The sequence below is a fragment of the Rutidosis leptorrhynchoides genome, chromosome 7 (genome assembly GCF_046630445.1).
Source record: "Rutidosis leptorrhynchoides isolate AG116_Rl617_1_P2 chromosome 7, CSIRO_AGI_Rlap_v1, whole genome shotgun sequence".
Lineage (NCBI taxonomy): Eukaryota > Viridiplantae > Streptophyta > Magnoliopsida > Asterales > Asteraceae > Rutidosis > Rutidosis leptorrhynchoides.
Window position 1 is genome coordinate 172,140,917 of NC_092339.1, and position 144,179 is coordinate 172,285,095.

Here is a 144,179-nt window from a genome sequence, read left to right on the forward strand (position 1 = left end):
CCAAAACTCGGCTATCGTGCACATCGCGCACAAGAAAATAAATTATATATATACATGTATACTTATTCCACTCACCTTGAAGTCTTGATGAAAGCAAGCCAAATCCGTTGTTCCACCAATGAAACATACCTAAACCATTAACATAATAACAAACATCACAATTAGGGTGGATTACAAACCAACCCATATTGACACCTAGTGCAAATCTTGACCCAATTGTACTTCCAAGCCCAACCAAAGTCTAAACTCACCAATAATCACTAACTAGAGTGATAATGGTTCTAATAATGCCAATCAAACCCACTCATAAGTGTTAAACACCTATCTTGCCTAAGATGACATCTAAACCCAAATTTTGACCCAATTCAAAATCAAGCTTCTAATAACACCCATTTGGGTTCTTTCAATAACAAAATCACTAATCATAGTGATTACACCCAAATTAAAGCCCTAATCATGGCTAAGTCATCAACTAACCCAAAACCCGTCAACAATAACAATAAACCCGATTACAAGTATCAATGGACTCACTTCTAGAGTTTAAATGAGTTTCTCTACAATTCAAGTTCAAACCCTAACTTTGAATATCAAATCAAACATTGAAATTCGGAGTTAGAACTTACCACAACAACCAAAACGTAGCCAAGAACGAGATGAACAACTTTAATACTTGAGCTTTGGTGAGAATCAAGCTCATTCCTCCTTGATTTGAGCTTTCTCTCTCTAGAAATGGATCCCTCTCTCTAAAATTGGTGAGAGTGTTTGAGTTGGTGAAGAATGAGATCTAAATAGGATTGGATCACCTTTTGTGGCCTCAAACCGTCCAATAAGTGAAAAGACCACTATACCCCTCACTAACTCATTTAAAAGAAAACAGGAATCTGTCGCGCGCCGCGCACGATGGTCTGAACAGGTTCTGAGCTTTTAAACCTACACCACGCTTCACACACTATACGTACATCATTTAAACTCTATGTACCATAAATATTAGGGTCTTACACTAAAACACCCGATTTTTGGTCGTTTTCTTCACAAAACCCCCCAAAACGACATCTGCCCCTCGCCTATATTAAAAAAAAAACAAATCCCCACCTCTGCTCGTCTCTTCTTCTCCTCTTCTCTTCTTCCCTAGTCTTCGTGCGATTCTTCAAATCTAGTTTCTGAATTTCGTTGCAAACCATGCGAATTAATCCTTCGCTTCTTCGATTTCGTGGGAGAACCTTTATTTCTTCGATGGTCTGGCGGCGACGGTTTCGGTTGAACCCTAGGGTTTTGGATTTTGTGGGTTTTTATCTCTGCGACCATCATCTAACGTTGGTAGTTTTCATTCACTGGTAGCGATTGATCTTCAATCCTACTAGCTACCTGATTTGCAGTCGTTTCCATCACAAAAAGGTCCAGGGCGGCATTTGTTTACTTACTGGTCCGATTGTTGTTAGATACCTTCGGATTTCGCAACGCAGCTGTCGACAATAGGTATATTTCCCAAATAATTTTTACAAAATGCTCTTTGTTCTTACATTTTCGAATATTGTTCATGAATCTTTTTATGTGTTTTTTGTTGTTTTATGGGGTATTTGTTGTTGTGTATGTCATAAATTTGCTGTTTGAGTTTAGATATGAAAAGATATTGATAATGCTTTCTAAAAAATGATTCTATAATTCTGTTGATGTTGATATGCCTTTTGTTTCTGATGGTATAAGTGGTATTGAAATATCTAATTGTGTTAGAAGAAAAAGAAAATGTAGTTAATCTCTTTTCAGTTAGTGATGGTGATGTTACCATTCAAGATTAATGTGTTTGCTCTTTGAGATAAATGTAGTTAATTTCTCTTCAATTAGTAGACTGTAATCAACATTCATTTTTGTATAAATCATTATGGGAATGGGAATGGGAATGGAAGTGAGACCACTAATTTTGGTGTTCAAGTAATTTTTTAACGATATTTTTATTTGTTGTTGCATTTTCGCAGATAGCTAAATCTGTGATGGTGAAATATGTGTGCCCTCGATCACCTGTTGGCGAGGTAACATATTAGTTGTAGCCAAGGTGACTAATTACATGTTTCTGATGCAAGTATTCTATTTATGTTGTTGTTTACGGAAATTCCAGCTACTACACGGAGTTTGGTTTTCGTCTTAGGACGTGGTAGCCACTTTGTTGCTTAATGATTATAGCAAAAGCATGCTTTACCATCATTCGCAACACCGTTGTTCAGTTGGAATTTCTAACAGCGACAACATCTTTTGGTACTCACAAATCAAAAAGGTTTAACAAAATAGGCTGTGATGATATATAAGTGGGAGTTGGGTCAAGCAACGAGAATAAATGAGTTCGTATCTTGGCGGGGCAATCTAAAGATTGCATCCATGACGATTCTTGTTCTCTTGCTTGATTTTAAACACAAATCTGAGCCTCATTTCTTCTTTTTTTTCCTCCTTGCTAAATTTTTTTTCCTACTGGTATTGTTTTACATTTATGTACGTATCATTTTCTATGATGTTTGTTGTGCAGAACATAAGTTTCGGAGTTGTAGCGCTATATTAGCGATTGTAGATGTACTGACTGTGACTATACTGTTGTTTCTTGGTTTCAAAAGCGGCTGAAATCTCATTCTAAAGAGGCTATGCTATTAGTCACCCGATTTTTTAGTCGTTTTATTTTTTTTGGCTTTATGATTTTGAACAGGCTTTATTACATTGACTAATAGAAAGAAACAATACAAATAAAATTAGAGGAAAACCCATAGTAAGATCCAAGAACAAACAAAGGCTACCTTTTGGCATAATGCCACTTTCACTTCTTTGGTAACCATTTATAGCAGATGCAGATGATGATTCCGGAATAGCATTAGAGCGATAGGTTGATGGATACGTAGTAATAGTTAAGTTGAAGTTGCTGATCATGATAAAGATGACCATTATGTTAAATTGTGTGAGTTGTGGACTTTGTATGCACTTTGTGAAGGTTCTGACCAAATGGGTCAAAATGGATTTTGTTCATGAGTTTTAATACTTTGATCATTTTGATTAAATCTGGTCAAGCTGGTGGGAATGGGTTGACTTCTAAAGTCAAATCTCGAATGAAGCTTTCGTAAAGCTTTTGTATTTTTTATATGCTGGACTGTTAGTTCTGTTTTGGGTCAGAATTAGCACATCCAAGTTACTTTCAAAGATTTGGAAAATTGTGGAAGCATGTACAAAGGTTGTGCCTATAGCTGAAGGTAATTTTCTGTTTTCATTTGAATTTCATGATTTATATAATTGTGAGTTTTGAGAAGGCTTTTTACATTTAATTGTAATACCATCGAAACAGGAGTTTAGTTATGTTTTAACATGTATGTGTATGTGTAAGTTTAAACTTATGTTTGTTTTTCTTTCTTTTTGTGATTTAAGTTTAGCGTAATATATCTGTATCTACCCATTTATTTTGTTTTTCCTACCACAAATTAATTTGTTCTATGTTTGGTAGTTTTTCTAATGACTTTGTGTATATCTGTAAAATGTGACTATACTTTTGAGGTGGCAAATATTGTAGCAATAAATAGGTAAAGTAACGCTTTTCTTCCTTCATGTTTCAGTTTATACCGATCGCTATTCTTTTTTGCTATTATCAGTGATTTTAGATTTTAATTTGACGTTGTGTTTGTTTATTGGTTTTGAGGTTTCTTGCTTCCTTTTGTGTGTTCTTAGTTGGGGTTGTTTGTGAAATTACAAGGTGATGTATCTTTTTGAAAGGCGAATGTTATGATGTGTTTGGAGTTCTGAATCTGATTATGGATATTGTTTGTGGATAGTGGTCCAGATAACACGTTCTTATCAGGTGCAGGCGATGTCGTGATCAAAGGTGATTTGGGCTATGATTATGACATATAAGATGACAAATGATAGTCATTTGGCTGCGCCAATTTCTCAAACTTCAACGCTTAATCTTTCAAGTTTTCTAACTGCTGATATGTATCAGAATGGCTTCTGGACCTTCACATAGAATTGTATTCACTCCCATGCTTATGTTGTTTCTGTATCATAGACGAATGCCGATTCAATGCTAAAGATAACTGCTAAAGACTATGGAAATCATCTACTGACAGCTTGCTAATGAATCCTTCCAGTTTGTATCTTATAAGCGCCTGCATCAGAGTAAGCTAAAGACTCAATGCTCAAAGGTAGCTAAGAATTAACATTTTCTTATTATTAACTCAAGCAACTATCTACTGACACATGACAAATGCAGATTACATTGGATGCATCAAAAGAGTGGGAAACATTGTCATATCCGAGGACGCAAATAGAAATCAAACCACAATGAGGACCCTGGACATCATAAATGTAAAGAAATAAACTCATCAATACACACTATAACAAGCAGCTAACTCTCACGTCACACTAACAGTATTAGTTTGCTATTTGCAGTGACAACATCATTAACGCAACTTTATGGAACAGACAAGCAACCCAGTTCGACATAGAGATGTATGAATCTCTGAAAAACCAGTTGTTATCGCCGCTAGCTCGTGCTGGGTTCGAAATTATAGAGGTACTCATATGTATTGTTTAACACAAAAAATTACTCTTAACTGCTGCTGCCTCGGAATACTCTCAATACACTTAGATTCAAATAAAGCACAAACAAAAACTTCACATGACCAGTCCATTTGATCCTAATGAGTATCATCAATAGCCTAGGTAAGTACCTTAAAAATAAATTTAGAGTGTAATTAATGGGATGAAAATAATTGTAAATTATTAAAATGTATTCTAAAAAGCTTCTAGAGTAGTTAAAAAGGTTGGTGAGACATGGGTTGTAAATGGAAGGCATAAATAAGTAATGTGGACTAAATTATAAACTATGAAACTATTTATGGTGGAGCTTTAAGAAGAAGTTTGTGGAGTGCTGGTATAGAGGCTAATTATAATGCAAGAAAATAAAACTATGGTATGCATTGATGAGGATTCTGAATGGATGCAACATTGACTTATGTTGACTTGATTTAGTCAAAATGACAAAAACAAAATGGCCCATAGCTAATCTGCAGCATTGGTGAGTACGTAGAATTGAGAAGATACCTATGCGTTCTCTCGGTTTATGACTATTTTATTTGTCTTGGTCTAAGCAATATTTTTTGGATAGTTAGTTTGTGGTTGATTATTACTATCTCTAAGGTGTTACAAACATGTTGCACTTTCACTTACAAAAAGTCGGAATATTCAAAAGTCGGTCTTCTTGGAACTAGATCATTTGCGCTAGCAATTTTAGTCACAAACTTCACATTACAGGTACGTCACCCTACCCGTTTTGTATCACGTTTCTTCAAATTTACATATGGTATCTTTTTTAGTTTTTTCTATATTTCTGGAAATCTATCGTAATATGTACGTTATTTAGGTCCCATCGAGTGTAATTGTTGCCTGCATAATTGGTGCTTACATAGATACTGACTCCGGTCTTCTTGAAGGGGGTGAAACTATTAATGCAACGGATATGTATATAACACCACCATGTGCTATGTAATAGCACTTTTGTTAACTACATAGACCTTTTGTATATGACTGGATAATATAAGTTGTGTAATATTCATTTTTCATTACAAATAAGAACCAATGTCTACTCAAATGTTACCGCCGCAACGCGCGGTCGGTTATTATCTAGTTTTCACTATTTGTGAAAAATTTTAATATATTATTCAATTTTTTGTATAAAAAGAAAAAAAGAAAAAAAATTTAAACTAACCACTCATGTGTGTATATGCTCCAGGTATCACATGGCGTGTCACCTAGAGAGCTAGATTATGAACAACTCCATTTACAAAATAATAATAATAATAAAAAAAAAAAAAAAAAAAAACAGATTGAATGGAATTTTTGTCGCCCTACCATGTTAAATGTTTATATGAGGTCCCTAGCTAGCTTTTAAACAGTCATTTCAAATATGTAGCAAATTGATTTACACAACTTTATAACGATGTGGACTGATAATCACAAGTGTTGGTTTTCAATGTTATTTTTTTTTAACGGCAAAAAACTTTTATTAAAAATAAAAACACAACTAGAAAAAGCTAGAGTGACTTTACAACGGATTACATAGCCAAGTATTCAAACAGCTAACATATTTACTTCTAGTTTTTAACCAAAAAAAAATATAAAAAAACGAACGAAATCAAATAAAACACACTTTTTAATTGAATGAGTATTGAAGACAAATCAATTGTAAATCTCCAAATAATCCAAACCATTGTAGCCGTGGTAACATACATCCGATTCATGCACTCGAAGCTAGCTTGGTTGCTATGTATCTAGCTTGATAATTCTTCCCAAGACATAACTGTTGTAGGAATATCCGCATTATCCCACAAACGAATTCTTCCCCACAATTGGTGAGCCATAATACAATCAAAGAAGACATGATCAATATCTTTAACTCATTATCCATAAGTTGGGCAAGAAATGTCCAACATATCCAAACATCTTAACATAAGATTGAATCTATATGGTAAACCATCCAAAGATAATCTTCACACAAAAACATTGACCGTCAACGGTAGTGCCTTTTTCCACTTTGTACAAATCGATATCGATAGTAATAGAGTTTTGTCAATATGTATTCTAGTAGCGACTACTGTAAATATGCCATCAATTGTCAAACTCCAAGCCTACTGATCCAGACTGTCATAATGGACCTCCCTTAATTCTTCCAACAAAGTGTCAAATTCCTAACTTGATCTACCAAATACATCGCGTAGCCAGATCTAAACCCATCAATCATTAACTCTCTTGCTCGCAATGGTACCGTTCTGATTAGGATCAAGGTGAAACAACTGACTGAATCTTTTGCATAATGGAGCATCACCCGACCGAATCTGTTTTAGGGGCATTGAATGTTTTGATCCGCCACCCATGTAAAAGATTTCATGATGTCTATCCAAACACTTTGGCCACATGGAGTTTGTTGTTGAGTACCGCAGTCAACCCCATGCACTGAATTTATAACCTGGATCCATAAATCCCTAGTGTTTGTATTCACACTCCATCTCTATTTTTGTAGAAGCGTTAAATTGAATGCTTTCATACTTCGTATTCCCAATCCTTCTTTCTCAAGAGACGCCAATGCAATGCCCCATTTCACCCAAAATATTTTTCGTTTTTTAAGGCTACTAGATCCCCAAAAGAATGACGAACGCATCGATTCTATGTTCATTAAAACCGCTTCCTTACACCGAAATAAAGATATGTAGTATATTCCTAAACTCTCCAACACATATTTTATCAGGGTCAACCTTCCACCTACTGACAACATATTAACTTTTCAACTTGCAAGAGGGTTTTAAATTTATTTAACATCACATCCTAACAAAAGGCCAAGATATGTAAATGGAACCGAGCCTTGACTAAAACAAGTAGCAGCGATCAACTCGTTAATCGCATCGTCATTAACAAACTCCATAAACATTTAACTATTCAATATTAACCAGCAACAACTAGTTACTAAGTTTTTTTGATTACAAACTCTTTTCTAGGTGGCATGTTGTATCCGTAGTATACATTATATTTGTCCAATTGGGTTTTTGAAGATAAGTATTTAATGATAAGCCCTATCTATTGCATCACAAATCTGTCTCTAATAAACTGTTTATCGTGAAGAATAAATGGTTTTAGTCGAAAATTGGAACTAATTTTGTCAAGAGAGTTTTGAAAAATAATAGTGCTGAAAAGTATGTTTTCATCAATAGTTGGACACACTTTAATATATGATATAGTGTTATATATTAATGACTAGTTCGTAGGTTCCGTAGATTACAACGAGCTAAAGTTTCTAATATGAATTATAGGTGAATGAGATATTGAATCATAAAGTTTCTAGTTTGGTGCAAAATTTAGAAGGTATTGGCACTAGTCCCACATCGGAAGGGAGATCAAATTTAAGGTATTGATTTCCGCTATAAATAAAGGCCTTTAAGGGTTCTAAAAAGATACACCAAAAACGTATGGCAACACACATCACAAGTTGTGTAGTTATAAACATACCAAAAATTTATTTTTCCTCTCAGACACGACAAGGTCTCCGGTTATTTTTCGGGCAAGTGTTAATGTTTGGCAGTACCCAAGGAACAAACAAATAATTTGTCTAAGGGAACCGTGTCAAACGCAAGTCTGGTTCTACTAAGGTAGTTTCTACTTTGTTTACGTTTTCTGTTTTGTAGGTTTTCAAAATCAACGATTGACGTCTGTGTGTGTGTGTGTGTCTTTGTAGATCAGTGCTTTCTATATTAATAATCCTTTTTACTAATCACTACAACACGACTACATATCGCAAAATCCGGTCTCTGTAATATAGTGATTGCTAAGCGGGTATCGTCCTAAGAGAGGCGGCGATTGGTTAGGAGCATAAAGAATTTTTGCAACTTCGTCTATTTTTGGGTGATTTCTTCGAGAAAAGCAATCGGGTTTTTATATGATAAATTAATAAATAGTTTTAGGGGGATTTTGGTTTTGAATATCAATAATAATATAGTGCTTGCTTGAAAACGTTCGGCTAAAGCTTCTAAAATTTATTCTAATTTTGTGTTTAACTTTTAAAATACCAATTTTAACGTTGTGACGATTATAGATCGACCGTCACTTTTGATAAATAAAGTTAAGTTTAAATCAAATAGTATTAAAAAAATATGAGATATCGTGATTGATTTTGCCGACTCAATCATAGCCAGATGAGCCGTCGAAGCTACCACAACTTCTTAGACTTAGTTAGGCTATTAACACACAAGTTTTACCAAAAGCCCTTCTTAAGGTATTTTCAATAATTCCATCTTTATCAAAGACGTATAAGGACGTAGGAGTGTTTAAAGTAAATTGGTCGTCGTCAAATCCCCCGCTCCACTTGTAGGCTAAAAATATTTAAACTATAAAAGTTATTTGTCATCGTCAAATTAAGAACACGAGTTTAACTGGATCATAGTAATGGTCTTTTATAAATAACATGTATACAAACACGGACTAAAAATATTTAAGATTAAATTGTTTTCTAGACTCTGTCCTGATGAATCTGGTGGCTGGTTAACAGTCTGCCAGCGGTTTCATCCCTGATGTGGCCAAAATGAACGGTTTAATTTGCGACAATGTCGTTAGGTCGCCACCCGTTTACCGAGGTTCGTCATAGGAAGACTGGGTTTTAAATTTATAGTATGCGGGGCCTAAATCTACTACTCCTGCCTAAGGATGAGTAAGCGAAGTATGACCTAAGGTCGTTCGTTCAAGAAGACAGCAGAATCGAACCCTATCTCGGTAGTGAACACTTTTAGACCTATAGTTTCTAAGGAGTAGTGTTAGGTGTATTTTGGGTTTTTCTATTTTCAAAGAATGATAAATAAAGGAAAGCGTTAAAGATAAAATTTACAATCCAGATAAGGTTAAAAGCAAGTGCATTTTATGATTTCGTTAGTTACATAGCTGAAAATGTATGACGTCAGCTCATGAATAGGTGATGACCTTAAACCCGTTATACTGGTCCCACGCACCTGTCAGAACACTGACATGTCAATGGGTAAATACGTTAGGCTTGAAGATTTTGATTAGACAGCAATTTCTTATACCCCCTACGCCCGAGAAAGATGAACTAATTGCAAACACTGACGGCTCCTCAATAGGAGCAACCCGATGAGGTGACATATTAATGATCCTTAAGGTCTAAACTTTCTTAAGTATAAGCAAAGATATAAGGTATCCCTGATCCAAGAGACATGATGTGTTTCCGATGTTTTCGTTAATGATTGGACTTATTAAATCAGTTAGGCCCTTAAATAAAAGAGAAGAACCCTAAAGAACATCATGGCCAAGTTACAAAGTAACCACCATGAACACGTTCGGTTATCCTAACTGTCCAATTCTTTATGGGTTTTTAAACAAAAAGTTCCTTAATTAACCAAGAATCCCTCAAGCGGGGTGCAATGCTTGAGACCGTATTATGGTGCAATGTACTGTATCCACACTGATTATTAGCTTCCATGGCCATACACGGTAGAGGCATAGAGTACTACAATTGTTGTGCCTCCTCATATGCTTATAGTGTTTAAATGCTAGTGACTACACATGCATAGCTCAGGGCCAACCATGTACTACGTATCTCAGTCAGAGTTTCCATTACAAAAGAGCGGCTTTCGGAATCCATAGCATAGTTTGCCTTACTACAACCATCGTGCCTCTGACAAACGCACTATGTATCCAACAACATTTCTTACCAAGGTGTGACACATATAGTGTACTCTGAAGCGGGGTTCGTGACTTCCCAATAACAGAGCCAATAACCACGTTTAATTAGTTGAAAAAGCGATTGAGTTTAAATCATAATCGGAAAACATCTCAACGACATCACGCTATACAGTTTTTATTTCAGCATCGTAACTAACTACTTCATAACAAGCACTTCATGGAAACAATATCATTTATCATCGTAGGAATATAATGCATTATAACTGATAACTCCTAAATTATACAGTTTTTTGATAACATTTTGAGGAGTTATCCGGTTATTTTAAAGTCAATTTAATTCTAAAACACACTAAAATGGGTAAAAACGGGAAAATAGGTATTTTTAATATTTTGTTGAAGTTATGTATCAAACAGGAGCAAAAACAGTCAAAAATACAGAAAATCTGATGAAGCCGTCGGCATGAATTCAGTGAAGCCGCCGGCTTCCTTGCAGGATTCCAGAATGTTCCAATTTTGAGCACAGAATTTGATGAACTTGAGAACAAGAAAAAATACAGTCAAGCCGCTGGCTTCACACTGAAGCCGCCGGCCTAAATCACACGGTTTTATCTGCTTGTCGACCAAGTTCAAGCTAATTTTGGAAGAGATTTTCACCTTGGTTCTAAAAAAGTCAAGCCGCCGGCTCTATCCTGAAGCCGCCGGCTTAGGTTATACGAAAAGATACGTCGTATTCTTCAAGTTCAAGATTTACATGGTCCCCAATCCAGGTCATGGGAAGCCGCCGGCTTCCCATCCAAACTGCCGGCTTGGGTTGGCGGTTTCAGATACTATAAATAGAGGCCTTAGGGTCAGTTTTATTCATTCCAGAACAGTTTTACTCTGCATTCAGGGTAAAAACACGAGTTAGTTAGGGTTTTTCTTATTTTAAACATTCAAGTTCATTAATCAAGCATTTGTTTTTCAATTCCTTTTAGTTAGGGTTTTTCTTATTAATTCTTGTCTTTTGTTTGTTTTTACTTTAGTTATGGGCTAATAGCCTTACATATGCTTGAATCATGCAGCACCTTGTGAACATTGTTATTTATTTGAATTGTGTAAAAGAAACCACAAAACCAGATTTGGGATATGAAGCCGCCGGCTTCATAAACCAAAGCCGCCTGCTTTATCACACAATTATGCTATTCGATGATAATTTATACCCAGATAGAATAAAACAGTATTCGGAAAAATTGTTTAAGAGTCAACGACGCCGCCGGCTTCGTTAACCAAGCCGCCGGCTTCATATTGTAATTACAGAATCGTTTAAATTTGACAGAATCTCTGGATTCTTTGTTATGTCTTATGTCTGACTAAAATACCACTGTTGGATTAGTCTGATTTATATTAATAAATCACTATTAAGTTTTAACTAGAACATCACTAGGTTTAAAACATCGTAAACTTAAATAAACTAAAATCGGATCACTTTAATGGTGAGGATTATAGCTAGTAACTATAATTAGGGTTTGGTTAATCATACTAAATCTACTATCAGGTCTTAAGCAAGCATTCAATCTAGACATCTATTCTAAGATTAACCTGATCAACTAATCTTGGATTAGATATTCTTAGGTCATTAAATAAATCTGAGTTGTGTTTAAATCAAAAAGGCAATTGTGAGCAAGGTGTGAAAGATTCAAGCATGTGTTTTATTTAATATTGTTTATCTCTTTAAATTATTTTCTTGCAATTTATTTGTTCTATATTTAATTGTTATTTAAAACAATCAAATCTTAAAATCCAAATTCATATTCTAAAATCCACTCGTTCTCTTGGGACGAACTTTAACTTACTAAATACTAAGCTACATCTGATCGGGTTTTGTTGCTCGTTAGGGTATTGATATCTACTACAACGATATGACTGAAACGGACGGTTTTATTCGTGCAGTGTCGTTAGGTCGCAAGACGTCAAAATCAACAGATCATGGTAGCAAACAGTGGTTTATTATTTATATTGTGCGGGGCCTAAATTTACTTTTAACTTTCTAAGGTAGAAGGTGTAAGTTAACCTAGGGTCGTGCTTTTGAATGGTTTAATGAATTGAAGATCAAGTGGATAATTGTCTTTTGTTTAAATTACCTGAATAAAGGATAGTAGTTAGTTTAAGCAAATACTCCTAATTGCGGAAAAGTAAAGAAAGTGGAAGGATGTCCGGAGTATGCAGATTAGGGAAATGTTAACCAAGATATTAGTTTGGGTTAGGGAAGGTAATTATGTTTATGTTAAAGCTATGATTGGAATGGTGTAGATCTGGTTGGATGAGCCAATTACACAGACCTACTTATCTCTAGACTCTCAGAGTTCTCGTTAAGTATTGAAAAGCATATCACTTGGTTGTATAATTGAAATGTAACTATACCTCGGAGGTTATCCTCAGTAAAGCACTAGGTTCATTAGTGAGTTGAGCTATAATCCTAACCCTCGTTATTAGTTTAGTTAACTGAATAACAATGTACCGTGTTGATTGAACACTGATCACAAACGAAAGGAGTCCGTCGGGTTAAGTTGACAAAACCTTAAATGAAAACTAACAACCATTTCATCATACTAATGAAATAATACTAATCCAAACATTATATAGCATTACAGTTAATATAATGAAAGTAAAGCAGATAAAAAGCTAATACATACCTAAACAGCTGATATGACTTAGTTCTAGGGCAACAATCAAACAAGAACATGAAATAGGTTTGGTTCATACATTCAAGGCACTAACTAGATCTTAACAGCTCCTAAGAGGTCTCCTTGGAACAGTCAATAGGCATACGAGGTCATTCATGTCTCAATTCCTTTTGTGTCCTAAAAGCACATTAGATGCCTTTCGGGAACTCCGGCCATACCGAGTTCATAGAATCTTCAGATACAGAATAACCAGGGGTCTTAATCCTATGAAGTAGCCATGCTCATATAGGTGAACAAGTCCTGATCACAACCTAGGTTGGTCAATCCTTAAGATGATAGCATACAAATCTATCAGAGTCACAAGTTCAGCATAACAACAGTAACCGTACTAAATTATCTTAACTACGCTAACCCAAACTTCTATCATGGAAACATACAGATTACTTAAGCTAACATGGTATTATTAGAACGCATTATTAAACTTAAAAGGTAACAATACATGTTTAATACAAAAGACAAGCGTTTCGGATAAAAACCTGAAAAGGCTGAAGAAATCTGCCCGAGATCGCAGGGACCTGCTGGGATATCCTCCAGAAAATAAATGTTAAGCTAGCTACTACTATAAACTAACTAAAAAGCTTGAAAATATAAAATGAAATACAAATTGAGTGTGTGTAAAAATGGATGGAAGAAGCCCTTTAAATAGACTTGGAATTTGCCTGCAAACGGCTGGCAGGCCGTTTGGCAAGCCGTTTGGCCTGCCCTAGTCAGCTTGTTTCCTAGATCGTAACTTGATTTTCTTGGTTGTAACTTGTCTTTCACCGTTTTCGCTCTAGATTCTTCGTTTTAGCTCCGTTTTATTTGATTCTTTTTGCCTCGCCTTCGTAATTACTTAATATACAAAATCAACCGACAAAGCGATAATTTTGCCGACAAAGTTTGGAACTTTATTGATTTAGGGCTTAATATCGGGGGTAAAAACGTGACTTTTTGGTAGATATCAAGTGTTAAAAGTAAATCGTAAATTAAGATATTATAAATTTAAAAGTTAGATTAAAGACACGCATTATTGCACATACTTTTGACACATCAACTTTTTGGCGCCACTGCCGGGATCGCAGTGGAATCATAAGAGTATAAATTAAATTAAAACACCAAATATGAGTTGTGACTGTCTTCCTTTAGGGAAAGGTTGCTGGGCTTCCGATTTAAAGGGCTCTGCCGGAACCTAGACGCTGACGGCCATTTGTTGGTGAATAACTTAAAACACTTAAGAACACTTAAAAATACACGATGAATAATTTAAAACTATCTATGGAAGATCACTTAAAATCCCCAAGAGAAATTCATGGAAGTACTATAATTGCACCAATTATTAATACTAATTTCACTATCGAAAAACAAATATTAGACTTAATTAAAGAAGAATGATCACTTTAACGGAACTATTTAAGAAGATGCTTACCAACATCTTCAGAACTTCGCTAGTATCTGCACACTATTTAAATATAATATAGAAGATGAACACATTTATCTTATCCTTTTTCCTTGGACCCTTAAGGGAAAAGTCAAGGACTGGTTTAATCAATTTGCCTAAAGAAAAATCTCTACATGGGATCAAATGGTTGAAAAATTCTTAAAAAGATTCTTTCTACCTTCCAAAATGATAAGACTACAAAATGAGATAACTCAATTTAAGCAAGAAACTCAGGAAACTTTATATGATACTTGACTAGATATGAAAAATTAATAAAGTCATGCCCTCAACACGAACTAAATGATGTTCAAAGATTAATGCAATTCTATAAAAACATTACAATTTCTACAAGAAAAGAAATCGACACTGCCGCTGGTGGTGCAGCTCTTTCTAAAACTCCTGAGGAGTTACATCAATTAATTTCCGATTTAGCCATTCAATCACATGATTGGTATCAAACAAATAATCAACAAAAAAGTAGAATCGAAGTTAAGAATGAAATAACAACTTTACAAGATAAAATAGAAATCCTAGAAAAAGAGCTAAAGGAATTAAAAGAAAAATCCAACTTAGAAAACGTCTCTCGAGTCTCGCAAGAAGAAATCATAAGTAAAGGATTAGCAGATATGATACAAGGATATATTTATAATCAAACTGAAATAAATAATGTTATCGTATATAAAATCTCCGAGATATATTATAATCATCAAAATTTGATACTTAACCTAGAAAAGGATTTAGGAACCTTATCTAAATAATTAGCTATCAGAGAAACTGGAACATTACCATCTAATACATTAGAAAATCCTAGGGGAAATCAAGAAATTCAAGCTATAACTACTAGAAGTGGTAAAACAACACAGGATCCTGTTATGCCTAGTCAAGAGGAAAAATATGAACTACTTAATGAAACTAGTATTGAAAAAAGTAATAACGATACTCCCGCTAAAAAAGTCGCATTACTAGACATAATAAACCCTTAGAACCTATTCCATACTCTCAACAACTTAGGAGAGAGAAACAACAAAAACATTTAGAGGACTTCGCTAACATGTTTAATAAGATAAACGTTAATATTCCTTTAATAGATCTACTAAGAGAAAATCCACACTATGGGAAGTGCTTAAAAACTTTACTATCTAATAAAGGTAAAGACGCTGAAAACTCTTTTAGGTTCATAATAAAAGAATGTAGGGCTATCTTTCAAAAATATGACATGCCCAAGAAACTAGGGGACTCAGGAAGTATCACGTTCCCATGTTCATTTAATAACTCTAGAATATATCAAGCATTGGCAGATACGGGTGCTAGTATAAATTTAATGCCATAAAAAGACTAGGTCTAGGAGAATTGACTCCCACTAGAATGTCTATCTATTTGGCCGATAATTCTTTTAATTACCCAATGGGAATTGCTGAAAAAATACCCATAAAAATTGATAAATACACGTTTCCCTCTGATTTCGTCATCCTAGAAATGAAAGAAATTGATAAAATACCCATAATATTAGGTAGACAATTTTCAAGGACCGCAGATTTTGAATTTCAAATGCAAACTGATACATATAGTTTGGAAATAGGTGATGATAGAATCACTCTAAATAATCAACTTGAACTAGATCTTACTTGCCCAACAATAAAATATGTAGAAACATGTGTTGAAGAAGAATTTGATGAATTTTTATTAATGGATATATATGAATTTATGTGTGAAATAAAAGAGGAAAACCTTGATGAAGAATTTGAAGAATTAATGAAAGATGATAAGAATGAATTAATAGAAGAAGAACATGAACCTATAACTGACGAATTAAGAATAAAACATTCTCTTGAAGCACCACCAAAGTTAGAATTAAAAGAGTTACCTTCTCATCTAGAATACATTTTTTCTAAAAGATATTCCGAACTTCCTGTAATCATTTCCTCCGAATTGTCCAAATATAAAAAAGAATTACTCTTAGAATTCTTGAAAAAACATAAAAAGGGTTTCGCTTGGAAAACCTCTAATATTCCAGGAATTGATCCTAATGTGTGTACTCATAAGATTCTTTTAGAAGAAAACACGAAAACTGTAATTCAAAGACAAAGACGTCTAAACCCTAATATGACTGAAGTAGTAAAAAAGGAAGTTTTAAAACTATTAGACTCAGGAATGATTTATCCTATATCCGATAGCCAGTGGGTTAGCCCGGTACAGTGTGTCCCTAAAAAGGGAGGAACTACTGTCGTCCTAAATGAAAATAATGAATTAATTCCAACTTGAACCGTTACCGGTTGGCGAGTTTGCATAGATTATCGTAAATTAAACGAAGCTACCCGAAAAGACCATTTTCCACTTTCGTTTATTGATCAAATGATAAAAAGATTAGCCAGAAAAGAATACTACTATTTCTTTGATGGTTTCTCTGGATATTTCCAAATTCCAATTGACCCACTTTCACTTGCCTTTTGGTACTTTCGCTTACCGAAGAATGCCGTTTGGGTTATGCAATGCCCCTGGCACTTTTCAAAGATGTATGACAGCTATCTTTCATGACATGGTGGAAGATTTTATGGAAGTCTGTATAGATGATTTTTCCGTCTTTGGAACATCCTTTGACTCATGTCTTTCTAATCCTGATAAAATGCTTGCTCGTTGTGAAAAAGCGAATCTTGTTCTTAATTGGGAAAAATGCCATTTTATGGTAAGAGAAGGCATTTTCCTTGGCCATAAAATTTCTAATAAAGGAATTGAGATTGATAAAGCAAAAATCAATGTTATTGCCAACCTTCCCAAACCCACTAGCGTTAAAGCAATTAGAAGTTTCTTAGGACATGCTGAATTTTATAGACGTTTTATTCAAGATTCCTCCAAAATAGCTCAACCATTAACTAACTCCTAGAATAAGATGCAGAATTTGAACATAACGATGATTGTAAAAAAGCTTTCTTTATTTTAAAAGAAAAACTCACTAACGCACCCATTATTATATCACCTGATTTGTCTAAACCCTTGTAACTCATGTGTGACGCTAGTGATTATGCAATAGGAGCTGTTTTAGGGCAACGAAAAGAAAAATATTTTCACCCCATTTACTATGCTAGTAAAACACTAGCAGGTGTTCAATTAAATTATACAACCACTAAAAAAGAATTACTCGCCTTAGTCTTTGCTCTCGATAAATTTTGACCATATTAAATAATGAATAAAGTAACAGTTTACATCGATCACACTGCTCTTAAATATTTTCTTAATAAAACCGACTTTAAAGCTTGACTCTTGTGTTGGGTTCTACTCCTACAAGAATTTGACATGCAAATCATTGATAAAAAAGGAGCTGAAAATCTTGCAGCAGATCATCTTTCACGTTTTGAAAATCCTAATCTAGATAATTTAGATGAAATTAGAGATATATTTCCTGATTAATGTCTCCTGATGATCTCAGATGAGTCATACCCATGGTTTGATGACTTTACAAACTATTTAGCCACTAAAGAACTAAGAAAAGACTTAACTTATCAACAAAGAAAAAATTCTTTTCTGACTTAAAACATTATTTCTGGGAAAGTCCTTACTTATTTAAAGTTGGTCCCGACCAAATTACTCGCAGTTGCGTCCATGGTAAAGAAGCAAATGAAATCCTTTTACAATGCCATAGTAGTGCACCAGGAGGACATTTTGGTCCAAACTACACGGCCCGCAAAGTTTTAGATGCTGGATTTTATTGGCCTACCATATTCCAAGATCCACATAAGTTACTCCAATCTTGTGATGCATGTCAAAGGGGAGGAAACCTCTCTAAACGTGATGAAATGCCCCGTCAGAATATTCAAGTATGCGAAATATTTGATGTGTGGGGTATTGATTTCATGGGACCATTTCCCTCTTCTGAAAGAAACCAATATATTCTCGTGGTTGTCGATTACGTTTCTAAATGGGCTAAAGCAAAAGCTTTTCCTACTAATGACTCACAGGTAGTAGTTGAGTTTCTACAAAAATTATTTTGTCGATTTGGTTTTCCTAAAGCTGTAATTAGTGACCGTGGAACCCATTTTACTAATCAGCTACTCGAGAGAGTTCTAAAAAGATACGGAGTAATCACCATTTTTCTACAGCTTACCACCCCTCAAACAAGTGGCCAAGTTGAAAATACTAATCGGGGATTAAAAAGGATTCTCGAATGAACCGTTGATAATAACCCAAAATTCTGGTCTCGGAATAGTTATATTTTTACTACGACGCCCATATTAAAAATATTAAAAGTTTTCAACCAAGGGATAAGTGAGTAGTTGATGTTATGCGAGGTGTATACGAAATAGTTATATTTTTACTACGAAATACTATTAAATATGATACAATTTTACACAAGTTATTTATTTATTTATATAGTGGATATACCTAAACCTTGCTACAACACTATAGGCAGTGTACCTAATCGTAGAGTAGTGTAGTTTTTAGTAAGTCTGGTTCGTTCCACAGGGAGCTAGCCAAGTTTAACGATATATTTTTTTAAACTATATTTGTGTGTGTGTGTGTGTGTGTGTGTATATATATATATATATATATATATATATATATATATATATATATATATATATATATATATATATATATATATATATATATAAGTAGTATTATTATTATTATAAAAGGGGGTTTTTACCATTTAATGACCGGTTTGATCATTTTAAGTTCTAATGCAAAATATTAAAAATAAATATAACTTAATTTAAAGCGTAAAGTAAATGACGATAAATAAAAATGCGATAAAATAAAAGTACGATAATTAAAAGTGCAATAATTTAAAGTACGATAAATAAAATGATGATAAATAAAAATGCGATGAGATATAAATTAAGAGAATTATGCTTATTTAAACTTCCGTAATCATGATGTTTGACGTGTTGATTTTAATTTATTACCATAGGTTAATTTTCCTTTGTCCTGGATTATTCGATATGTCCATATGGTTTTGTCCATAATAGTCCATCAGTCATAATTATAAAGTGTGAGAGTCTTCGTCAAATTATCCTTATACCCGAAGTCAAATATTCCAACTAATTGGGGATTCGAACTGTAACAAGGTCTTAATACTTTGGTTAATGAATACACCAGGTTATCAACTGCGTGTAGTCCAAGGTTTTAATACTTTGTTAACAATTACACCAATTACCCTTGAATGTATTCCACTCCTGTTTCAACGAGTCCATTGACTATTAATCCATCCCCGTGTCCGGTCAAATGAACAATAATTTGTATTTATAAATATCCCGCCCACCGTACCCGATTAAGCGTATGTGGTTATTATAGATACGTCAAATTGTAACCTTTATATTAAATTAACGAGGTATCGTTTAGTTAATATAAAGCCCATTAATAGCCCATAGTCTAATTTCCACAAGTGTCGTTCTTTTGTCCAAACCCCAATTATGGTACAAAGCCTAATTACCCAATCTTAATATTTAGCCCAACATCACGATTACTTCGGCTTAAATAAGCATAATAATAACTTAGCTACGAGACATTAATTTAAAAATTTGAACATAACTTACAATGAGTATTAATAGCGTAGCGTTACACGGACAGAATTTCGACTTACAAACTTAAAACATTCGCCAACATAACCTTATTATTATTAAACTTAAATTAAAATTAAAATTAAAATTATATATATATTTTTACGTGTATAGAAAAGAAAGAAAAAGGGGGTGAGTGAAATCGATCAGAATGTGCGGCCTTTTATAGGCCCACTTTGAACTGTTGAGCTCCGTGAGTGTGGAGGTTTTCTTCATCACAGCTCCGCGAGTGCGGAGGTATGGATTCCAGCTCACCAAAATGATTTAAATGTGGCCTGCTTAAAAATATAATATATAATAATATATATAATTAATTATATATTATATTATATTCTTGTGCATAGTTGACTTATAATTTTTGTTCCATTGCGTCGCGCGCTGAAAGTTGGTTCATGTCTCGATTCCGGATTTTCGAACGCCTTTTCGTATGATTTAATATCTTGTACTTTGCGTTTCACGGCTTGTACTCTTGTAATTTTTAGACGTTTCTCATCAATAATTTGAACCACTTGGATTGTACTTTGTACTTTTTAGCTTTTTGGTCATTTGCGTCTTCAATTCATCGAATCTGTCTTTTGTCTCCACCTTTTATTATTTAAACGAATATAACTTGTAAATAGAACAACTGCAACTAAAAGCTTGTCTTTCTTGAAGGATAATGCTATGAAATATATGTTCGTTTTTAGCATTATCAAATATTCTCACACTTGAGCGTTGATTGTCCTCAAGCAATATAGATCTTGAATAAAACTTTACTAGAATCACTTCTTTTTTCTTCACACTTTGTACATCAGTGATTTCAATACGGCGGTTATGAACAATGATGGTAACGATGTGGTTTACAATCCCACATGACTATAAAAATTTAGATCCGTTAGGAAATTGGATCTTTATAAAATATTTGAGCTTTTGAAAATTCAATCTAGTTTTTACCCTAGATAAGTTTTCCGGAATAACCCTTCACCTGTGTTTGCAAATTATTTTTGTGGGTTTCGTGGGTTTCAGGTTTGAAAATTTTAGCTCAAAACTTATGGTTTTGTGTCATCCACTTGCTAACCTTGTATTGGGAAAGTAACACGTCCAGTATACTTGCTCTGTAAATTACCTTTTGGTAAACTACCGTCCGATTGTAAAGAAAAGCGTTGAACAAGCAACTGTTAAGGCAATGTCCCGTGACATGCTTTTAATTATGGTCTATATCGTGCCGGATGCAATTACTATCCTTGGTAGCAGCAATTGTAAAGATCACCCTATAGTTTTTTGGTCTGGCACAAGGTCCTGTCTTTGACCATGCTATGAAACCAACGTTCTTACGGTTGACACCCGATTTGGTTCAGGTGACCTAATGAATTTCGGTGAATTCTTAGGATTTTACGTTCAATGGTAATGAACGCATTAAAAATGGGTTTTCAGAAAACAAATCGGTTTGTAATTTGATCAAAATATTTTCTCGTTCAAGTTCGAGTTTAGATATCATCGAATTCCATGAGTTTGAATTCTCAATCTTTAAAGTCAATCTCAAGGATTGAGTAATATCAGGCTTAAAAGCTGATTTTTGATCTTTTAAGGAGATTATCCTTTCTGGGGATCTGATTCATTAGTCTTATAAGCTAATTTGCACAGTGCCTCCCATTGTACGAGACAGATCCTCTCATAGTTAGGACAAGTCTGACCACTTGGCGACCCTGTTTGATGCTGAGGTCTGTGGATTTCCAGCTGATTTTCGAGAAAACTTTTCAAAGTTTTTCGTAGACTCTACAACTGGTCTGGACGACAACTTCCTGACCTAAATCAAGAAGTGCGTGTCTTTTTCTCGGAAGACTTTACTTCCTTTAAAATCAAGTGGCACATTTTTTTCAAATATATTATAAGAAATCGGGTGAAACTGATAAAATTGTCCAAAACAAAAGTATCTTCAATTATTTGTACAAAAATATGTGATATATGTTATAAATAACTTGGTAAATTTTTCTCACACTTGACTTTTTATTTTTCTTTCTTTGCCTTTTTATTCTCCTCTATTCCATTTTTTAATGAATTCAAGCGTTTTGGGTTGTTTCTCAATTTATGTCCTTTACGAGGTAACGACAATTTCGGTATTAACACCTAGTTTTATCGTTCATAAATATGAATAAACATGATTTTGAATTCATTTATTTGAAATTTTTTTTAAAAATTTTACTAGAAGTGGGTAGTCAGTATATAAGACTAGGGCTGTTCTTTATTATCAGAGAGCACTAGATTCTAATACAACTACTGCGTTACTAGTATTTTTAATGGTAACTAAGTGTTTAAATTAAAATTTTAAAAATCCGAAAGAATTTAACCCCTTCCCACACTTAAGATCTTGCAATGCTCTCATTTGCAAGAAATCAGTAACAATTTAAATTATTGAGGGTGATTAGCGTAAAAAGATGATTAAGATTTTACCAAAGTTTCCAAACGTATTGGATTATATATATATATATATATATATATATATATATATATATATATATATATATATATATATATATATATATATATATATATATATATATATATATATATATATAATCTTTAATAATAAAACAATTAATTAAATTTAAAATTTTGTTTTCCTTTTTATTTAGGACGAGGTTGTTTCGGTACGTTTACCTAGTCCGTCCCATGACAAAATTTTAAAATTTGTCATTTTAAAGCAATTGTTTTAAAAGCAAAGATTTTTAGGTTTTTTAAATGTTTTTGGCATACTTTAATTCAATAAGATTAAAAATAATGATAATAAAATTTCTCGTCCCGCCATCGGGTAAAGCAATTTCGGTTCAATGACCTAGTCTTCAACTCACGACGAATTTTAAATATCAAAATTTTAAAATAATGAAATAAAGTAAATTTTTGTTTTTAAATTCACACCAAACTTAAATTTAAAATGCATAAAATTAAAAATTTCATTAATATTTAAATATATTAGTTTTACAAACTTATATTAAAAATATTAATTTTTAAGATATTTACAAACTTAAATATATTGATTTAAAAGATTTATAATATTAATTTAATATTTATATATTAATTTTAAAAACAAGGTAAAAGTTAAAATTAAAATTTTTTTTGGTCTTTTATCCCACTTTAATCAATCAAATATCATGAAAAATATACGTCCCTCTTTTGGGTAAAGTAATTTTGGCTATTTTACCTAGTTTTACTCCTGACGAATTTTTGAAATATTTTAGATTGATTGATTAAAGATATTTATACCTTATGAATAAACGGTAAATTTCGCAGTAATGTAATAAATTTTTGTATGATATCAATAATTTCGGTTTCGCATATCTAATTTTATTGAATACCAATTTAATACTTTATAGCGAACGATTCAGCGTTTATTATCAAAAGGTTAAAAGCAATAAAATAAAAATAAAACTGTACATACATACATGTGAGAAAGAATTCTCAGTAACCTGCTTTAGCCGACTCATAGGAGAGTCGTGTGATTTAGTTTTCCATAGCTACATAAGCGTAACCTCGATTCTTCAATAACTTTTCTTCTAAACATATGAACGGTCCTTCTCTGCATAGAGTAACAAATTCGGTATTTGAATATGTTTAATTGTTCGAACATTTACCTTCGTGTGACCATTTTCCGCATTTATGACATCTTTCAAGGTGTCGTGCTCTTCTTTTTGTTGCGGATTTTGATTTTCCTTTACCAAAATGTATCTTATGATGATTCTTCCTGAGTTCTTTCCTCACTTCGTCCATTTTGCCTCTTATGAATGATACCAGTTCACTCGGAAAGATGTTATTATTACGTTTAGTAATCATAGCGTGTAGTAGTAGATCATGGTTCAGATCAAAGGAATTCTTCATCTCGTAAAACCTAAAAAAAAATAAAAATTCAGAATGGAAGGAGAAGACTAGTTATTTAGGGTCTGCTAGGGAAAGACCATTCGGATTCCATTCTCGAGAACTACATGAAAACAGAAAATCTAACTCTAACAGAAATATATATTATTCTTAAAAAGACTTGATTCTCCCCACACTTAGTTAGCTGTGGTGTCGAAATTGTGATTAACTTCGTTTTCAATTGGACTATCAACAACTTGTATATCTCTGACTTTTGCTTCAAACCAATTGTTGATTTCCTCTGTAACTTTCACAAATTCAACTAACATTGCCTTTTCTTTAGGCAAAAAATTGGATACTAATCGGTTACATAACTTAAAGTTCCCCTTATGTAGTGACCCGAACTTTTCCATGTTTATATATATTAATTGAGATTGATATTTACATGACTAAATGTTTCCAACGTGTTAAACAATCAAACTTGTTAAGACTTGATTAAATGAAATAAGTTTCATATAGACAATTGATCACCCAATTTGACCGGCGATTCACGAACGTTACAAATTTGTAAAAACTACATGTTGTGGTATATATAGACATATATATATGGTTGACATGAGATTATGATGAGTAAGTATCTCACTAAGTATATTAACAATGTGTGATATACATAAGAAATGAGATTACTAAGTTAGGAAACTCGAAATGATATATATAACGATTATAGTTATGATAACGTCTACTAAATACATATGTATCATATTAAGATATTGATACACTATATTTAACATGATAAAAAGATATTTAAATATATCATTAAGTGTGTTAACAATGAACTACATATGTAAAAACAAGACTACTAACTCAAGAATTACGAAACGAGACTTATATGTAACGATTATCGTTGTCACGATATTTTAATGTATATATCATACTAAGAGATATTCATACATCATAATATCATGATAATATAATAATTTAACATCTCATTTGATATAATAAACATTGGGTTAACAACATTAATTGAGATCGTTAACTTAAAGGTTTCAAAACAACACTTACATGTAACGACTAACGAAGACTTAACGACTCCATTAGAATGTATATACATGTTGTGTTTTGATATGTATTCTTACACTTTTTAAAGACTTCAAGACATATATCAAAGTACTTCTACTTAACAAAAATGCTTACAATTACATCCTCGTTCAGTTTCATCAACAATTCTACTCGTATGCACCCGTATTCGTACTCGTACAATACACATCTTTTAGATGTATGTACTATTGGTATATACACTCCAATGATCAGCTCTTAGTAGCCCATGTGAGTCACCTAACACATGTAGGAACCATCATTTGGCAACTAGCATGAAATATCTCATAAAATTACAAAAATATTAGTAATCATTCATGACTTATTTACATGAAAACAAAATTACATATTCTTTATATCTAATCCATATACCAACGACCAAAAACACCTACAAACACTTTCATTATTCAATTTTCTTCATCTAATTGATCTCTCCCAAGTTCCATCTTCAAGTTCTAAGTGTTCTTCATAAATTCCATAAGTATAGTTTCATAAAAATCAAGAATACTTTCAAGTTTGCAAGTCTACTTCCAAGCTTTCTAATCCATTCCAAGTAATCATCTAAAATCAAGGAACCTTTGTTATTTATAGTAGGTTATCTTTCTAATTCAAGGTAATATTTATATTCAAACTTTGATTCAATTTCTATAACTATAACAATCTTATTTTGAGTGAAAATCTTACTTGAACTGTTTTCTTGTCATGATTCTCCTTCAAGAACTTTCAAGCCATCCAAGGATCCTTTGAAGCTAGATCAATTTTTCTCATTTCCAGTAGTTTTATCCAAAAAACTTGAGGTGCTAATGATGTTCATAACATCATTCGATTAATACATATAAAGCTATCTTATTCGAAGGTTTAAACTTGTAATCACTAGAACATAGTTTAGTTAATTCTAAACTTGTTCGCAAACAAAGTTAATCCTTCTAACTTGACTTTTAAAATCAACTAAACACATATTCTATATCTATATGATATGTTAACTTAATGATTTAAAACCTGGAAACACGATGAACACCATAAAATCGGATATACGCCGTCGTAGTGAAACCGGTGGCTGTTTTGGTTTGGATAATTAAAAACTATGATAAACTTTGATTTAAAAGTTGTTCTTCTGGGAAAAATGATTTTTCATATGAACATGAAACTATATTCAAAAATCTTGGTTAAACTCAAAGTGAAATTATGTTTTTCAAAATGGTCATCAAGATGTCGTTCTTTCGACAGAAATGACTACCTCTTTAGTAATTGACATGTAACTTAAATTTCCTACTATAAACCTATGCTTTTTCTGTTTGGATTCTTAAATTAGAGTGTAATATGAAACCATAGCAATTTGATTCACTCAAAACGGATTTAAAATGAAGAAGTTATGGGTAAAACAAGATTGGATATTTTTGACCTTTTTAGCTACGAAAAATGTTTAACAGCTGACTTAATACACTCAAATCTTTAAAACATAATAAAAATGGTTGTAATTATATTTTGATCATTCTTTGATATATATGTACATATTTGTATAGGTTCGTGAATCGATCCGTGGCCAAGTCTTATTTCCGAGGAAGGAAATATCTGTGAAAGTGAGTTATAGTCCCACTTTTAAAATCTAATATTTTTGGGATGAGAATACATGCAGGTTTTATAAATGATTTAAAAAATAGACACAAGTACGTGAAACTACATTCTATGGTTGAATTATCAAAATCGAATATGCCCCTTTTTATTAAGTCTGGTAATCTAAGAATTAGAGAACAGACACCCTAATTGACACGAATCCTAAAGATAGATCTATTGGGCCTAACAAACCCCATCCAAAGTACCGGATGCTTTAGTACTTCGAAATTTATATCATATCCGAAGGTTGTCCCGGAATGATGGGGATATTCTTATATACGCATCTTGTTAATGTCGGTTACCAGGTGTTCACCATATGAATGATTTTTATCTCTATGTATGGGATGTGTATTGAAATATGAAATCTTGTGGCCTATTGTTACGATTTGATATATATAGGTTAAACCTATAACTCACCAACATTTTTGTTGACGTTTAAAGCATGTTATTTCTCAGGTGAATACTAAGAGCTTCCGCTGTTGCATACTAAAATAAGGACAAGATTTGGAGTCCATGTTTGTATGATATTGTGTAAAAACTGCATTCAAGAAACATATGTCAATGTAATATATTTCTATTGTAAACCATTATGTAATGGTCGTGTGTAAACAGTATATTTTAGATTATCATTATTTGATAATCTACGTAATGTTATTAAAACCTTTATTGATAAAATAAAGGTTATGGCTGTTTTAAAAATGAATGCAGTCTTTGAAAAACGTCTCATATAGAGGTCAAAACCTCGCAACGAAATCAATTAATATGGAACATTTATAATCAATATGAATGGGACATTTTAGTTGGTATCAGAGCGTTGGTCTTAGAGAACCAGAAAATTTGCATTAGTGTGTCTTATCGAGTTTGTTAGGATGCATTAGTGAGTCTGGACTTCGACCGTGTTTTCTTTAAAAATGATTGCTTAACATTTTTGTTGGAAACTATATATTATTAACATGTAAATATTATGTGATATATTAATCTCTTAACATGTTTGATATTGTGTGATAGATGTCTACCTCTAGCACAAATCCCATTGACTCACCTAATAATAACGAAGAGTCGAATATATATTGGCAAGATTCACAAGTTCCCGAAGAACCGGAAGAAGAGGAAGAGGAACCGGAAGAAGAGGAACCGGAAGAAGAGGAACCAGAAGAAGAAGAGGTTCCGGAGGGGGGAATATTAGGAACCACAGAAAACCAGTCAAATAAAAGAAAATCCTCAACCAATGGACCAAAGTTAATAATGGTCAATGGTGTTTTCGCTAAGGAAGCAAAATATTGGGAAAATTACCAATTTTCTGATAAATCGGATCCTGATGAGGATTCCGATGATGTTATAGAAATTACCGCGACCCAATTTAATGAGGCAAAAGAAAATAATAAGGGAAAAGGTATCAAAATAGAGAAATCTAATTCCGACCCCGATGAACTTTATATGTACCGTCAACACCCGTATTTTCAATATCGTGACAATAACCCGGGAACCTCTAAACCACCAGGTTTTTCTAAACCAATGTGGAAAACGACGACTCGTATTAGAGGAACATCATATATCCCTAGAAGATTAGGAAAAAGAACCAAGTCCGAAGAAGAAGAAACCAGTGATTCAGATTAGAGGGGTGTGAGCATGTTGTGTAATAAATGTATTGTAGTGTGCTTGTACTTTTATATTCTATGTAAAAATTGCTTGTATTGTTTGTTATTACGAATCTAATCCTTGTCTATTTTACAGTATAAAAACAAAATGGACGTTAAGAGTAGACAACCGAATATTTTGGAAGACCTACCAGAGGATATGATTGAGGAAATCTTGTCTAGAGTCGGTCAGAATTCATCAGCACATTTAGTTATGGCGAAATTAACTTGTCAAACATTTGAAAGACTTTCCAGAAATGCCTTAGTTTATAAAAGGCTTTCCTTTGATACGTGGGGTATATCACATTGGGGAGACTTTAAGTTACGCCGTTCTTTCTTTAAAGCATTAAATGCGAGGAACCCAAATGCAATTTTACGTTACGGGTTAAGAACCTATTTTGACTCAACATATCCCAATATAGGATTTCGTGAATTAGAAAGAGCTTCTAACATGTAACATAAAGAAGCATGTTATGCTTACGGGTTAGTGATGTTCGCTTCTTACCAAAGTGAGAAAAAGAACATTGGATTGCAGCTTTTAAATAAAACTTTCCCAAAAGTGACGGATTCAGTAGTTGGGGTGAGAAACATGGTTTTTAGATTATTACTGGGCTGTTGGACATTACGAAACCCTCATCCTTTTGACGACATTACAACATGCTGCCTAGCCAATGGTCATAACGGTTATTTTCCATAAGACCAAGGATGGGAAGTCGTCTTAGTAAAACCAGAATGCATGACTTGTTTCTGGACTTATGAATTACGTGTCTTTATTTCCTTTGCTGAACAACTTGTGTATTAACTAGATTTATCTTCAAAAACTGTCCTGTATCATAGTGTACTATATTTCATGTTGTATGTAATATAGCGAAGTTGTAAGTTTGAAGAATATTTGTATGTGATATATTATTATAATCAGTTTTTCATATGGAATTGTAGTAGTTGAATTGTATATTAGCTACTAAGTATGAACTTAACGGGTAGGTAGTACCCGAATTTAAACTTATAAAATGCTAATATGAAGAAAAAGCTTTTATAAATGAGTTCATATTATGCTACGAGATACTATTGACTACTCTTAATATTCTGTATGATTAATTTGTTTCATTTGACTATTTTGAAGGAAATGGCACCGACTACTCGACACACCTTGAATATGAGCGAAGAGGAATTTTGTGCCTTTCTTGCTTCAAACATAGCCGCAGTATAGGCCGCGCTACATACCAACAATAACTCTGAATCTAGCAATACAGCTAACGGCGCAAGAAATCATGTAGGATGCTCCTACAAGGAATTCACTGCCTGCAAACCTTCAGAATTTGATGGGACCGAAGGACCAATCAGATTAAAACGGTGGACCGAGAAAGTTGAATCGGTGTTTGCCATAAGTAAGTGTGCTGAAGGAGACAAAGTGAAGTACGCTACGTATACCTTCACATGTATTGCGTTAACATGGTGGAATACCTATCTAGAGCAAGTGGGACAAGATGCTGCTTACGCGCAACCGTGGTCAGCATTCAAGCACTTGATGAACGAGAAGTACCATCCCAGAACCGAGGTCAATAAGCTCAAGTCAGAACTTAGAGGGTTACGAACACAGGGATTCGATATTACTTCATACGAAAGACGATTCACATAATTGTGCCTATTGTGTCCGAGAGTGTTCGAAGATGAGGAAGAGAAGATCGACGCGTTTGTGAAAGGGTTACCAGAGAGAATCCAAGAAGATATAAGTTCACACGAGCCTGCCTCCATACAAAAGGCATGTAGAATGGCTTACAAACTAGTGAACCAGATTGAGGGAAGAATTAAAGAACAGGCAGCCGAAGAGGCCAACGTGAAGCTAGTCAAAAGAAAGTGGGAGGAAAACAGTGATAAGAGTCACCAAAACAACAACAACTATCCCAACAATCGCAACATCAATCGCAACTACAACAAACGACACAACAACAACAACAACAACAACAATAACAACAACAACAATAACAATCGCAATAACAACAACAATCAGAAGCAGCTATGCCAAAGGTGTGAAAAGTATCACTCGGGGTTCTGCACCAAATTTTTCAAAAAGTGTAAAAGAAATGGTCATAGTGCGGCAAAGTGTGAGGTCTACGGACCAGGGGTTAACAGAACGAAAGGAACAAATGGTGTCGGAACGAGTAATGGCGGAGCAAGTAGTGTCGGAGCAAGTTATGCCAATGTAGTTTGTTATAAATGTAGAAAACCAGGCCACATTATTAAAAATTGCCCGAACCAGGAGAACACGAATGGACAAGGCCACGGAAGAGTTTTCAATATTAATGCGGCAGAGGCACAGGAAGACCCGGAGCTTGTTACGGGTACGTTTCTTATTGACAATAAATCTGCTTACATTTTATTTGATTCGGGTGCGGATAGAAGCTATATGAGTAGAGATTTTTGTGCTAAATTAAGTTGTCCATTTATGTCGTTGGATAGTAAATTTTTACTCGAATTAGCAAACGGTAAATTAATTTCAGCAGATTATATATGCCTGAATCGAGAAATTAAACTGGGTAGAGAAATATTTAAGATTGATTTGATGCCAGTAGAGTTAGGGAGTTTTGATGTAATAGTTGGCATGGACTGGCTGAAGGAGATGAAAGCAGAGATCGTATGTTACGAAAATGCAATTCGCATTGTACGAGAAGAAGGAGAACCCTTAATGGTGTACGGAGAAAAGGGCAACACGAAGCTACATCTTATTAGTAATTTGAAGGCACAAAAACTAATAAGAAAAGGTTGCTATGCTGTTCTAGCACACGTCGAGAAAGTACAAACTGAAGAAAAGAGTATCAATGATGTTCCCGTCGCAAAAGAATTTCCCGATGTATTTCCGAAAGAATTACCGGGACTACCTCCACATCGATCTGTAGAATTTCAAATAGATCTTGTACCAGGAGCTGCACCAATAGCTCGTGCTCCTTACAGACTCGCACCCAGCGAGATGAAAGAACGGCAAAGCCAACTGCAAGAACTATTAGAACGTGGTTTCATTCGACAAGCACATCACCATGAGGAGCTCCTGTTTTGTTTGTCAAGAAGAAGGATGGTACATTTAGGTTGTGTATTGACTACAGAGAGTTCAATAAACTTACCATCAAAAACCGTTATCCACTGCCGAGAATTGACGACTTATTTGATCAACTACAAGGCTCGTCGGTTTATTCGAAAATTGATTTACGTTCTGGATATCATCAAATGCGAGTAAAGGAGGATGATATTCCAAAAACTGCTTTTAGGACGCGTTATGGTCATTACGAGTTTATGGTTATGCCGTTGGATTGACTAACGCACCAGCTGTGTTCATGGACCTTATGAACTGAGCGTGTGAGCCATATCTTGACAAGTTTGTCATTGTTTTCATCGATGACATACTTATTTACTCAAAGAATGATCAAGAGCACGAAGAACATTTGAGAAAAGCGCTAGAAGTATTGAGGAAAGAAAAACTGTACGCTAAGTTTTCAAAGTGTGCATTTTGGTTGGAAGAAGTTCAATTCCTCGGTCACATAGTGAACAAAGAAGGTATCCAGGTGGACCCGGTAAAGATCGAAACCGTTGAAAAGTGGGAAACCCCAAAAACTCCGAAGCATATACGTCAATTTTTAGGATTGGCTGGTTACTACAGAAGATTCATCCAAGATTTCTCCAAAATAGCAAAACCCTTGACTGCATTAACACATAAAGGGAAGAAATTTGAATGGAAGGATGAATAAGAGAAGGCGTTTCAGTTATTGAAGAAAAAGCTAACTACGGCACCTATATTGTCATTGCCTGAAGGGAATGATGATTTTGTGATTTATTGTGACGCATCAAAACAAGGTCTCGGTTATGTATTAATGCAACGAACGAAGGTGATTGCTTATGCGTCTAGACAATTGAAGATCCACGAGCAAAATTATACGACTCACAATTTGGAATTGGGTGCTGTTGTTTTTGCATTAAAGACTTGGAGGCATTATTTATATGGAGTCAAAAGTATTATATATACCCACCACAAAAGTCTCCAACATATATTTAATCAGAAGCAACTGAATATGAGACAACACAGGTGGATTGAACTGTTGAATGATTATGATTTTGAGATTCGATACCACCCGGGGAAGGCGAATGTGGTAGCCGACGCTTTGAGTAGAAATGACATAGAACCTATACGGGTAAAAGCTATGAATATAATTATTCGTACCAACCTTACTACTCAATTAAAGGAGGCACAACAGGGGGTTGTAAAAGAAGGAAAGTTGAAGAATGAGATACTCAAAGGATCAGAGAAACATCTTAATATTCGAGAAGACGGAACCCGATATAGGGCTGATAGAATTTGGGTACCAAGGTTTGGAGATGTGAGGTAAATGGTACTTGAAGAAGCACATAAAACCAGATATTCAATACATCCCGGAGCGGGGAAGATGTATAAAGATCTCAAGAAACACTTTTGGTGGTCGGGTATGAAAGCCGATATTGTTAAATATGTAGGAGAATGTTTGACGTGTTCTAAGGTCAAATCTGAACATCAGAAACCATCAGGTCTACTACAACAACCTGAAATCCCGGAATGGAAATGGGAAAACATTACCATGGATTTCATTACTAAATTGCCAAGGACTGCAAGTGGTTATGATACTATTTGGGTAATAGTTGATCGTCTCACCAAGTCAGCACACTTCCTGCCAATGAGAGAAGATGACAAAATGGAGAAGTTGCCGCAATTGTATTTGAAGGAGGTTGTCTCCAGACATGGAATACCCGTCTCTATTATCTCTGATAGGGATGGTAGATTTGTTTTAAGGTTCTAGCAGACATTGCAACAAGCATTGGGGACTCGTCTAGACATGAGTACTGCCTATCATCCACAAACTGATGGGCAGAGCAAAAGGACGATACAAATGCTTGAAGACATGCTACGAGCATGTGTTATTGATTTCGGAAACAGTTGGGATCGACACCTACCGTTAGCAGAATTTTTCTACAATAACAGTTATCATTCTAGTATTGAGATGGCGCCGTTTGAGGCACTTTATGGTAGAAAGTGCAGGTCTCCGATTTGTTAGAATGAAGTGGGGGATAGACAGATTACAGGTCCGGAGATAATACAAGAAACTACCGAGAAAATCATTCAAATTCAACAACGATTGAAAACAACTCAGAGTCGACAAAAGAGCTACGCGGACAGTAAAAGAAAAGATATAGAGTTTGAAATTGGAGAAATGGTCATGCATTAGGTTTCACCTTGGAAAGGCGTTGTTCGATTTGGTAAACGGAGGAAACTAATGAAGGTATTTCGTATGTCCGAGAGACATATTAAATTAATGTGGCCACTATGTTATGATCCAAGTCGGGTCATACCCAATAACAAGCTAACCAACACTTTATATGTATTTATTTTAACGGTTGGATTGTTAAATAAAAACGCGACACTTGAACTTTAAAAAATCGGTTTTCTAAATTATAATCACTTGAGATAAATTATTTGGATAATTTATATATGATGTGGAATTAATTATTTATAGGTTTAAATAATTATGTTATGTTATATTTTATAAAATGGTTTATAAAATTATTGCAAGTAACAAATACATTTTATTTTATACAAGTTTTATAAAACTTGTAACAAGTTTTATAAAACATTCTTGTTATAAAAAAATACATGGATGGGCAGTTTTTTGAGACTCCAAGACAAGTCCCATGCTTGTTTATTCTTGTTACTTTTGATACAAAGATTCTCAAGTGCATGCTTAACATATAACCAAGGCTTGACTCATTTTTCCTAGTGAGTAACTACACATTAAGCTTAAAAAAACTGCACAACAGTCTCCTATCTTTTGCTGCTGGCCGTGGCAGTTTTTGGGACCAAAAGGGGTTCTAAAATTGTTTTGCAAGCTTGTATCAAGTGTCAAATAAAAGCCTAACCATAGAGAAAGGTGTTGGGGTTAATTGCTTGGGGTGTTACACACTTGAGGCTTCAAGTTAGAAGCTCATTTTGCATCATCTCCTTCTACATTTCTGCTGTCCAAAATTCAGCCCTCTACTATCTTAGAGGAGGTATTAATACTCTTCTAATCTTGTTATATTTGTAAGCATATGATTCATGACTTGATATTAATGTGGAATTTAACAAAATGGCTTTTCAAATAAACTTGTTCTATTAATGCTTCCGCTTTTATTAACTATCTTAAAATTGGTTTTATGATTGTGTAAACAATATGAACATGTTGTTTTGAAACTCATTAAATTTCATCAATGGTATCTAGAGCCGAAGTCTATGGATTATGCTTCTTTTATGGTCTTTAAACCCACTATATTTGCATTCCATGCACATGCATGAATATGGAATGTAAAAATGTTCGGGTTTGGGTGGGTTTGTAAGGTTGGTCGATTTCTTAAGAGGTTCCAAGAGGGTTTGGAACTTGCAAATTGGTCATATTTGTTGTATGTAGTAGTTCACAATCAATGCCTTGACCTTATGATTGAATGCATGTGTGTTTGAATGATTTGTATTATTCATTTGGTATGTAATAATTAATTCATTCATTTGGTTGTAATATTCATTCATTTGGTTATGTAATTTATTTTATATTTGGTATGTAAAATAGATTAGGTTGTATTTTCATTTTCTAGAAAAATGTATTAGGATATATTTTGTAAAAATGAAGATGCAAGATGAAGACAAGGAAGATGCAAGATTAAGTGGGAGATTTGAAATCTCCTACTTTGTGTTATAACAGTTTACCGGTGACATTTGTTTTTGGCTAAACAAATGTCTACCAAATTGGCTTGATTGTGAACACATTTGTTTTGCATGCGTGGTTGTTTTATTTCTTGTATGATTGTGGATTGTGTATGTTACTACAACAAGTTATCACACAAGTTAACAACAAGCAAAACTAAAATTTAATTGGTTAAATTATAAACAACATGAAATTTACCAAACTACAATTTAATCAGTTAAATTGAAATGGCTAAAAGGACATTAATAAACGGTTATTAAGAACATGATAAGGATCATATATATATATATAATGGTTTATACCAAGTAATTGGCTAAAATTACAAGTCTTGAAAATGGATTTCAAATGAACCATACACCAAATGCATGTTAGTGTATGGCATAAAAGTTTTCTCAAACTAGAAATAATGAAAACTTAAAATCCCTTATACAAGGTAAACAAGTTAAACGCCATCCTTTTGTGTGACACTTAGACATATTAGGGAACTCATAATGGGATAAAGGTCACCTAACCGTCATGAACAAACTAATATGATTAAGGTGAAATTCGCATGCTTGTGGGGTAAAGGTCACCTAACCACTTGTATGTTAAGTTTACACGTTTACACAAGTAGGACGACTTGATTTGGAAATCATGAACTTAGGGTCACCGAAGCATGATGAACAAATAGGCGTTGATGGGATAATATGCCATGCAAAAGGATTACATGATCCCATAACTTAGAAGTTGCAAAAGGATTGCAATTGTCATATAATGACTACCTACCTAAATCAAATGACGGGATAAAGGTCACCTAACTGAAATTTGGTTTACCGTTGGATTCTAAAATTTAATAAATATCAATTGGATTTAAAGGGTATTGATTGTTAAATTAAAATAATACTTAAATAACTTTGTTAAATTTTGTAGATGGCCGCCAATAACAACAACATTCCAAACGCACCAATAAACTTTAACAACCTATCGTTGAGGTCAATCCTCGAAAAGGAAAAACTCAACCATACGAACTTCATGGATTGGTTTCGTAATCTAAGAATTGTCCTCAAACTAGAGGACAGGGCGTATGTGTTGGAAGACCCCATTCCCGATCAACCAGACGAGGATGATACGGAAGGCATGGCTTATTGGGAGAAATATTGCACCGATTCGTTGCAAGTTTCTTGCCTCATGCTTGGGACTATGATACCCGAACTCCAAAAGGATTTTGAGCATCATAGTGCATATGACATGATCACATAGTTGAAGGAGATGTTCCTTCAACAAGCTCGTGTCGAGCGCTTTGAAACGGTCCGAGCATTTCATGCATGTTGGATGGACGACACCCAATCCGTTTCATCTTATGTCCTTAAGATGAAAAGCCTAATTGATCGAGCAAACCGTCTTAGTTGCAACGTGTCTAATGAATTAGCCACGGACCTTATCCTTAACTCATTGTCAAAGAGGTTTTACACATTCGTGTTAAATTATAACATGAATGGTTGGGATAAAAGCATTGGCGAATTACATGCCATGCTTAAGACGGCCGAAGCGAGCATGGGTAAAAGGGCTTCACCCATGTTTATGATCAATGAAGGCGGGTCCAAAAACAATAACACTTCTAATCCGAAGGCGGCTAAGAGGAAAGGACCCACCTACCAAGGCAAGGGCAAGGGAAACGGGAAGATGGTTACCCCAACCAACAATAACAAAAAACAAAAGGTTACCGGTAAAGCAAACCCCAAGGAAGATCCGTGCTTCGGTTGCGGTGAAATGGATCACTGGAAACGCAACTGCCCGGTCTACCTAAAGGAGTTGAAGGAAAAGAGGGATGCAGGGCAAACCTCAGGTAATGTATAAATGGTATACATTGAGCTTAGTATTACTTCTTCTAATACATGGGTATTAGACACAGGATGTGGAACTCACATTTGAAATTCTATGCAGGGGTTCAAAAGAAGTAAAGAAGAAGTGGGAACATCAAGTCTCTACATGGGTAATGGATCTAAGGTGCACGTAGTAGCTCAAGGAGACTTTATTCTAAAACTTCCAAGTGGTTTGGAACTTATTTTGAAAAATGTTTTGTATGCACCCGATTTATCGCGAAACATTATTTCTGTATCCCGTTTGAAACAATGTGGTTTTAATCTTAATTTCATTAATGATGATATCCATGTTTCTTTAAATAATGTGTTCTATTTTAAGGCTTCGCCTTCGAATGGTATTTATGAATTGGTTCATGATGACACAGCATACAATAGCTCAATATACCATGCAAACACCAAGAAACTCAAAAGGGATTTGAGTGATTCCTACTTATGGCATTGTCGCCTTGGTCACATAAACAAGAACCGAATGCATACACTTCAAAAGAATGGACTTTTGAAATCAAATGAACTAGACTCGTTTGATGTATGTGAGTCTTGTTTACAAGGCAAAATGACTAAAGCACCTTTCAAAGGGACCTATAAAAGGGCTAAGGACTTATTGGGATTAATACATTCGGATGTATGTGGACCCTTTAAGCCCATAACTAGGAATGGTGAAAGATAGTTCGGTACTTTCATTGATGACTTCAGTCGTTTTGGATATGTCTACTTGTTAAGACATAAGGACGAAATTTTTGAGGCATTCAAAGAGTATCAAAACGAAGTACAAAATCAACTCAATAAGATAATCAAGGTACTTCGTACCGATAGAGGAGGTGAATACCTAAGCGATGCTTTCCAAGATCATCTTAGAAGTTGTGGGATTATCTCGCAACTCACTCCTCCTAGAACACCCAATGGAGTTTCCGAAAGGAGTAACCGAACCCTAATGGATATGGTTCGATCTATGATGGGTAGAAGCTCGTTACCTCTATCATTTTGGGGTTATTGTCTATGCTCCGTGGCTCGTATTTTAAATATGGCCCCAACCAAGAAAGTGGAACGAACACCTCATGATATGTGGTTTGGAAAACCTCCATCTCTATCATACTTAAAGGTATGGGGATGTGAAGCTTACCCTAAGCGTTACGTCCCTAATAAGTTAAATGCTCGATCCACAAAGTGTATCTTCATAGGATATCCCAAGGATAATATGGGATATTATTTCTATGATCCTTCAGAACAGAATGTATTTGTTGCTCGAAAGGCTGAATTCCTTGAAACTAAGTTCCTATTGGAAGGAAATAGTGAAAGGAAGATAGATCTTGAAGAGGTTCAAGATCAAGTAGATGATACACAATTGGTTGTCATTAGCAATCAACATGAAAATGTTGAGAGTGATCAAATGGATGATCGAAATACACAAGACGTTCGTAGATCTGGTAGAATTAGTAATCCTCCAGAGAGATATGGGTTTCTCATGGATGGCTGCTATGTGGTTGATTTGGATGAACCAACAAACTACCAAGATGCTTTATCAAGGATTGATAAGGATAAATGGCAGGAAGCCATGAACGCTGAGATGCAATCCATGTATGACAACCAAGTTTGGGAACTTGTTGAACAACCTACTGGCTCAAGGCTAGTTGATTGTAAATGGCTTTTCAAAATGAAAACCGACATACATGGAAACTTGGATACATATAAAGCTAGACTTGTAGCAAAAGGTTTCACTCAAACTCAAGGGGTTGACTATGATGAAACTTTTTCGCCAGTGGCAATGCTAAAGTCTATTAGGATATTACTTGCCATTGCTGCTCATTATGATTATGAAATATGGCAAATGGATGTCAAGACCGCTTTCCCAAATGGATATCTTGTGGAAGATGTCTGTATGGTTCAGCCTGAAGGTTTTGTTGATCCTAAATATCCTAAAAAGGTATGCAAGTTAAAGAAGTCAATCTATGGATTGAAACAAGCATCTAGAATGTGGAATCATCGTTTTAATGAGGAAGCCGAGAAATTTGGCTTCATTAAAAATGGTGATGAAGCTTGTGTATATAAGAAAGCTAGTGGGAGCACTATCATGTTCCTTGTACTATATGTGGATGATATATTGTTATTTGGAAATGATATTCCGGCAATGCAAGGAGTTAAAACTTGGCTAAGTAAATGCTTCTCCATTAAGGATCTTGGAGAAGCACAATACGTTTTGGGGATTGGGATCTACAGGAATAGACCCAAGAAACTGATAGGTTTGAATCAAAGTGCATACATTGAAAAAGGTCTTGAAAAGGTTCAAGATGGAGAACTCTAAGAGTGGTTTGGTACCTATTCAAAGAGGAACGCCTCTCAGTTCATCTCAGTGCCCTACCACGAAAGATGAACAAGAGAGAATGAAGAGAGTCCCTTATGCATCTACTATTGGGTCAATCATGTATGCAATGATATGAACTAGACCGGATGTGTCATGCGCCCTAAGCTTGACAAGTAGATACCAGAATAACCCAGGGAACAGTCATTGGATTGCGGTTAAAAGTATATTGAAATACCTTAGGAGGACTAAGGATATGTTTCTAATATATGGATCTGGTGAGGAGGAACTTGCTGTAAAGGGTTAGATGGACGCGAGTTTCCAAACTGATCGAGATGATTCTCGATCACAATCCGGTTATGTCTACACGTTAAATGGAGGTGCGATCTCTTGGAAGAGTTCAAAACAGGATGTTGTTGCATTATCCACTACAGAGTCAGAGTACATTGCCGCCTCATTGGCAGCTCAGGAAGCTGCATGGATGAAGAAATTCATCGACGACTTAGGAGTAGTCCCTTCTATTCAGGACCCTCTTGAGATCTTTTATGACAACGAGGGTGCGATTGCTCAAATCAAGGAACCTCGTGCTCACCAAAAGACCCGTCACATTGAGCGGAGATCCAACTACATAAGGGATGAAGTTGAAAAGGGAAAGATATGTATTCGCAAAGTTCATACAGATCTTAATATAGCGGATCCACTCACGAAGCTCTTACATGGTGCAAAACATCAAGGGCATGTTAGTGCATTAGGGCTTCGATATTCTAGTGATTGGTTGTGATCTATTTTATATATTGTAACGGAACGAAGTAGTTGAAACTCATTAATATAATTATGGTGTTAATTTATTAATCTTGAGTCAGGTTCCTATTTTGCATATTTTATCCATGAATAAGTAATTATTCTAAATCCCGTAGTCGATCACATTTGTGGGAACAAGTGTGAAGTTTAGACTATTATGAACTTGGATTGTTATACATTCACGGGATGAATGTGGGGCAAGGTTGCAACCAAGGTTCATAGATATTTGTGGGACACAAATATTGGAAGACCCGCCCTCAAGACTTACTAAATGGAGCCTTTGTGGTTGATCACATGTAATCTTGAGTAAAGGCAAATATCATTGTATCCTCTGACCTGAGATACATATTGGGTTCAGATATTTACCAAGTATGGTGCCTTGATTCTTTCCTTTACTATTCTGAAATATGGTAGTTCATAAGGAAGAGCTCAGGTATAATACAAAGTATATATTTAGGACGTATGTAGTCATGATGGAATTTGTCCCTCTTATTTGTTGAGAGTCAGATGTCTAAGGCCTGATAAAGTTAAATCTAAAAGAGAGTGATCACTATGTATCTCTTAGATTTAACATGACATCTAGGACGAAAGGATGTGATGAAAGATTCACCTATTCATATTCGAGATGGGAACTCGAAAGGGATGATGTTATTGATTGGCAAAAGTCATAACATATTGGGGGTGATGGACGGTCGTTAGGTGGTATCCATCACTTGCATTAATTTCTTATGTTTCTCGTGCAAGTGGGAGATTGAAGGTATTTCGTATGCCCGAGAGACATATTAAATTAACGTGGCCATTATGTTATGATCCAAGTCGGGTCATACCCAATAACAAGCTAACCAACACTTTATATGTATTTATTTTAACGGTTGGATTGTTAAATAAAAACGCGACACTTGAACTTTTGAAAATCGGTTTTCTAAATTATAATCACTTGAGATAAATTATTTGGATAATTTATATATGATGTGGAATTAATTATTTATAGGTTTAAATAATTATGTTATGTTATATTTTATAAAATGGTTTATAAAATTATTGCAAGTAACAAATACATTTTATTTTATACAAGTTTTATAAAACTTGTAACAAGTGTTATAAAACATTCTTGTTATAAAAAATGCATGGATGGGCAGTTTTTTGAGACTCCAAGACAAGTCCCATGCTTGTTTATTCTTGTTACTTTTGATACAAAGATTCTTAAGTGCATGCTTAACATATAACCAAGGCTTGACTCATTTTTCCTAGTGAGTAACTACACATTAAGCTTAAAAAAAACTGCACAACAGTCTCCTATCTTTTGCTGCTGGCCGTGGCAGTTTTTGGGACCAAAAGGGGTTCTAAAATTGTTTTGCAAGCTTGTATCAAGTGTCAAATAAAAGCCTAACCATAGAGAAAGGTGTTGGGGTTAATTGCTTGGGGGTATTGCACACTTGAGGCTTCAAGTTAGAAGCTCATTTTGCATCATCTCCTTCTACATTTCTGCTGTCCAAAATTCAGCCCTCTACTATCTTAGAGGAGGTATTAACACTCTTCTAATCTTGTTATATTTGTAAGCATATGATTCATGACTTGATATTAATGTGGAATTTAACAAAATGGCTTTTCAAATACACTTGTTCTATTAATGCTTCCGCTTGTATTAACTATCTTAAAATTGGTTTTATGATTGTGTAAACTATATGAACATGTTGTTTTGAAATTCATTAAATTCCATCAACTAAATCAAGGTACATTGGACCATTCAAGATTATAGATCGTGTCGGACTAGTAGCTTACCAACTGGAGCTACCTCAACAACACGCGGCTGTACATAACACTTTCCACGTCTCGAATTTGAAGAAATGTTTTGCTAAAGAAGATCTCACTATTTCGTTGGACGAAATCCAAATCAATAAAAAACTTCAATTCATTGAAGAACCCGTCGAAATAATGGATCGTGACGTTAAGAGACTTAAGCAAAACAAGATACCGATTGTTAAGGTTCGATGGAATGCTCGTAGAGGACCCGAGTTCACCTGGGAACATGAAGATCAAATGAAGAAGAAATACCCACATCTATTTCCAGAAGATTCGTCAACACCTTCAACAGCTTAAAATTTCGGGACGAAATTTATTTAACGGGTAGGTACTGTAGTGACCCGAAATTTTCCATGTTTATATTTATTAATTGAGATTGATATTTACATGACTAAATGTTTCCAACGTGTTAAGCAATTAAACTTGTTAAGACTTGATTAAATGAAATAAGTTTCATATAGACAATTGATCACCCAAGTTGACCGGCGATTCACGAACGTTACAAATTTGTAAAAACTACATGTTGTGGTATATATAGACATATATATATATGGTTGACATGAGATTATGATGAGTAAGTATCTCATAAGTATATTAACAATGTGTGATATACATAAGAAATGAGATTACTAAGTTAAGAAACTCGAAATGATATATATAACGATTATCGTTATGATAAAGTCTACTAAATACATATGTATCATATTAAGATATTGATACACTATATTTAACATGATAAAATGATATTGAAATATATCATTATGTGTGTTAACAATGAACTACATATGTAAAAACAAGACTACTAACTCAAGAATTACGAAACGAGACTTATATGTAACGATTATCGTTGTAACGATATTTTAATGTATATATCATATTAAGAGATATTCATACATCATAATATCATGATAATATAATAATTTAACATCTCATTTGATATAATAAATATTGGGTTAACAACATTAATTGAGATCGTTAACTTAAAGGTTTCAAAACAACACTTACATGTAACGACTAACGAAGACTTAACGACTCCATTAGAATGTATATACATGTTGTGTTTTGATATGTATTCTTACACTTTTGAAAGACTTCAAGACACATATCAAAGTACATCTACTTAACAAAAATGCTTACAATTACATCCTCGTTCAGTTTCATCAACAATTCTACTCGTATGCACCCGTATTCGTACTCGTACAATACACAGCTTTTAGATGTATGTACTATTGGTATATACACTCCAATGATTAGCTCTTAGCAGCCCATGTGAGTCACTAACACATGTGGGAACCATAATTTGGCAACTAGCATGAAATATCTCATAAAATTACAAAAATATTAGTAATCATTCATGACTTATTTACATGAAAACAAAATTACATATTCTTTATATCTAATCCATATACCAACGACCAAAAACACCTACAAATACTTTCATTCTTCAATTTTCTTCATCTAATTGATCTCTCTCAAGTTCTATCTTCAGGTTCTAAGTGTTCTTCATAAATTCCATAAGTATAGTTTCATAAAAATCAAGAATACTTTCAAGTTTGCAAGTCTACTTCCAAGCTTTCTAATCCATTCCAAGTAATCATCTAAGATTAAGGAACCTTTGTTATTTACAGTAGGTTATCTTTCTAATTCAAGGTAATATTCATATTCAAACTTTGATTCAATTTCTATAACTATAATAATCTTATTTCGAGTGAAAATCTTACTTGAACTGTTTTCATGTCATGATTCTGCTTCAAGAACTTTCAAGCCATCCAAGGATCCTTTGAAGCTAGATCCATTTTTCTCATTTCTAGTAGTTTTATCCAGAAAACTTAAGGTATTAATTATGTTCATAATATCATTCGATTCATACATATAAAGCTATCTTATTCGAAGGTTTAAACTTATAATCACTAGAACATAGTTTAGTTAATTCTAAACTTGTTCGCAAACAAAAGTTAATCCTTATAACTTGACTTTTAAAATCAACTAAACACATGTTCTATATCTATATGATATGTTAACTTAATGATTTAAAACCTGGAAACACGATGAACACCATAAAATCGGATAATACGCTGTCGTAGTGAAACCGGGGGCTGTTTTGGTTTGGATAATTAAAAACTATGATAAACTTTGATTTAAAAGTTTTTCTTCTGTGAAAATGATTTTTCATATGAACATGAAACTATATCTAAAAATCTCGGTTAAACTCAAAGTGAAAGTATGTTTTTCAAAATGGTCATCAAGATGTCGTTCTTTCGACGGAAATGACTACCTCTTTAGTAATTGACATGTAACTTAAATTTCCAACTATAAACCTATACTTTTTATGTTTAGATTCTTAAATTAGAGTGTAATATGAAACCATAGCAATTTGATTCACTCAAAACGGATTTAAAATGAAGAAGTTATGGGTAAAACAAAATTGGATATTTTTGATCTTTTTAGCTACGGGAAATGTTTAACAAATCTATACAAATCATATCCTAACTAACTTATATTTTATTATACATGTATTCTAATATATTATGTAATCTTGGGATACCATAGATACGTATGCAAATGTTTTGACATATCATATCGACCCATGTATATATATTATTTGGAACAACCATAGAAACTCTATATGAAGTAATGTTGGAGTTAGCTATATAGGGTTGAGGTTGATTCCAAAAATATATATACTTTGAGTTGTGATCTAGCCTGAGACGTGTATACACTGGGTCGTGGATTGATTCAAGATAATATATATCGATTTATTTCTGTACATCTAACTGTGGACAACTAGTTGTAGGTTACTAACGAGGAAAGCTGACTTAATATACTCAAATCTTTAAAACATAATAAAAATGGTTGTAATTATATTTTGATCATACTTTGATATATATGTACATATTTGTATAGGTTCGTGAATCAATCCGTGGCCAAGTCATATTTCTGAGGAAGGAAATATCTGTGAAAGTGAGTTATAGTCCCACTTTTAAAATCTAATATTTTTGGGATGTGAATACATGCAGGTTTTATAAATGATTTACAAAATAGACACAAGTACGTGAAACTACATTCTATGGTTGAATTATCAAAATCGAATATGCCCCTTTTTATTAAGTCTGGTAATCTAAGAATTAGGGAACAGACACCCTAATTGACGCGAATCCTAAAGATAGATCTATTGGGCCTAACAAACCCCATCCAAAGTACCGGATGCTTTAGTACTTCGAAATTTATATCATATTCGAAGGTTGTCCCGGAATGATGGGGATATTCTTATATATGCATCTTGTTAATGTCGGTTACTAGGTGTTTACCATATGAATGATTTTTATCTCTATGTATGGGATGTGTATTGAAATATGAAATCTTGTGGTCTATTGTTACGATTTGATATATATAGGTTAAACCTATAACTCACAAACATTTTTGTTGACGTTTAAAGCATGTTATTTCTCAGGTGAATACTAAGAGCTTCTACTGTTGCATACTAAAATAAGGACGGGATTTGGAGTCCATGTTTGTATGATATTGTGTAAAAACTGCATTCAAGAAACATATGTCGATGTAATATATTTTTATTGTAAACCATTATGTAATGGTCGTGTGTAAACAGTATATTTTAGATTATCATTATTTGATAATCTACGTAATGTTTATAAAACCTTTATTGATAAAATAAAGGTTATGGTTGTTTTAAAAATGAATGCAGTCTTTGAAAAACGTCTCATATAGAGGTCAAAACCTAGCAACGAAATCAATTAATATGGAACGTTTATAATCAATATGAACGGGACATTTCACCATAATTCTAGCATCTTGAATCCGTTTATAAAGTTTCTTCGTTGAGCAGTTGAAAACGGGTTCATCTAATTTCGTATCAACAACAGGGTTCTTTGTTATCGGTTCATCATTAGGTGCTTCTTCATCTTCCCCACACTTAGGCATTTTTATTGGTTCAACAGTTTTGGTTGGTGGAGATCTAAACTTTCGGTTCACAAAGGTGACCGATTTGTCACCATCCCTAAGTGTCATTCTACCTTCTCTTACATCAATGAACGCTTCGGTGGTTGCTAAAAATGGGTGACCTAAATTAGAGGAATATCAAGGTCTTCCTCCATATTAATAACTATGAAGTTTGCAACAAAGGTCAAACTTCCCACTTTAATAAGTAAATTATTGGCTATTTCAACCGGGTATTTAATGGTTTGATCAAATAATTGAACACCTATTCTGGTTGGTCTTAATTTACCCACACCTAATCTTTTGTATAAGGAAAGAGGCATAACATTTTCACTTGCTCCTAAATCTGCGAGTCCATTATACATAGTACCATCATTAAGCAAGCAAGAAATGATATATTCACCTGGGTCTCCTACTTTAGTAAGTAGAGTTGTTTTGTTAACCTTTTCCAAGTGGTCTTTTCTTGGTTCTTTTACTTCTACTTGAACTTCTTGTTCACAATTTTCTTCGTTTCTTAGAATGGGAGGTTTATATAGAAATTCTTCTTCATCGCTCCAATTTGAAGCTTCCCCGTCTTCCAATTTTAGTTTTTCATATGTTGTTGATAATATATTTATGTTTTCATTCTGAGGGTTTTCTTGGGAGGTGAAATTATGATTGACTTCATTGTCAACTTCCATTGGACCATGTATGTAATGTTTAACTCTGTGACCATTAACTTTAAATTCAATCCCATTTGAATTTATTAACTCTATTGTTCCGTATGGGAAAACTCTTTTGACTATGAATGGTCCAGACCATCTTGATTTCAATTTTCCAGGAAATAGCTTGAATCGTGAATTGAAAAGAAGAACTCTGTCTCCTTCTTTAAATTCTTTTGAACTTCTGATTCTTTTATCATGCCAGTTCTTCGTTCTTTCCTTATAGATTAACGAATTTTCATATGCTTCATGTCTTAATTCTTCTAATTCGTTTAGTTAACTTAACCGTAGACGTACTCCGGCTTCATGTAAATCAAGATTACACGTCTTCAAAGCCCAAAATGCTTTGTGCTCAATTTCTACTGGAAGGTGACATGCTTTTCCATAAACGAGTTTAAAAGGTGTGGTTCTAATTGGAGTTTTATAGGCTGTTCTAAAAGACCAGAGGTCATCCTCCAATTTCATGGACCATTCCTTCGGATTTGATCCTACGGTTTTCTCTAAAATACGTTTTAAAGCTCTGTTGGTATTTTCAACTTGTCCACTTGTTTGTGGATGATAAGCGGTTGAGATTTTATGAGTCACTCCATATCTTTTGAGAACTTTCTCAAGTTGATTATTACAAAAATGAGAACCCCGATCGCTTATTAAAGCTTTCGGTGTTCCGAACCTTGCAAAAAGACGTTTTAAGAAGTTGACTACAACTCGTGCATCGTTAGTTGGGAGAGCTTGTTCTTTCGCCCATTTAGATACATAATCAATAGCAACGAGAATGTAGAGATTATTATGAGATTTTGGAAATGGACCCATAAAGTCAATACCCCAAACGTCAAATACTTCACATACTTGAATGACATTTTGTGGCATTTCATCACGTTGACTTATTTTTCTGGCCCTTTGACAAGCATCACAGGATTTACAAAGAAGGTGCACGTCTTTGAAAATTGTAGGCCAATAGAATCCAGCGTGGTAAACTTTCCTTGCTGTTAGTTGAGGCCCATAATGCCCTCCTGTTGGTCCTGTGTGACAATGGTTTAAGATTTGACTAGCTTCATTCCCGAATACACATCGGCGGATTATTCCATCGGGACAACTTTTAAACAAATGTGGATCTTCCCAAAAATAGTGTTTTATATCACTAAAGAATTTCTTTCATTTTTGGTATGACAACCCTTTTTCAAGGAATCCACATACTAAGTAGTTTGCATAGTCTGCATCGATCTTCAAAAGATATTCATCAGGAAAGTTATCTTGTATAGCCGATTCATTTAGAACTTCTAATTCAGGATTTTCAAAACGAGAAAGATGATCAGCGGCGAGATTTTTGTCATACCCCGTCCTAATCCATCCGGACGAAGTCCATATCGATTATAAATGATTCACAACAGTTGATTACATCGCGAGGTACTTGACCTCTATATGATACATTTTACAAACATTGCATTCATTTTTGAAAAGACAATCTGTTGTTACATCAAAATTTGACGACATGCATACTATTTTATAATATATCTAACTATAATTGACTTAATAATAATCTTGATGAACTCAACGACTCGAATGCAACGTCTTTTCAAATATGTCATGAATGACTCCAAGTAATATCTTTAAGATGAGCAATTGCACAGCGGAAGACTTCTTTCATACCTGAGAATAAACATGCTTTAAAGTGTCAACCAAAAGGTTGGTGAGTTCATTAGTTTAACATAAATAACCATTTCCATCATTTAATAGACCACAAGATTTTCATTTTCAGTTCTCATAATTAAACGTCCCATGCATAGAGACAAAAATATCATTCATATGGATTGAACACCTGGTAACCGACATTCACAATATGCATATAAGAATATCCCCATCATTCTGGGATCCTCCTTCGGACATGATATAAATTTCGAAGTACTAAAGCATCCGGTACTTTGGATGGGGCTTGTTGGGCCCGATAGATCTATCTTTAGGATTCATGTCAATTAGGGTGTCTGTTCCCTAATTCTTAGATTACCAGACTTAATAAAAAGAGCATATTCGATTTTGATAATTCAACCATCGAATGTAGTTTTAAGTACTTGTGCCTATTTCGTCAAACAGTTATAAAAGCAATGCATGTATTCTCAGTCCCAAAAATATATATATTGCAAAGGCATTTAAAAAGGGAGTAATGAAACTCACACATATAAATATTGTAAAATAGTTAATAAAGCATTTGCATGTATTCGCAGTTCAAAATATATTTCAAAAGCATTTAATAAAGCAGTTATAAAAACGGCGCATGTATTATTCGATACATATATGTGTATATATAACTTTTACCTTGATAAAGGAAACTAGAATGGTAGCATATAAGTGGGCATTGATTGTTTTAATTTAACTTGCTTAATATAAATCCGAACATCAAAAGAGTATTACAATCATTTAATATTTATTTTTACTATACTTTATTTATATATAGAGATATATTTTAAATAATAATTATTATAATATCCTATTTTTAATTTATTAATTTTTAATAATAACAACATATAATACTTCAAATAAATTTCGATTCATTATTTATATATACATACACACATATCTATTTACAATTAATTGTTCGTGAATCGTCGAGAGCAGTCGAAGGTCAATTGAATATATAAACATCGTTTCAAAATTTTTTAGACTCAACATTACATTCTTTGCTTATCATATCGAAATCATATAAAGATTAAGTTTAAATTTGGTCGGAAATTCCCGGGTCATCACAATTTTCTGCACCCTTTTTGTCTCGGATTTCAATTTCGAACTCTTATAAGAGTAAGATCCAACGGATTAATCGTGGTTTGGCATATTGTTTGGAAAATAGGTATCTAAGAGCAGAATGGTCAGTATAGACAACCGTTTTAGCTAGAACGAGATATGAACGAAATTTGTCAAAAGCAAAGACAATAGCAAGGAGTTCTTTTTCAGTAGTTGTGTAATTTGTTTGTGCTCCTTGTAACGTCTTACTAGCGTAATAAATAGGTTGAAATTGTTTTTCAATCCTTTGTCCTAAAACGGCTCCCATTGCAAAATCACTTGCATCGCACATGAGTTCAAATGGTAGATTCCAATTTGGAGTTTTCATGATCGGCGCATTAGTGAGTTTTTCTTTAAGAATATTAAAAGATTTGATGCATTCATCCGAAAATATGAATAAAGCATCTTTTTCAAGGAGTTTATTCATAGGAGTGGCAGTTTTAGAAAAATCTTTTATGAAACGTCGGTAAAAACCGGCATGCCCTAAAAAACTCCTAACTCCTCTAACATTGGTGGGATGTGGAAGTTTAGCAATTACATCTACTTTAGCTCTATCCACTTTAATTCCTTCCTTTAAAATTTTATGACCAAGAACGATACCTTCTTTAACCATGAAATGGCATTTCTCCCAATTAAGAACTAGATTTGATTGCTCGCATCTAATAAGCATTCGTTCAAGATTAACTAGACATGTTTCAAAAGTATCACCGAAGACTAAAAAGTCATCCATGAAAACTTCCATGCATTCTTCTATCATGTCGTGAATAATCGCCATCATGCACCTTTAAAAGGTTGCAGGGGCGTTGCAAACTCCAAATGGCATGCGTTTGTAAGCAAAAGTACCATAAGGGCACGTGAAGGTGGTTTTCTCTTGGTCCTCGAGTGCTATTGGAATTTGAAAATATCCAGAGAAACTGTCAAGAAAACAATAGTAACTGTTTCCGGCTAATCTTTCCAACATTTGATCAATGAAAGGTAAGGGAAAGTGATCTTTTCTGGTGGTGTCATTTAATTTTCTATAATCAATAAAAACTTGCCATCCTGTTACAGTCCTTATAGGAATAAGCTCATCTTTTTCATTTTTGATGACAGTCATGCCACCCTTCTTAGGTACGCATTGAACTGGGCTTACCCATGGACTATCAGAGATTGGATAAATTAAACCTGCATCTAGCAGTTTAATAATTTCTTTCTTAACAACATCTTGCATATTAGGATTTATTCTTCATTGGCGTTGCACATATGTTTTATGACCTTCTTCCATAAGGATTTTATGTGTTCAATACGAAGGACTTATGCCTTTAATGTCATGAATCTTCCATGCAATAGCTGGTTTATGAGCTTTTAGCACAGAAATGAGTTGAGATTTTTCATTTTCCGTAAGAGAAGATGATATTATTACAGGTAATTCAGATTCACCATGTAAATAAGCGTATTCCAAATGGTTTGAAAGTGGCTTTAACTCTAATGTCGGTGGTTCTTCTATCGACGATTTGTATCGATATCTGTCTTCCTCTTTTAACATTTGAAGTTCTTCTGTTGTTGGTTCATATTCATTAGCCATAAGTGTAGCTAACATTTCAGCTTCATCAATTGGTTCAGTTCCTTCTCCTAAAGAACATTCTCCTGTTTCTTGTAATTCTGGAAATTCTTCTAACAATTCTGTATGTGAATCTATAGTTTGAATATAATAACATGTATCGTCTGCAGATTGCGGTTGTTGCATGGCTCTATCAACAGAAAAGGTAACACTCTCATCCTCTATACTTAGGGTCAGTTTCTTACCGAACACGTCTATTATTGCTTTAGCCGTGTTTAAGAATGGTCTTCCTAATATGAGAGGAACTCGAGAATCTTCTTCCATGTCCAGAATAACAAAATCTACTGGAAATACTAAAGTACGAACTTTAACTAGCATGTTCTCCATTATTCCTCTAGGATATTTTACTAATTGATTGGCTAGTTGTATGCTTATTCGTGTCGATTTCAATTCTCCAAGGTCTAGTTTAACGTATAGTGAATACGGCATTAAATTATACTAGCACCTAAGTCTGCCAATGCTTCTATTGAACTAAGACTTCCTAGAAAACATTTCCTGGATCTGAGAGTTTTTCTGGTAGCTTATTCAACAGCATTGCAGAGCAATTAACATTCATTGTAACAGCCGAAAGTTCTTCCATTTTCTTTCTATTTGTGATTAGATCTTTCAAGAATTTAGCATATCTTGGCATTCCTGAAATCACATCAATGAAAGGAAGATTGACATTTTTTGTTTAAACATATCCAAGAATTTAGATTGCTCGGCTTCAAGTCTTTATTTTCTCATTTTACTCGGGTAAGGAAGTGGTGGTTGGTATGGTTTAAGATAAGGTTTAGCCTTAACTGTGTTATCTTCATTATCCTTTTCAACTACCGGTTCTGATTCCTTTTCTTGATCAGATTGTGGTTCTTGTGGAGTAGGAATAGAGTCATCAGAAATTTCAGGTATTTCAGGTGGTTTAAGTGTAATACCACTTCTTGTGGTAATGGCTTTAGCTGTTTCATTCCGGGGGTTAGCATTTGTATTGCTAGGTAGACTTCGCGGTTTTCTTTCACCTATCAACCTTGCTAGGTTGCTCACTTCTTGTTCTAGATTCTGGATAGAAGCTTATTGATTTCTAAATGCTTGAGCATTTTGTTCATTCATTTGTTTCTGAGATGTGAAAAACTGCGTTTGAGATTCAACTAGCTTCGACATCATATCTTCTAAATTTGGCTTTTTGTCATCGGTTTGTGGTGGTTTAATTGGAAAAATAGGTCTTTGTTGATTGTAAGTATTATTGGATACTTGTTGATTGTTAGGACCTTGTTGGTTGTTGTATGGAACATTTCAGTTATAATTCTGATTTTGATTGTAATTTGGTCTTGGCGGTTGATAATTACCTTGGTAATTATTTCCAGGCCTTTGGTTCATGTATGAAACATTCTCTCTTTGTTCCATTGTTTGTTCAATACTAAGACAATCTTTTGTGAAATGTGGTCCTCCACACTGCTCACAAATAATTCGTATTGCGTGAATATCTTTCGTCATCTTTTCCATTCGTCTCTCAAAAGCATCTAACTTTGCAGAAATGGAATCAAAGTCATGGCTAGAATCGGCTCTAGCCGCTTTAGATGACCTAACAATGACTTTTTCTTGATGCCACTCATGTGAGTGGGAAGCAGTGTTATCAATAATTTTGTAAGCTTCAGTTGCGGTTTTCTTCATAATGGAACCACCAGCTGCTTTGTCGATGTCTTTTCGTGTAGTAATGTCACATCCTTGATAGAATATTTGCACTATTTGATAAGTATCTAAACCATGTTGAGGACATCCTCTTAACAACTTTCCAAATCTTGTCCACGCCTCATATAGAGTTTCATTTGGCTTTTGCGTGAATGTAACAATTTCTCCTTGAAGTCTTACGGCTTTAGATGCCGGAAAGAATTGTTTAAGAAAATTTTCAACTAAAACATCCCATGTATCAATCGCCCCTTCAGGTAACGATTCTAACCAATCTTTGGCTTCTCCCTTTAAAGTCCAGGGAAATAACATGAGATATATCTGTTCATCCTCCACTTCTCTGATTTTAAATAGTATACAGATCCTATTAAAGGTTCGAAGATGTTCGTTTGGATCTTCCTTCGGTGCACCACTAAATTGGCATTGATTAGTTACTATGTGTAGGATTTGTCCTTTGATTTCATAATCTGGTGCATTAATGTCTGGTTGAGTAATTGCATGACCTTGGCCAGTGCGTTTAGCCCTCATTCGGTCTTCCATACTTAGAGGTTCCAGATTTTCCATGATTGAATTGGTTGAATCTGAATCACTAGAGGATTCTGATTTATTGGTTTCTTTCTCGACAATCTCTGGATGAGTGATTTGTGGTTAAGGAGGAATGATTAGTGGTTCAGGATCTCTAAATTGTCCCTAAATATCCTCCGGATTCTCAATTGTGAGGTCGGGTTCAAAAAATGGATTATCGGAAATTTGAATTGGAGTACTTGGTTGACTAGATGACGATTCTAAAGAAAAATCAATGGCGACAATGTTGGCTAGATGTCTTGATCGAGTTACAGGTGGTGAACGTATGAAAGGTGGTGAACGTTTTGCTCGGTGCATTAACTGAATATCCTATTAGTTATAAAAGATAAAATTTATATAAGTTATCAAATTAATAGACTTTTCTGATTTTGCCCACGTTTAGAATAGCCAATAGATGCAGCAGGTAGCCAGGACCCTTTAAATCGGAAGCCCACAACTCGCTACTAACAAATCTAACTATTACTACGAACCAGAAAATTTTGGATGTCTATCAATTTAACCACTTAAAATAATTTTCGTCGAAATTTAAAGAAAAGAAAGAAAATTCTATGTCCTAAAGACTAGAGCGTCGAGAAATAAGAAAAAAAAAAGTGCGTCGAAATATAAAAGGTCAAAAAATAAGCGTCGAAAAATAAAGATAGCGCGTCGAAACTTAAAAAGTACTAAAATTTATAAACAGCGTCGTAAAATTCTAAAGCACCTAAATCTTAGTCTTAAAGAAAAAGTACTTAAGGGATTTTACGGCAAAGCCTAAAAATCTAGAAATAAAAATAATTACAGCAAAAATACTAAACTTAAAACTAATTATGAACGATAAAATATACAATATACGAATAAAAAATTAAAAAGATACAAATTTTAAAAATAAAACTAAAGTTGTAAAAAATACAATTTTTATAAAAATATTATTTTTATATTATTATTTTATAAAAGTATTAATTTTATAAATTAATAAAACTAATAAAACTTAAAAATACAAATTTAATTAAACTAAAACTAATTAATATTAAATATAAACCCTAATTATAATTAATAATAATTATAACCCTAATTTTGCAATTAATGCACGTACTAGGTTGCAGATGTCAGACGACTCCGCGAGTGCGGATGTCTTCTGTCCAAAAACTCCGCGAGTGCAGAGGATACAGGCTCAGATGATTTGCAGGCTTAAATTACGCAAGTTCAGTTTTAATATATATATATATATATATATATATATATATATATATATATATATATATATATATATATATATATATATATATATATATATATATATATATATATATATATATATTTTACTTTTTTACTTTTAATTTATATTTTCTGTTTTTAGTTTTTATAAAATATAACTTAAATAAAAATTATATTTTAACAATTACTTATTAGATTTTTATAATTCTAAAAAAATAAACTTTTTAATTAAAACACCTAAATAGATATATATATTTTTTATATTTTTGTATTTTTAATATTTAAAACGTATTTTTACAAAAGTAAATTAAGACTTAATAAAAATCTTTTTTTTATATAGCGTTTCGCTTCGGCGTTTGAGTGTTCCCCGGCAGCGGTGCCAAAAATACTTGATGTTATGCGAGGTGTATACGAAATATTTATATTTTTACTACGAAATACTATTTAATACGATACAATTTTACACAAGTTATTTATTTATTTATAGAGTGGATATACCTAAACCTTGCTAAAACACTATAGGCAGTGTACCTAATCGTAAAGTAGTGTAGTTTTTAGTAAGACCGGTTCATTCCGCAGGGAGCTAAATAAGTTTAACGCTATATTTTTTTAAACTATATTTGTATATATATATATATATATATATATATATATATATATATATATATATATATATATATATATAAGTAGTATTATTATTATTATAAAAGGGGGTTTTTACCGTTTAATGACCGGTTTGTCGATTTTAAGTTCTAATGCAAAATATTAAAAATAAATATAACTTAATTTAAAGCGTAAAGTAAATGACGATAAATAAAAATGCGATAAAATAAAAGTACGATAATTAAAGTGCAATAATTTAAAGTACGATAAATAAAATGACGATAATAAAAATGCGATTAGATGTAAATTAAGAGAATTATGCTTATTTAAACTTCCGTAATCATGATATTTGACGTATTGATTTTAATTTATTACCATGGGTTAATTGTCCTTTGTCCTGGATTATTCGATATGTCCATATGGTTTTGTCCATAATAGTCCATCAGTCATAATTATAAAGTGCGAGAGTCTTCGTCAAATTAACCTTATTCCCCAAGTCAAATATTCCAACTAATTGGGGATTCGAACTGTAACAAGGTCTTAATACTTTGTTTAATGAATACACCAGGTTATCAACTGCGTGTAGTCCAAGGTTTTAATACTTTGTTAACAATTACACCAATTACCCTTGAATGTAATCCACCCCTGTTTCAACGAGTCTATTGACTATTAATCCATCTCCGAGTCCGGTCAAATGAACAATAATTTGTATTTATAAATATCCTGCCCACCGTACCCAATTAAGCGTATGTGGTTATTTATAGATACGTCAAATTGTAACCTTTTTATTAAATTAACGAGGTATCGTTTAGTTATTATAAAGCCCATTAATAGCCCATAGTCTAATTTCCACAAGTGTCGTTTTTTTGTCCAAACCCTAATTATGGTACAAAGCCAATTACCCAATCTTAATATTTAGCCCAACATCACGATTACTTCTGCTTAAATAAGCATAATAATAACTTAGCTACGAGACATTAATTTAAAAAGGTTGAACATAACTTACAATGAGTATTAATAGCGTAGCATTACACTGACAGAATTTCGACTTACAAACTTAAAACATTCGCCAACATAACCTTATTATTATTAAACTTAAATTAAAATTAAAGTTATAATTATATATATATATATATATATATATATATATATATATATATATATATATATATATATATATATATATATATATATATATATATATTTACGTATATAGAAAAAGAAAGAAAAAGGGGGTGAGTGAAATCGATCAGAATATGCGGCCTTTTATAGGCCCACTTTGAACTGTTGAGCTCCGCGAGTGCGGAGGTTTTCTTTATCACAGCTCCGCGAGTGCGAAGGTATGGATTCCAGCTCACCAAAGTGATTTAAACGTGGGCTGCTTAAAAATATAATATATAATAATATATATAATTAATTAATTATATATTATATTATATTCTTGTGCATAGTTGACTTGTAATTTTTGTTCTGATGCGTCGCGCGCTGAAAGTTGGTTCATGTCTCGGTTCCAGATTTTCGAACACCTTTTCGTACGATTTAATATCTTGTACTTTGCGTTTCACGGCTTATACTCTTGTAATTTTTAGACGTTTCTCATCAATAATTTGAACCACTTGGATTGTACTTTGTACTTTTTAGCTTTTTGGACATTTGCGTCTTCAATTCATCGAATCTGTATTTTGTCTTCACCTTTTATTATTTAAACGAATATAACTTGGAAATAGAACAACTGCAACTAAAAGCTTGTCTTTCTTGAAGGATAATGCTATGAAATATATGATCGTTTTTAGCATTATCAGTAGTGTTCGTTAGTTCTACAACATGGAATTCCCCTCAAGTTAAGAGATACAAGAAGATTCAATGTACCTTGCCACCTGCAAGATGTCCAAATCAGTAATGCTTTGGCAGATCTGGGAGCCAGCATAAACCTAATGCCCTACTCCCTCTTTAAGAAGCTAGGACTTAATGAATTAAGGCCTAAGAGAATGAGTGTTCAACTCGTGGATAGATCAATTAAAATCCCTCGAGAAATCACTGAGGATATCCTAGTAAGAGTGAATAATTTTGCATTCCCGGTTGATTTCGTAATCATGGATATTGAAGAACACATAAACGTTCCGCTCATCCTTGGTAGACTGTTTTTAAAAACTGCCAAGGCTGTGATCGATGTACATGAGAAATATTTAAAACTGAGGGTTGGTAAGGAAGAAGTTACGTTCAATGTTGACCAACTTTTGAGCCACCCTAGGGAAGAAGATGTTAGTCTCACCGATTCTCTTCAAGAACTCATTGACGAACATCTGGAGGAATCCATGGCGATATGCAGTCAAGATCAGATTTTTAAGGAATTATTCCCCACACCATACAAGGAAAATCTCGACACATGCTCGACCATAGGAAATGGTTAACCACAATGTCCCACCACCTCAAGTAATTCTACAGGTACGACTATAGCACCAATGGGAGAAGGAATCCCATTACCTCTATTAAAGAGAAGACTGAATGAAGAAACAGATTTCATTCAGGTAAATCAGGAACCACGACAAATGGAAGACTGTAAGGAGACTCCTGAGCCATGATACGGAATAAAGGAAGAAGTTTCGGAAGATGAAGCATTAAGAAGGACAATTTCAAGTATAAAAGAACAGATAGCTTCAGTTACCGCTCTCCAAAAACCTGAAGAATCTGAGTACCAAGAAGGGTATGATCTGTTAGATAGAAAGGAGATCACCAGGATGAAATCATCTATCGAGGAACCGCCTGAATTTGAACTCAAGGAATTACCTGAGCACCTGGAATATGCATTCTTAGAAGGAGATTCGCAATTACCAGTCATCATCTCTAAGGAACTTACGCCTAAGGAAAAGGCGGAATTAATCAAAGTCTTAAAGTCACACAAGAGAGCGACTGCTTGGAAGATTTCCAATATCAAAGGAATCAGTCCAAATTACTGCAGTCATAAGATCTTCAAGGAAGATGACTTTAAGCCATCAGTTCAGAGACAGCAAAGGGTGAATCGGAAGATTCAAGAGATCGTCAAGAAAGAAGTAATCAAACTTCTAGACTTCGGTCTGATCTATCCAATTTCTGATTCACCATGGGTCAGTCCTGTACAAGTTGTACCAAAGAAAGGAGGGATGACCGTTATCAAAAATGACAATAATGAACTAATACCAACTCGGGAAGTCACCGGTTGGAGGGTTTGTATAGATTATCGTAAATTAAATGATGCAACCCGGAAAGATCATTTCCCACTCTTGTTCATTGATCAAATATTGGAACGATTATCGGGAAACGAGTTTTATTGTTTCCTTGATGGTTTTTCTGGCTATTTTCATATTCCCCTCGTTCCTAAGGACCAAGAAAAAACAACATTCACATGTCCTTACAGAACATTGGCTTACCGACGTATGCCCTTCAGGCTATGTAATGCGCCAGCAACACTTCAGAGGTGCATGGTAGCAATATTCCACAACATGATCGAACGTTGCATGGAAGTCTTCATGGATGACTTCTCTATTTTCAAAAGTACCTTCGATTCGTGCCTTTCTAACTTGTACAAAATGCTCATCCGGTGTGAAGAATCAAACCTAGTGTTAAACTGGGAGAAATGTCACTTCATGGTAAAAGAAGGAATAGTTTTACGACACAAGATATCCAACTCAGGAATAGAGGTTGATAAAGCCAAAGTAGAAAATATAGCAAAGTTACCAGAACCGACTACAGTTAAAGCAGTTCGAAGTTTTCTGAGGCACGCTGGATCCTACCGCCGGTTCATCAAAGACTTTTCAAAGATCACTCGACCCATCACTCACTTCCTTGTAAAGGATGTTCCATTCAACTTAACTGAAGAGTGCACTCAAGCGTTTAATTCTCTGAAAGAGCAGCTCACACACGCACCTATTGTGATTGCTCAAGATTGGAGTTTACCATTCGAAATCATGTGTGACTCTAGCGATTTCGCAGTGGGAGTCGTCCTCGGCCAATGGAAAGATAAACATTTTCATCCGATATATTACGCTAGTAAAACCTTGACTGGAGCTCAAGAGAACTATATAACTACGGAAAAGGAATTACTTGCTGTAGTTAAATATATGTTCAAAAAGCAAGACACAAAACCGAGACTTCTACAATGGATCCTGCCTTTACAAGAGTTTGATATCGAGATTAAAGACAAAAAGGGGCAGAGAACGTCACAGCAGATCATCTTAGTCGATTGGAGAATCCATCGATGGGACCACTTGTAGAACAAGATATCAGAGAAAAATTTCCGGAAGAACAACTTATGAGCTTAGGACAAGCCGAAGTAGGATCACAATTTACTGATATCCCTTGGTACGTAGACATAGCCAATTTTATAGTGGCTGGAGTAGTTCAAAAAAGAAGGAGCACCTCTCGAAGACGCAAATTCTTCAGAGATGTGAAAAGTTACTACTGGGAAGATCCGTACTTGTTTAAAGTCTGTCCAGACCAAGTAATTAGGCGGTGTGTAGACAAAAAACAAACTATCAGAATTATTCATCAATGTCATCACACGCCAACTTGAGGACATCATGGCTCTAATTTAACAGCAAGAAAGGTATACCATTCGGGATTTTACTGGCCATCTATATTTAAAGATGCGCAAGAGCTTGTGAAGAGATGTGATGCATGTCAACACCAAGGGATGATTTCTGCAAGGAATGAAATGCCACGCACTAACATCCAAGCTTGCGAGATTTTTGATATATAGGGTTTAGACTTTATGGGGCCATTCCATAAGTCTAATGGAAATGATTACGTCCTAGTAATGGTAGATTACGTATCACGATGGGTAGAAGCACAAGCCTTCCCAACGAATGATGCCAAATTCGTCACCAATTTCCTGAAGAAACTATTCAGCAGATTCGGAGCTCCTCACGCTATTATCAGTGATAGAGGCGCACACTTATGTAACACTCAGTTCATGAAGGTGATGCAACAGTATGGAGTTACCTACAAGATGTCCACTGCATACCATCCGCAGACTAACGGACAAGCTGAAGTCACAAACAGTGAATTAAAGAGAATATTGGAACGTACCATCGGTAATCATGGGAATAGATGGGTTGAGAAGCTAAACGATGCTTTGTGGGAATTTCGAACTGCGTACAAAAATCCTCTTGGTACTACACCATACCGAATGATCTATGGCAAAGCTTGTCACCTTCCGTTAGAGTTATAGTACAAAGCTCTCTGGGCGCTGAAGACCTGCAACCTTGATCCTTCTGAAACCAGCAGACATAGAAAAATGCAGTTAAATGAATTAGCCGAATTAAGAGATCAAGCGTACGAGACGTCATAAATCTACAAGGAGGAGACGAAGCTTTTACACAATGAAAAATTAATTCCGATTAAGTTCGCTCCTAGAGATAAAGTTCTATTCTTCAATTCGAGACTAAAGAAATTTTCTGGTAAGTTTAAATCTAGATGGAGTGGGCCGTTTAAAGTGTTACATATCTTTTCACATGGAGCCGTAGAATTAGAAGGACCCACTGGGAGCTTCAAAGGAAATGGCCACCGTTTAAAGGCGTATATGGAAGATTACTCGAGAGAGGAAGATTCTTTTGCCTTTAATCCACCTTAAATTTAAACTAACCAGGTAGTTAAAAGTCGAGCTTGAAAGACTTTTTAAACAAAGCGCTTTTGGGAGGCACCCCAAACCTATCCTAGTTAGTATTTTTCTTCTATATTTATTTTCATTGATGATTTATTACTTGTTTACTAACCCTAAGTGTTTATCTTACACTACGTGTAAGAAATTACTTAGTTCTGACAAAGTTGTTGAATGTAATAAAAAGATGAATACAGGTTCTACTATGAGCATTCTTGTCAAAGGGAAGAGTACTAACGTCATTTACAGTTCAGGATCAGATCAGCCTAGGCCTTCTACTGACCAGATCCGACCTCGCAGGATGATTATTTCGAGTTTAGAGGAGGAAGATGAGACACTGATCGCACCGTCACGACCTTTGAGACGATCGCACGGCTTGCCTCACGGTCAGTGCGTCAGGAAGAGCCATCAGAGCCACACCCACCAGTCACCGTGTTCTGTTATGGGGTACTCTCTATAGACAGATACTTGACTTGGTGTATGGCGCAGGACCATCAGACAATGTTTGCAGCACAGATGGCACACTTCGAGAGATCTGGTGTGCCACGCAGATATTTGAGACCCTCTTCGTTTAGGTTGGATCTTACTTCCAATCCTTCTCAGAGAGATGTCCCACCTATTTCCGCACCCCTTGTGTCCACGGCATCTGCTGTCACTCCGACATCTGTAGCCCCTATCATCACACCACCTCCTAGAGTTGAGATTGTTGGTATAGTTGAGCATTCATTTGCCGCACCACCTTCTGACGGTCACCTCATCACTGTCCCCGTAACTTCAGAGCCAACATCCATACCTGAGACACCATTTGAGCAGCTTTTTGGGCTTACAGATAGATACCATACCCGCTCTGGTACCGTATGATCCTTTCAGTTTTGGAGGACTTACCGTTACCTTCAAAACTTGTTCTTTAAGATCTTCAGAGGGAGCCTTTTAATGGTTTATTGGATGACATAGCTGGGCTCAAGGACTTTGATCCAGCTACCATTTGAGACCTTGACTTCACAAAAGCTCCACAGATACGTAGGCAGGATAGTTATCATCAATATCTTTTATTTTTATTTCTAGTTTAGTATTTTTATCAGAAAAGCATGTACTAAAAATTTTGTGTAGTGGATTATGTCTATGTTTATGCAGAATTATTAGGGAAGAGCCTGGTACTTTTCCAAGCATCAGACATAGAAACTTCTCAATAAAGACCAGACCATAGGGGAGTGACTTATCCTTAGTAACGTTTTCTCATATTTATAAACTGTTAAAATCTCTAAGTGTGGGATTACCCCATCACTTTTAGATATACAATATTACAAACACACTAAAAATCTCTAAGTGTGGGATACCAATTCCAACCTTAAAGAATTTTAAAAAACTATTGTCCTTAATACATAAAATTATTAAAACTTTCTTTAAAAGATAACATTGGGGACAATGTTCTTCTAAGTGTGAGATGTAATTAGGATAAATGGATATTAAGAACAAGTTACCATAAAACGCTCAAGTTTTCAAAATTTCTTTGTCTTCAAAAGATTTAGCAAAGGAAATACGGGTAAATCTGAAAGAATTATTACCCCATTTTACCAAAAATGCCATAATAAAAAATTGCATAAATCAGAATTTTTTTCGCATCTATTAAAAGAGAACGAATAAGTCAAAACCTATGTTTTCAAACAAAGGATTTTATTTTGAAAGATTGTGTAAAAAGGCTACATATAACTAAGCATGATCCCCACCAACAAACAATGAGGATTACCTTGAACCCAAAGTAATTGTAAGAACCATCAAATCTACAATACTTTGCTATTTCGTTTAATGAGCGTGCCGGTATACGGTTCGAATTAGAACTTGTCCTTGATATATGTTTCAAAACCAATGGTTAGTGAGCGCCATACGTGGTGTAGGTACAATCCTCTTTCCAAAACCATTCTGAATAGAGAAGACAAAAACCTTCCATTTCCGTTTCCACTCTCAAATGCTTAAACTGACCAACTCACTCAAAAGAGTTGATGAATCATAAAATTTTCACCCCCAAAATACGTAACCCAATCACTATCATTCCTTTCTCATTTCAAAAAAATCTTAGAAAAAGATAGATCAAGTTTACTTCAAAACACTTGTCAAAAATTTCTAATTCCATATTGTTTTTGATAGGCCAAAGGCCCATTTTTGGTAAAAATACCATCGTCTCTCTGGGCACAAGAAGAATAGACAAAAGTCATGAAGAAGGGATGCCAAATAAAAATGATGATGAAAGAGCAAAGTCTCTAATAAAGGCATAGAAAAATCCTGAAAAAGAAGGTGTGACCCAGAAGAGCCGTCTAGCAAAGAAAATTCTAGATAAATTCTTCGCGAAAATCGCGCTCCTTTCCGGAAACTCTTCACTAAAAATAGAGTTCTATCTTACTATCGAAAAGGTTATTCTCAAGAAATTTAAATCTATCAAATATCTAAAAGATTTAATGAAACTCCCTACCTCATAAACCTTCACCTTTCTCCGTCATCCTACCTTTTAAACCCGTCTTTTCTTGAAAGATTGATTAGGAAGGAAATCCATGTCGTACTCAGTTAATAGTTGAGTCCATTCTTGGACAAGCTTATGATGATGATCATTATACGACTGGCTTCTGAGTGACAATACAATTAGAATATGACACCCTAAACACCTGAGTGATATGAGTGATCCATAGTGAGAAGCTTGGTCATGTATACTCTACTTTACGAAGAGAGTTGTGAAGTACGCCTTTTTCAAACATGAAAACAATCTAAAATCTTGCGTTTAAAACATAAAGTTGGAAACTTTTTTGAATACGTATGAAAGATGTTCCGATTTCTGATTTTTGGCATAAATAAAAGAGGTTGAGGTAGTATGGATACATAATCTAGTAGAATAAACCCATTATTCCGGCTTTATTTCTTGAGGACAAGCAAAGCCTAAGTGTGGGATAATTTGATATCGCTCAAAAAGTCACATTTTTACCCACAATATTAAGCCCAAAAACCATAAAGATTCAAACTTTATCGTCAAAAGTGGCAGGTATTTGCTTCATTTTGTAGGTTTTGTAATTATGAAGGCAATGCAAAAAGAATCGAAGAAAGCGGACTTAAAACCAAGAATCTATAGCAAAAACAGCAAAATATCAGCAGACACTCAGAAAAACGGCCTGCCATTGAAGAAGAAAAATGGCCTGCCACACTATGGTGGACGGCCTACCTAAATGAAAATGGTCTACCAAGAAAACGGGCTGATTAAACGTGATGCCTTCAAAATGGATGGCCCAACAGCAAATTGGATGGGCTTATTAAACAACCAGCCACCAAATTGGATAGTCTACCATCAAATTGGACGGCCTGCCAGGCCAGGAGCACTATAAATAGAGCCATTTCGCTCTATTGGAAAAACACACTCAATTTTTTACTTTTCAATTCACTTTTCAATAGTAGTTTAGTTAGTAGTTAGTTAGTTTTTACGGAGGAAAATTCTGGAGTTGTAGCAATCTTGGGCGAATCTGTAATCACTTTTCAGGTTTTAATCTAAATGCTTTTCTTTTATATTTAAATATGTGTTATTATTATCCATGTTTAGATATGCTTTATGATATTACCATGATAGCTTAGAGTATTCGTATCTTGCCATGATAGAAACCTAGGCTAGAGTAGTTATGAATTTTTAGTCCGTTTACCGTTGTTACGCTGAACCTAGGTTGTGAATGAGACTTGTCCACCCATATAGAATTAGATACTTGATGTTATGCGAGGTGTATATAAAATAGCTTAAATTTTACTAGGAAATACTATTAAATACGATACAATTTTACACAAGATATTTATTTATTTATTGAATGGATATACTTAAACCTTGCTACAACACTTATAGGCAGTGTACCTAATCATACAGTAGTGTAGTTTTTAGTAAGTCCGGTTCGTTCCACAGGGAAACAAAATCTTTAAACAAAGCTTAGCGCTATATTAGTTTTATTTTATAAAAATACAAATATATATAAGTAATATTATTATTATAAAGGGGGGTTTTTACCGTTTAATGACCGGTTTGTCGATTTTAAAAACTTTAGTCGCAGTTAAAACCTGATGTAAAATAATAAAAATAAATATAACTTAATTTAAAGCGTAAAGTAAATAACAATAATGAAATTGCGATAAATAAAAGTGCGATAAAATAAAATTGCGATAATTAAAAAGTACGATAATTAAAAGTGCAATTAAATACAATAACAATAAATAAAAGTGCGATAATTAGAAGTGCAATTAAATATAAAATAAAGGAAATTAAATATGAAATAAAATAATTATGCTTATTTAAACTTCCATAATCATGATGTTTGACGTGTTGATTTTAGTTTTATGCCCATGGGTTAATTGTCCTTTGTCCTAGATTATTTAATATGTCCGTCTGGTTTTTGTCCATAACAGTCCATCAGTCATAAATATAAAGTGCGAGTATCCACGTCAAATTATCCTTATACCCGAAGTTAAATATTCTAACTAATTGGGGACTTAAACTGTAACAAGATTTTAATACTTTGTTTAATAATTACACCAGGTTATCGACTGCGTGTAACCCAAGGTTTTAATACATTGTTAACAATTATGCCAAGTGTCCTTGTACATAATTTCACCCCTGTTTTAATAATTCTAGCGGCTATTAATCCATTCCCGTGTCCGGTTAAATGAACGATTATTCGTACATATAAATATCCCGCCCATCGTGTCCGATTGAGTGTATATGGTTATTTATAGGGACGTCCAATTGTAAATCTTTATATTAAAATTAACAAACTATCATTTAGTTAAACAAATATAAAGCCCATTAATAGCCCATAGACTAATTTTCACAAGTGTCGTTCTTTTGTCCAAACCCCAATTATGGTACAAAGCCCAATTACCCAATTTTAGTAATTAGCCCAACATCATGATTACTTCGTTTTAAATAAGCATAATAATAACTTAGCTACGAGACATTAAATTAAAAAGGTTGAACATAACTTACAATGATTAAAAATAGCGTAGCGTTACACGGACAGAATTTCGACTTACACCCTTACAACATTCGCTAACATACCCTTATTATTAGGATTAAAATTAAAATTAAAATTAAAATTAAAATATAAATATAAATATTTACGTATAGATATAGAGAGGATGGATATATGATATTTTTTTATGTCGAACTGCGCTGGCTTTTATAGGAATTTTCGTCCAGGGGAGCTCCGCGACTCGCGGCATTTTTTGCCTTCAAACTACGCGAGTCGCGGAGTTTGTTTTTACAGCTCACCCAGCTTTGGCTCTTTGTTTGCCGACGATTTTTAAATATATTATAATATATATATTAATTTTAAGAATTAATTATATATTATATTATATTCATGTGCATAGTTGACTTGTAATTTTTAGTCCGTTGCGTCGAGCGTTGAGAGTTGACTCTGGTCCCGGTCCCAGATTTTCGAACGTCCTTGCGTACAATTTAATATCTTGTACTTTGCATTTTGAATCTTGTACTCTTATAATTTCGAGACGTTTCTTATCAATAATTGGAACCTCTTTGATTGTCTTTTGTACTTTTGAGCTTTTTGGTCATTTGCGTCTTCAATTCGTCGAATCTGCCTTTTGTCTTCACCTTTTATTATTTAAACGAATATCACTTGTAAATAGGACAATTGCAACTAAAAGCTTGTCTTTCTTGAGGAATAATGCTATAAAATATATGTTCGTTTTTAGCATTATCAAATATTCCCACACTTGAGCGTTGCTTGTCCTCAAGCAATATAGTCTTGAAATACTAGAATCACTTCTTTATTCTTCACACGTTGTACATCAGTGATTTCTTTACGGCAGTATAAACAATGGTAGTAACGATATGGTTTACAGTCCCACATGACTATAAAAATTTAGATCCTTTAAGGAAATTGGATCTTTATGAAAACATTTGATCTTTTGAAAATTTTAATTTAGCTTTTACCCTAGATAAGTTTTCCGGAATAACCCTTCACCGGTGTTTGCAAATTGTTTTTGTGGGTTTGATGGGTTTCAGATTTGAAAAATTTAGCTCAAAACTTGCAGTTTTGTGTCACCCACTTGCTAACCTTGTATTAGGAAAGCAACACGTCCAGTATACTTGCTCCGAATATTACCTTTCGATAAACTACCGTCCGGTTGTAAAGGAAAGCATTGAACAAGCAACTGTTAAGGCAATGTCCCCTGACATGCTTTTAATTATGGTATATAACGTGTTGGACGTAATTACTATCCTTTGTAGGAGCAATAGTAAAGCTCACCCATATAATTTTTTCAGTCTGGCACAAGGTCCTATCTTTGACCATGCTATGCAACCACCGTTCTTACGGTTGACACCCGATTTGGTTCAGATGACCTAATGAATTCCAGATGAATTCCTAGGATTTTACGTTCAATGGTAATGAACGCATTGAAAATGGGTTTTCAGAAAACAAATCGGTTTATAATTTGATCAAAATATTTTCTCGTTCAAGCTCGAGTTTAGATATCATTGAATTCCATGAGTTTGTAATTCTCAATCCTTAAGGTCAATCTCTAGGATTGAGTAATATCAGTCTTAAAAGCTGATTTTTGATCTTTAAAGGAGATTATCCTTTCTGGGGATCTGTTTTATTAGTCTTATCAAGCTAATTTGCACGGTGCCCCCCATTTTACGAGACAGATCCTCTCATAGTTAGGATCAGTCTGACCACATGGCGACCATGTTTTATGCTGAGGTCCGTAGATTTCCTGCTGATTTTAGAGATGACTTTTCTAGATTTTTCATCAACCTACAGCTGGTCTGGACGACAACTTCATGACCTAAATCAAGAAGCGCGTTTCTTTTTTGAAAGACTTTACTTCCTTTTAACGATGGAATTGATTCATCGTGTAGATCCATCTCTTCTTTTCTTTCATCGGGTAAAACAGTTTAGTTTAGTCCAAAGCAAAAGTATCTTCAATTATTTGTTACAGAAATATGTGACATATGTTTAAGATAACTTGGTAATTTTTCCCACACTTGGCTTTTATTTTCCTTTTTATTGTCCTCTATTCCATTTTAAATGAATTTTAACATTTTGGTTTGTTTCTCAATTTATGTCCTTTCCGAGGTAACAATAATTTTGGTGTTAACACCTAGTTTTATCGTTCATAAATATGTATAAACATGATTTTGAGTTCATTTAATTGAAAATTTTGAAAAATCTTACTACAATTGGGTAGTCAGTATATAAGACTAGGGCTGTTCTTTATTATCAGAGAGCACTAGATTCTAATATAACTACTACGTTACTAGTATTTTTAATGGTAACTAAGTGTTTAAGATAAAAATTTTAAAAATCCGAAAGAATTTAACCCCTTCCCACACTTAAGATCTTGCAATGCCCTCATTTGCAAGAAATCAGTAACAATTTAAATTATTGAGGGTGATTAGCGTAGAAATGATTAAATTTTACCAAAGTTTTCAAACATATTGTTGTTTGTGTTGAATGATAAATGGTGCACATCATTTGTTCATTCCGTCTTGTTGTTATTTCACATATATTTTGCATCTTGTCGTCAAAATTAGTTGCTTTTGCTGAACTTAATGCCAGTCTTTGAAAATGCGTTGTTTTACCCTGTTGTGTACATAAGATAAACTGCAAACATATATACATATTTTTGAAGTTTGGTTTATTACCCCACATTCAAAAATTATTAAAATCTAATAATAAAAGTTAGAAAATTATAAAAACTATTACAATATTAACATAAGTATTAAATGTATCAACATTACAAATTATAAAATAAATAAAACTAAGTAGACTAGGGATGATACTGATACCAGTAGGGGTTCCATGCATAACTGTATGTGTTATAGAATGCTTCGGCTGGGTTATACGTAGGATACAGTGGTTGCATCTCTATAGACCAGGGAGGAAATACGGGCGATGGAGTAGGAATATAGTTTCTACCTACATGTTGGCAATGAGCTATGATTTGGTTTTGATGAACTTGCCAATCTTCAAATGCTCTATGTCTAGCATTTTCATACTCTTGTGAAGCTATAAACATTTGCATTTCTGTCATTTCATTTCCCCCTCCCACATTACCTGGCTGTTGGTTTCTCTCAACCTGTGGACATCTACCATTATATCGTACTGCGGCGTTATTTCGCCTCTTCAAAACCTTCGCACCATGGTATACATTTAAACCTATTGTATCTCGGGGTTCTGGTTCTTCGTTTAATAATCCCCCCCGACTTATATCCACATTGAGATACTCAGCAATTAATGTAATAAATATAACACCTCTTATTATGCTATGCGGTCTCATCCCCCTAACCATAGCTGATAAATAATACCCACACAATAAGGTATACTTACAGCGCTTTGTGGGTCTCGAATACACATGTGGTAAAACAAATCCTGTTCATGTACCTTTTCCTTATTCTTACCTCGTTGTGTAATCGAATTGGCTAAAAACCTATGAATTACTCTTAACTCTGCTCTATCTATATCCAAATAAGAGTAATTTCCCCCTTTAAATCGGTGATGGCTAGTCATTTGACTCCATACACCATGTGTATCAAAATTTTCATCAATTTTCCTACCATTCAATATCAACCCTCTACAATCGGCAGATGCTAACTCCTCAGGCGTATATATACGTAAGGCCTGAGCCATGTCTAGTAGAGACATGTGGTGCATCGAACCTCCTAACAAAAATCTAATAAAAGATCGACCGGTTAAACTAGCTACCCGATCATTTATTTCTATACTACACAATAATTCTTCACACCATACTTATATTATATTTTTGTTTTTATACATACAAACTTATATTAAAAAGATTAATTTTTCAAATATTTACAATTTTAAATATATTGATTTAAAAAGTTTACAATAATTTTTTTAATACTAATTTATTAATTTTAAAAACATGGTAAAAATAAAATTAAAAATCTTTTTGGTCTTTTATCCCACTTTAATCAATCAAATATTATCAAAAATATGCGCCCCTCTTTTCGGTAAAGTAATTTCAGTTCCATGACCTAATTTAACTCATGACGAATTTTTGAAATATTTTGGGTTGATTGATTAAAGATATTTATACCTTAAGAATAAACGTTAAATTTCGCAGTGATGTAATAAATTTTTGTATGATATCAATAATTTCATTCGCCAAACCTAATTTTATTCAATACCAATGTAATACTTTATAGCGAACAAATTAGCGTTTATTATCAAAAGGTTAAAAATAAAAATAAAAATAAAAACTGTACAGACTTACCTGTGAGATAGTATTCTTAGTGATATAATCTATCCCATTCATAAGATAGTCGGTTTAATTAATTTTCCATGGCTACATAGGTGTAACCTCGAGCATTCAGTGTTTTTTCTTCTAAACATATGAACGGTCCGTCTCTGCATAAAGTAACAAATTCGGTATTTGAATATGTTTGATTATTTGAACATTTACCTCCATGTGACCATTTTCCGCATTTGTGACATCTTTCTAGGTGTCGTGCTCTTCTTTTCGCTGTGGATTTTGATTTTCCTTTACCAAATTGTAACTTATTATCTTCGCATCTGGATTCTTTTCTTACTCCGTCCAATCTTTCTCTGATTACTGATACTATTTTACTAGGAAGTGTGTCATTATTACGTTTAGTGATCAAAGCGTGTAGCATTAGACCATGGTTTAGATCACAGGAAGTCTTCATTTCGTAAAAACCTAAAAAAAATAAAAATTCAGAATGGGGGGAGAAGACTAGTTCTTTAGGGTCTGCTAGGGAAAGACCATTCGGGTTCCATTTTCGAGAACTACACGAAAACAGAAAATCTAACTCTAACAGAAATACATAAAATCCTTAAAAGACTTGATTCTCCCCACATTTAGTTAGCTGTGGTATCGAAATTGTGATTAACTTCGTTGTCGACTTCCATCGGACTATCTATGTAATGTTTAACTCTGTGACTATTAACTTTAAATTCAATTCCATTTGAATTTATTAATTCTATCGTTCCGTATGGGAAAACTCTTTTGACTATGAATGGTCCAGACCATCTTGATTTCAATTTTCCAGGAAATAGCTTGAGTCGTGAATTGAAAAGAAGAACTCTGTCTCCTTCTTTAAATTCTTTTAAACTTCTGATTCTTTTATCATGCCATTTCTTCGTTCTTTCTTTATAGATTAACGAATTTTCGTATGCTTCATGTCTTAATTCTTCTAATTCGTTTAGTTGACTTAACCGTAGACGTCCAGCTTCATGTAAATCAAGATTACATGTCTTCAAAGCCCAAAATGCTTTGTGTTCAATTTCTACAGGAAGATGACATGCTTTTCCATAAACGAGTCTAAAAGGTGTGGTTCCAATTGGAGTTTTGTAGGCTATTCTAAAAGCCCAGAGTGCATCCTCCAACTTAATGGACCATTCCTTCGGATTTGATCCTACGGCTTTTTCTAGAATACGTTTTAAAGCTCGGTTGGTATTTTCAACTTGTCCACTTGTTTGTGGATGATATGCGGTGGAGATTTTATGAGTTACTCCATATCTTTTAAGAACTTTCTCAAGTTGATTATTACAGAAATGAGTTCCCCGATCACTTATTAAAGCTTTCGGTGTTCCAAACCATGCAAAAAGACGTTTTAAAAAGTTGACTACAACTCGTGCATCGTTAGTTGAGAGAGCTTGTGCTTCCACCCATTTAGATACATAATCAATGGCTATGAGAATATAGAGATTATTATGAGATTTTGGAAATGGACCCATAAAGTCAATACCCCAAATGTCAAATACTTCACATACTTGAATGACATTTTGTGGCATTTCATCACGTTGACTTATTTTTTCGGCCCTTTGACAAGCATCACAGAATTTGCAAAGAAGGTATGCGTCTTTGTAAATTGTAGGCCAATAGAATCCAGCATCATAAACTTTTCTTGCTGTTAGTTGAGGCCCATAGTGCCCTCCTGTTGGTCCTGTGTGACAATGGTTTAAAATTTTACTAGCTTCATCTCCGAATACACATCGGCGTATTATTCCATCTGGACAACTTTTAAACAGATGTGGATCTTCCCAGAAATAGTGTTTTATATCACTAAAGAAATTCTTTCATTTTTGGTACGATAATCCTTTTTCAAGGAATCCACATACTAAGTAGTTTGCATAGTCTGCAAACCATGAAATTTCATTATAATCTATCTTCAATAGATATTCATCAGGAAAGTTGTCTTGTATGGCCGATTCATTTAGAACTTCTAATTCGGGATTTTCAAGACGAGAAAGATGATCAGCGGCGAGATTTTCTGCTCCTCTTTTATCTCGGATTTCAATATCGAACTCTTGTAAGAATAAGATCCAATGGATTAATCTTGGTTTAGCATCTTGTTTCGAAAATAGGTATCTAAGAGCAGAATGGTCGGTATAGACCACCGTTTTTGCTAGAACGAGATATGAACGAAATTTGTCAAAAGAAAAGACAATAGCAAGGAGTTCTTTTTCAGTAGTTTTGTAATTCGTTTGTGCTCCTTGTAACGTCTTACTAGCATAATATATAGGTTGAAATCATTTTTCAATCCTTTGTCCTAAAACGGCTCCCATTGCAAAATCACTTGCATCGCACATAAGTTCAAACGGTAGATTCCAATTTGGTGTTATCATGATTGGCGCATTAGTGAGTTTCTCTTTAAGAATATTAAAAGATTTGATGCATTCATCTGAAAAGATGAATGGAGCATCTTTTTCTAGGAGTTTATTCATAGGAGTGGCAATTTTAGAAAAATCTTTTATGAAACGTCGGTAAAAACCGGCATGCCCTAGAAAACTCCTAACTCCTCTAACATTGGTGGGATGTGGAAGTTTAGCAATTACATCTACTTTAGCTCTATCCACTTCAATTCCTTCCTTTGAAATTTTATGACCAAGAATGATGCCTTCTTTAACCATGAAATGGCATTTCTCCCAATTAAGTACTATATTTGATTGTTCGCATCTAATAAGCATTCATTCCAGATTAACTAGACATGATTCAAAAGTATCACCGAAGACTGAAAAGTCATCCATGAAAACTTCCATGCATTCTTCTATCATGTCGTGAAAAATCGCCATCATGCACCTTTGAAAGGTTGCAGGGGCGTTGCAAAGTCCAAATGGCATGCGTTTGTAAGCAAAAGTACCATAAGGGCACGTGAATGTGGTTTTCTCTTGGTCCTCGGGTGCTATTGGAATTTGAAAATATCCGGAAAATCCATCTAGAAAACAATAGTAACTATTTCCGGCTAATCTTTCCAACATTTGATCTATGAAAGGTAAGGGAAAGTGATCTTTTCTGGTGGCGTCATTTAATTTTCTATAATCAATACATACACGCCATCCTGTTATAGTCCTAGTAGGAATAAGCTCATTTTTCTCATTTGTAATGACAGTTATGCCACCCTTCTTAGGCACGCATTGAACTGGGCTTACCCATGGACTATCAGAAATTGGATAAATTAAACCTGCATCTAGCAGTTTAATTATTTCTTTTTTAACAACATCTTGCATATTAGGATTTAGTCTTCGTTGGCGTTGCACATACATTTTATGACCTTCTTCCATAAGGATTTTATGTGTGCAATACAAAGGACTTATTCCTTTAATATCATGAATCTTCCATGCAATAGCTGGTTTATGAGCTTTCAACACAGAAATGAGTTGTGATTTTTCATTTTCAGTAAGAGAAGACGATATTATTACAGGTAATTCAGATTCACCATGTAAATAAGCGTATTCCAAATGGTTTGGAAGTGACTTTAACTCTAATGTCGGTGGTTCTTCTATCGATGATTTATATCGATATATGTCTTCTTCTTTTTGCATTTGAATTTTCTTCTGTTGTTGGTTCATATCCATTAGCTATTAGTGTAGCTAACATTTCAACTTCATCAATTGGTTCAGTACTTTCTCCTAAAGAACATTCTCCTGTTCCTTGTAATTCTGGAAATTCTTCTAACAATTCTGCATGTGAATCTATAGTTTGAATATAATAACATGTATCATCTGCAGATTGCGGTTGTTGCATTGCTCTATCAACTAAAAAGGTAACACTCTCGTCCTCTATACTTATGGTCAATTTTTTTACCAAACACGTCTATCATTGCTTTAGCCGTGTTTAAGAATGGTCTTCCTAATATGAGAGGAACTTGAGAATCTTCTTCCATGTCCAGAACAACAAAATCTACTGGAAATACTAAAGTACCAACTTTAAATAGCATGTTCTCCATTATCCCTCTAGGATATTTTATTGATCGATCGGCTAGTTGTATACTTATTCTTGTTGGTTTCAATTCTCCAAGGTCTAGTTTAGTGTATAGTGAATACGACATTAAATTTATACTAGCACATAAGTCTGCTAATGCTTCTATTGAACTAAGACTACCCAGAAAACATGGAATTGTGAAACTTCCTGGATCAGATAATTTTTCTGGTATCTTATTCAACAGTACTGCAGAACAATTAGCATTTATAGTAACAGCCGAGAGTTCTTCCATTTTCTTTCTATTCGTGATTAGATCTATCAAGAATTTAGCATATCTAGGCATTCCTGAAATCACATCAATGAAAGGAAGATTTACATTTAACTGTTTAAACATATCCAAGAATTTGGATTGCTCGGCTTCAAATTTTTCTTTTTTCATTTTACTTGGGTAAGGAAGTGGTGGTTGGTATAGTTTAACATAAGGTTTAGCCTTAACTATGTTATCTTCATTAACCTTTTCAACTACCGGTTCTTTTTCCTTATCTTGATCAGGTTGTGGTTCTTGTAGAGTAGGAATAGCTTCATCAGAAGTTACAGGTATTTCAGGTGGTTTAAGTGTTGTACCACTTCTTGTGGTAATGGCTTTAGCTGTTTCATTCCGGGGGTTAGCATTTGTATCACTAGGTAAACTTCCCGGTTTTCTTTCACCTATTAACCTTGCTAGGTTACTTACTTCTTGTTCCAAATTTTGAATAGAAGCTTGTTGATTTCTAAATTCTTGAGCATTTTGTTCATTAGTTTGTTTCTGAGATGTGAAAAACTGCGTTTGAGTTTCAACTAGCTTTGTCATCATATCTTCTAAATTCGGCTTTTTATCATCGGGTTGTGGTGGTTTGTTTTGAAAATTAGGTCTTTGCTGGTTGTAATTATTACTGGATACTTGTTGATTGCTAGGACCTTGTTGGTTGTTGTATGGAATATTTCGATTATAATTTTGGTTTTGATTGTAGATCGGTCTTGGCGGTTGATAATTATTCTGATAATTATTCCAGGCCTTTGGTTTAGATATGAAACATTCTCTCTTTGTTCCATTGTTAGTTCAATACTGAGACAATCTTTTGTCAAATGTGGTCCTCCACACTGCTCACAACTAATTCGTATTGAGTGGATATCTTTAGTCATCTTTTCCATTCGTCTCTCGACAGCATCTATCTTTGCAGAAATGGAATCTAAGTCATGGCTAGAATCGGCTCTAGCTGCTTTAGATGATCTAACGATATCTTTTTCTTGGTGCCACTCATGTAAGTGGGAAGCAGTGTTATCAATAATTTTGTAAGCATCAGTTTCGATTTTCTTCATAATAGAACCACCAGCTGCTATATCGATGTCTTTCCTTGTAGTGATGTCGCATTCTTGGTAGAATATTTGTACTATTTGACAGGTGTCTAAACCATGTTGCGGAAATCCTCTTAATAACTTTCCAAATCTTGTCCATGCCTCATATAGAGTTTCATTCGGTTTCTGTGTGAACGTAACAATTTCTCCTTGAAGTCTTACGGCTTTAGATGCAGGAAAGAATTGTTTAAGAAATATTTCAACTAAAACGTCCCATGTATCAATCGCCCCTTCAGATAACGATTCCAACCAATCTTTGGCTTCTCCCTTTAAAGTCCAGGGAAATAACATGAGATATATCTGTTCATCCTCAACTTCTCTTATTTTAAATAGTGTGCAGATCCTATTAAAGGTACGAAGATGTTCGTTTGGATCTTCCTTCGGCGCACCACTAAATTGGCATTGATTAGTCACCATATGTAGAATTTGTCCTTTGATTTCATAATCTGGCGCATTAATGTCTGGATGAGTAATTGCGTGACCTTGGCCAGTGCGTTTAGCTCTCATTCGGTCTTCCATACTTAAAGGTTCCAGATTCTCCATAATTGAATTTGTTGAATCGGAATCACTAGAGGATTCTGATTTAATGGTTCGTTCCTCAACAATCTCTGTTTGAATGATTGGTGGTTCCGGAGGAAAAATTAATGGTTCAGGATCTATGAATTGTCCCTGAATATTCTCCGGATTCTCAATTGTGAGGTCGGGTTCAAAAAATGGATTATCGGAAATTTGAACTGGAGTATTGGTCGACTGGATGACGATTCTAAAGAAAAATCAACGGCGGTAATATTTGCTAGATGTCTTGATCTAGTTACAGGTGGTGAACGTACAAAAGGTGGTGAACGTTTTGCTCGGTGCATTCACTGAATATCCTATTAGTTTTTAAAAGGAAAGAAAAATTATATAAGTTATCCAATTAATAGACTTTTCTGATTTTGCCCACATTTCGAATAGCCAAAAGATGCAGCAGAGGGGCAGGATTCGTTTGGTCTCAATATAATTGAGGACTGTTTGGCTCCAATAACCCGGTCCACGTACAAATCCAACTATTACTACGAACCAGAAAATTTTGATGTCTATCAATTTAACCACTTAAAATAAATTTTCATAATTTTAAGAAATTTAGATAAGAAGTAGAGAAAATTCTAAGTCCTAAAAACTAGAATAGCGAGAAATAAGAAAGAAAAAGAGCACGTCGAAAAAGAAAAGGGTTGAAAAATAAAAGGCGTCGAAAAATAAGAAATAATAAAAAATGACTTATAGAACTTAAAAACACTCGACTAACCCAACCTTATTACTATCACTAACTTAAAATTATAATCGCAAATTGAGATTACTAATTGGATTGATAATTGATACATAGGTAAAAGGCGTCGAAAAATAAAAATAAGAAAGTAGCGCGTTGAAACTTAAAAAGGCACTAAAAACTAAAAATTAAAAGTTGCTTATAAAAATATTAAAGCTTACAAGTAAAACTATATCCCAAATGGCAATATCTAAAAAAGGAACTAAAACTTAAAAAGGCGTCGCAAAATTCTAAAGCACCTAAATCTTAGTCTAAAGAAAAAGCACTTAAGGGGTTTTACGGCAAAGCCTAAAAATCTAGAAATAAAAATAACTATGGCAAAAACTATGTTTTAAAACTAAAAATGAGTGAAAAATACAAATATTATGCTAAAACAAATAAAAAGGGACAAAATATAAAAATATACTAAAAGTTGTAAAAAGTACAATTTTTATAAAAATATTATTTTTATATTATTTATTTTATAAAACTATTAATTTTATAAACTAATTACACTAATTTAACTAAAAATACAAAATAAAAATAAAAACTAAATTATATAATAAAAATACCCTAATTAGGGTTTAATTTAAATAATAATAATAAAACCCCGTAATAAATGCAGGATTAGGGTTCTGTGTAACCCGTGTCAGACGGCTCCGCGAGTCGCGGTGTTTCTAGTTAAAAACCCCCGCAAGTCGCGGGGTTTGTATTTTCAAACGTGTACCAGGCTAAAATCGTTCGGTTTCTGTTTTTTATTTATATTTTTATATCTATATATTTTTTTTTATTTTTCTGTTTTTAATTTAATTGAAATATTTATATAATTTAAATAAAACTTATCTTTAAAAACTAAGATAGAAATAAAATACTTTATAACAATCTAAAAAAATAGATTTATATATATTTATATTTTTTTTCGGTTTTTTAGAATTTTTTTATATTTTAAATAAACACAAAATATTTAAATAAAACTTATATTTTTTATAAAATAAAAATAAAGAAACTTTATAAAACTTAAATATTTAACAAACTCTTAAAAATATTTATATTTATATTTTTCTTTTTATATTTTTGAATATTTAAAACGTATTTTTACAAAAGCGTATTTTTTTATATTAGTAAACTAAAAATAAATTTTTTTTTATATTAGCATTGCGCTTCCGGCTTTTAAGCTAGATGTTTCCCGGCAGCGGCGCCAAAAATACTTGATGTTATGCGAGGTGTATATAAAATAGCTTAAATTTTACTAGGAAATACTATTAAATACGATACAATTTTACACAAGATATTTATTTATTTATTGAATGGTTATACTTAAACCTTGCTACAACACTTATAGGCAGTGTACCTAATCGTACAGTAGTGTAGTTTTTAGTAAGTCCAGTTCGTTCCACAGGGAAACAAAATCTTTAAACAAAGCTTAGCGCTATATTAGTTTTATTTTATAAAAATACAAATATATATATAAGTAATATTATTATTATAAAGGGGGGTTTTTACCGTTTAATGACCGGTTTGTCGATTTTAAAAACTTTAGTCGCAGTTAAAACCTGATGTAAAATAATAAAAATAAATATAACTTAATTTAAAGCGTAAAGTAAATAACAATAATGAAATTTCGATAAATAAAAGTGAGATAAAATAAAATTGCGATAATTAAAAAGTACGATAATTAAAAGTACAATTAAATACAATAACAATAAATAAAAGTGCGATAATTAGAAGTGCAATTAAATATAAAATAAAGGAAATTAAATATGAAATAAAATAATTATGCTTATTTAAACTTCCGTAATCATGATGTTTGACGTGTTAATTTTAGTTTTATGCCCATGGGTTAATTGTCCTTTGTCCTGGATTATTTAATATGTCCGTCTGGTTTTTGTCCATAACAGTCCATCAGTCATAAATATAAAGTGAGAGTATCCTCGTCAAATTATCCTTATACCCGAAGTTAAATATTCCAACTAATTGGGGACTTAAACTGTAACAAGATTTTAATACTTTGTTTAATAATTACACCAGGTTATCGACTGCGTGTAACCCAAGGTTTTAATACTTTGTTAACAATTATGCCAAGTGTCCTTGTACATAATTTCACCCCTGTTTTAATAATTCTAGTGGCTATTAATCCATTCCCGTGTCCGGTTAAATGAACGATTATTCGTACATATAAATATCCCGCCCATCGTGTCCGATTGAGTGTATATGGTTATTTATAGGGACGTCCAATTGTAAATCTTTATATTAAAATTAAAAAATTATCATTTAGTTAAACAAATATAAAGCCCATTAATAGCCCATAGTCTAATTTCCACAAGTGTCGTTCTTTTGTCCAAACCCCAATTATGGTACAAAGCCCAATTACCCAATTTTAGTAATTAGCCCAACATCATGATTACTTCGTTTTAAATAAGCATAATAATAACTTAGCTACGAGACATTAAATTAAAAAGGTTGAACATAACTTACAATGATTAAAAATAGCGTAGCGTTACACGGACAGAATTTCGACTTACACCCTTACAACATTCGCTTACATACCCTTATTATTAGGATTAAAATTAAAATTAAAATTAAAATTAAAATATAAATATAAATATTTACGTATAGATATAGAGAGGATGGATATATGATATTTTTTTACGTCGAACTGCGCTGGCTTTTATAGGAATTTTCGTCCAGGGGAGCTCCGCGACTTGCGGCATTTTTTGCCTTCAAACTACGCGAGTCGCGGAGTTTGTTTTTACAGCTCACCCAGCTTTGGCTCTTTGTTTGCCGGCGATTTTTAAATATATTATAATATATATATATATATATATATATATATATATATTAATTTTAAGAATTAATTATATATTATATTATATTCATGTGCATAGTTGACTTGTAATTTTTAGTCCGTTGCGTCGAGCGTTGAGAGTTGACTCTGGTCCCGGTCCCGGATTTTCGAACATCCTTGCGTACAATTTAATATCTTGTACTTTGCGTTTTGAATCTCGTACTCTTGTAATTTCGAGACGTTTCTTATCAATAATTGGAACCTCTTTGATTGTCTTTTGTACTTTTGAGCTTTTTGATCGTTTGCGTCTTCAATTCGTCGAATCTTCCTTTTGTCTTCACCTTTTATTATTTGAACGAATATCACTTGTAAATAGGACAATTGCAACTAAAAGCTTGTCTTTCTTGAGGAATAATGCTATGAAATATATGTTCGTTTTTAGCATTATCAATACTCCATAGGACTAAGACCCTTGTTTATTCTGTATCCGAAGCATCTATGAACTCAGTATGGCTGGTGTTCCCGAGAGGCCCGACCTTATGGGACACGGAACATAGGAATTGAGACATGAATGACCTAGTATGCCTGATATCTGACCTAAAGAGACCTCTTAGGGTCTGTTATTATCCACTTAGCTGTACCCAATTGTATGTTCCATATCCCATTGCATGTTCTTGTTTGATTGTTGCTTAAGGACTAGTCTTACTATATATTGAGTGCATCTGGTAGATTTGTATATGTATCGTTGTCAGCATAGCCCCGTAACACTATATAATAAGTAGTGTAGTAGGATCTTTGTAGAATGATGATAGGTTAGTCAGTTTATACTGTTGTTGCCAACTTAGCCCGGTAGGTCCCCTCCTATTGTGACTGTGTCCACTCGACACGGCATGTCGTTATTCTGTTTCCTAACACATAACTAGGGTTAAGATTAGAGCTCGACTTCTAACACAACCTAATGCTTAACTATGGATAACCCCTTAGTTTTAGACACATTTCGATAGTGCAACCCAAGTGACATGTCGGCGTTCACTCAAAAAGAACTCCGAGAGTTCGAAGATTGGTAGGACTGTACAATTGGCTCATCCGATCAGACTCATGCTATCCTATTTAGAGGCTCATCCTCATGACTACCTTTCCCTAGCCTAGACGTACATCATGGACAGCATTTCCTTGATCTGCACACTCCGATATTCCTCCACCTTTTTAATTTTTCAGTATTTAGAAACCTGTTAGATAAAACATAAACTGCTCTTTTATCCAGACAGTTTAACTAAGAACATTTATCCCTTTGAAATTCAATTCGTTAAACCGTTCAAAAACATGACCCTAGGTCAACTTACTCTTTCTAACCTAGGAAGTACTAACAAGATTTAGGCCCCGCACTTAAAAATAAAAAATTTAGAGGCCCTCTGAGACCAACTTGTCTACCTCTTTCCACGACAAACGTAATCGACTTTTTAAGCGATATCAATAGAAAATGTCTTGAATTTCACGATGAGTTCTTCAGAAGATGCGGATTTCGCTAAGACTTTTGTCTAGAATTTTTCTTGGCTCTTCCGACAATCCTTTTTTGGGCAACTTCTCGGGTTTTTCTTTACCTTTATTCTAGAGACTTTGCTCTTTCATAATTATTTTTTTGGCACACCCTTGTTCTTCATAACTTTTGTCCTTTGTTACTGGTGCCCATAGAGGAAGTGATGATCCATCAAAAATAGGTCTTTGACCTATCAAAAACAATCGGGGGTTCGGAATCTTTTAACAAGTGCTTTTGAAGTGAATTTCATCGATCTATCTCTTTATTGATCTCTGGATCTTTTGAAAAGTGGAAAAGGAATCAAGGTGAATGGTAGTGTATTTTGGGAGTGAATTTGGGTGAGTATTTTCTGATTCATCAACTCTTTGGTGTGAGTTGGTTGGTTTTAAATGCGTGGAGTGGAAATAGAAACAGGTGGTTTTTGTCTTCTCTATTCAGAATGATTTCGGAAGGAGGACTACACCTGCACCACGTATGATGCTTACTAACCATTGGCGTTGAAACCTATGCCAGAACCAAGTTCTAACTCAAATCGTATACCGGCACACTCATCAAATGAATTGACAAAGTATTGTAGACTTGATGGGTCATACAGATACTTTGGGTCCAAGAATTCCATACTTTTTGGGAGTAGGGGTCATGCTTGGTCATGCGTAGCCTTTTAAATATTTTTTTGAAAGAAATCTTTTAACACAGATCATGAGTTTTAGCTTAATTCGTTAAACCATTCAAAAACATGACCCTAGGTCAACTTACTCTTTCTAACCTAGGAAGTACTAACAAGATTTAGGCCCCGCACTTAAAAATAAAAAATTTAGAGGCCTTCTGAGACCCACTTGTCTACCTCGTTCCACGACAAACGTAACCTACTTTTTAAGCGATATCAATAGAAAATGTCTTGAATTTCATGATGAGTTCTTCAGAAGATGCGGATTTCGCTAAGACTTTTGTCTAGAATTTTTCTTGGCTCTTCCGACAATCCTTTTTTGGGCAACTTCTCGGGTTTTTCTTTGCCTTTATTCTAGAGACTTTGCTCTTTCATAATCATTTTTTTGGCACACCCTTTTTCTTCATAACTTTTGTCCTTTGTTACTGGTGCCCAGAGAGGAAGTGACGATCCACCGAAAATAGGTCTTTGACCTATCAAAAACAATCGGGGGTTCGGAATCTTTTAACAAGTGCTTTTGAAGTGAATTTCATCGATCTATCTCTTTATTGATCTCTGGATCTTTTGAAAAGTGGAAAAGGAATGAAGGTGAAGGGTAGTGTATTTTGGGAGTGAATTTGGGTGAGTATTTTCTGATTCATCAACTTTTTGGTGTGAGTTGGTTGGTTTTAAATGCGTGGAGTGGAAATGGAAACAGGTGGTTTTTGTCTTCTCTATTCAGAATAATTTCGGAAGGAGGACTGCACCTGCACCACGTATGACGCTTACTAACCATTGGCCTTGAAACGTATGCCAGAACCAAGTTCTAACTCAAACCGTATACCGGGACACTCATCAAATGAATTGACAAAGTACTATAAATTTGATGGGTCATACAGATACTTTGGGTCCAAGAATTCCTCACTTTTTGGGAGTAGGGGTCATGCTTGGTCATGCGTAGCCTTTTAAATATTTTTTTGAAAGAAATCTTTTAACACAAATCATGAGTTTTAGCTTAATGGTTCCGTTCTAGTGAATGTTCTGAAAACTGATTTCTAGCAATTTTATAGAATTGTTTGGGTAAAATGAGGTAAGAATTTTAAGAATTTCCCTAATATTCTTTGCTAATTACTTTTTAGACAGAAGAATTTATCAAAAATTTGGCGTTTACGGTTACTTGTTCTTAAGCCTTTACCCAATACCCCACACTTAGAAGAACATTGTCCCTAATGTCCTTAAAATAGAATATTTTGAATACTTTGATAAATTAAGGACAATATCTTCTTGAATCTCTAAGTTAGTTGCGGGGATGACCCCACACTTAGAGATTTTAGTGCATAATATTGAAATAGGTTTGTGGAAAAATTACTTCCCTACGGTCAAGTTATTCTCCTAGTGTTGTTGTTGTTGTTGTATATTTTATACAATGCTTTTATAATAAAGATAAGATTTAAAAGAAAATAAAGTAGTCTACGAAATACTCTCATGGCCGGTTTGTAGAGCAGTTTTTACAAAGTATCCATCAGGTCCGAAGATATCATCATCGTCCTCCAATCTTGGCAAATCCTCAAGTGGCTGTTCTGCATCCAACTTCAGGGCCCAATAGTGTTTCTAGACATAGATTCGACAGTATCTCCAGGTGTGATAGGCTCGGGAATGGCTCCTCATCAAGGATACTCCCTGTGATCTTAAAGACATGGGCTATAGCTGGCTCTACTGAGATGGGGACTATGACTAGGTGGCAGCCCTCAAGTAGCTCACGGATAGGAATCGTCTCAATGACTGGAGCAAGTGACACGGCTAAAATAGGCAGCGTGATAGGAGTAGCACGAACTGGAGCGACTGCTTAGGCTACTGAATGCATTGATACTGGAGTAGAGTGCCTAGGAATAGCTTGTCGTATCGGTGGAACATGACGTGCTAGTCTGAATGATGAAGGGCCTAGAGTACTCCAGGACATTCCTTCACGCTGAATATATGCTCTTAAAGCTCTATAGAGTCTCTAATAATCTCTAAGTAATGCCCATGTGACAGTTGGATCACTCATTGTTTATTCTGGATGCTCAGCGGGTCTAGAAGCTAAATGCCTAGAGTGTCGTACTGGAGGAGCTGGCGGTTCCATACTGATATCCTCCTCAACACTCTCTAGAATCAAACAACTTGGGCCTAGCTGTCCCGTCGAAGGCCTGTGCTGATCTGTGCTGCTCTCTGAAAGGTAAACCCTGAGAGTCCTTCTCCTGCTAATGGGAATGCTATAGAAATCTCCTGAACTTGGAATTTTTCCTGGATACGTTCCATCAAACTAGTAAGTACTAAGCACAACTACATCGCTTAGGGTTAGTGCACAGTAAAATATTTTGTAGACTAAAAATAATTAAGAATTAAAAGGATAAGCAAGGGGTGCCTCCCAAGAGCGCTTTGTTTATTAAGTAGTTACATCTTGACTTTTTATGGCATGTCTTCAGAATGGATCAAGGGAGAAGAGATGTTCCTCCCTGTTGTGGTCTTTTAGATAAACTTTCAACTGGTGGCCATTGACTTTGAAATTTTCGGTGGGCCCTTCTAATTCCATGGCTCCATGTGGAAAAGCGTGTATTACTTTATATGGTCCACTCCATCGTGATCTGAATTTACCAGCGTATTTCTTGAATCAAGAATTGAAGAGTAGAACTTTATCTCCAGGAACAAACTTTGTTGGTATCAGTTTTGTATCATGTGTCAGCTTCATCCGTTCCTTGTAGATATATGATGTCTCATACGCTTAGTCTCATAATTTAGCGAGTTCATTCATCTGCATCTTCCGATGCCAAGCGGTTACTGAAGGATCAAGGTTACAGGTTTTCAATGCCCAGAGAACTTTGTACTCTAGTTCTAGCGGAAGGTGACAGGCTTTCCCATAGATCATGCGGTAGGGTGTAGTTCCTAGAAGATTCTTATAAGCACTCTGGAATGATGACATAGCATCATTTAGTTTCTTGGCCCATTTATTCTCGTGATGGCCGACGATCTGCTCTAGAATTCTTTTGAGTGCTCTATTAGTGACTTCTGTCTGTCTGTTAGTCTACGGATGATAGGCAGTGGAAATCTTTTGGGTAACTCCGTATTGTTGCATCACCTTCATGAATTGGGTATTACAGAAGTGTGAGCCTCTATCACTTATTATAGTGCGGGTAGCTCCGAATCGGTAGAAGAGTCTTTTCAGGAAATTGGTAACGACCTTGGAATCATTGGTTGGAAATGCTTGGGCTTCGACCCATCTGGAGACGTAATTTACTGCTACGAGAACATATTCTTTCCCATTAGACTTGGGGAACGGCCCCATAAAGTCTAATCCCTATATATCGAAGATTTCGCAAGCTTGGATATTAGTCTAAGGCATCTCATTCTCCATAAAGATAATACTTTGTCTTTGGCAAGCATTGCAATGCTTTACAAGCTCTTGCGCATCTCAGAATATAGTAGGCCAGTAAAATCCTGAATTGTAGAATTTTTTTGCGGTTAAGTTTGCTCAATGATGACCTCAAGTTGGTCCGTGATGACATTGGTGAAGAATCCCTGTTGCTTACTTCTTATCTACGTACCTCCTGATTATCTGATCAGGGCAAATTCTAAACAGGTATGGATCTTCCCAGTAGTAGTACTTAGCATCCCTGAAGAACTTCATTCTTCGGGATGTGCTCATTCCTTTTTATACCACTCCATCAACTAGGTAGTTGGCTATGTCAGCGTACCAAGGGGTATCAATGAATTGTGATCCTATGTTGGCTTGTCCTAAGCTCATAAGCTGTTCTTCTAGAAATTTGTCTCTAATATCTTGTTCAACAAGTTGTTCCATCGCTGGATTCTCCAAATGACTAAGATGATCTGCAGCGATGTTTTCTGCTCCTTTCTTATCTTTAATCTCAATATCAAATTCCTGAAGGAGTAAGATCCATCGTAAGAGTCTTGGTTTAGCATCTTGCTTAGTAAACATATATTTTAAGGTTGAATGATCTGTGTAAACCGTAGTTTTGGACAGGATGAGATAGGAATAGAATTTGTCGAAGGCGAAAACTACTGCTAGCAGCTCCTTTTCCGTAGTGGAGTAATTCTCTTGAGCTCTGGTTAAGCTTTTGCTGGCGTAATAGATTGGATGATACTTATCTTTTCGTTGTCCTAGTACAGCTCTAACTACGAATTCACTCGCATCACACATGATTTCGTATGGTAAACTCCAATCAGGAGCAATCATGATAGGTGCATGTGTGAGCTGTTCCTTCAGATAGTTGAATGATTGAACACATTCTTCATTAAAGACAAACGGAACTTCCTTTCCGAGGAGATGAGTAATAGGTCGTGTGACCTTTTAAAAATCTTTGATAAAACGCCGATAGAAACCGACGTGTCCAAGGAAACTCCTCACAGCTTTTACTGTGGTAGATTCTGGAAGCTTAGCTATGGTTTCAATCTTAGCCTTGTCGACTTCTATTCCTGACTTTGATATCTTATGTCCTAAAACTATTCCTTCTTTTACCATGAGGTGACATTTTTCCCAATTTATAACTAAGTTCGAATCTTCACATCGGGTGAGCATCTTGTCAAGGTTAGAAAGGAACGACTCAAAGGTACTACCAAAGACGAAAAAGTCATCCATGAAGACTTCCATACAACGTTATATCATGTCATGGAATATAGCTACCATGCATCCGTGAAATGTAGCAGGTGCATTGCACAACCTAAAGGACATGCGTCGATAGGCAAATGTTCCATAAGGACGGGTGAAGGTTGTCTTTTCTTAGTCCTTTGGATCGAGGGGAATTTAAAAGTAGCCGAAAAAACCGTCAAGGAACCAATAGAACTCATTTCCTGATAGGCGTTCCAACATTTGATCAATGAACGGAAGTGGAAAATGATCTTTCCAGGTTGCATAGTTTAGTTTACGATAATATATGCAAACCCTTTAACCGGTGACCTCTCGAGTTGGAATAAGTTCATAATTCTCATTTTTTTATTACAGTCATTCCTCCCTTCTTTGGTACCACTTGAATAGGACTGACCCATGGCGAATCGGAAATAGGATAGATTAGACCGGCGTCCAGATGTTTGATTACTTCTTTCTTGAGGACTTCTTTAATCATTGGATTGACCCTTCTTTGCCTCTGAACTGATGGTTTGAAATAATCTTCCATGAAGATCTTGTGAGTGAAATAGTTTGGACTGATTCCTTTTATGTCTGAAATCATCCAAGCAATTGACTTCTTGTGTGATTTCAAAACCTTAATCAATTCCGCCTTCTCATGTGGCATGAGGTGTTTAGAAATGATTACAGGGAGTTGTGATTCTCCTTCTAAGAATGCATACTTCAGATGCTCGGGTAACTTCTTCAACTCCAATTCCGGAGGTTCCTCGATAGATGGCTTCATTATGGCTATCTCCTTTCTATCTTACGAGTCATATCTCTCCTGGAATTCTGATTCTTCTTCTTCCTTAATAGCGGTCACTGATGCTATCGGTTCTTTGGTTCTGGAAATTGTCCTTCTTAATGCTTCATCTTCAGAAACGTCTTCTTTAGTTTCGAAGGTTGGTTCAGGAAATTCATCACAGTCCTCATTTAACTGTGGTTCCTGAAATACCGGAATGAAATCTATTTCTTCATTCGGTCTTCTCCTTAATAGAGGTAGGGGAATGCCTTGACCTAGCGGTGCTATTTGAATAGTTCTACCGAGAAGGTTACTTTCGAAGAGAGGAGATTTATTTTGACCAGGATCTATGGCTGAATGGTTATCGAGATTTCCTTCAGGAGGTGTAAAGAACAGATCCTTAGAAATTTGGTCTTGACTACATATAGCCATGGTATCCTCCAGATAATTGATGACGAGTTATTGAAAAGAATCAGCAAGATTGAGATCTTCTTCGCGAGGATGGCTTGAGAGTCGGTCGACATTAAATGTGACTTCTTCATTTCCAACTCTTAATTTCAGTGATTTCTTATATACGTCAATTATGGCTTTAGCAGTATTCAGGAATGTTCTGCTAAGTATGAGTGGGACCTTTATGTCTTCCTCAATATCCATAATGACAAAATCAACGGGGAATGCAAACTTATCTACTCTGAATAGGATATCCTCCGCTATTCCTCGAGGAGTTTTGATTGATCTGTCCGCGAGTTGGATAGTCATTCTGGTAGGTCTTAAGTCATTAAGTCCTAGCTTTTTGAATAATGAATAGGGCATTAGGTTTACACTGGCTCCAAAGTCTGCTAACGCATTGCTGATTGGGACATCTTGTAGGTAGCAATGTATCGTAAATCTTCATGTATCTCCTAGCTTAGAGGGAATAGCGTGTTGTAATACTAATCAACATTCCTCACTTGAGGGTAAGCTAACTATCTTTCTTAATCACTCTTTGTTTGAAAGTAATTCTTTGAAAAATTTAGCGCAGTTTGGAATTTCTACTAACGCATCTACTAGTCGTACATTCAAATGCAGATTTTTAATAATATCCTAATACTTAGCGAATTGCACTTCTTGTTTTTCCTTCCTAAACCTACCTGGAAAAGGTATGTGGGCTCATGGAATGATTTCTGGAGCTTTAGGAGAGATAGGTTCCGGTGGATTGACAACTGGGTTAATTGGCACAGGTTCTGTATCGGAAAAATATTGTATGGGTATATTAACAGTTGTTTCCTTCCCTACTCTAGTGATTACTAGGGCATCAAACTCATTATACTCTGTTTCAACTTTAGTGGCTAATCGTTTAAGCGTAAGCTGAAAATTAATTATTAATTCTTCAAAAGTCTTTACCAAAAGTTGACTAAAGTTTCCTTAGAGTGGAGATTGGGTTGGTCTAATGGGAAGATTATATTAGAGTCCGAGCTATTCTGCTGTTTATATTCCCATCTAGGGTAAGGATACCTTAGATTGGTTCTAGTAGCATCGGTTCTTTTAGGAATTGGTAAACCTTGAAGAGTGAGGGTGAGATCTTGTAACTTGGTTTCCAGCATTTTTACCGTTTGAGTTAAGATGTCATCCTTCTCAGCATCTTCATTGCTTCAATCTTCCTATTATGCAGTTATTGTTTCTAAGAGATTCCATGCTTTGTCTGTTGTTTGTGACATGAAATTGCCTTGCGAGGCCATGTCTAGGAGAGACTTATCATCCTTGTTCAAACCATTGTAAAGCGTGCAGATTATGTCTGCTCGACTTATCGAATGATTCGGACATCTTTTAAGCATCACCTTTACTCTATTCCATGCTAGACACAATGACTCGTTTTCTTTTTGAGAAAAGTTTGTGATGTCATTTCTTAAACAGGTTTGTAGGGAGGGTGGATAAAATTTGTTTAAAAATATTGTACCTAATTCCTTCCATGAATGTATTGAATTAGGTTTAAGCTCATCAAACCATGTTAAAGCACGTGTAGACAAAGAATATTGAAAACGATGAAGTTTCAAAATGTTTTTCTCGTTTTCTTCCTTCTTAAAAGAGTCAACCAGGCTGATAAATTTGTTCAGGTGAAAGTTGAATCGTCAGTCGAAAATCCTTGAAATTTACAGATCATACTGACCAATTTGATCATGTGCGAATTGATTTCAGGAATTCCTTAGGTTCCTAAGGTAATTGGTCCTCCTCTTTCTTCTAAGCATGACTTTTGTATAGAAGCAAGGGTAATTTATTGTTCAATTTGTTTAGGTTTTCTGTTTAAAAAAGACTTAAAAAGTAACTTTTAGAAAATATTAATTTACTAAAAGGATCGATAATTTAATCAAAACAACTATTCTTGAAATTCGGTCGCTAACCTTATCGGATATTCTGACTGATAGGATTTCTTACAGATTACTTTGTACCTAAGTGGCCAGATCGACTACGGAGATGCAAGATCCTTTTGGTTCCAATATAATTAGAGACTGAATTCAACAACCAAGTCCGTGTATAATTGTTTTTCTTAGACACCACCAAATAATACTTTTATCTGTTTAAAATCTTTCTTAAACAAAATATTCGATCCCCGACAACGGCGTCAAAAAATCTGTCTTCTGTCTTCATATGACCGAAACATACGGAACAGTGGTTTATTATTTATATATTACGGGGCCTAAATTTACTTTTAACTTTCTAAGGTAGAATGTGTAAGTTAACCTATGGTCGTACTTTTGAATGGTTTAATGAATTGAAGATCAAGTGAATAATTGTCTTTGGTTAAATTACTTAGATAAAGGATAGTAGTTGGTTTTTAAGGTAATAGTCCTAATTGCAGAAAAGTGAAGTTGATGGAAGGATACCCGGAGTATGCATATCAGGGAAATGTTAACCAAGATATCAGTTTGGGCTAGGGAATGGTAATTATGTTTATGTTAAAGCTATGCTTAGAATAGTGTAGATCTAGTTAGATGAGCCAATTATACAGACCTACTTATCTCTAAACACTCGGAGTTCTCGTTGAGTAGTGAAAAGTATGTCACTTGGTTGTATAATTGAAAGGTAACTATACCTTGGAGGTTATCCTCAGTAAAGCACTAGGTTTATTAGTGAGTTGAGTTCTAATCCTTACCCTCGTTATCAGTTTGTGTAACAAAATAACAACATATAGTGTTGAGTGAACACTGATCACAAACGGAAGGAGTCCGTCAGGATAAGTTGACAAAACCTTAATGTAAACTAACAACCATTTCATCATACTAATGAGATCATACCAATCTGAGCATTATACAGCATTACAATTGATATACTAAAAGTAAAGCAGATAGAAACCTAATAGATACCTAAACAGTTGGTATAACTTAATCCTAGAGCAACAATCAAACAAGAACATGCTATAGGTTTGGGACATACAGTTAAGGCACTAACTAGATCTTAACAGCTCCTAAGAGGTCTCTTTGGAATAGTCAATAGGGATACTAGGTCATTCATGTCTCAATTCCTAAGTTCCGTGTCCTAAAAGCACATTAGATGCCTCTCGGGAACTCCGGTCATACCGAGTTCATAGAATCTTCAGATACAGTATAACCAGGGGTCTTAATCCTATGAAGTAGCTAAGTTCATATAGGTGGACAAGTCCTGATCACAACCTAGGTTAGTCAATCCTTAAGATGCTAGCATACAAATCTATCGGAATCACAAGTTCAGTATGACGATAGTAACCGTACTAATTTAACATAACTAAGCTAAACCAAACTTCTATCATGACAACATACAGATTAATTAAGCTAACATGGTAATATCGGAACGCATTATTAAACATAAATGATAACAATACATGTTTAATTAATAAGACAAGCGTTTTAGATAAAAACCTGAAAAAGTCGAAGAAATCTGCCCGAGATCATAGGGACTCTCCGGGATATCCTCCGAAAAATAAAAGCTAAGCTAGCTACAACTAAAAACTAACTAAAAAGCTTGAAAATCTAAATTGAAGTACAAATTGAGTGTGCGTGAAAATGAATGCAAAAAGCTCCTTAAATAGGCAAAATTTTCCTTGCATACGGTTGGCAGGCCGTATGGCAGTTCGTATACCAGGGCTGTACGCCAGGGCAAGCCGTTTATTGTGCCCAGATGGTGGCAGGCCATTTCTTATAGTGGCAGGCCATAAGGCAAGCCGTATGGCCTGTCCTGGTCTGCTGTTTTTCCTAGATCGTAACTTGATTTCCAGGGTTGTAACTTGTCTTTCACCGTTTTCGCTCTAGATTCTTTGTTTTAGCTCCGTTTTACTTGATTCTTTTTGCATCGCCTTTGTAATCACTTAATCTACAAAATTAAATAAAAAATTGATTAGTTTGTTGAAAAAGTTTGGAACTTTATGGATTTGGGGCTTAATATCGGGGGTAAAAACGTGACTTTTTGGCCGATATCAGTTGTGCGACTCATTTCCCAAATCTTTTACTCATTCAGCTCACAGTGCTTACCAGGCGCACTTACTTCTTCATCCTCTTTCTTTTAAAGCAACTTAATGTCCCTCATCACTTTCAAAGCAGCCATGTTATTCTTATATGATGCTTCTTCATATCCCAACTGAAGTTCACTAATCTATTTTCTTATCTCTTTACTAACCTTATATAGCTCCTTTGTGAATTCTAACATAAATTCTACTATAGTAAACTCCTTCTTATGACGATAATAATCCAAGAAGTTAATAGTCTCATCACTTTGCTCCACACACTTATCTCTAATCATTCAATTGGATTTCCTATGAAGAGTTTCTCTTGGCACAATTAGAATGATCTTGCCATAATTTCCTTGATGAATTACAATTAGCACAAGCAGTGGATAAGAAAGGTGTCACCAAAAAGATAGGAGTAATAGGATTTTCTTCCATATCCTTGACAAAAAAATGAACCAGAAAATTGGAAAATCCTACTTTAACTTCAACATTTTTACAAATATCCAAATGTCAGTGAATCTTACTGGCAGCATAGGAAATGACAACTTTAATGGGTTCGAGAGATGGCAATCCTAAACGATAATATAATTTAAATGGCGTTACATTAACACTTGAACCACTGTCAGCTAAAGCATGAATAGGAATTGGACCTCGAATAATGCAAGGGACTTTAAACTCCGCTGGATTAGGACGAAGAATAGGAAATTCATATTAGGAATTTGTTGGGATTTTGCTTGAATCAAACATATGAACACCATTAGCTTCCAAGACTTCTTTCTTAATTTCCTTATATTTACGAATCAAAACCTTCTCTTCATCCTTAGTATCTTAAAACTCATCAAAACTTATACTAAACTCATATGGATGAAAATAATCTACCGGATCATGACCTTTCAACAATTCTAGCAACTTTGGTAAGTTTTCATCTTCTTCCACACATCAGAAATCTTATCAGATTCATCATCAAAAATATCTATTACCTCAGTCTTAATTTCCAACTTAATTATGTCTAACTTATTCTCAGGGTTAGAAGCTTTTTAATTCATTTCATATATTTCCTTAGATAATTCCTCTTAAGTCATCTCATATTCCCACGTCACATTGTATCCTTTATATTTTCCAAACTTATGAACTTCATCTCTACCTAATAGCTATTTTCAACTGATCAAGCATATTTTTACGAGGTCAAGGTGAACCTACGCTTGAGTGCATGATAGGGTTTAAGGACTAACAATATTCGAACCTCCGACGCTTAGTCGTGAATAACCCACATCGGTATCATTTCGATTCTGACAGGGTGGCTGATTTGAGAGTCCACCAACAACCTAGCATACAAAGTTGAGTGGCCTAAAGAAATGAAGGTTTTATAGTTTGAGACATACCTGAAAGTCTCTACGTGAGAGATCGTATGAAGCTTGTTCGTACGATGATATGTATGCTATGTTACCTATGAGTAACCGATTATGTTTTTAGGGTTTGTGAGCTATGTATTTATAGACTCACGAATTAGGGTTTTGATAGGATCTCATCCCTAATTAAATGCGATCTTATCCCAACTAACTTTCGTTTATTTAAGGAAAAGAATCTAAATTAATTATACCGTACATTCTTCTAGTTTATACTGGACCCTTATGCAAGTATACGAAACTCACATCAGATGGTATAGGCGCATAGAGTGCGACTATAACCGTGCCATGTGTCTTACATGGCAATTAGTGTGTGGTTCAGGACTTTGGATGCGTGATCCACATGGTCATGCGAATATGCGTATCATTAAGTCCCCCCAGTTGGATGTTATATACAATGAAAATTAGTTTATGATGTTGAACTAGCAAGAAAAATTATACACATAATGAACCATAAAAATTCCTTGAACTAAATAAACATGCTTAATATTTTGTTTGAATGCCTAGTTCGATTCCAATTGTAACCGGATAGTGAATAAGATTATTTAAATATATATGCGTAACCGGATACTGTATTAGCATTAAATGCAATGTATGCGTGCGGTCACTAAACTGTCTTTTCGGCTACATTTCCTGCACCCGAGGTGACAACTATCACTGTTTACCGAAAACATAATGATTGTAATTATGCAACCGCCTGGTAATGCTAACGTGCACCAGGCATCTTAACAAAGTGTTTAGCTTAAGATTGACACACGTGTACGGTTGTGATTACACCTTTGTTATTTTTTGACTTACGTATTTTTCTATAAATAGGGTTTTGGCATATTTCATCTCGCAATCTTTTCCCTTTACAGTCATTCAAGTCTTTCCATCTTCTCTGCCAGAAAAACTCTTTTTTCAATTTATCTAATCGTAAAAAGGTGTGTATCACACTCTTATACTTTGTTGCGTTCTACTATGTAACCTTAGTTACATACTAACTATGTATGCATATTTTTTCAACTTTATTTTATTTTGTAGATGAAGATGGAATCATATGCACCTATTCCTACCGCCGACTCTGGTAATCTCACCAACTCTTTGGCTAGTCGTTCGGACACTGTACCTTCGCTGTATAAAGCCCCCGACGCCAGAAGCCTCAGTAACCATAAGAGGTTTCTTGATGAAGGTATATATTTTGACCATCTGACTTGCGCTTAAACTGGACTTTAAAACTTTTGTAAAGTCGTTGTATCTTATTTGTAGGTCCAAGTGGTGAATCCCACTATTCTTCATAAGCCAAGCGTGCATGCTTGAACCCTGACGACTCACCTCCATTGATCCCTAATGTCAATGAGTTTATGAAGGTGCCACTCCAAGTGTTTGCAGAACAATTTTTTTTTCTACAATCCTGTGTCTCGCATCAGTTAGTACAGAAGTTTGCTGACCTTTCTCCATCTGAAGAGCGCTATGTTGATGCACAGTCGACATTATTCAATTTTTCCAAAGATCTAAACAGTCTGCCACAAAAATATGATGCTCTTGCCAATCCACCGGCAACGTCATCGACAGAGGTAGCCAAAATAAACTTGTTAGAGAGGACAATGCCCGACTGTCTGCCCAACTTGCGATTGCTGTAATCGCACATGTGCAGGCGGAGGAGTGGATAAATGTTATGATGTTGAAGAGACAGCAGGATGAAGACCAACACGATGCTGAGAAGAAATTTATGGAGTTAGAGATTGCATCTTTGTCTGCAAAACTAAAGAAGGCGGAGAGCCATGTCATCTTTCTGAATGAAAGTTTTAGTGACTGGATTGCGGCCCAGGAATCATGGGGCGCAAAACATGATGCAGTGAAGGCAGAGTATGACATTCTCCGAAAGGGTTTACCGACAATCATCCAGCATGCTCTTGATTGCAAAGTGGTCGAGCAGCGATTTGGCGCAGCAATGGTGGCTGCGCGTGCTTATGAGCGCACCTTGTTTTGGGATGTTATTTTTCAGTAGATGTATGTACCCCCCTCCATTCCTCCGAATGTTGCTGAGCTTCTCTCTGATGGAGAAAAATAAAGATGCGACCAAGCTTGTGCCCGACTCGAATAGATCCCCATTCCCCGTTTGCAGTTTTTAGTCAATGATCCCAACGCCTCTGCTCAGGAGATTGTGAATGAAAAGTTCAACTGAACTTGTTAGGCTACCCGAAATTGTGACGCCCCGTACAAAACCATCGTGTACGATTCGTCAACAACAGGATCTTTACACGGTCAAGTACTACATTCTATTTGAAAACCAGTTTTGCATTCATAAAAGACACAGCGTTTACAAAAGATAACGTGACACAAAGGTCATTACAAAGTCATTATTTGAAAACAACATAAACTACGAATGCAAAAGAAAAGTTCCATGATTGAGACATCTCTAAGATTATGCAGCGGAATTCTAGCACAGCAGGTCCTTAACAGCAAGTCTAAACAGCGGAAGCAACAAACCTTTAAGCACCTGAGAAAACATGCTTAAAAACGTCAACAATAATGTTGGTGAGCTATAGTTTAAGTTGTAACAGTAATGTAAGGTAGGCCACGAGATTTCAGTGTTCCAAAATAGTATGAAAAGTATATGCTTAACCGTGGGCACTTGGTAACTAACTTAACGTTTATAACCCCCTAAAAGTACACTTGGCGTGTGCGTATGTTTATGAAGTATTAAACACCTGTTAAATGCTAGCGCGACTAGCCCGAGTGGGGATGTCAAACCCTATGGATCCATATCTAAGATTCGCGTTCACCGGTTCTAAAACCAATGACTAAACGTTACCGAGCTAAGGGGAAAGTTTATGCCGTTGTAAGACCCACACATATATAAAGTTTAAGTACTCGTGCCTAGTATGTAAAACGTAAAAAACGCATGTATTCTCAGTCCCAAAATAGTTAAAGTAAAAAGGGATGCTATAACTCACAGTGATAAGAGCGGTAAAGTCGATAATGAAAGTATGCAAGTAGTAAGTCGGTCAGAAAGGTCGTCAACCTAAGTCAAAGGTTACTAGGTCAGTATGTTATCCTCATAAGTTCTAATAGTTCATAAAATAAGTTTAAGTGTCATCATTATCATCGTTCATCATCATAAAAGCTAAGTAAGTTTGACAAGAATAGAGATCAAAACAATTGGCTGACTTCGGTCAGCTGCTACGACCTCTACGTAAATCTAAAAGATGCGTAATCAGTGGTTATGGCTCCGTATATGAGTCCCCTAACCGCTGACCAATTTTCAGAACCTAACTCGTCTTCATTTGACCGTGGCGACGGTTTAAGTGCGAGTAGGTCAGAAATTTCAGCACAACATTAATAGGGTGTAGTGACTTTCGGAAGGCCATAAATCCTAAACCGTAACTCGGATTAAGACGAGGTCTAAATGGAAAATCATCTACTCGAATCAAACTAATTGAAAATTTTACTTTCCAGTAGCCCAGGTGGTCTGATCAGATCCCAAAAAAAGTAAGCAAGGTGCTCCGGTGGGGTTCCTAGTGCTTGATGCTCATCACGGTTCTCATCCTTGATGCTTGTAGCTTCAAGTGTACAACTCGTTGATGGGTTAGCATCACCTTGACCAAGATTCTACCATCAACACACAATATGTTAAGACCAAGTAAGAACACAACTCATTTAAGAGTCTTAGATGGAGGATGAACCAAGGTTACATCAAATCCTTAGTCTTAACACAATTACAAGTTACATTTACAACTAAAGCTACAAACTTTACTTCAATCAAGAAAGTATGAACATAATATGAAGTGATGGAACCCTAAGCTAGAGAGCTTGGATCCCTTTCACATAAGTTATAAGGTCACAAAGCTAGAAAGGTTGAACCTTTAGTGTTCTTGAAGAACTTGAAGCATAAATCTTACATCTTTAAGTTACATGAAGACCATAAACACAAGTTTTGATCTTTATAACAAAATAATGAGATCATAAGTTAGAAAACTTAGATCCATCAAAAGATATGAAGATTCAAGCTAGAAAGCTTGCATCTTGGTTGTTCTTGAAGATCTTGAAGCATAAAGCTTGGATCTTTATGTTACATGAAGATTACAAATACAAGTTTGAATCTTTATAACAAAATAGCAATATTAAAGTTAAAAAATATAGATTTTCAAAGTGGGTGAAGATTCAAAGGTAGAAAGCTTGAATCTTCCATGTTCTTGAAAGATTCAAATTCATGTTTGAATCTACAAGATGTAATCAAGATCAAAAGCTAAAAAGCTAGACCCATGATGATGATGATGATGATGATGATGATGATGAATTCGTGATGATGAGAAGGAAAAGAAGAAGAGAAATTCAAAATACTTACACTTTTAGAGAGAGAGAGAGAGGCTAGAAAGAGAATTAGAGAGTGAGTGTGTGTGAATTACAAATGAAAGCAAGTGTAAAATGGATGGAATGGGGCTTGTATTTATAGGTGGTGAGGGGATGGTGGTGGTGTTTGTGGCTGTTGGAATTAGGGGGGACAAAAGTTTGCTTTTTGGTTAATGGTTGTCTAAAGTTAGTGCTTATGTTAGGATCCCATGCAACATTAAGGATAATACTTGACATAAATGCTAGTATGTTCCCTCTAATAAATGGGCATTTATCTGACATATTAATGGGTCACTAGCTAATATTAATTGGGCTAATTAAATAGTCCACTAACTAGTGTAGGGTGGGCTAAGGCCCAACAAGGTAGAAAGTCCAACAAGACTAACTAGTAAGCATAAGTAAATTACTACGCGTAATTAAGCATCCATAAACCCAAGTAATTATTATTATGAAATAATAATTAAGATTTTGTAGTCAAAATATTCCGATTACGACAAAAGTTAAACGTGTACGCAGTACGCAGTTTGTTCGTGACGTCAAGTGACACTAACGGTCATAAAGGTTTCCGGTGAACAAATTAAGTATCCTACGTAATTAAAGGCACGTTTTAACACATAAATGAAAGTAAGCCATGTGTATAAAGATTCCAGAGTATAAAGTAGCACAGTACGCACAAATACGTAGTTTCGCTAAAACACAAGGCACAAAAGAAAGTCGAAAAAGTCGGGTCATTACAGAAATGGATGCTGTTTGTCCATGTTTATGTAGCAATTTTTTGTTAGTGAGGGATGGGCCTTGCAATCTTGGAGGTTTCGCATCCCTATATTATATTTTTCTTTTCTGTTTAAAGCAGGGTATGCATTTGATCGCTGCGTGCGAGGATGACATATTCTCCTTTGTGTAGGGCAAAGTTCCAGCCAAGCCAATCCTTTTATTTTTTATATTAGCATATACTAGTTTATATTTTGTAGAAGTCACGCTATTATGCTAAGCGTTTGACTTTATATTTTTTGACCCAACTGTAATTGTTAGGTTTGACAGTTATAATCGAATATTTCTATTGGTTATCTGCAATTAGATCATTGTATTTTATGAAATCATTATGGTGGATATAACGATTCATTACAATTTCTATGCATGTGATAACTCTAACTTAGAATAAATGCCATGACTTCATGACGGGAGTGACCCCTCAATCTTTTCATGATGTTTTTATTCTTGTGCTAACAATCCAAAGTTATACAAAAAAGAAGCAAACCAATGCTTGTATGTTTATACTCAAGACTTTTATAAAAAAAATTATAAGTGTTTACGCATATACAATCCAATGTAATTTATCTGTATTATAGACAAACCAATGTCTATATTCAAGAGTCTTCCGGCCACGCTAATGTCCGGGTTTTTTAAACAAGTAAACCAAACTTGTATTTTATAGTCTAGACTGTGCAAGTCTCCGTCTTGCGTGGTGTACAAGCGTTTGAAATAATCTAATGTTTTGCTACTGTCAGTATTAGTAACCAAAATAAACTATGCCACTTGAGACTCGGAGTGTGTCCCTATGCAGCTTAGGGGCATACAATCAACAAATGTAATAATACACAAGTTATTGGCTTAAACTGAATGATTCAATTTATTTCAAACATCTTTTGATCAACACTTAGTTGTCATGTTTACAATGGAAAATGGAAAAAATTACATAATAAAAAATTTCAAACAGCTGCTTTGGGGTGATCAATCCCTCTGTTGTTTTTTATATGTAGCATCGCTTAAGTGTTTGTGCATGTCAGGTGCGTTTTATTGCTCTTCCATCTAAACTCGCTAACCGATACGCCCCTGTATCACTTACACCAATAACCTTGTATGGTCCTTACTCATTTAGGTCCAAGTTTACCCGTGTCTTCCGCTCTGCTTGCTTCATTTTTCTGCCATACCAAATCATCCACTTGGAAAGATAATGGTTTTACGCACTTGTTATAGTAGCTTGCGATTCTTTTCTTATTGATTGCTTCTTTTATCGCCGCCATTTCCCTGCGCTCTTCAACCAAATTTAGATTTTCATGCAGTTCTTCGCTATTGCTACTTTCATCGAAGGAAGTTATGCGCATGGTTGGTACATTTATCTTCGCGGGTATTACAGCTTCGGATACATACACCAAACTGAAAGGTGTTTCATTAGTCGCACCTTTTGGGGTCGTGCGATGTGCCCATAACATGTTTGGTAATTCATCTATCCAGCCCCTGTGGCATAACCCAAGTCTTGCTTTGATACCTAACACGATATCTCAATTTGTTACTTCACACTGGCCGTTTGCCTGGGGGTGTGCAACTGATGTGAACGTTTGCTTTATATTTAGCTCTTGGCACCAATCACTGAATGGGTTACCTTCAAATTGTGTACCATTGTCACTTACTATTTCATGTGGTATTCTTAACTGGTAGACTATGTTCTCCCATACAAAGTTGCGGATTTTTTTGCCCGAAATTGTTTTGAGCGATTTAGCTTCTATCCACTTTGTAAAGTAATCAATGGCCACAACCAAAAATTTTACCCCTCCTGGTCCTGAGGGGAATGGTCCCACTATATCAATTGCCCATTTGCAGAATGGCCATAGAGACGCGACTGGTATCATTGGATGTCGCGGAGCTTTGCTCACCGGTGCATCCAGCTGACATGACCAATATTTGCGTATTACCTCCGCGGCATCTCTGTACATTAACGGCCAATAGTACCCAAGTTGCATTATCTTTGACGCAACTATTTTGTGCCCTGAATGAAAAGCGCACATCCCATCATGCACTTCCCGTATAATTGATTCTGCTTGAGTTGGATTAAGACACCACAAATGAGGTCTCAAAAAAGATTTTCTATATAGGATGCCTTTGTCTAGCAAATACATTGTTGCTTTCATTTTAATTTTTCTTGCCTCTGTTGAATCTATTGGCAATGTTCCAGTGCTCAAAAATTCCAATATCGGTGTCATCCAACTTGGTTCATCTTCTTCGACTGCGGAAGATATGTCGTCTGTATCAATGGATTTAACTTTCACTTCCTCGACCCAAATTTTTTTTTGAAATGGCTGAACGTTAAGGCAGCCAGCTTACTAAGCACATCTGCCTTTTTATTCAATGTTCTTGAAACCTGCATTATCTGGAATATGTCGAAGTCTATCGCAAGTTCTTGCACAAGTTTCAGATACTTTTGCATTGACTAATCATGTGCTTCAAATATCCTGTTGAATTGATTTAGATCTAACTGTGAATCAACATATACTGATAACTCTTTTACCTCCAAGTATTTTGCTACTCGCATTCCTGATAATAATGCTTCATACTCAGCTTCATTATTTGTTACAGGGAAGCTAAAGCGTAGCGCAAAGGTATATTCCTCTCCTTCTGGATTTTCAGGAATATTTTTGCCCCTGCGCCTTCTGGACCACAAGCCCCATCTGTGTGCATCTCCACGTCTGTTCGGGCGGAGGTGGTATTTCTTTTGATTCATGCGAGATTTCAATGTCTCCGGCTGTTTCAGCCAGATAATCTGCTAGGACTTGCCCTTTTACCGCACTTCTTGGTGAGAAGCTTATCTCATGCTCACCACATTCAATAGCCCATTTGGCCATGCGACCATAATATTTTGGTTTGTATAGCACCTGCTCAACAATTACCAGCGAATGTAAATATGCAAGAATTTTTCAAGCAGTTTTAAGCTTTTGACAATATTTTGTTTTTTGTCATACCTGCTTTATTGGTTGGTCCGTTAAGACCATTATTGGATGCGTTTGGAAATATCTCCTTAAGCGTCTGGCCGTATGCACAGGCGCATAAACCAGTTTTTCGATCGTAGGGTAATTTAATTCGCTTCCTGTTAAGGCTTTACTAACAAAATATACAGGCATTTACACCTGTTCGAACAGCATAATACTTATAACTTTAAATGTCTATCGAATAAGAAGTAACTATATTTTAGTTTAAAGTGCGTACCTGCCCCCTGTTTTCTATCAATACTGAACTTATCGCTTCTTTTGATACCGCTAAGTAAAGTATTAACGTCTCTCCTGCAATCGGTGCAGTCATCATTGGCAATTCCTTTAACAACTTTTTCATTTCTTGAAATGCAACTTCTGCTTCCTCTGTCCACTTGAAATCCATTTTCTTTAAGCAATTTTTCAACGTCCCGAAAAAGGGCAATGATCGCTCTGCGGATTTTGATAAGAATCTTGTTAACGCGGCCAATTTACCTGTTAAACTTTGCACCTCTTTTTTATTTTTAGGCGATGGCATACTTTCGATGGCTTCTATTTTCTTTGAATTTGTGCGTATCACGCGCTTAGTGATTATATGACTGAGAAACTTTCCTTCTTCTTCTTCAAAACTACACTTCGACGGATTGAGCTTCATATTTATCTTTCTTAATGACGCAAACGTTTCTAATATATCATCCAATAAACCTTGCTCTGTTGTGCTTTTTATCACCAAATCGTCAACATACGCTTCTAAATTTTTGCCAATTTGACATTTAAAAGCCTCGTCTATTATGCGTTGGTAAGTTGCTCCAGCATTCTTTAAACCAAACGGCATCTTTGTATAATAATAAATACCCTGGCTGGTGTGAAAGGCAGTTTTATCCTCATCGGCTGCTGCCATCTGTATCTGATGGTATCCTTTGTACGCATCCAGAAAACATTTATACCGAAAGTCAGCTAGCGATTAAACTCTCCAGTCTATTTCTGATAAAGGATAATTTTCTTTAGGACAGGCCTTGTTAATATCTGTGAAATCGACGCACATGCGCCAAGACCCATCGGGCTTTTTTCCCAGTACCGGGTTTGCTATCCACGTTTGGTACCACACCTCTTGCAATATGTTTCCTTTAAACAATTTTTCAACCTCTGCCTTTAACCATTCGTTTCTCTCAGGTGTCATACCACATTTCTTTTGGCAATACTGGCGTCAGACTTGGGTTTGCATTAAGCTTATGCTCAGCTATTACTCTTGGCACACCGGTCATGTCGGCTTCTTTCCATGTAAAGACATTTGTGTTAGAAGCTAATATGTTGTGAAGTTTAAACTTTGTTTCATCTGACAGTCCTCCGCCGATTTTGATTTTTTGATCTGAATATCGCGGATTTGCGATGATCATGCAGCTTCGGAGCTGCTCCTCTTCACTTGGCTGTTTTTTGACTTGTTCTACAGCTGCAACACTTGCGTCTTCTATTTCTGACCTTAACGTCGCGATTCCTAATGGAGTTGGGAACTTTATAAGACCATGCACCGTGGAAGGAATAGCTGCCAACTTTTGCAAAGTTGTGCATTCGAAAAACACATTATATCTCGAGTAAGACCTTACTACAGCAAATTCTATTGTTGTACTTCTTACTAACTCCTTATTATCATCATCTACCAGCTCTAATTCCAACTCGATGATCCCAATTGGCCATGCAGACTCCCCGAAAAACCCTGATAATGCGGTGTTGGGCGCTATTAGTTTTGCCCGAACCGCTCCAGGCAACAACCGAAAACAGTGTTCGTACATTATATCGACACCGCAACTAGTGTCTATGTGTAATCGTTTTATGTTGTACCCACAGCTTTTAACGCGCCCTTTAATTGTGATGGGCGCATCTGATGGTTCTTGTGCTATAAGATGGGAGTGTTTTCCAATTCCTCTGACAATTCTATTTTGCGTCGCTGATTTGCTCGTCCGCTGATGACCATGTTGATAGTTTTCTCTGTTTCCCTTCCATCATTCTTTCTTTGCCATGTATACTCTTTTTCTCCCTTTGGCTTCTCACTTGATGCTTTTCCACCCTTCTTCAAGTGTTGCAATCTTCCTCTTTTGAGTTCAGCAACTACCTTTTCGATTAGATGCCGACATTCGTTGGTTTCATGACCATAATAGTCATGGAAGTCACAAAATTTGCTTTTGTCTCTATTTCCATATTTTGACAAAGGTATCGGGGGATCGAAGCTTTTGATTACTGTCTCCATAGCCAATATTTCTTTTGGTGTTTTCGTGAGGTCTTTTTAATGTAACATTATCAGCGTGGTTATTTTTAAAGCTCTGACTTCCTGCCCCTTATTATTATTAAACTTACGATATTTGTCACTATTATAATTACCGCCTCGGGATGACCCGTTACTACCATAGCGCTTGCCAGGTTCTGAACCTCTTCCTTGCACCCGATAATAATCGTCATCAACATCCATGCTTGAAGAGGTATTTTCACAATTTTGTTTTATGTCTTCTTGCGCACGCAAATAATCATGCGTTTCTTTTATAGCCTCTGCGAATGTATCCGGCACTCTTCTGCGTAACCGCTGCCACAAAGATAGGTGTCTTTCTTGAAAGGACCCGTTCATACCGATTATAAACGATTCACAATAGTTGATTTCATTGCGAGATATTTGACCTCTATATGATACATTTTACAATCATTTCATTCGTTTTTAAAAGACAAACTTTCTTTACATCGAAAGTTGACGGCATGCATACCATTTCATAATACATCCAACTATAATTGATTTAATAATAATCTTGATGAACTCAATGACTAGAATGCAACGTCTTTTGAAATATGTCATGAATGACTCTAAGTAATATCTCTAAATGAGCGAATGCACAGCGGAAGATTTCTTTCATACCTGAGAATAAACATGCTTTAAAGTGTCAACCAAAAGGTTGGTGAGTTCATAGGTTTATCATAAACAATAAAATTCATCATTTTGATATACCACAAGATTTAAATACAGTACACCTATCTCGTGTACAAAACCATTTTTCATAATGCTTGGCAGAGTAGGTTCGTATCCTTTTCTCCCCCGTAGGTTGCCTCACGATTTTTAATAACCGTACACATATCTCGTGCACAAAATAACATACACATAACCTGTGTATAAAATCATTCTCTCGATACATAACATTCACTTTGCTTTAATTTCTTGGCTTAGTAACCGACCTAAACACATAAAGCGCATCAATAATATCCCCAAAAACAGAACATCTCGTCTGTATAATATATAAACTTCGAAGTACTAAACACCACACCCACTAGCTCTTCTGTCTAGTGAACATTCTGGGTGGGGGTGTTAAACCCGGTAGCTACCTTTAGGATTCGCATGAATTAGGGTCATACCGTTTCTAATTCTTAGGTTACCAAGCAATAATAATCAGGGGAAAATATTCACAACAATTAGTGGCAACTATAACGTCCAACTAATTCAATAATAATCCACAGAACTTCTGTCTGCATAATAATTCATTCGACGAATGTTTTGCTTGTGTCTATCTCGTCAATCATTTATAAAAGCATTTCATGTATTCTCAGTTCAAAATATATTTCAAAAGCATTTAATAAAGCAGTTATGAAAACAGCGCATGTATTCTCAGTCCCAAAAATGTAAAGAGTAAAAGGGAATCAAATGAACTCACAATACTGTATTTTGTAGTAAAAATACATATGACCAAACTGAGCAAGACAGGGTTGGCCTCGGATTCACGAACCTATATCATTTATATATATATATATATATTAACACATAAAATGGTAATCGAAAAAATTTATATATTATTAGTGATTTAATTGTTATTTTAATTAGATTTTTCATTAATAACCTTATTAATTATATTTATTAATATTTATTATTAAAGTATTAATATAGTTATGTTATGTGTAGTAAATATAGTTTTTTATAACTAATAGTTATTTGATAAAATAATATTGATAATATAAAAATAATAATATTAATGTCAAAATAATAATAATGATAGTAATAATAATAATTTTGATAAAAATGATAATTTCTCTAATAATGATAATAATAATAGTAAAATGATACTTTTAATATAAATGATAGTTTTTACTAAAAATGATACTAATAATAATACTAATGATATAATTAATAATAATTTTAATAATACTAATAATAATAATAATAATAATAATAATAATAATAATAATAATAATAATAATAATAATAATAATAATAATAATAATAATAACAATAACAATAACAATAACAATAACAATAACAATAAAAATAACAATAACAACAACAACAACAACAACAACAACAACAACAACAACAACAACAACAACAACAACAACAACAACAACAACAACAACAACAATAATAATAATAATAATAATAATAATAATAATAATAATAATAATAATAATAATAATAATAATAATAATAATAAATAGATAAATAACTACCTCAAGGAAGTAGCCCTAAAAATAATGCCCAAGTCCGGGATTGAACCCGCAACGTCCCGCTAACCCAATAACATCCTTAACCATTACTCTATATATTTCAATTCTGAAATAAAATCCAACTTAAATTGTTTTTAACCTTTACTTCTGCATCCTTCTTCTTTTTTTTTTTTTTTAAAAAAAAATGCCCGAGCCCAGGCTTGAACCCATACCTCTCGCTTAACACCCACAATTCTAACCATTGAACCACTAATGTTTTTTTGTAATAACTCGCGTTAATAACTGTATAACATATACGTCTGCTTAATCAACTTGTCTAACCTCATCATCTTTAATTTAATCCTAACCATGTCATTATCATCTTAAATCGTTTATCTTCCTATATGAGTTCGATCACAGCTTCATCTTGCTCATCATCATTAATTTAACAATCATCAACGTTACCATCCTATTCATTCATCATCTGTATCATTATCAACATCATATATATCATCACCATCATCATCACAATTATCATCGTCTCTAATCATTATCATCTTAACATCACATCATCATATCGTTATCTATATAACAATATGAACCGTTACTCAATCATCAAGCTAAAAATGGATACGATGCACACCCATATATAATCTAATACGTATCTTTCACATTCTAAATCAAAGATTTATTGAAGAACCGAATTTGACGGGCCTCTCTGTTACTTAATTTTCTAATTATGATTCGGCCCAAGTGAAACTAACTAATAGTAATTGGCCCAACTTAAAATAATGATTTTCAGCCCACTATCAAAAGGAGTCCGATGATTGTAAAAATAAAAATAGAAACTTGGTCTTTTGATACTTGGGTTTGAGGAGGTATTTGGTGACCCACCACCGAAAAAGCATTATAAAATAAATGATCAAGTGGTTTTATGATTAGAGTTTGTCGGCTAGAAACAAATGAAAACAGAGGAAAAAAATATACAGCAGCGATTAATTTGATATTACTTTGTGGGGTTTCTTGTCGACTGAAAATGGAAAAGAAAAATAATCGTAGCATCAGTCTTACAGAATATAGAAGAGTGTATAGTAGCAGCAGGAGTAAGTTGTAGTCGTGGTTTTGAATTGTTTTGTTTGGCCATTCATGATGAAAATAGCGAAAATAGTGCAGCAGCTGTTTGAAAACAGATAGGTTTAATTAATGGTGTCGGTTTGAAAGATTAATAGAAGAAGAAACAGAAAAAGAAAACGGGTTGATGGATTGATGGTGGTTGTTCACCATAGTAATAGTGGTAGTTCTCGTACCGAAATAGTAACATTAATAGTAGTAGAGAGATTGATGAAAGTGGTGATTGATTTAAAGAAGAAGGGTGGTAGTTTAAGGTGTTGTTCACGGTGGTGGTGGCGCTTGGCTGTTCCGGACAGAAACACAGAAATTATAGCGAGTGGTGGTATCGTGGTCTCGTTTGAAGGAAATGGGTGGTGGTTGACGATGAAATATGAGATGAAGTGTATGAAATAATGGGTTTTAGTTTTTGGGATGGTAAACAAAAACAAGGGTGGTTTGATGGTTATCATGGGTGAGTTTGGATGGTGATTAAATAGATTCTTGGTTGTAAGATAATGAAGGTGTTTTTATGATCAAGGTGTACGTTCGTATATATATAACGGATGTGGTGGTGTTGCATGGTTATCAAGGATGTGGGTTGAAGAGTAAGAAAACATACGGTGGTGATTTCGGTGGAGATTGGTGGTGATCATAATGGTGTGGTTAGAGATGACGGGTGGTGATTCAATTGTAAACAGAAAATAATTGATGGGTTATGGTTTATGGATTTATGGTTGAAGTGATGATTGTTGATGAAGGTTAAATAAGTTGATCGAGCAGGAGAAAGATGAATAATTAGGGTGGTGTAGCAAGTTTAACGGGGTGGTGGTAGAATGTCTTGGGTTGACAGAAAAAAAAGTAAGAAGACAAAGGAGTTGATTTATGTTTGCATAATTTAACTCTCTTCATATATGTATAAGTCTCAATTCAATAATTATAATAATAAAATAATGAAATTTGAAATCCTAATATCATGTACAGCAAAAGATTCGATTTCTTCTGTTGCTTAATGATACCAGATGTATATATACAAATACAGTAATAGTTTATTTATTAAAAGTTATAAAGTTGATGGTAACATGTAACAAGAATATAGCAGTCGTGATTTTTAGAAAAAAATCCTACCGACAGTTTTCACGGACCGAAATATCGTACTCCGATGTTAAAACAGTGGCGGATAAAAAGTACTCAGATAAATTCTAAATTTTTAATTTAAGTATATTTATTTATTTTAGTCATTAAGGTATAAAAATTTGATCATTTACTACTAAATAAAAATTACATCACTGTCCTCGCTCGATTCCAGGTAAAATATGAAAAGTGTTCAAATTTAACATTTAGCTCATAAATACATTTTTAGTAAGCCTATAATTTATAATACTCCTTTTCGGATCACCGTTTATTTTAAAATCATATAAGTTTGAATTAATACTTCTTTAAATAATAATAGAAACGTCTAACGAGTATCACAATAATTTAATATTTATTTTTACTATACTTTATTTATATATAGTTATGTTGTAAATTATAATTATTATAATATTCTATTTTTATTTTATTTTACATAAATCGTTTTAATAACAACGTATAATGTTTCGAATTATATTTCCAATATATATATATATATATATATATATATATATATATATATATATATATATATATATATATATATATATATATATATATATATATATATATATATATATATATATATATGTTCACACATAACTATTTAGAAATAGTGGTTTGTGAATCTTCGGGAATGGTCGAAGGTCAATTGAATATATGAAACAGTTCAAAATTTTTGAGACTCAACATTACAGACTTTGCTTATCGTGTCGAAAACATATAAAGATTAAGTTTAAATTTGGTTAGAAATTTTCCGGTCGTCACATTTCTGTGTCTATGCAATGTATAAAGCCGGACACCTTCTGACTTTCTGGGAGGTCTTGGATTTTGGCCACCTCCTTGGTGTACCTGTCTATGATTTCTCCCAAACTTTCTTGTGGTTTCTGCTTAATGTCGTGGCATTCGACAAGTGTTCTTTTGTGGGCGCGCAGATTGCGAAAATTTAATAGAAATCTTGACCACAAATCCGCAAATCCTGTAACGCTTTGGGCTGGCAGGTTATTAAACCATTCCCTTGCTACTCCTTACAGCACTATTGGTAGCATATGGCATGCTACTGCGTCACCCCAGCTGTGTGTTCTTGCAGTTCCTTCAAATTTTTGCAAAAAAACATCTGGATCTGACAACCCATCGTAACTTCCCAATGTTATAGGTAACACAGGCGTTACTATGAAGGGATGATTTGCAATATGTGGCACAAACTTTTCAGTTGTAGGAGCTAGCTCAAGACTTTGTTTAGGTTTTTGTCCTTGCAATACTGCGAAACAGTTGCTCATAAATTCTTGTACTCGTGCTGGTTCATTGAAAGCCGGCGCCAAATACGGCGGCTCGACTTGCTGCAACTGAGATATAAAGCTGTTAGATTGAGTCGGGACATATTGCGTCCTGCTATATTGATTGCTTGCAGTATTAGGAATTGGTTGTGAAGACGCATATGTCGTTGACCCTTGTTGCGGTGTCAGTGTAATATATGAACCATCTGGATTTCTCAGACCCATTTGTTTGATTCTTTCCTGAGCATTCTCTGTGGTAACCCTTTCGATAGGAGTTTCGGGTTCAACCGAAGTGATGATTTGTATGGTGCCCACACAAGTAGTTTTAACTTTGAAACCCAGTGGAACGGTTTCGCTTGGAGAACCGAAGCTCAGATTTTTTGGAGACAAATCCTCGAATGGTTTGAAACTAGTTCATGTTTCTAACACGCTTCCATCGGGAGAGTGCCACCAATTCTTAGATGATTCTTTTAGGACTGTTTCTGAGGCAATTGGTCCTGTTTCGACGTTCGATGTTGATGGAGGCTTCGATGTGCCTTTAACTGGTGCAGGTGGCGTCGGTGGTGTATTCACAGTAGTCGTTGTAGGTGTTTGAAACCCTGAACTTACTGGAGAATTCGATCATCCTTGATTTTTGGAATTCTTGTTTCCTCCACCCATACTTGCTGACAAATTTGAAAACCTGAAAGTGACCGATAAAATAAACAAAAAAGTTTTACGGAAAGAAGATACATATAATAAATTATACACAACATGAATTCTGATCTTATTTGTTCACACAACCGGCCCCATAGATGGCGCCAAATGATTAAGTATATTTTCACAAGGTCAAGGTGAACATACGCTTGAGTGCATGATAGGGTTTAAGGACTAACAATATTCGAATCTCCGATGCTTAGTCATGGATAACCCACATCGGTATCATTTCGATTCCGACAGGGTGGCCGATTTGAGAGTCCACCAATAACCCAGCATACGGAGTTGAATGGCCCAAAGACATGAAGGTTTTATAGTTCGAGACATACCTGAAAGTCTTTACGTTAGAGATCGTATGAAGCTTGTTCGTACGTTGATGTGTATGCTATGTTGCGTATGAGTAACCGATTATGTTTTTAGAGTTTGTGAGCTATGTATTTATAGACTCACGAATTAGGGTTTTGATAGGATATCATCCCTAATTAAATGTGATCTTATCCCAACTAACTTTCGTTTATTTAAGGAAAAGAATCTGAATTAATTATACCGTACATTCTTCTAGAATATACTGGACCCTTATGCAAGTATACGAAACTCCCATCAGATGGTATAGGCGCATGGAATGTGAATATACCCGTGCCATATGTCTTACATGGCAATTAGTGTGCGGTTCAGGACTTTGGATGTGTGATCCGCATGGTCATGCGGATATGCGTATCATTATCAACCATTTCCTCAACAATCTTTCCTAACGCATTCATTGGCTCATCTTCCTCTTCAGGCTCTTTTTCCACAAAATTACAATACCATTTATGAGACGACCCGTCTTAATCCATAAGGACAAATACGATAACATATGGTTACATCACGAGGTATTTGACCTCTATATGATACATTTTACAAACATTGCATTCGTTTTTAAAAGACAAACTTTCATTACATCGAGAGTTGACGGCATGCATACCATTTCATAATATATCCAACTATAATTGACTTAATAATAATCTTGATAAACTCAACGACTCGAATGCAACGTCTTTTGAAATATGTCATGAATGACTCCAAGTAATATCTCTAAAATGAACAAATGCACATCGGAAGATTTCTTTCGTACCTGAGAATAAACATGCTTTCAAGTGTCAACCAAAAGGTTGGTGTCATAACCCGTCCTTAACCGTAAGAACGTGTTAGATAACGTATGATTTCATTGCGAGGTATTGACCTCTATATGCGACATTTTTAAAAGAAAAACTGCATATATTATACATTACAAACCATGATTCTTATTTTTGATACAAGCTTTGGACGAAATAAAGATGATTATCGTTTAGCGATAATCTTCGACTTACAAACTTTACAAATGATGATAACAACACGATTTCTAGCATATTTTACAACACAAGTTCTTGGATATGCAGTTTTATTTTTGACACAAATATGCGTACGCAAGATCCTGCTCAAATTCAACATAATGCAGCGGAAGCTTCTAATTATCACCTGAGAATAAACATGTTTAAAACGTCAACATAAAGTTGGTGAGATATAGGTTTAGTGCCGGCAGCAATATATATATATATAGACCACAAGATTTCATATATAAACATTTTCATAAAAATATTCTAAGTGGTTGAGCACTTGGTAACCATACTTAACATTTAATCACGTCGCATATTCCCTTTAATATGAAATCTTACTACACCGTACCAAGTGTAGTCACAAAACGAAGTACTGTGCAACCGTTGAATACTGGTCGTCCAGTCCGGTTGGGGTTGTCAGGCCCGATAGATCTATCAACAGGATTCGCGTTTACAATACCGCTGTAAATATTAGTTACCAAGCTACAGGGAAGTATGCCAGTGGTACAACTCAACGTAGAATATATTTTCAGTTACTTGTGTCCATAACGTAAAACATAAAATACATGTATTCTCATCCCGAAATATTTAGAGTTTAAAAGTGGGACTATATACTCACTTTCGTCTTGAAGATATATATAATTTGACTTGGTCTCCGGTTGATATCACGAACCTATCCATATATAATATATCAATACCTTTTCTTTTCAAACAAACGTCACATATATATACTTGTTATACTTTTAATACTTTTAATAATTCCTTAATCCGTAGTTAGCAGTTCGTTGTTAGTAATTCAATTTTAATTGTTCATTTTTAGATGTTTAATATACCCGCAATGAAATAAATAAAACCCCCAACGAAATAAATAAAACCCCATCGTATATGTATTGGTCGAGATTAATCTTGACCCATGGTACCGGTGTTGTCAAATGACGTGTTGCGTACATAAAGTACCGGTGTTGTCAAATGACGTGTTGCGTACAATCATGGGATCTTATGATTAATCTTCTCGTATTGTTTACGGGTGATCCTGAACCATATAAAATTAAATTATGAGTACATATATATAAAATATCATGTTATTTTAAAAAGATGTGATTTATTTAATTTTCTCCAATTATTTTCGTAGCTAAACTAGTCTTAGATATCCGATCTCGTTTTGGTCATAGTTTCTTCGTTACAACTCCGTTTTCGTTGATTCAACTTGCCACTTCCTTGGATCGAGTTCCTCTTTAAGACTATGAACTGTAAATACCTTAGTTTGTATTCGAAATCACAGGTCATAGGTCAAACTTTAGTGAAACTTATGAAGTTAATCATTTTCCATCATGTAAACAACCTTAAATGATTATTTTTCTAAAAATACTTATACTTTGAGTTAAATCATGAAATTTTTATGTGTTATCATATTTATAGTAAAAATCATTTTTCCAGAAAATAAACCTCCAATTCAAAGTTTAAGATGGTTTTTAATTATCCAACCCAAAACAGCCCCCGGTTGCACTCCGATGTCGTAAATTCAGTTTTTAAGGTGTTCTTTGAAAAACCAAGTTATACCTTGTTAAATTAGCATATATTTAAGATATATTACAGGTCTTGAAGTATTTTAAAAGTTAAGTTAGAAGGATCTATTTAGTTTGCAAACAAGTTTGAAAACTTTCAAACTATGTTCTTGTTGTTAAACTTTTATACCACAAAATAAGATAGCTATATATATATGAATCGAATAAGGTTATGAAAATAGATTCTACCTCAAGTTCCTTGGACAAGGTTGCTGTAAAAGAGGAGTAAGAACCTAGAACCAAAAGGGTGATGGAAGTGGATGAAAGATTGGAAGTAAGTTGGTGTTCTTGGAAGGATTTCTTGAAGTGTTTTTGTAAGGTTTTCTTATGAGGTTTAAGTGTTGTTTTTGAAGCTAAATGATGGGGAAAATGCTTGGAGATGATCAAGTATGAAGTTAAGAGTATTTTGAGAGAGAAATGGAAGTGTAAGTATGAGAAAATGGGGTGAAGAAATGGTGTGCATGCATAAAAACGTTTTTAGGTTATAAAGGAAAAAAAAGATACCTAACTTTGTTTTCTTGCTAAATAATTCATGCTACTTGACAAATGGTTGGTTCCACATGTTTCTTAATCATTTAAGGCTGCTAAGGAGCAGATTTTTATTGGTATATACCAATAGTAAATACATCTAGAAGCTGCGTATGATACGGGTACATATACCCTAGGTATACGTATAGAAATCTTTGAGAAAACGGAACGAGGATTCAAATATAGCTATCTTTTGTAAATATACTTATATTGTTTTATGTATGTAAGCCCTTTAAAAGTGATTAAATACATTACTTATACGATATATGTATAAACATTATAGGTTATAAGTATTTAAGTCAAATAACGTTACATATGGTTATCGTTTTGAAAACTTAAGTTAGTAGTTTCAAAATATACTTATAACTTATTGTTATTAATACAAAATGAGATATTAAAACATTCTTAGATCATGTTAAATATGTATATATACATATATATACACAAACGTATAATTATCATATATTGTATAGTTCGTGATATCATCGGTCAAACGTTGTGTAAAACTCTTTTCGAAAACATAAGTCTCAACAATTTGGATTGCTTATCATGTTGGTAAGGTTTAATTTATGTAAATATTAATCTTATAAGTATAGAACGATCGAAAAAGTGCGGGTCGTTACATTACCTCCCCGTTAAATAAATTTCGTCCCGAAATTTTAAAATTGTACCTATTTTGCGTCATCGAGAAACAAGTGTGGATACTTTTGTTTCATCTGATCCTCTCGTTCCCACGTAAACTCGGGACCTCTTCTAGCACTCCAACGAACCTTAACGATCGGTATGTTGCTCTGCTTGAGCTGTTTAACTTCACGATCCATGATTTCGATTGGTTCTTCGATGAATTGTAGTTTCTCGTCGACATGGATTTCTTCAAGAGGAATGGTGAGGTCTTCCTTTGCAAGACACTTCTTAAGATTCGAAACGTGAAATGTATTATGTACTCCGGCGAGTTGTTGCGGTAACTCGAGTCGATAAGCTACCGGTCCAATGCGTTCAATGATCTTGAACGGGCCTACATATCTTGGGTTCAGTTTACCTCTTTTACCGAAACGTATCACACCTTTCCAAGGTGACACCTTTAGCATAACCATGTCACCGATCTGAAACTCTAATGGTTTCCTTCGGACATCGGCGTAGCTCTTTTGGCGACTACGGGCTGTTTTCAATCTCTCCTTAATTTGTACTATCTTCTCAGTCGTTTCGTGTATGATCTCGGGACCAGTTAATTGTCGATCTCCTACTTCATTCCAACAGATAGGAGATCTACACTTCCTTCCATACAATGCTTCGAATGGTGCAGCTTTAATGCTCGCATGATAACTATTATTATACGAGAATTCTGCTAACGGTAAATACTTATCCCATCCGTTTCCAAAGTCGATCACACATGCCCTGAGCATGTCTTCGAGAGTCTGAATCGTTCTTTCACTCTGCCCGTCGGTTTGCGGATGATATGCGGTACTCATATCCAAACGAGTTCCTAGTGCCTCCTGTAGTGATTGCCAGAATTTTGAGGTAAATCTACTATCACGATCGGATATAATGGAAATAGGTATTCCATGCCTTGAAACAATTTCCTTTATATACAATCGTAATAGTTTCTCCATTCTATCCGTTTCCTTTATAGGCAAGAAATGTGCAGACTTGGTGAGACGATCAACAATCACCCAAATGGTGTCGTATCCCCAGGCAGTCTTAGGTAACTTCGTGATGAAATCCATGGTAATACCATCCCATTTCCATTCTGGGATTTCTGGTTGTTGAAGTAACCCTGACGGCTTCTGGTGTTCAGCTTTGACTTTGGAACAAGTTAAACATTCCCCAACATATGTTGCAACGTCTGTCTTTAAATTAGGCCACCAATAATGTGTCTTAAGATCTTGGTACATCTTTCCAACTCCAGGATGTATCGAGTATCTTGTCTTATGTGCCTCATTCAATATCAACTTCCTTAATCCACCCAACTTCGGTACCCAAATACGGTTTGCAAAATATCGAATTCCATCTTCCCGTATAACGAGTTGCTTCTCATACTTCTTCATTATTTCATTTCCTATATTTTCTTTAGTAAGTGCTTCTCGTTGAACTTCTTTGATTTGTGAGTTGAGATTCATGCGAATTTTTATGTTCATCGCTCGTACTCGAATTGGTTCTCGTTCCTTTCTGCTTAAAGCGTCAGCCACCACATTCGCTTTCTCGGGATGATAACGAATTTCACAATCATAGTCGTTTATTAACTCGACCCACCTACGTTGCCTCATGTTCAGCTGTTTTTGATCGAAAATATGTTGAAGGCTTTTATGATCAGTAAACACAGTGCATTTAACCCCATACAAGTAGTGTCTCCATATCTTCAATGCAAACACGACTGCTCCCAGTTCTAGATCATGCGTCGTATAATTCCGCTCGTGAATCTTTAATTGTCGGGATGCGTATGCAATAACTTTCTTCCGTTGCATAAGAACGCAACCAAAACCTTGTCGCGAAGCGTCACAATATATTTCAAAATCATCGTTCCCTTATGGTAACGATAAAATAGGCGCCGTAGTCAACTTCTTTTTCAGTAATTGAAATGCACTCTCCTGCTCAGAAGTCCATTCATATTTCTTCCCTTTTTGCGTTAACGCTGTCAACGGCTTAGCTATTCGGGAAAAATCTTGAATAAACCTTCTATAATAACCGGCTAAACCCAAAAATTGGCGTATCTGCATTGGTGTCTTAGGAGTCTCCCATTTTTCAATGGCTTCAATTTTTGCTGGATCAACCTGAATTCCTTTGCTACTAACAACGTGGCCAAGAAATTGCACTTCTTTCAACCAGAAAGCACATTTAGAAAATTTAGCATATAGCTGTTCTTTTCTCAATAACTCTAATATCAACCTTAAATGCTGTTCATGCTCTTGCTCACTCTTGGAATAGATAAGAATATCATCAATGAAAACGATAACAAACTTATCTAATTATGGACTACAAACTCGATTCATGAGGTCCATGAATACAGCTGGCGCATTCGTCAATCCAAACGGCATGACCAAAAATTCGTAATGACCGTAGCGTGTCCGAAAAGCAGTTTTCGGTATATCTTCTTCTTTGACACGTAATTGATGATAACCCGATCTTAGGTCAATTTTCGAGTACACACATGATCCTTGGAGTTGATCAAATAAGTCGTCAATTCTCGGTAGTGGATACCGATTCTTGATAGTTAACTTATTTAATTCACGATAATCTATACACATTCGGAAAGATCCGTCTTTCTTCTTGACGAATAAAATTGGAGCTCCCCACGGTGAAGTACTTGGTCGTATGAATCCACGGTCTAGTAATTCTTTTAACTGACTTTGAAGTTCTTTTAATTCGGACGGTGCAAGTCTATATGGAGCACGAGCCACTGGTGCAGCTCCTGGTACTAACTCTATTTGAAATTCTACAGATCTAAATGGAGGTAATCCCGGCAACTCTTCCGGAAATACTTCAGGAAAATCTCTTGCCACAGGCACGTCATTGATGCACTTCTCTTTTTCTTTCTTTTCGACTTTATTAACATGTGCTAAGATAGCATAGCACCCTTTCTTCAAGCACTTTTGAGCTTTCAAATAACTAATGAGTTTTAGCTTTGAGTTACCCTTCTCTCCATAAATCATTACGTGCGTTTTATTCTTACGAGGAATGCGAATTGCCTTCTTGGCACACACAACTTCAGCTCCAATTTTGGACATCCAGTCCATGCCGACTATTACATCAAAACTTCCTAATTCTACGGGTATTAAGTCAATTTTAAACGTTTCTCCGGCTAAATTTATTTTACAATCACGACAAATTTTATCGGCTTTAATTAGTTTACCATTAGCTAACTCAATCATGTACTTAGCATCAAGAGGTAATGATGAACAATTCAATTTAGCGTGAAAGTCTCTACACACGTAACTTCTATCAGCACCAGTATCAAATATAATAGATGCGGATAAGTTATTAATGGTAAACGTACCCGTAACAAGCTCCGGGTCTTCACACGCCTCTCTAGCATTAATAACAAATGCTCTCCCTCGTGCAGGTCCGATATTCTTCTCTGGATTCGGGCACTGGCTCTTATAGTGACCTTGTTTTCCACACCCAAAACAAGTAATGGTAGCCAAAGCAGTTCTATTTGCATTGGTGGCAGGAGTCTTGGTACCATTTGTATTTGTAACGAGAGCCCTACAATCTTCAGCAAGATGACCCTTTCGATTACATTTGTTGCATACCACATTATAGTAACCAGAGTGATGTTTGTGGCATCGGTTGCATAAAGGATTTTGTCCTTTATAACCAAAGCTTAAACCACTACCCGCACCTTGCGTGTTTTCTTGTTTCTTAAAAGATTGTTGTTGGTTACCTCGATCATAATTTCCATTCCACTTTCTTTTGTTACCTGATACCTTCACATCAGTATTGGATACTTTCTTATCCATGATGACCTGATCCATTAGCTCATTTGCCATAGTTATAGCTTCATGAATTGTCTTAGGTTTCGATGCTGTAACATTTGCCTTGACCTTTTTGGGCAAACCATCTTTGTACATTTCAATCTTCCGTTCTTCGGTTGGAACCAATTCAGGACATAGCAAAACTAATTCCATGAATCGCTGATTGTAGTTGGTGATTTCAGTACCAATAACCTTCAGACTTCGTAACTCATCTTCCAACTTCCTAACCTCGTTCCTTGGACAATATTCGTTGATTAACATTGTTTTGAATTCTTCCCACGGAGTATCATAAGCTACATCTCCTCCTACAGCCTTCACATAATTTTTCCACCACGTGAGTGCACTATCTTGTAAAGTGCACGATGCATACTTGGTCATGTCCTTTTCAACACAACCACTGATTTTAAACACAGTCTCCATCTTTTCTATCCACCGGGTTAAACCGATCGGTCCTTCTGTTCCACTGAATGATGAGGGCTTGCAAGCTTGAAAAGTTTTGTAAGTGCACCCCACACGAGGATTTGGGTTAACTGCAGCACCTCTTGCAGCCTCGACCCATAACATTCTGTCGTTCACTCGCTGATTGATGAGTTCCTGGATTTCTTGTTCCGTCATTCGGTTCAATCGCGCCATATTCTTCTATAAGAATGAAAAGAAAATAATTATTCACATGGAATATTATAGATGTAGTGTATATTTACAGTACATTATAGCTTATTAATAATATGAACCCGGTATTATTATAAAAGCCTTTTCTTCTTATTAGCGTTTTATAATTATATCTAGGGTAGTACCTACCCGTTAATGTCCATACTTAATAGCTTAGTACAGAATCAATTACTACCATCTAAATAATACTTAACCATGGAAAATTATTGCATTTCACACTTCACTATTTTACATATGCTTATCTTACATCGAACTTTAAACAAACCACACTAATAATATTATACAAAACATTATATGATCCCATGGTTTAATACGGCAGCGCATCGTTTGGTCTATTTTCTAGGACGTTTAGGTTCAAAGAATCGCTTAACGCTTATCCTGGCTGTCTGCCTATATTTTGGCTGTGGGACTGAAGAACTGGATGCCGGGATAGAACGAATAGGAATAGCGGGAATAGGGGTGGTAGTGTCTAGTGGAGTTGGTGCCACATCATCCTTATTAAACTCAGGATTTGAATTTTCTAATTCATTAGCCTTTCGTTTCTTTCCTAGTTCGAACTCTTCTTTTGTAATTTCCTGTATTTCTTCCTCGGGTTCACTTTCCTCCTCGGGTTCACTTTCCTCCTCGGGTTCACTTTCCGGGTTCTCTATAGTCGGTTCATCCGGAATTTGTGAGTCTTCCCCAAAGATATTATTTTCGTCATCGGATAGGTTAATGACTGGAACACCATCTGAAGATTCTGGTTCGGAGTCGCTGAATGTGATAACAAGTTTTGAGCCCGACATCTATCACACAACAACTAACCCATTAGTACTACATAATATTTACATATAAATTTTAACCAACGATGATAAGCAATGGTTTTTAAATAAGACCCGGTCAAAGTCCAGACTTACTAATGTATCCTAACGACTTATCAGTTAGACACACTAATGCAAACCTGGTTCGCTAAGACCACCGCTCTGATACCACATGTCATAACCCGTCCTTAACCGTAAGAACGTGTTAGATAACGTATGATTTCATTGCGAGGTATTGACCTCTATATGCGACATATTTAAAAGAAAAACTGCATATATTATACATTACAAACCATGATTCTTATTTTTGATACAAGCTTTGGACGAAATAAAGATGATTATCGTTTAGCGATAATCTTCGACTTACAAACTTTACAAATGATGATAACAACACGATTTCTAGCATATTTTACAACACAAGTTCTTGGATATGCAGTTTTATTTTTGACACAAATATGCGTACGCAAGATCCTGCTCAAATTCAACATAATACAGTGGAAGCTTCTAATTATCACCTGAGAATAAACATGTTTAAAACGTCAACATAAAGTTGGTGAGATATAGGTTTAGTGCCGGCAGCAATATATATATATATAGACCACAAGATTTCATATATAAACATTTTCATAAAAATATTCTAAGTGGTTGAGCACTTGGTAACCATACTTAACATTTAATCACGTCGCATATTCCCTTTAATATGAAATCTTACTACACCGTACCAAGTGTAGTCACAAAACGAAGTACTGTGCAACCGTTGAATACTGGTCGTCCAGTCCGGTTGGGGTTGTCAGGCCCGATAGATCTATCAACAGGATTCGCGTTTACAATACCGCTGTAAATATTAGTTACCAAGCTACAGGGAAGTATGCCAGTGGTACAACTCAACGTAGAATATATTTTCAGTTACTTGTGTCCATAACGTAAAACATAAAATACATGTATTCTCATCCCGAAATATTTAGAGTTTAAAAGTGGGACTATATACTCACTTTCGTCTTGAAGATATATATAATTTGACTTGGTCTCCGGTTGATATCACGAACCTATCCATATATAATATATCAATACCTTTTCTTTTCAAACAAACGTCACATATATATACTTGTTATACTTTTAATACTTTTAATAATTCCTTAATCCGTAGTTAGCAGTTCGTTGTTAGTAATTCAATTTTAATGGTTCATTTTTAGATGTTTAATATACCCGCAATGAAATAAATAAAACCCCCAACGAAATAAATAAAACCCCATCGTATATGTATTGGTCGAGATTAATCTTGACCCATGGTACCGGTGTTGTCAAATGACGTGTTGCGTACATAAAGTACCGGTGTTGTCAAATGACGTGTTGCGTACAATCATGGGATCTTATGATTAATCTTCTCGTATTGTTTACGGGTGATCCTGAACCATATAAAATTAAATTATGAGTACATATATATAAAATATCATGTTATTTTAAAAAGATGTGATTTATTTAATTTTCTCCAATTATTTTCGTAGCTAAACTAGTCTTAGATATCCGATCTCGTTTTGGTCATAGTTTCTTCGTTACAACTCCGTTTTCGTTGATTCAACTTGCCACTTCCTTGGATCGAGTCCCTCTTTAAGACTATGAACTGTAAATACCTTAGTTTGTATTCGAAATCACAGGTCATAGGTCAAACTTTAGTGAAACTTATGAAGTTAATCATTTTCCATCATGTAAACAACCTTAAATGATTATTTTTCTAAAAATACTTATACTTTGAGTTAAATCATGAAATTTTTATGTGTTATCATATTTATAGTAAAAATCATTTTTCCAGAAAATAAACCTCCAATTCAAAGTTTAAGATGGTTTTTAATTATCCAACCCAAAACAGCCCCCGGTTGCACTCCGATGTCGTAAATTCAGTTTTTAAGGTGTTCTTTGAAAAACCAAGTTATACCTTGTTAAATTAGCATATATTTAAGATATATTACAGGTCTTGAAGTATTTTAAAAGTTAAGTTAGAAGGATCTATTTAGTTTGCAAACAAGTTTGAAAACTTTCAAACTATGTTCTTGTTGTTAAACTTTTATACCACAAAATAAGATAGCTATATATATATGAATCGAATAAGGTTATGAAAATAGATTCTACCTCAAGTTCCTTGGACAAGGCTGCTGTAAAAGAGGAGTAAGAACCTAGAACCAAAAGGGTGATGGAAGTGGATGAAAGATTGGAAGTAAGTTGGTGTTCTTGGAAGGATTTCTTGAAGTGTTTTTGTAAGGTTTTCTTATGAGGTTTAAGTGTTATTTTTGAAGCTAAATGATGGGGAAAATGCTTGGAGATGATCAAGTATGAAGTTAAGAGTATTTTGAGAGAGAAATGGAAGTGTAAGTATGAGAAAATGGGGTGAAGAAATGGTGTGCATGCATAAAAACGTTTTTAGGTTATAAAGGAAAAAAAGATACCTAACTTTGTTTTCTTGCTAAATAATTCATGCTACTTGACAAATGGTTGGTTCCACATGTTTCTTAATCATTTAAGGCTACTAAGGAGTAGATTTTTATTGGTATATACCAATAGTAAATACATCTAGAAGCTGCGTATGATACGGGTACATATACCCTAGGTATACGTATAGAAATCTTTGAGAAAACGGAACGAGGATTCAAATATAGCTATCTTTTGTAAATATACTTATATTGTTTTATGTATGTAAGCCCTTTAAAAGTGATTAAATACATTACTTATACGATATATGTATAAACATTATAGGTTATAAGTATTTAAGTCAAATAACGTTACATATGGTTATCGTTTTGAAAACTTAAGTTAGTAGTTTCAAAATATACTTATAACTTATTGTTATTAATACAAAATGAGATATTAAAACATTCTTAGATCATGTTAAATATGTATATATACATATATATACACAAACGTATAATTATCATATATTGTATAGTTCGTGATATCATCGGTCAAACTAGACGGTCAAACGTTGTGTAAAACTCTTTTCGAAAACATAAGTCTCAACAATTTGGATTGCTTATCATGTTGGTAAAGTTTAATTTATGTAAATATTAATCTTATAAGTATAGAACGATCGAAAAAGTGCGGGTCGTTACAGTTGGTGAGTTCAATAGTTTAACATAAATAATCATTTCCATCATTTTAATAGACCACGAGATTTTCATTTTCATTTCTCATAAATATACGTCCCATGCATAGAGACAAAAATCATTCATATGGATTGAACACCTGGTAACCGACCTTAACAAGATGCATATAGAATATCCCCATCATTCCGGGACACCCATCGGACATAATAAAATCGAAGTACTAAAGCATTCCAAATTCCAGAATGGGGCTTGTTGGGCCCGATAGATCTATCTTTAGGATTCGCGTCAAGTAGTAGACTGGTTTACTAATTCTTAGGTTACCAAGTAAAAGGGGCATATTCGGCTTCGATCATTCAACCATATAATGTAGTTTCGATTACTTGTGTCTATTTCGTAAAACATTTATAAAAATTGCGCATGTATTCTCAGCCCAAAAATATAAAGGGTAAAAAGGCAAATGAAACTCACTATACTGTATTTTGTAGTAAAAATACATATGACGACTTTGAACAATGCAGGGTTGGCCTCGGATTCACGAACCTATATCATTTGTATATTTATTAATATACATAATTGTAATCGAACAAATATATATATAAATTTATTAGTTATATCTTTTTTATATTAATAGTATATATAAGTTTCATATATTCATTTTGTATATAGATATATTAATTTTTGTTATGTTATATGTATTAAATATATCATTTGTATATTAATAATAGTAGTTATAATAATACCAAAATAATATTAATAGTGGTAAAAATGATTATAATATTTAATATTATTAATAAGATAATAATGTTAACGATTCTATTAATGATACTAATAATGTTATTAATGATAATAATTGTAAAAAAAATATTAATTTTATTGTTAATGATAGTTATGATAATAATTTTAGTAATTACATAATAATACTCATTATAATATAAATAATGATACTTATAACGATAATAATCATAATAATGACTATAGTACTTATAATGATAATTATAATACTAATACTAATAATAATTATAATACTAGTAATATAAATAATAATACTATTAATTATAACATGATACAAGTATTAATTTTAATGAAACTAATAATAATACTTATAGTAATATTAGTGGTAATAATAATACAACCTTAATGGTAATATTCCTGGTGATAATAATAATTATAGTTATGATAATAACCCCCATTTGATGAGAATAATATGTAATTGTATTATTATAGTAATACTAATAATTAACTTAACCATAATATTAATAATTATAATTGTAGTTATAATTATGAGGATAATAATATTTGTTAGTTCATACCTTTACTAGTAGTAATAATAATATTAGTAGTTATAATACTAATAATAACAATAATAATAATTATAATAATAATGTTAATAATAATAATACTTGTCATAACAATAACAATAATAATAATAATAATAATAACAACTAGTATTAACAATAATAATAATAATAATAATAATAATAATAATAATAATAATAATAATAATAATAATAATAATAATAATAATAATAATAAAAATAATAAAAATAATAATAATAATAATAATAATAATAATAATAATAATAATAATAATAATAATAATAATAATAATAATAATAATAATAATAATAATAATAATAATAATAATAATAATAATAATAATAATAATAATAATAAATACAACCTTTGAAGACATGCTTAAAAAGAATACGCCACTGCCAGGGCTCGAACTCGAGACCTCATGCTAACCCGACACCTATACAAACCGTCCCTCTGTTCCATTATTTCTGTTATAGTTCTCCACCCAAATTTATTTATCCTATTCCATTTCTGTTCCCATCTTCTTCATTACTTACCCAAAATTAATCGACCGAAACAAATTGAAGATCATAACAGCAACTAAAAAAAATGCGTTTTTAATTTGTAAACGAAACAGAATAATCAGATTGTGAGAATTTGACTAAAAAAATAAAAGAAACAGCAATAACAGAAGCAGTCGTGAAGAAAAAAAATAAAATAACTCAAACATGATTTTGAATTCAAGATCGTTTTAGACATATACTATAACACGAACTAGGTTTCAATTCACTCCTAAAATCTTTCTAAACCATTAATTTAAGCAGAAACTTTAACACTTTTACAAATTTTGGGATGAACAAAACGTTTGACTTTTTGAAAATTAGCTTTGACTCAAGAATTGAAACTCGTTACTAAAAATTGGACTTTATACCTTTGCAGAAAGTTTTAATACATGATCTCCAATAGAACTGCATTTAAGGTTTTTAGAATTATTTTAGAAATGGAGCTTTTAATTAAAATGGTGAAGAACAGGGCCGTCTCCTGTTTTCTTCCCCTTTTCTGATTAATTTCGACAATTCGAAGACTGTAAAGGATATTTGGAGTTGGTAACTGATAATGTATGTCGAATGGTACTACTTAACAATATATTTAATCGAGTTTTATATCAATTATGATTTGACAAAAAGTTTCACCAGGTACCGAAGATAAATAAAAAATTAAAAGGAGATGGTAACTACTATCAGATTTTGGATCGATATGGTGATTAAACACTGATTTTGTACTAATTGTTAGACAGGAAACAAATCAACAATAGTTGGAAAATGATTGAAAACAGAATACGTATTCTTTTTGTATTTAAAATGCGTTTACAGTTTTTATGTATCCATACTGTATTTAAGTATTTATTTATATATCCATACTGGAATTTGTATATAGACACGTATTTAAGTATATCTATATCAATATTTGTATATAACTGTAATTTTATATATTTTTTTACATAAATTAGATTTTAACTAATATTAATAGTTATCTATATATTAATGATAATAATAATATTAACAGTTATAATAATAATAAGGATATTAATATTAATAACAATAATAATACAAAGAAATAATAATAACAATATTATCATTAATTATAATACTAAATATAATAAATCATATATTTCAATTAAAAATAAAAATAATAATTTTTAATAATATTGATGTTAATATTAATAACAATAATAATAATAATAATAATACTAATTATAATAATAATACTAATAATAATAATAATATTAATAATAACAATACTATAACAATTTATATATATATATATATATATATATATATATATATATATATATATATATATATATATATATATATATATATATATATATATATATATATATATATATATATATATATATATATATATATATATATATATCAAATTCACATATAGATTATATATATTTATAATAATATTAATAATGCAAGTATTGATATCGAAAGTAATAACAATATTATTATAACAACTATATTTATCCTTATATTATATATGTATTATTAATTATATTATATAATAACTGTTATTGAGTAATTATTATTTATACAATTTATATATTTTACAATATAATAATAATTATACATAGAAATTATATATATATTTACATATAGCTTCATTTTAAATAACAACTTTTTATCTTGTGTATTATTTTACATAATTAACTCAATTGATTGAATTGTATTTTATTATTTCAATTTATTATATAATCTTATGTTTACATATATATATATATATATATATATATATATATATATATATATATATATATATATATATATATATATAATTACATATTTATTTACAAGCAACTCGTTCGTGAATCGTCGAGAGCAGTCGAAGGTCAATTGAATATATGAACATCGTTTCAAAATTTTCTATACTCAACATTACATACTTTGCTTATCGTATCGAAATCATATAAAGATTAAGTTTAAATTTAGTCGGAAATTTCCGGGTCGTCACAGTACCTACCCGTTAAAGAAATTTCGTCCCAAAATTTGAGTGGGGTTGTCATGGCTAACAATAAAAATGTTTTCATGATGAATATGAGTTGATAAATAGAGTTTTATCGTCATTGAGTTAATATGAATAACACAATTCGATTATGTGAAGAGTACGAGTGAAGCTATCACAAAAGAGTGAAATGAGTAAAATAAGATTCGTCTTGAGTTTTGACATAGTCACGGTTGAATTTAGAAAATAAGATGCATCTTAACTTTTGACGTTGTCTTGGTTGAATTCTGGAATTCAAGGGATTTAAAGAAAATCTTCGAAATCTAAAAGATTTGATTCTTCGGTGAGTAAGGAAATTAAGATCTCTATAATTAAATACGGTGATCTGCCTCGATTTACTCTGTCTGATATTTCTATTATAAATTAAATCTTCCGTCCCATTATTCTCACCATTCCTATACTTTCTTTCTTAGTTCACATCCAAAAGATTGTGAAATGCTTAATCCCGTTCTAATCCTTGATATTTTCCTAATTATCATTTCTGTCATCCTTCTTTTCAATCTTCCACCAGAAGAATCTGTTTACTTCTACTATTACCTTGAGGTGATACTATTCTTAATTCTACCGTGTCTTTATATTGCTATTCGTATTAATATCCACGGTTTGTAATCTCCGAGTTGTTATTGGGCTTTATATTTTCTCTCATATTTTGGAGCTCTTTTGCCTTTTTATTCTCTTCCCGACCTCTAGTAAAGCGATTAATGGTCCAGAATTCGTAAGTATGGAGTTTCGAATGAACTTAATGTTCTAAACGAGAAAGAACGTAATAGCACGATTTGATTTGTCAATTTACCAGAATCACTGAGAAGAGAACTATCAAGAATATATTTTCTTGATATGTTCAGAAGTTAATCAGAATGAAAGAGTTATGTAACATGACACATGATGACGTTATAATCTGTGAATCATCATGTTCCATTTAGAAACTCATCATGACTTACTGTAATATAATCACGTTGATCAAGTGTCATTATATTATACTAACTCATGCATCAGTTCCCAACATTACTTCAATAATATTAATATTTTAAGCTCGAAAGTTTACAGAATATAGAAACTAACAGTTTCTATATGATGTAACACTGATAGCACGAAGAGATTAATGATGTCAGATAAGAATAGTTATGAAAATATCTTCAGAAATATGGAGGATATTTATAATGAAAGATACGATGATATCTTGGAATTTCTAATATCGAAGGATGGTGAAGAAAATTTGTCCTCAAGAGTTTGGAGTCAGAAGCAAGGTATTCGCTAAAGATTTCATCAGAAACTGAATCATCAGGATTCTTAATGTACAAGTTTAGTGTGATGACCTGAGAATTTCTGACCAAATTTAAACTTAATCTTATTATGATTTCGACACGATAAGCAAAGTCTGTAACGTTGAAGTATCCAAAAACTGAGAACTGTGTTTATGTGTTCATTTAACCTTTGACTACTCCCGACGATTCACGAACAATTAATTGTAAATAGATATGTGTGTATGTATATATAAATAATAATTCAAAATATAATTTAATGTATTATATGTTGTTGTTATTAATAAAATAAAAATAGAATATTATAATAATGATTATTTAAAAAATATCTCTATATATATAAATAGTATATTAAAAATAAATATTAAATGATTGTAATACTTTTGATGTTTCGATTGATATTAAACAAGTTAAATTCAAACTTATGTAATTTTAAAATAAACAGTGATACGAAAAAGAGTAATATAAATTTTAGGCTCATTAAAAATGTATTTAGGAATTATTTGTTGACTTTTAAAACTTTTTATATTTTACTTGGGATTAGGGGTGAATAATTAATGTAATTTTTATTTAATTTTGATGATCAAAATTTTATACCATAATGACTAAAATAAATAAATATAATTACTGTAAAAATTTGAGATTTTTTTTCAAACACTTTTATCCATCACTGATTTCAAATAATGCACGATACCCAGTCCACAAAAACCGTCCGCATATAATTCGAAAGGAGATGGCTGCTACTCTATTCATTACTCTATTCATGATTGATTGAAATTGAATAAAGGTAAGATTTACTGTATCTTTTCTTATTCTAATAATTAACTTTATGGAGTATATAAAATATACATACATAAATATGCATTACAAGAGTTAAATAATAACCACACCCACATCTTTCTTTCCTCCCTGCTACTCGCAAACATCTCCTCTCCACCACCTTTTCTTAATTTAGATTCACTTGAGTCAAGAACTTTATTTTGTTTCTTTTTGTTACTGTACTAGAACAACCATAAATCATCATCTTCCTTAAACCATCACATTAAACCATCACCTTTCTTGATGGAACCCATTTCATTACTTCTTTAAAGATCACAACCATGAACCACCAGAAACTCACCTCCACCATTCGAACCACTCCTTGTTGTTGCTACTATTCAGTTCACTGTGCTACTACACTCGATACCGAGTGTTCAGCCTTTTCTTCTTTTATGTTATTTGAACAAACACAAGCTCAAACACCACCATCCACCCTCACCAATCCCTTGCTTCTTATCTTCTATCGACCAAAGCCAAGAACCATCAATTGTTACATCGCCAAACCACCATTCTCATATGTTACTGTATTTTTTTTTCTTTCTGTTTTCTAATTTATTCAAACCCCAACACAATCACATACAATCCATTTAAACCGCTACTGTCACTAATCTACTTTCTATTCATATTTCGAATCAACCACATACCACAAACAAACGAGATTGGCAATAATACTCAAACGGAGCAAATACTTTTCGGATCATGTTTCGGTATAACTCGATTTCATTTGAAAGGTAAGAAGACAAGTTACATAAAATAATAACAATAATTGAGATGATAAAGATGTTTCTTTCTTTGTTCTTGTTGGCCGACATCTAATAAATCACATGGACCCATTCCCTAATTGTTTTCTTTTATTCTGTTATAATTCAAAACAAATCACCACATGACCAATTTCATCAAGCCTACAATCTATCGAACCATTACTTCTGTTTCTGCATTCGGATAACAATGCAAAAACTATCAAACTGTTACAGATGCACTCTTGTGTATTTGTATCAAACCCGCAAATTATGAGAATGATTGATATTGATACATGACTCGATTCTCGTTTCTGTATAACCCTAACGCTACTTTGTTATCGAGTAGCAACTCCTGCAACTGCTATAAAGCTGCTCTCCTTTAGACGTTTAATGAAGATGATGATAATACCCGTAATTATGATGATAATTATATGATGATGATGAGTGTGATTTTATGTTTATAATGATCACGATGATGACCTGTGATGAACAGACTACGGCTACTATGTGTTTCTTTTCAGTTCGATTGAAACCTTGAACCTGAAGTCAATCAGCGTTTTTTCTAATTCACTATCTATATTAAACATATGAAGTTGGGCTAGGTTAAATAATCAATTGGATTTCTATATATATTGGGCCGAGTTATTTTACCTTCTACTTGGATTGTCTGAATGTTGGGCCAAAGTCCAGCTGATATTTTTCTGTTGGGCCAAGCTATAGAGAGAAAACGGATTATATATACATGGGTTACGTTATAAATCAAGTAAACAAGGATGGAGGAATGGTTAGGGGAAATGTTGGGTTAGCGGGAGGTCCTGGGTTCGAGTCCTGTCGTGGGCAATTATTTTTGGTAAAGCTTTAGAAAAAGGGTATACACTTTTATAGTTCATTTTCATTATTATTATTATTATTATTATTATTATTATTATTATTATTATTATTATTATTATTATTATTATTATTATTATTATTATTATTATTATTATTATTATTATTATTATTATTATTATTGTTATTATTATTATTATTATTATTATTATTATTATTTTTATTATTGTTATTATTATTATTACTAGTGTTATAGTTATTAGTATCATTATTTTTACTAATAAAAGTAATAATTACCATTTATGATTATTATCGTAATTATATTTATAATGATGATATTATTATTGATTATTACTAAAAATTATTATCATTACTAGTAATATTATTAGGTAGTATTAGTATTATTATTATCATTATGACTATTATTATTAGTGTTATTATGAAAATAACACAATTTATTATTATTTTCATTAATACTAGCATTAGTACCATTTTTAGTATTATTAGTATTATTATTATTAACAAAAATATTATTAATATGAATATCATTAGTAGTAATGTTATTATCAATATAATTAAATACAACTTTTTATATATATCAAACATTATTATCTATGTAAAAATATACTTAAAAGTACATTATATATATGTGTAAATTAATTAGATTAACAACCTTTATATAAATATCCATATATAATAAATTAAGTATTTTTTAATATATATATATATATATATATATATATATATATATATATATATATATATATATATATATATATAACTAAATAGATAATAATCATTATAAAATATATATATAAATTAATTACATAAAGTTATAATATTTCGATTACGAGTATATGTTTTAATATATATACGAATGATATAGGTTTGTGAATCGAAGGCCAACCCTTACTTTTGTTCTATGTCGTTATATGTATTTTTACTACAAAATACAGTATGGTGAGTTTCATTTGCTCCCTTTTTAAATGCTTTTGTAATATATATTTTTGGGACTGAGAATACATGCGCTGCTTTTATAAATGCTTTACGAAATAGACACAAGTGATCGAAACTACATTCTATGGTTGGATTATTAAACCGAATATGCCCCTTTTTAGTCTGGTAATCTAAGAATTAGGGAACAGACACCCTAATTGACGCGAATCCTAAAGATAGATCTATTGGGCCCAACAAGCCCCATCCAAAGTACCGGATGCTTTAGTACTTCGAAATTTATATCATGTCCGATGGAGGATCCCGGAATGATGGGGATATTCTTATATATATTGTGAATGTCGGTTACCAGGTGTTCAATCCATATGAATGATATTTTTGTCTCTATGCATGAGACGTATGTTATGAGAAATGGAAATATGAAATCTTGTGGTCTATTAAAATTATGAAATGATTATTTATGTTAAACTAATGAACTCACCAACCTTTTGGTTGACACTTGAAAGCATGTTTATTCTCAGGTATGCAATAAATCTTCCGCTGTGCATTTGCTCATTTTAAGGACATTACTTGGAGTCATTCTTGGCATATTTCAAAAGACGTTGCATTCGAGTCGTATAGTTCATCAAGATTATTATTAAGTCAATTATAGTTGGATATATTATAAAATGGTATGCATGTCGTCAACTTTCATTGTAAAGAAAGATTGTCTTTTAAAATCAAATGCAATGTTTGTAATATGTATCATATAGAGGTCAAGTACCTCGAGATGTAACCAACTGTTGTGAATCGTTTATAATCGATATGGACTTCGTCCGGATGGATTAGGATGGGTCTCTACAGTTGGTATCAGAGCGGTGGTCTTAGCGAACCAGGTCTTGCATTAGTGTGTCTAACTGATAGTTGTTTAGATGTATTAGTGAGTCTGGACTTCGACTGTGTCTGCATGTCAAAACTTTTGCTTATCATTTAGTGTCAAAAATTATTTGCTTACCATCCTTAAAGTCTAGACACGTCTTACTGCCTCTATTGCATAGATAGTGTATAGATAAATTCATATCTTAGCGTATCTGTTATTGTTACCTTTGCCTGACAGCTTTCGTAGATTCCTCCGTAACTTATGGGATTTTAGTATTATATATGCATATGTAAATTATGTATTGCAGGGTACTAATCTACATCCTATAATCTATTTCTTATCGAAAATCCTTCATCTGATCGTATGAGATGAATCCCTCAACCAGTTCGAGTCCCTCAGATTTCGGTAGCTATTCCGATAGTTATTCCGACAGCTATTCCGACATGGATATTCACCTAAGCTCCGAAAGCGGTGTTACCAGAATGAATCAATCAATCAACCATCCCCAAATCATCTGATGAGTTCGTAGTCGACTTAATCAATGGAGACTCGAAGAAGGCAATCCCTTCCACCAACCGAATTCACCTCTTGACAATGAACCTGAAGCGTTTACCGGTGAACCTGTTCGAAACACCATTTTCACCCTCATTTCCCGAATACCTCGCCACGATTATATTATATCTAAAATTCTAAACCTTATTCATCCGCTTGTTCCGACCGACAATCATTCTGAAATAATAGAAGAAGTCAACAAACTTCGCGCTCGAGTAATAAATTCGAACAATATGGTGCAAAATTTACCAGCTTCAACAACATCACCGGTGAAATGTCCCGTTCTTATTGATTAAAAACGTTCCATATTAATTGATTTCGTTGCGAGGTTTTGACCTCTATATGAGACGTTTTTCAAAGACTGCATTCATTTTAAAACAAACCATAACCTTTATTTCATCAATAAAGGTTTAAAAAGCTTTACGTAGATTATCAAATAATGATAATCTAAAATATCCTGTTTACACACGACCATTACATAATGGTTTACAATACAAATATGTTACAACAAAATAAGTTTCTTGAATGCAGTTTTTACACAATATCATACAAGCATGGACTCCAAATCTCGTCCTTATTTAAGTATGCGACAGCGGAAGCTCTTAATAATCACCTGAGAATAAACATGCTTAAAACGTCAACAAAAATGTTGGTGAGTTATAGGTTTAACCTATATGTATCAAATCGTAATAATAGACCACAAGATTTCATATTTCAATACACATCCCATACATAGAGATAAAAATCATTCATATGGTGAACACCTGGTAACCGACATTAACAAGATGCATATATATAAGAATATCCCCATCATTCCGGGACACCCTTCGGATATGATATAAATTTCGAAGTACTAAAGCATCCGGTACTTTGGATGGGGTTTGTTAGGCCCAATAGATCTATCTTTAGGATTCGCGTCAATTAGGGTGTCTGTTCCCTAATTCTTAGATTACCAGACTTAATAAAAAGGGGCATATTCGATTTCGATAATTCAACCATAGAATGTAGTTTCACGTACTTGTGTCTATTTTGTAAATCATTTATAAAACCTGCATGTATTCTCATCCCAAAAATATTAGATTTTAAAAGTGGGACTATAACTCACTTTCACAGATTTTTACTTCGTCGGGAAGTAAGACTTGGCCACTGGTTGATTCACGAACCTATAACAATATATACATATATATCAAAGTATGTTCAAAATATATTTACAACACTTTTAATATATTTTGATGTTTTAAGTTTATTAAGTCAGCTGTCCTCGTTAGTAACCTACAACTAGTTGTCCACAGTTAGATGTACAGAAATAAATCGATAAATATTATCTTGAATCAATCCACGACCCAGTGTATACGTATCTCAGTATTGATCACAACTCAAACTATATATATTTTGGAATCAACCTCAACCCTGTATAGCTAACTCCAACATTCACATATAGAGTGTCTATGGTTGTTCCGAAATATATATAGATGTGTCGACATGATAGGTCGAAACATTGTATACGTGTCTATGGTATCTCAAGATTACATAATATACAATACAAGTTGATTAAGTTATGGTTGGAATAGATTTGTTACCAATTTTCACGTAGCTAAAATGAGAAAAATTAACCAATCTTGTTTTACCCATAACTTCTTCATTTTAAATCCGTTTTGAGTGAATCAAATTGCTATGGTTTCATATTGAACTCTATTTTATGAATCTAAACAGAAAAAGTATAGGTTTATAGTCGGAAAAATAAGTTACAAGTCGTTTTTGTAAAAGTAGTCATTTCAGTCGAAAGAACGACGTCTAGATGACCATTTTAGAAAACATACTTCCACTTTGAGTTTAACCATAATTTTTGGATATAGTTTCATGTTCATAATAAAACTCATTTTCTCAAAATAACAACTTTTAAATCAAAGCTTATCATAGTTTTTAATTAACTAACCCAAAACAGCCCGCGGTGTTACTACGACGGCGTAAATCCGGTTTTACGGTGTTTTTCGTGTTTCCAGGTTTTAAATCATTAAGTTAGCATATCATATAGATATAGAACATGTGTTTAGTTGATTTTAAAAGTCAAGTTAGAAGGATTAACTTTTGTTTGCGAACAAGTTTAGAATTAACTAAACTATGTTCTAGTGATTACAAGTTTAAACCTTCGAATAAGATAGCTTTATATGTATGAATCGAATGATGTTATGAACATCATTACTACCTTAAGTTCCTTGGATAAACCTACTGGAAAAGAGAAAAATGGATCTAGCTTCAATGGATCCTTGGATGGCTCGAAGTTCTTGAAGCAGAATCATGACACGAAAACAAGTTCAAGTAAGATCATCACTTGAAATAAGATTGTTATAGTTATAGAAATTGAACCAAAGTTTGAATATGATTATTACCTTGTATTAGAATGATAACCTACTATAAGAAACAAAGATTTCTTGAGGTTGGATGATCACCTTACAAGATTGGAAGTTAGCTAGCAAACTTGAAAGTATTCTTGATTTTATGTAACTAGAACTTGTAGAATATATGAAGAACACTTAGAACTTGAAGATAGAACTTGAGAGAGATCAATTAGATGAAGAAAATTGAAGAATGAAAGTGTTTGTAGGTGTTTTTGGTCGTTGGTGTATGGATTAGATATAAAGGATATGTAATTTTGTTTTCATGTAAATAAGTCATGAATGATTACTCATATTTTTGTAATTTTATGAGATATTTCATGCTAGTTGCCAAATGATGGTTCCCACATGTGTTAGGTGACTCACATGGGCTGCTAAGAGCTGATCATTGGAGTGTATATACCAATAGTACATACATCTAAAAGCTGTGTATTGTACGAGTACGAATACGGGTGCATACGAGTAGAATTGTTGATGAAACTGAACGAGGATGTAATTGTAAGCATTTTTGTTAAGTAGAAGTATTTTGATAAGTGTATTGAAGTCTTTCAAAAGTGTATAAATACATATTAAAACACTACATGTATATACATTTTAACTGAGTCGTTAAGTCATCGTTAGTCGTTACATGTAAGTGTTGTTTTTAAACCTTTAGGTTAACGATCTTGTTAAATGTTGTTAACCCAATGTTTATAATATCAAATGAGATTTTAAATTATTATATTATCATGATATTATCATGTATGAATATCTCTTAATATGATATATATACATTAAATGTCTTTACAACGATAATCGTTACATATATGTCTCGTTTAAAAATCATTAAGTTAGTAGTCTTGTTTTTACATATGTAATTCATTGTTAATATACTTAATGATATGTTTACTTATCATAGTATCATGTTAACTATATATATATCCATATATATGTCATCATATAGTTTTTACAAGTTTTAACGTTCGTGAATCACCGGTCAACTTGGGTGGTCAATTGTCTATATGAAACATATTTCAATTAGTCAAGTCTTAACAAGTTTGATTGCTTAACATGTTGGAAACATTTAATCATGTAAATATCAATCTCAATTAATATATATAAACATGGAAAAGTTCGGGTCACTACAGTACCTACCCGTTAAATAAATTTCGTCCCGAAATTTTAAGCTGTTGAAGGTGTTGACGAATCTTCTGGAAATAGATGCGGGTATTTCTTCTTCATCTGATCTTCACGCTCCCAGGTGAACTCGGGTCCTCTACGAGCATTCCATCGAACCTTAACAATTGGTATCTTGTTTTGCTTAAGTCTTTTAACCTCACGATCCATTATTTCGACGGGTTCTTCGATGATTTGGATTTCATCTAACGGAATAGTGAGATCTTCTTTAGCAAAACATTTCTTCAAATTCGAGACGTGGAAAGTGTTATGTACAGCCGTGAGTTGTTGAGGTAACTCAAGTCGGTAAGCTACTGGTCCGACACGATCAATAATCTTGAATGGTCCAATATACCTTGGATTTAATTTCCCTCGTTTACCAAATCGAACAACGCCTTTCCAAGGTGCAACTTTAAGCATGACCATCTCTCCAATTTCAAATTCTATATCTTTTCTTTTAATGTCAGCGTAGCTCTTTTGTCGACTTTGGGCGGTTTTCAACCTTTGTTGAATTTGGATGATCTTCTCGGTAGTTTCTTGTATAATCTCCGGACCCGTAATCTGTCTATCCCCCACTTCACTCCAAAAAATTGGAGACCTGCACTTTCTACCATAAAGTGCTTCAAACGGCGCCATCTCAATGCTTGAATGGTAGCTGTTGTTGTAGGAAAATTCTGCTAACGATAGATGTCGATCCCAACTGTTTCCGAAATCAATAACACATGCTCGTAGCATGTCTTCAAGCGTTTGTATCGTCCTTTCGCTCTGCCCATCAGTTTGTGGATGATAGGCAGTACTCATGTCTAGACGAGTTCCTAATGCTTGCTGTAATGTCTGCCAGAATCTTGAAATAAATCTGCCATCCCTATCAGAGATAATAGAGATTGGTATTCCATGTCTGGAGACGACTTCCTTCAAATACAGTCGTGCTAACTTCTCCATCTTGTCATCTTCTCTTATTGGTAGGAAGTGTGCTGATTTGGTGAGACGATCAACTATTACCCAAATAGTATCAAAACCACTTGCAGTCCTTGGCAACTTAGTGATGAAATCCATGGTAATGTTTTCCCATTTCCATTCCGGGATTTCGGGTTGTTGAAGTAGACCTGATGGTTTCTGATGCTCAGCTTTGACCTTAGAACACGTCAAACATTCTCCTACGTATTTAGCAACATCGGCTTTCATACTCGACCACCAAAAATGTTTCTTGAGATCCTTGTACATCTTCCCCGTTCCAGGATGTATTGAGTATCTGGTTTTATGAGCTTCTCTAAGTACCATTTCTCTCATATCTCCAAATTTTGGTACCCAAATCCTTTCAGCCCTATACCGGGTTCCGTCTTCCCGAATATTAAGATGCTTCTCCGATCCCTTGGGTATTTCATCCTTTAAATTTCCCTCTTTTAAAACTCCTTGTTGCGCCTCCTTTATTTGAGTAGTAAGGTTATTATGAATCATTATATTCATAGATTTTACTCGAATGGGTTCTCTGTCCTTCCTGCTCAAGGCATCGGCTACCACATTTGCCTTTCCCGGGTGGTAACGAATCTCAAAGTCGTAATCATTCAACAATTCAATCCACCTACGCTGCCTCATATTCAGTTGTTTCTGATTAAATATGTGTTGAAGACTTTTATGGTCGGTATATATAATACTTTTGACCCCATATAAGTAGTGCCTCCAAGTCTTTAATGCAAAAACAACCGCGCCTAATTCCAAATCATGCGTCGTATAATTTTGCTCGTGAATCTTCAATTGTCTAGATGCATAAGCAATCACCTTCGTTCGTTGCATTAATACACAACCGAGACCTTGCTTTGATGCATCACAATAAATCACAAAATCATCATTCCCTTCAGGCAATGACAATATAGGTGCCGTAGTTAGCTTTTTCTTCTATAACTGAAACGCTTTCTCTTGTTCATCCTTCCATTCAAATTTCTTCCCTTTATGCGTTAATGCAGTCAAGGGTTTTGCTATTCTGGAAAAGTCTTGGATGAACCTTCTGTAGTAACCAGCTAGTCCTAAAAACTGGCGTATGTGTTTCGGAGTTTTCGGGGTTTCCCACTTTTCAACAGTTTCTATCTTTGCCGGATCCACCTTAATACCTTCTTTGTTCACTATGTGACCGAGGAATTGAACTTCTTCCAACCAAAATGCACACTTTGAAAACTTAGTGTACAATTCTTCCTTCCTCAATACTTCTAACACCTTTCTCAAATGTTCACCGTGTTCTTGGTCATTCTTTGAGTAAATAAGTATGTCATCAATGAAAACAATGACAAACTTGTCAAGGTATGGTCCACACACTCGGTTCATAAGGTCCATGAACACAGCTGGTGCATTAGTTAAACCAAACGGCATGACCATAAACTCGTAATGACCGTAACGTGTTCTGAAAGCAGTCTTTGGAATATCATCTTCTTTCACCCGCATTTGATGATACCCGGAACGTAAGTCAATCTTTGAATAAACAGACGAGCCTTGTAGTTGATCAAATAAGTCATCGATTCTCGGTAGTGGGTAGCGGTTCTTGATGGTAAGTTTGTTCAACTCTCGGTAGTCGATACACAACCTGAATGTACCATCTTTCTTCTTGACAAACAAAACAGGAGCTCCCCACGGTGATGTGCTTGGTCGAATGAAACCACGCTCTAAAAGTTCTTGTAATTGGCTTTGCAGTTCTTTCATCTCGCTGGGTGCGAGTCTGTAAGGAGCACGAGCTATTGGTGCAGCTCCTGGTACAAGATCTATTTGAAATTCAACGGATCGATGTGGGGGTAATCCCGGTAATTCTTTCGGAAATACATCGGGAAATTCTTTTGCAATGGGAACATCATTGATGCTCTTTTCTTCAGTTTGTACTTTCTCGACGTGTGCTAGAACAGCATAGCAACCTTTTCTTATTAGTTTTTGTGCCTTCAAATTACTAATAAGATGTAGCTTCGTGTTGCCCTTTTCTCCGTACACCATTAGGGGTTTTCCTTTTTCTCGTATAATGCGAATTGCATTTTTGTAACAAACGATCTCTGCTTTCACTTCTTTCAACCAGTCCATACCGATTATCACATCAAAACTCCCTAACTCTACTGGTATCAAATCAATCTTAAATGTTTCGCTAACCAGTTTAATTTCTCGATTCCGACATATATTATCTGCTGAAATTAATTTACCATTTGCTAATTCGAGTAAAAATTTACTATCCAAAGGCGTCAATGGACAACTTAATTTAGCACAAAAATCTCTACTCATATAGCTTCTATCCGCACCCGAATCAAATAAAACGTAAGCAGATTTATTGTCAATAAGAAACGTACCCGTAACAAGCTCCGGGTCTTCCTGTGCCTCTGCCGCATTAATATTGAAAACTCTTCCGCGGCCTTGTCCATTCGTGTTCTCCTGGTTCGGGCAATTTCTAATAATGTGGCCCGGTTTTCCACATTTATAACAAACTACATTGGCATAACTTGCTCCGACACTACTTGCTCCGCCATTACTCGTTCCGACACCATTTGTTCCTTTCGTTCTGTTAACCCTTGGTTCGTAGACATCACACTTCGCCGCGCTATGACCATTTCTTTTACACTTGTTGCAAAATTTGGTGCAGAACCCCGAGTGATACTTTTCACACCTTTGGCATAGCTGCTTCTGATTGTTGTTGTTGTTGCGGTTATTATTGTTGTTGGGATGATTGTTGTAGCTGTTGTTGTTGTTGTTGTTGTTGTTGTTGTTGGGCCGTTTGTTGTAGTTGCGATTGATGTTGCGATTGTTGGGATAATTGTTGCGATTATTGTTGTAATTACTGTTGTTGTTGTATTGGTGATTCTTATCACCGTTTTCCTCCCACTTTCTTTTGACTTGCTTCACATTGGCCTCTTCAGCAATCTGTTCTTTAATTCTTTCTTCAATCTGGTTCACTAGTTTGTGAGCCATTCTACATGCCTGTTGTATGGAGGCGGGCTCGTGTGAACTTATATCTTCTTGGATTCTTTCCGGTAATCCTTTCACAAACGCGTCGATCTTCTCTTCCTCATCTTCGAATGCTCTCGGACACAATAGGCACAATTCTGTGAATCGTCTTTCGTACGTGGTAATATCAAATCCTTGGGTTCATAACCCTCTAAGTTCTGTCTTGAGCTTATTGACCTCGGTTCTGGGACGGTACTTCTCGTTCATCAAGTGCTTGAATGCTGACCACGGTAGTGCGTACGCATCGTCTTGTCCCACTTGCTCTAGATAGGTATTCCACCATGTTAACGCAGAACCTGTGAAGGTATGCGTAGCGTACTTCACTTTGTCCTCTTCAGTACACTTACTTATGGCAAACACCGATTCGACCTTCTCGGTCCACCGTTTCAATCCGATCGGTCCTTCGGTTCCATCAAATTCCGAAGGTTTACAGGCAGTGAATTCTTTGTAGGTGCATCCTACACGATTTCCTGTACTGCTAGATCCAAGGTTATTGTTGGTATGTAGCGCAGCCTGTACTGCGGCTATGTTTGAAGCTAGAAAAGTACGGAATTCCTCTTCATTCATATTCACGGTATGTCGAGTAGTCGGTGCCATTTCCTTCAAAATAGTCAAATGGAACAAGTTACTCATACAGAATATTAAGAGTAGTTAATAGTATTTCGTAGCATAATATGAACTCATTTATAAAAGCTTTTTCTTCATATTAGCGTTTTATAAGTTTAAATTCGGGTAGTACCTACCCGTTAAGTTCATACTTAGTAGCTAATATACAATTCAACTACTACAATTCTATATGAAAAACTGATTATAATAATATTTCGCGTTCAAACTTTTATACAATATTTTACAAACTTACAATACCGCTTATTTTACATAAAGCATGAAATATAGCACACAATAACTTTGATACAAGATAGTTGTGAAGATAATTCTAGCTAGTACACAAGTCGTTCAGCAAAGGCAATAAAGACACGTAATTCATACGTCCAGAAACAAGTCATGCATTCTGGTTTTACTAGGACTACTTCCCATCCTTGGTCTTGTGCAACATAACCGTTATGGCCATTGATAAGACAGCGTGTTGTAACGTCGTCAAAGGGACGAGGGTTACGTAATGTCCAACAGTCCCGTAACAATCTAAAAACCTCATTTCTTACCCCAATTACCGACTCCGTCACTTGTGGGAACGTTTTGTTTAATAGCTGTAGCCCGATGTTCTTTTTCTCACTTTGGTGAGAAGCGAACATTACTAACCCATAAGCATAGCATGCTTCTTTATGTTGCATGTTAGCCGCTTTTTCTAAATCATGAAGTCCTATATTCGGATACATTGAGTCAAAATAATTTCTTAACCCGTTGCGTAAAATAGCATTTGGGTTCCCCGCAATATATGCGTCAAAGTAAACACATCGTAACTTATGGGTTTCCCAATGTGATATCCCCCATCTTTCAAATGAAAGTCTCTTATAAACCAAGACATTCTTGGAACGTTCTTCGAATGTCTTACAAACTGATCTCGCCTTAAATAGTTGTGCCGAAGAATTCTGACCGACTTTAGACAAGATTTCATCAATCATGTCTCCGGGTAGGTCTCTTAAAATATTGGGTTGTCTATCCATTTTGCGTTTTTATACTGTAAAATAGACAAGAGTTAGATTCATAAAAAAAATACTTATTAATACAAGCAATTTTTACATATATCATAAAGCATAAGCACACTATATTACATATATTACACCACATGAATACAACTATCTTATTCCGACTCGCTTGTTTCTTCTTCTTCTTCGGTTTTGGTTCGTTTTGCCAAGTTTCTAGCGATATATGATTTTCCCCTAATACGAGCCGTCGTTATCCACATTGGTTTAGAAAAACCTGGTGGTTTAGAGGTTCCCGGGTCATTGTTACAACTTAAGGACTTCGGGGGTTGACGATACATATAAAGTTCATCGGGGTTGGAATTAGATTTCTCTATTTTTATGCCCTTTCCCTTATTATTTTCTTTTGCCTTTTTAAATTCAGTTGGGGTAATTTCTATAACATCATCGGAATTCTCGTCGGAATCCGATTCATCGAAGAATTGGTAATCCTCCCAATATTTTGCTTCCTTGGCGGAAACACCATTGACCATAATTAACCTTGGTCGGTTGGTTGAGGATTTTCTTTTACTTAACCGTTTTATTATTTCCCCCACCGGTTCTACTTCTTCATCCGGTTCCGATTCTTCTTCCGGTTCCGATTCTTCTTCCGGTTCCGACTCTTCTTCCGGTTCCTCTTCGGGAACTTGTGAATCAGTCCACGAATCATTCCAATTTACATTTGACTCTTCATTATTATTAGGTGAGTCAATGGGACTTGTTCTAGAGGTAGACATCAATCACATAATATCAAACGCGTTAAGAGATTAATATATCACATAATATTCACATGTTAAAAATATATAGTTTCCAACAAAATTTGTTAAGCAATCATTTTTCAAGTAAACACGGTCGAAGTCCAGACTTACTAATGCATCCTAACAAACTCGATAAGACACACTAATGCAAAATTCTGGTTCTCTAAGACCAACGCTCGGATACCAACTGAAATGTCCCGTTCTTATTGATTAAAAACGTTCCATATTAATTGATTTCGTTGCGAGGTTTTGACCTCTATATGAGACGTTTTTCAAAGACTGCATTCATTTTAAAACAAACCATAACCTTTATTTCATCAATAAAGGTTTAAAAAGCTTTACGTAGATTATCAAATAATGATAATCTAAAATATCCTGTTTACACACGACCATTACATAATGGTTTACAATACAAATATGTTACAACAAAATAAGTTTCTTGAATGCAGTTTTTACACAATATCATACAAGCATGGACTCCAAATCTCGTCCTTATTTAAGTATGCGACAGCGGAAGCTCTTAATAATCACCTGAGAATAAACATGCTTAAAACGTCAACAAAAATGTTGGTGAGTTATAGGTTTAACCTATATGTATCAAATCGTAATAATAGACCACAAGATTTCATATTTCAATACACATCCCATACATAGAGATAAAAATCATTCATATGGTGAACACCTGGTAACCGACATTAACAAGATGCATATATATAAGAATATCCCCATCATTCCGGGACACCCTTCGGATATGATATAAATTTCGAAGTACTAAAGCATCCGGTACTTTGGATGGGGTTTGTTAGGCCCAATAGATCTATCTTTAGGATTCGCGTCAATTAGGGTGTCTGTTCCCTAATTCTTAGATTACCAGACTTAATAAAAAGGGGCATATTCGATTTCGATAATTCAACCATAGAATGTAGTTTCACGTACTTGTGTCTATTTTGTAAATCATTTATAAAACCTGCATGTATTCTCATCCCAAAAATATTAGATTTTAAAAGTGGGACTATAACTCACTTTCACAGATTTTTACTTCGTCGGGAAGTAAGACTTGGCCACTGGTTGATTCACGAACCTATAACAATATATACATATATATCAAAGTATGTTCAAAATATATTTACAACACTTTTAATATATTTTGATGTTTTAAGTTTATTAAGTCAGCTGTCCTCGTTAGTAACCTACAACTAGTTGTCCACAGTTAGATGTACAGAAATAAATCGATAAATATTATCTTGAATCAATCCACGACCCAGTGTATACGTATCTCAGTATTGATCACAACTCAAACTATATATATTTTGGAATCAACCTCAACCCTGTATAGCTAACTCCAACATTCTCATATAGAGTGTCTATGGTTGTTCCGAAATATATATAGATGTGTCGACATGATAGGTCGAAACATTGTGTACGTGTCTATGGTATCTCAAGATTACATAATATACAATACAAGTTGATTAAGTTATGGTTGGAATAGATTTGTTACCAATTTTCACGTAGCTAAAATGAGAAAAATTAACCAATCTTGTTTTACCCATAACTTCTTCATTTTAAATCCGTTTTGAGTGAATCAAATTGCTATGGTTTCATATTGAACTCTATTTTATGAATCTAAACAGAAAAAGTATAGGTTTATAGTCGGAAAAATAAGTTACAAGTCGTTTTTGTAAAAGTAGTCATTTCAGTCGAAAGAACGACGTCTAGATGACCATTTTAGAAAACATACTTCCACTTTCAGTTTAACCATAATTTTTGGATATAGTTTCATGTTCATAATAAAACTCATTTTCTCAGAGTAACAACTTTTAAATCAAAGCTTATCATAGTTTTTAATTAACTAACCCAAAACAGCCCGCGGTGTTACTACGACGGCGTAAATCCGGTTTTACGGTGTTTTTCGTGTTTCCAGGTTTTAAATCATTAAGTTAGCATATCATATAGATATAGAACATGTGTTTAGTTGATTTTAAAAGTCAAGTTAGAAGGATTAACTTTTGTTTGCGAACAAGTTTAGAATTAACTAAACTATGTTCTAGTGATTACAAGTTTAAACCTTCGAATAAGATAGCTTTATATGTATGAATCGAATGATGTTATGAACATCATTACTACCTTAAGTTCCTTGGATAAACCTACTGGAAAAGAGAAAAATGGATCTAGCTTCAATGGATCCTTGGATGGCTCGAAGTTCTTGAAGCAGAATCATGACACGAAAACAAGTTCAAGTAAGATCATCACTTGAAATAAGATTGTTATAGTTATAGAAATTGAACCAAAGTTTGAATATGATTATTACCTTGTATTAGAATGATAACCTACTGTAAGAAACAAAGATTTCTTGAGGTTGGATGATCACCTTACAAGATTGGAAGTTAGCTAGCAAACTTGAAAGTATTCTTGATTTTATGTAACTAGAACTTGTAGAATATATGAAGAACACTTAGAACTTGAAGATAGAACTTGAGAGAGATCAATTAGATGAAGAAAATTGAAGAATGAAAGTGTTTGTAGGTGTTTTTGGTCGTTGGTGTATGGATTAGATATAAAGGATATGTAATTTTGTTTTCATGTAAATAAGTCATGAATGATTACTCATATTTTTGTAATTTTATGAGATATTTCATGCTAGTTGCCAAATGATGGTTCCCACATGTGTTAGGTGACTCACATGGGCTGCTAAGAGCTGATCATTGGAGTGTATATACCAATAGTACATAC